At 43.4% G+C, this 144,179-nt stretch overlaps 1 protein-coding gene across 1 annotated transcript; it reads left to right on the forward strand.

Moving 5' to 3' along the window:
* Positions 1-54,857: 54,857 nt before the first annotated feature.
* On the forward strand, positions 54,858-108,381 carry DPYSL5 (dihydropyrimidinase like 5). The gene is made up of 12 exons (XM_003411926.4): positions 54,858-55,198; positions 86,819-86,977; positions 87,773-87,952; positions 88,852-88,920; positions 90,224-90,268; positions 92,353-92,428; positions 93,627-93,783; positions 98,424-98,565; positions 99,748-99,890; positions 101,132-101,339; positions 105,768-105,936; positions 108,296-108,381. Exons 1-12 carry the CDS (start codon positions 54,938-54,940, stop codon positions 108,379-108,381), a joined length of 1,695 nt encoding a protein of 564 aa, XP_003411974.3. The 5' UTR covers positions 54,858-54,937.
* The last annotated feature ends 35,798 nt before the right edge of the window (positions 108,382-144,179 follow it).

Here is a 144,179-nt window from a genome sequence, read left to right on the forward strand (position 1 = left end):
AAGTTTACATAGTTGGCCAAAATGAAGCTTGAGGACTTGCTGTGGGCTTCCTTTGTGCTGTCCGCACCTCTCCCTGCTTCCTTAGTAGCCCCCGACCCAGGATTAAGCATGATGCTTCATCAGATGACACTATGGGCGTCGTAACCGTGGACAAGTCTCTCAGGCGAAAGTAAATTGTTTTTGCTGAACTTTTCCTTTTCAGTTAGAGTTTAGATAAATGCTGAGGGGCAGAGAAACCAGTGTTATTAGAAAATGGTGTCTGAGACCCAATCTATTTTTCTGGTGTAAAAATTTACCAATTTCTGACAGAATCTGATCCTGTTTATACATGTTTCTTTTCTGGGCTATACGAAAATACTTCAGAAAGGTCTTCTAAGACTTAGTCCATGGGGTCCTGTGGGAAAACAATAATGCAGAAAATCGTCACAGATGTGAAATCCTGCAGAGTGAAGCTGGTGTAATATGGGGTCAAGTGAGAACAAGTGCGTTAAAATTTTTTTCAAGAAGGTGTTCTGATTTTATTGCATTAAACCAAAAACCAAACCCATTGCCATTGAATTGATTCCTACTCATAGCGACCCTATAGGACACAGTAGAACTCCCTCCACAGGGTTTCTAAGGAGTGGTTGGTTGGTGGATTCAAACTGCCAACCTTTTGGTTAGTACCGGAGCGCTTAACCAATCCACCACCAGGGCTCCTTTATTGCACTGCTAATGGATAAATGAGAAATAATTTCAAGACCTCTTTACCTTTTTTTTTTTAAATATGACATACTGTAGTATGAATTTTTAGTGAACTTTGATATTTATTTACAAAGTGAGCATAAATTATGTACTTCAACAAAAGAAATTCATTTTTTTTTTTTTTTTCTATTTCAACCTTTGAAACTTGTTTAATTTATAATAGATTCGACCATAGCACCCTCTAGGTCCCTCATGCCCTCTCATCAATACAGCTAAGCTTTGTACTTTTTCCCTTGCCTTCTCCGGCCTGGGCTGCCTCCTCACAATTGGTACTCGGAGGCAATGTGCACAGTCCTCAGTTCAAATCCCAACTCAGCCATTTTCTGTCTATCCTTGGGCTAATTTCTGTTGTCTCAGGGACTCAGTTTCATCTGTTAAATGGGCATGACTATAGTATCTACCTCATAGGGTTGTTATGAGGATTATATGAGTTAAACATGTATAGTGCTAAGATTAGTGTCTGGCACTGTCCAATAAAAATTAGTTATCATTGCCATCATCATTCTCACCATAATCTTCCCCCCAAAATGTATGCCCACCAAGATAACATTTTGATTGTCCCTTTAATCTTTTATCCCAAGGGGCCAGGGCAGGGAACTGTGGGATATCAATGAAACAGAAAAAATGAATAGGACTTTCTGAAGCACCCACCCTTGGAACTAGTAGGAATGGATAGCTCTATGCTGAGTCAGTTCCCCTGTAACCTCTTGGAGCACAGCTGTGTTTCTAGTAGCTGAGGACTTGGAGAGTTCAGGATGTTCCAAAATTGCTCTCAGCCCAGCTTTGCTGATCCTTCCTTGTGTGGGATTGGCCTGGCTTTCCACCCTGCTTCTGCACCAGCTACAGGAACAATCAGACACCTGTGACTGGTAGAAAGCTGTTATTCCAAGGCTGTTCTGGCTTTGGGGTAGGGAACAGCAATTGTGTTTGGTCAATGTCTTGGTTATCTAGTGCTGCTATAACAGAAATACCACAAGTGGGTAGCTTTAACAGACATTTATTTTCTCACAGTTTAAGAGGCTAGAAATCCGAATTCACGGTGCTGGCTCTAGGAGAAGGCTTTCTGTCTCTTTTTCTAAGCTTCTGCTCATTGGGAATCTTCATGTGGCTTGACCTCTCTCTTCCTTCATCTCTGTTCTACTTGCTTGTTTAATCTCTTTTATATCTCAAAAGAGATTGATTTAAGACACACCCTAAACTAATCCTGTCTCATCAATAGAACAAAGACAACCCATTCCCAAATGGAATTATAACCACAGACATAGAGGTTAGGATTTACAACACATGTTTTTGGGGGACACAGTGCAATCCATAACGTTCCACCCTTTGGCCCTCAAAATTCATGTCCTTGCCACATGCAAAACGTATGCACCCCATCACATCATCCCCAAAATCTTAAATCGACTCCAAGTCTAAAATCTCATCTCCTGAATCATCTAAATGAAATATGGGTGAGACTTTAGGTGTATTCCATCCTGTGGCAAAATTCCTCTTCATCTGTGAGCCTGTGAAATCTAGATCATAAATTATCCGTTTTGCAAAGTATAGTGGTGGAATAGGCACAAGGTATACATTTCCATTACAAATGGGAGAAATTGGAGAGAAAGAAGGGATAATGGGCACAAAGCAAGTCCAAAACCCAGCAGAAGAATTTACATTAATTTTTAAGGTTTGGGAAAATAATCCTGTCTTTGGGACCATCTGGGCAAGTGCCCTGCCCTCTAGACTCTGGGTGTTGGCTGTACCCTCTGAATTCTGGGTGGAGGGCCCTCAAACCTGGGCTTCAGCTCTGTCTTCCAGACCCACTAGGATGGCAACTCTGCTCCCTAGGCTTTGAGTGGCCCCATTCTCCCAGTCTTAACTGAGTTGTGACCCCACCCTCTTGGCCCCAGCAGGCCCTGTACTTCTGCCCTTTGGGTATGGTAGCCTCACCCTGTCAGCTTTGGGTGGCAGCCCCATCTCCCAGCACCCTACACTCCAGAACCAAGTTGGCAAAGATCCAACACTTTGAAACCTAGGAAACTGTGAACCCACCCTTTGAGATCCAGGAGACCATGGCCCCACCCTTTGAACCAAGAAGGCCCTGCTTCCTGTGCTCTTTCCAGCAGTTCTGCTGACCTCTGAGCTGTTCCAGGGATGATCCTTTTCTTTTCTTGGAGGACAACGGATGTAACTCCTTTGACCTGTTTCCTGCCTGTCAGACAGTGGTCTTTCCTTTCTTTCTCTGTCCCCTTACAGTCCAAGCTGCTGTGTTTTCTGCTGTGGTAGTTGGTTAGATCCATTAGGCACAGGCTTAATCTCATTAACAAAAGATTGTATAGCCACATCCTTGATGGACATTCTAGGACATGTGTCTTTAGTTTGTACAACAGAATTTTCAAAATTTTTAAGTTCTGCTTTGATTTTTGCAGTTTTTTTTTTTTTAAAGTCCATCTCTTTCCTCTCACATTTTACCATAAGCAGCAAGGAGAAACTGCACGGTCCCTTTAAGATCTTACTTAGAAATCTCGTCAGCCAGATATCCAAGTTCACCACTTACAAGTTCTACCTTCTACCAAACATTTGAACATAATTTAGACAAGTTTTTTGCCACTTTATAAAAAGCATTGCCCTTTCTCCGTTGTCCAATCACATGTTCATCATTTTCTTTTAAAGCCTCTCCAGAAGGACATTTAATGTCCACATTTCTAGCAACATTCTGTTGCTGGCGCCATATGTATTCTCTAAGGCTGTCCTAGCTCTCTAAGGCTGCTATAACAGAAATACCACAAGTGGATGGCTCAGGAGAAAGCTTTCTCTGTCTGTCAGCTCTAGGGGAAGGTCATTGTCATCAGTCTTCCCTGGTCAAGGAGCTTCTCAGTACCGGGACCCCAGGTCCAAAGGACACACCATTCTCCTGGCTCTTGTTTCTTGGTGGTGTGAGGTCCTCTGGTCTCTCTGCTTGCTTCTTTCTTTTATATCTCAAAAGAAAATTGATTTAACACAAAATCTAATCTTGTAAATTGAGTCCTGCCTCATTAACATAACTGCAGCTAATCCCACCTCATTAACATCAAAGAGACAGGATTTACAGCACATAGGAAAATCACATTAGATAATAAAATGGTGGACAATCACACAATACTGGGAATCATGGCCTAGCCAAATTGATACATATTTTGGGGGACACAGTTCAATCTATAACAAAACTGTGGAGACTTTCTCTGTAGCTCTCCTCACTTCCTTCTGAGCCCTCACCCAAATTGCCTTTGACGTTCATAATTCTACCAACAGTCTCTTCACGACAATCTAGGCTTTTACTTTATGTTGGAGAAAGACGTGGCAGTCTGCTTCTGTAAAGATTAACAGCCTTGGAAACCCTATGGAGCAGTTCTGTCCTATCCTACAGGGTTGCTATGAGTCGGAATCAACTCGAAGGCAGTGGGTGGAAAGAGGTTAGCAAGGAGCCCTGGTGGCGTAGTGATTAAGGCTTCAGCTGCTAACCTAAGGGTCAAGGTTTGAACCTACCAGCTGCTCCATGGGAGAGAGAGATGGCAGTCTGCTTCCATAAAGATTAAAACTAAAACCAAACCCATTGCCTTCGAGTCGATTCCAACTCATAGCAGTCCTATAGGACAGATTAGAACTGCCTCATAGGGTTTCCAAAGCTATAAATCTTTACAGAAGCAGACTACCCATCTTTCTCTTGAAAAGCAGCTGAAGTGCCAACCTTTCGGTTAGCAGCTGAGCACTTAAAGGGCCCCTTCTATTAATATTTACAGCCTTGGAAACCCTACTGTGTCATATAGGGCTGCTATGAGTTGTAATCAAGCTGACATCAATGGATTTGGGTTGTTTTTTGTTATTTTTTTGGTAAAGAACTTAGCAATGGGATATTCCATTACGAAACAAACAGTGTACCTTTCTGTTTTAAATAGAATTTGGGCCTCTTTTTTTCTCCATGTAGCTTCCAGCACAAAATATTGTTCAGAGTAAGCACTCGGTAGATAATACTGAAAGAATGACTGATTGGATTATTTAGATTATATTTTACAGCATTTTCCAGCTACTGAGACCTTTGACTCCCCATTTAAATTTAAAATAATTTGGCCCAAATGAGATTGAGGTTTTATGAATGACCAGATTCTCTTGAGATGAGGAGAATTTCTGCCTTCTGAATTGAGCATTGTGTCACTCCCTGCCCCCCTACATCTGTCCATTTTCATTGACTTGGCAAAGCTTTTTCGGTCTGTCCTCAACTCTGTGTGAATGTGTCTCCCACACGCTGGCAGCACCCAGTATTCAGTCACACCATCTTTCCGTCACCTCAGTGTCTCTTTCCAAACGACCCTTTTGTTGGCTTCACACCCTCCTCAGGCTAGCTCCACTTTCTCAGGCCTTGGGCCTTTATTCTTTTTTTCTCCCTTCTTTTGTCTGGTCCTGCCTTGCCTTTGTCCTTCTGCAGAGCAAGATCAGCTATTGAAGCACAGGTCTCCCCTTTTGTCGTTTTTACCACTTCAAACGGATTTCTGTCCTTGTAGATTGTTCTGCTCATTCTGTTATAAAATTCAGACATAGCCCCCATTCTTTCATTTAATGTCTTTTCTCTCCTGTTTCCAACATATGTAAAACTCTTTCAACCTAAATGAAGTTTCTTGGATTGTTTTAATGTTGTCATTACGTGTTCATGGAACGGTGACTTTTCAGAGGTAGGATAGGTGGGGATGTATCTGTGTGTGTGTGTGTGTTTGTGGTGAAAATATATACAACAAAACATACAGCAATTCAACAATTTCTGCATGTATGATTCAGTGGCACTGATAACATTCTTAAAATTGTACAACCAGTCTCGTTTTCTTTTTCCAAAGTATCCCACCACCAGGAGCATACATTCAGTGCGCCCTAAGCAAAATCTCCCTCTTTCCCCTCCTGCCAGCCCTGTTGTTGTTGTTAGGTGCCTTGGAGGGGATTTTTAACTCATAGCAACCCCATGTGACAGAGTAGAGCTGCCCCAAAGGGCTTCCTAGGCTGTGATCTTTACAGGAACAGATCGCCCGGTCTTTCTCCCATAGAGCCACTGGGTGAGTTCAAACTGCCAGCCTTTTGATTCACAGCTGAGTGCTTAACCGTTACACCACCAGGGCTCCTTTTCCCACCCGTGGTGACCACTAATGATTTTTGGTTTCTATATATTTTCTTAAGGAACCTGGTGGTACAGTGGTTCGAACTGAAAGGTCAGTGGTTCGAACCTACCAGCCACTCCGCGGCAAAAAGATGTGGCAGTCTGCTTCCATAAAGATCCCAGCCTTGGAAGCCCTATGGAGCAGTTCTACTCTATCCTATAGGGTCACTATGAGTCAGAATTTGACTTGACAGCAACGTGTTTGGTTGAGGTTTTATATATTTGCTTATTTCGTATAAGTGAGATCATACAGCATTTGTTCTTTTATGACTGGTTTATTTCATTCAGCATGTTTTGAAGGTTCATCCATGTTGTGGCATGCATTGGAACTTTATTCCTCTTTATAGCTGAGTAATATTCCATTGTATATATGTGCCACATTTGTTTATCCACTCATCAGTTGATGGGCATTTTTGTTATTTCCATCTTTTGGCTGTTGTGAAGAGTGCTGAAATGAACATTGGTGTACACGTGTCTGTTTCCATCTCTGTTTTCGGGTATACCTAGGATTGGGACTGCTAGGTCATATGGTATTCTATGTTCAACTTTTTGAGGAACAACTGGGGATGTATTTTTAAAGATATTTTGATTTTTAAAACATTTTATTGAAGTATAACAGATATACAGAAAAGTGTACAAGTTATATGTTGTTGTTGTTGTTGTTAGGTGCTGTTGAGTTGGTTCCAACTCATAGCGACCCTGTGTACTACAGAACACAACACTGCCCGCTCCTTCGCCATGCTCACAATCATTATTCTTAAGCCCATCGTTGTAGCCACTGTGTCAACCCATCTCGTTGAGGTTCTTCCACTTTTTCTCTGACCTGTACTCTACCAAGCATGATGGGTGGATTCCAGTTTGGGGTTATTATGAGTAGTGCTGCTATGAACGTTCAGGCACGTGTCTTTTGGTGAACATATTATGTGTTTCAGTTGGGTACGTACTTAGGAGTGGAATTGCTGGGTCAAGGGTATGCATATGTTCTGCTTCAGTAGATTGTACCAAACAATAAAATGAATGGTGACATTTGAAGAAATAGACACTCCAAGGTATGCAAATTCTGTGATTAAATCGTTTTTAGGAGTGCTAAAGACTGGCATGTGCCTTAATCAGAGGTTAGTTTCAAATTCTTATTTTTTAGCAAATAGTAACCTATCGGAGCCCTGGTGGCGTAGTGGTTAAGAGTTGGCTGCTAACCAAAAGATCAGCAGTTTCAATCCACCAGCTGCTCCCTGGAAACCTTATAGGGCAATTCTAATCTGTCCTATAGGGTCACTATGAGTGGGAATTTACGGCAATGGATTTTGGAGGAGTTTCTGGATGATAAAAACTGTTGATGCATTTGGTTGCTAACCAAAGGGTTGGATGTTTGAGTCCACCCAGAAGTGCCTTGGGAGAAATGTCTGGTGATCTACTTCCGAAAAATGAGCCATTGAAAACCCTATGGAGCACAGTTGCACTTTGACACGGGTGGGGTCACCATGAGTTGGAATTGACTTGAAGGCAGCTGGTTAGAGGATGATGGTAATGAAATGTGCAGCCAGTGGAGTATGACAGGGCAAATGTGAATTCCTAGCTCAGGCTGTTTTTTTTTTTTTTTTTAATGAGGCCTATTCACAACCCAAGCTGTTCCTGAGAAGGATTTCTTTTATTTTCCTATCATGAGTCTGCCATTTGGGGTGTCGCTCATCCAAGCAAGTATGCAAGATCAGACTTAACATTGCTTTAAATCCAAGATTAACTGCTTGAACCCCGAGTCCCTTAAGCGGTTAGACATTTCATATCTTTTATACTATAGGATTGAATTTTATACATTAAAATGTATCAGTGTAACACTGTTCCATTATTCGAGCAATTATAAAACTACCTCTAGACCATTTTGCTAACACAGGTAGTAATTTTTGCGTCTTCCTTTCAAGCCCTTGTCCATAAGCTTACATAATTTTTACAGAGTTGTAATCACAACATGGATACTATTCTGCTTTTACCTGATGTTAGAAAAAACTTTTCCATGTCTCTACCTAATTTAGGTATAAAAAAAAAATTTTTTTATACCTAATTTACAAATGTGTGCTTCTAAATGGCTGCTAACCATCCTGTTAGAATGTACTGTGTTCATTTAAACATTTACTTACTGATAAACATTTAGGTTATGCCCAATTTTTCCATTGTTTTAGATAGTACAACAGTGAAAATCCATGTGAACATCACATACAGGACTTTGCTGCCCAGTGAATAAAAAGTTTGTGGGAACAGAGACTGTTTTTTAAAATTGTTTTTGGTGTAGGGGATGTGATTTCAGTCATAAACCATCCCCCTGCCAAAAAGAGAAAAAAAAAAAAAGTGTGCGTCAGGGTAGAACGGTGCTCCGTAGGGTTTTCAGTGACTAATTTTTCAGAAGTAGATCACGAGGACTTTCTTCCAACGCACCCCTGGATGGACTTCAACTTCCAACCTTTCGGTTAGCAGCCAAGTGTGTTTTCTCTGATTTCAACTGCTAACTGAAAGGTTAGCAGTTCAAATCACCAGCCTCCCCATGGAAACCCTATGGGGCAGTTCTAGTCTGTCCTGTAGGGTCGCTATGAGTCAGAATCTACTCCATGGCAATAGGTTTTTTTACATAGTGCTCAAATACTGTACAGATAATTTGCAGATAAAAAGAAGTGCATAATACATGTTAACCCTTGACTTGAGAGCCAACTCGACAAAGCATTCATGCTTACTGTTCTATCTTAGTTGGCAAGTTGGTCATCACAGAATTTGTGTAAAAATGGGAATAAAATGTTCGAGATAATCTGTCATTAAAAACAGGACCAGCAAATAATGTTTCTCATTCCATGTGCCCTTCTAGAACCTTGCCTCTCCTGCATCAAGAGGTGGAGTCTATGCTCCTTTCTCTTGAACCTGGGTGGACCTCCACTAACAGAGATGGTGGAAATGATGCTTGGTTACTTGATTAACATCTTCCTCCCCCAGCAGACAACAGTCTCCGTGAGGGCAGTCTGTTTGCTCTGTCCTTACCACCTAGAGCTGGGGCTGGCACACAGCTGAGTGACAGAAAAAAAGCAAGGAAGGAATGAAGAGAAGGCAGAGTTAATGAATACACCCACTAATAATCATAATAGTATGATAATCATAATAATATGATCCCACTAATTTGAAGTATATAGCATAGAAAAATCCATAGAGGCAGAAAGTAGATTGGAGGTTACTAGGGGCTGGGGAAAAGGAGGGTGGAGAGTTAATGCTTAATGGGTACAGAGTTTCTGTTTGAGGTGATGAAAACGTTTTGGAAGCGTATAGTGATGGTTGCACAACATTGCGAATATAATTCATGCCACTGAATTATACATTTAAAAATGGTTAAAATGGCACATTTTAGGTCATGTATTTTACCTCAGTCTTAAGCAAGGGGAACAAAAAGAACAAAGCAGATCTTTCTGTCCCAACATAGAACAATTCTCCAATATATATCAACGAAAGGGAAGAAAACGGTGCAGAACAACATTTAATGTAGGCTGACATTTATGTAATACATTGTGTAACAGAAAACATATGTGTGTCTGTTTAAACATGCATAGACTGTCCACGCAAGGAAACAACAAAACCTATGATGGTGCTTGTCGCTGGGGTAGAGGCCTGGGGAAAATGTCACTATTTATCTGGTTTTCAATGTTTGTCGTGGACAGGCTCTGACTTAGGATGTATTCTAGGTACCACAAAATGCACTGACAACAGTTTTTTTTTTTTTGTACTACATACAGTGTTGCAGTGTGTAATCTGCTGATGTCATCATTCTCAGATTTCACTAGCAGATGTTTATATGTAATGTTTCCAACCCCCAAAGACAAAGATTGGATTTATAAAGATACTGACAATAAAAGGCAATTACAGTGGGAAAAAAAAAAAAGGGTATTCGACTTATGTTGAAACTGACTGACGACAGAGTCGCCAGAATGGAACCCTTTCAACGGGAATAATAATTTGGCAGCCCTGGTTGGCTCTGGCTCACCTGGTTCGAGACTCAAGAAAGCTTAAGAAGGTCATGCTTATGGTTGCGTTCTCAAGTGGACCCCCAGATTCAGGCCCTGTAAACAAGACAGAAGCATGCAGAGTAGGGCATGGGGCCTACTGAGGAGACAGAAGGTGTAGCCCACTCAAAAAAGAAAGACTCTGAGGTCAGGAAGTGGGGATGTCCAATTCCTGCTAATTAAGAAACAGCATTTCCAATATTACTTCCTTTAGTCATTTTTACTCAAGGGAAACTTTGAGTTAAATCTACAGAAGACGAGAAGCACTAAGTGGGCATCATGAACCTTCCCACAGCAATGCGTGTGAGCTCATTCCTTCCTCCCTTCTTTTGTGAAACAGGTGCTGATTGAGCACCTACAGTGGGCAGGTGTCAGCATGGGATATCAGGGCTACAAGGAGCCTTAGACAACATGTGGTCATTTCACCGAGGAAGAACCCCGAAGACACTTTGACCTCCAGTGATCTGTACCAGGACAGAGAGCGTATCTAGTCACATATTGCCCTCTGTGGTCTTGGTTTGAAGGGTTAGGAGGCCTCTTGTAAAAACGGTGTTGGGGTGGTGATGTCTGACCTCCTCTAACTTCACAAGGAGGAAGGAGAATCAAGATCAGCAACCCAAGGCTGACTCTTATGAGGCGGAGATCAGACATGCCTCCTCTGTCCTCCATCTTTACCAATTCTGACAACAATCGTCCCTCCCACGATGCTCTCTACTTCTCTGTTGGGTTCGATATACACTGCAATGGCCACACAGAACTCAAGGCCATACTCAGGATTATGGGGTTTATTAGAGAAGTAACAGGTTACAATTCAGGTTCAGGAGTGATGAGGATACCGTTCTTCCATCAGAACAGCATCTTCCCAGCCACGCTCATGAGCATGCCTTTCCCTGGTCCTCAGCCTCTGCCCAAAAGCCCTTAGCCTTCTCTCTGTGTGGGCCAGGAACTCACTGTGTGGTCCCTCCTGCCAGTCGCTTCTGCTACCACCTCTCACGGTAATCAGGTTTACAGCTTGCTCTCTGTCACCTGGGTCCAGGAGCTTCTCAGCGCAGGGATCCCGGGTCCAAAGGAGTGCTCTCTGCTCCTGGTTGTTCTTCCTTGGTGGTGGTGGGATCCTCTCCTTCCTTCCTCTGGGATGGGTCACCTCAAGCCCAGCAGGATGACAAAACTGACCCATCTCTTTGGTGGGCTATAATTACCCTATCACACAGCCCCACTCAATTACTGGGATGGGAGTTATGAGACCATGGTATGAAAGCCACAAAAAAGCCATCCATCACGCCGCACCTGGGACACCCCTGTAGAACTGATGCCCTCATGTAGAGCGTTTGTTCCATTCTGCCTTGTGTTTTGGTTTCTTGTGGACGTGTTTTCTTTCCGAGGACCATGACAGACTCTAAGGTGGCTCCTATGATATCCGGCTCCTGATGTTCGTGTCTTTGTGTAGTCCTCTCCCCACCGGTTTAGGTGGGACTCGTGACTTACTTCTAACCAATAGCATACAGCAAAGTGATGGCATGTCACTCCTGTGATCACGTTACCTTATGTAAGACTCTGTTCTCGATAGCAGACTCAATCCAGAGACTTTTCTGCTGCCTTGATGAAGTAAGTGGCTATGTTGGGAAGTCCACTTGGCAAGGAACTGTGGGTGGCCTCTGTGAAGGGTGGGCAGCCTCTATGAGCAGAAGACAGCCTCCAGCCAACAGCCAGCAATGAGCCAGAGCCCTCAGTCCTACAACCCAAGGAAATTAATTCTGCCAACAACGTGAGTGAGCTGGAAAGTGGATTCTTCCCCAGTCAAGCCTTCTGATGAGAACTCATTCAGCTGATCCCATGGTTGTAGCCTGTGAGACCCTGAGCAGAGGACCCAGTTAAGCTATGCCCTGACTCCTGACACACAGAAAGTGTGAGATAATAAATGCGTATTGCTTTAAGCCGGTAAATTTGTAGTAATTTGTTCCACAGCATACTAAACTAGTACAGGACTTTCCTGTGGCACTTGACACAAGTTGATCAGCAATGAATATGTTGAGTTGAATTTTTCTCTTCCTTTTGGTGAATATTTCTCAAAATAATTGCCTGAAGTGCTTTCAGTCAAGTGACCATATGATTTATATTTCAAATCAAGGCACTTCTGAGAGTGAAATGGGGTTGCTATTAATAATTTAGTTGGTTCTATAAGCATGTTTCATTGACTATGTAAAGCATTCAACTCTGTGGATCGTAACAAATTATGGATAACATTGCAAAGAATGGGAATTCCAGAATACTTAACTGTGCTCATGAAGAGCCTGTACATAGACCAAGAGGCATTCACTCGAACAGAACAAGGGGATACTGCATGGTTTAAAGTCAAGAAAGGTGTGCGTCAGGGTTGTATCCTTTCACCATACCTATTCAATCTGTATGTTGAGCAAGTAATCCAAGAAGCTGGACTGTACGAAGAACTAGTCTACTTTCTAGACTCCTGCTAAAAAACTCGCTGCTAGATTTGCCTATTTGGGACATTTCATATTGACGTGGTCATACAATATGTGGCCTTTTGTGACTGTTGAAGCTTCTTTTTTTAATCTTAAAAAAATTAATGTGATGTCTTCACCCTAGTTCTTAATATACTCTTTTTTGTTTTAATATTAAAACATAAAGAACTTTGGAAGGTACATACGACTAACACGCAGGTCCCCACCAGGGTGCTCTGGAAGAGGCACCGCCCTGTTTGCCCCAAACAGGCCTGCAGTACTGGGGCCCCTCTGAGAGACCTGAAAGAGACCTAGATGCCTTTGCAGATAAATATCCGAAAGTAGGACTATTTGAGGCAATGATCAAAGGGGAAAGTGATTAGCAGGTACCATGCTAAGTACTTCAGGAAAAAAAGGGGGAGGGAGGCACCAGCCTGAAGAAGCTCGGTCACATTCAGAGTTCAGATGATATAACTGTCGGACTTAATGTGGGCTGTTGCACACAGGCCGAGAGAGTAACTGGCCATTGGGATACAGCAAAGGTCTTCATTGATGAGGTGTTTGGGCAGGATATGGGGACGAGGACACTCTGGGCGAAGGGATGAATGTGAAGCTGAGGGACAGGTCCAAGAGTGTAGGAGGATCTACTTGGCTGGTGTGTTGGAGGATAGAGCCATGGTAACGGGGGACAGGGAGGAGACAGGAACCGAGGGTGATCAGGTGCAACTGACCTTATCCCTACTTACTCATTTCCATGTCTTCCTGGGTGCACCCTTCTGTGGTGTGTGTGCTGAGGGGATTAACAAGGCTGTGGGGGCCTGAGGAGGTGAAAAATGGGGAGACGTTGTCTTTACCTGGAGCTCTGGTGGTGCAGTGGTGAAGAGCTTGACTGCTAACCAAAAGGTCAGCAGTTTGAATCCACCAAGCTGCTCCTTGGAAACCCTATGGGGCAGTTCTACTCTGTCCTATAGGGTCACTATTAGTTGGAATCGACTCTATGGCAACCGGGTTTTTTTTTTTTTTTTTTTTTTTGGTCTTCATCTGCTTGAATTCACACAAAACCATTAGTTCTTCTGAGCCTCCAGGCTACCCTCAGCAATTTTACTTTCCTAATTTTTTTTTTAATTAAAATCAGTGACAATGCAATGACGAGTTTGAAAATAGTGTGTGTGTTTAACTAAAAATTATGTGCATAAATGCAATGTGTTTTTTTTCTTTTAACCTTGGATTAAAATAACATCTCAGTTACTTGCTTTCTTTGGGAACCTTTTCATGTCCTTCATGCTCCAGATAGCCAACAAATAGCACAGAAAATGCAGTCTTTCCTTCTAATAACGGTATAATTCTCTGTTCCTAGTTAAAATGGGTACATAGGTCTTTGTTCTTAAGTTCTGTGGTGAGCTTGGAGTAATCAGAATATGTTTTACTGTGTGAGAATTTTATTGTAATGCTCATCACCGATGGGGAAGACCCTATGGGTGAGGAGACAGTCAAGAGCCTGGAAAACATAGGTCAGAACTTGACTTTTTGCGTTTTTCAACTCCTAAGTAGTCAACACCAAAAAAAAAAAAGTAGAGTCCTGATCTGTTTTCCAGGCTCTTGACTGTCTCTTCACCAGTAGGGTCTTTTTGTGTTTTTCAGCTCCTAAGTAGTCAACAGGAAACCCTGGTGGTGTAGTAATTAAGAGCTAAGGCTGCTAACCAAAAAAAAGGTCGGCAGTTTGAATCTACCAGGTGCTCCTTGGAAACCCTATGGGGCGGTTCTACTCTGTCCTGTAGGGTCGTTATGAGTTGGAGTCGACTTGACAACAATGGGTTTTTGGATTTTTTTTTTTTTTAAGTAGTCAACAAAGCTAGTATTTACAGAGCCTTGTGCCAAGTATTAACACAAAGATACCTGTAACACCCAGTCCTCGCCCCTCCAGCAATCCCAGCCTGAAATCGTAACAGAGATAGAAACTTGAGATTCTTAAAGGCAGGGATTCTGTGGTTCTTATTTTGAACCCCGCCATCAAGGACAGTGAAGGGTCCCTGGCGGGTATAAATACATGCATGGTGAATGAAGGGACACGAGTTGGCCAAAGAAAATGTAAACGTCCTGATAACAGTGTAGACCAGAAAGGAAGAGTGCGGTGCAGAGGCAGGAAGGAGAATGTCTAGGAGTTAAACCTGATTCAGACTTGCCTGTCTGCACTTAGTATCTGTGTGATACTACGGATAACGTGGGGTGTTTCCATCCATATTTTACCCAACTTTTCTGAGCCCTGGTGTCCTCATTCATTGCAGTGTTACTGTGAGATTACTAACAAAGTGTATAAAGCATCTAGTACTGTGCACAGGGAGTCCTTGGGTGGTGCAGATGGTTAACACGCTGGCTGCTAATCGAAAGATTGGAGGCTCGTGTTCATCCAGAGTTGCCCCAGAAGAAAGGCTTCGTTGTCTACTTCCAAAAAATCAACATTGAAAACCCTATGGACCACAGTTCTCCTCGGACACACGTGGGGTCACCACGACTCAGAGTTAACTCTACGGTGACTGGTTTTTACTGTGCCAGCACATACTAAAAAAAAAAAAAGGGCTCAGTAAATTTGACTGGTGTTAAAGAATGAGTAGTTTTTGCCTCAGTGAAAATGATCTTACTGTGTTTTTTCCTTGATGTTATAAATAATACACATCCATTGTTAAAAGTTTTAACTATACTTAAATTATAAGGAAGAGACTGAAAATTATCTGAAATCACACAACCTGAAGATAGCCACGTTCACATTTTTGTGGCCACTCTTTCTTGCCCCTCATTATGCAGACACACACAACATCCATTCTGTGTTCATTGTTGACCTGTTTTCTTCCTTTTTTTAAAAAAAAAATGAGTTTTTTCCCCTTCCACTCCCCTAGTCTCTCCAACTAAACACCTCCTCCTTGCCTCAGGTAACCAATGTAACGATGTGGACAAGCTGAGGTTGTTCCCACCCATATTTTACTTCATACACATGTTATTGTATATCAACATGTATTATACATAGATAATTTTTGTATTTGTTCACTTTACCAAAGTGGGATCCTACTCTCTCTACGTCTGTGTATGTGTGTCGCAGATGCAGGTATTGGATTTCCATTTTGGTCATCTGTCTGTCTCTGAAACTTGCCTTTCTAGAACTTAATACTACTGAAAGTAGCTGTGGGTCACTTGGTAGAGACCTGACTTTTTTTTAATTGCATAATCTTCCATAGCACAGACAATACCACAGTTTAAGCAACCATTCCCTATCGGTGGGCATGCAGTTGGTTTCCAGTTTTTTGCTTGTTGGTGCTTTGCCCTACCAACAGCGCTGCGGTGGGTGTCTGTGTACATGCCTCCTTGTGTTCTGGCGGCTGATTTCCATAGGCAGAGTCTATAGTGAAGTTGCTGAGTCAGGGGGCAAATGAATATTTTAAATTTTAGTAAAGGTCTTCCCAGACTGTTTTCTAGAAGGGCCTAATCATGTTTCCGTCAGCGGCCACTCTCAACCCACACCAACCTCTAGTCCTGCAGTGTCAGGAATCACTCTTGAATTTTTGCCGGTATGATGGACATAAAGTGAGTTCCATGGTAGAATGCCTGCTTTCCATGTGGGAGATCCGGGTTCAGCTCCCAGCCAGTGCGCCTTATGTGCAGCTACCACCATCTGTCAGCGGAGGGCTGGGTGTTGCTATAATGTTGAACGGGTTTCAGCAGAACCTCTAGAGTAAGACAGACTAGGAAGAAAGGCCTGGCCAATTTACTTCCAAAAAATCAGGCAGTGAAAACCCTATGGATCACAATGGTCTAACCCCGTTGTGCATGGGGCTGTCATGAGTCAGGGACCAACTCCACGGCAGCTGACAACAACAGCAAAGTGATACCTCCTTGTTACTGTCATTTACATTTCCTTTACTACTAGAAAGGTTGGGCATCTTTTCATGTTATTGGTTATTTAGATTTGCTCTTCCCAGTACCACTTATCGATAGCCTTTGCCCATCTTTCTCTTGGTTGTTTTGTATTTTTCCAATCAATTTATAGTAGTCATACTCATAGTTGTCACATTCATTGCACATTTTCCCCAGGCCATTTATTGTTTATCTGTTGACTTTATTCCTATGGTATCATTTACCAAATTTTTAAAGTTTTATAAAGTTAGAAATGTGTCTTTTCTTTTATGGTTTCTTGGTTTCCAGACTGAGTTAAAAGGTCTCCCCTACTCTTAGATTGTACTTGTGGTTTCCTGGGTTGGCTAATATTTTTATTGTTTTATGTTTTACATTTAAGTAAATTCCAGATGGATTACTTATCTTTTATTTTGGTATATGCTGTAAGGTAGATGCCAATTTAATTTTCTTCCAAATAGTCAGTTTTGCCAGCACCATTTATTAAGAAAACCATTTTTCCCCACTGAATTGAATCCAACTTTTGTTGAGTTGCACTGAAGTTAGCTACCACACACTCTATTCTGTTCCACTCATCTATTTGTCTGATTATATGCTGATAACAATCAATTTTAATTACAGTGATTTCATATGGCATCTTTCAATATTTATTAAGGAAGTCCTTCACCTACCCCACAATATTATTCCTTTTCTTGACTCTTCTCGATTCCATTATTATCTATTTCAAAATAAGTCCACTGGAAATTTTAATAGCAGTTACATTGCATTTATGTATTAATTTCGGGAGAATTGACATTTGATGATATTAAAAAATGTAAAAGCGGCGTGGTGGGGGCATCTGACCTCCTCTGACTTCACAAAGGGGGAGACTTATTCATTATTAACATCAGCAGCCCAAGGCTATTCCTATGAGGCAGAGGTCAGACATACCTCCACCCTCTAACCTTTTGACCAATTCTGACACCAGCCATCCCTTCCATGGCACACTCTACTTCTCTGCTGGGTTCAGTAATTCATTGCACACACAGAACTCACAGATAATCCTCATGACTAAGGGGTTCATTAGGAAAGTAAAGGGTTACAATTCAGGATCAGGAATGACTCAGGATACAGTTTATCGATCAGGACAGCTTCTTCTCAGCTGTGCCTGCATTCCGGCCTCTCTCTTGCCCTTGGCCTCTCAACCTCCCCTCTGCCCTGCTCGGGCAAGTGTTACAAAGTTCTTTAGCTCCACTGATAAGTTGCCCAGAGGCGCCGCACTCAGCCAGGAAGCCTCCTGCCCGAAGGCACTTAGCATTCTTGGTCTGCGGACGGGAAGCACACCATTCCGTCTCCTGCTGCCAGTTCTCTGTCGTGCTTGCCACTGCTTCTCGCCATCTTGCACTGTCTCCTGTGTTATAGTTCTCTGTCTCCTGGATCTAGGAGGTTCTCAGTGCAGGGACCCTAGGTCCAAAGAATGTGCTCTGCTCCTGGCTCGCTCTTGATGGTAGTGACGTCCCTCCGTCTGCCTCTGAGATGGCTCATTTTAAGCCTAGTAAAATAGCAAAACTGACCAATCCCCTCCTTAGGGTTCCATACACTTTATTTGCATGGCCCCATTCCCATAAGGGTGCCATGCACCTTATTTGCATTATTAGCAAGCTGTCCAATCCCCCTGATGGGCCCTAAGTACCTTATTTGCATAGCTCCACCCAATCATTTGGTGGGAGTTACAAGACCACAGCAAGAAAGGCCATATAAAAGCTATCCATCGCACTACACCATCTAAGAATATATTTGTCTCATTTTGTTTAGATCTTATTGAGTGTATTTTGATAAGTTTTCTGGGAATCTAAAAGTTAGCAGTTCAAATCCACCAGGCACTCCTTGGAAACTCTATGGGGCAGTTCTACCCTGTCCTATAGGGCCTGCTATGAGTCAGAATCAACTTGAAGGCAATGAGTTTGGTGGGGTTTTTTTGGTGCGCCTTTCTTAGTTTTTATTTTAAAGCTGTATTGAGGTATAATTTACATACCATAGAATTCATCCATTTTAAGTGTATAATTCACTGACTAGTATATATTTTCAGAGTTGTGCAGCCACCATACAGCCTAATTTTAGAAAATGTCTGTCACCCCAAAAAGAAAACTTGAACCCATTTTCACCCTCAACCCTACCAAAAAACAAATAAACCCTTTGCTGTTGAGTCGATTCCGACTCTAGGCAGCCACTAATCAAAATGGATCGAAATAGAGAAAATACTCTTTACATAGAGTTGCCTTTTCCGTGCTGTTCTTATTGTTTTATTCTTTAGTCTTAAATGTTTTACGGTGTTTTTTATTACTGTGAATACATTTCTTCCAGTTTCTTTTTCTGTATGACTGTTTGCTAGTATAGAAAAAATATTAATTTTTAGTATATTTACCTTACAGTCTGTTAGCTTACCAATTTTCTTAAGTTTTCTAAGAATTCAGTCACAATGTATCTCTTTTTTTCCATGTTATTGTGAGAATTTAATATTCTTACGCATTTTCGAGGAACTTGCAGACATTGGTTCGTAGTAGTGGTGTCAGAGAAGGCATCCTGTTTTGTTCTGATTGTAATGACTGACCTTAATGTTGAACCCTTTAGAACGATATTTGCTGTTGATTTTACTTGCTGTTGTTTTTTGGCAACCAGTCTTTATTATACTTGTGTAGTTTTGTTCTGTTCCTATTCTTAGAATTTTTATTGGGAATGGCATTTTATCAAAATATCTTTTCAACATTTATTTATTATAGTTATGTGGTTTTTTTCTGTTGATTGGTTGATGTAAAGAATTATGTTGCTAAATTTCATGATAATAAATTGTCCTTATTGGAATAAACCCTACTAGTCCAAATTATGTTATTATCTTGATATATTGCTACATTCTGTTTGCTAAAAAAAAAAACCCTTGCTGTCCGTGGACTCTGACTCATGGCTCCCCTACGTGTGTCAGAGTAGAGCTGTGCTCCATGGGGATTTCAATGTCTGGTTTTTCAGAAGTAGATCATGAGGTCTTTCTCTGCAGACATCTCTGGGGGGACTTGAACTGGCAACCTTTTGGTTAGCAGCCAAGCCTGCTGACCATTTGCACTGCCCAGAGATTCCTGTTTGCTAGTACTGTACTTTACTTAGAGATTTTGTGTCTACGATCATGAGATTTATCCTAGATTTTACTTTTTTAATACTGCCATTATTAGGCTTTGATATTAGGGTTATACTGGTTCTATGAAATGAATTGGGAAGCTTGCCACTGAATGATTTATCGACAACTCTTGATGAACTGGTAGAGACAAGGAGAGTCAAAACAAGGTTGAAGGGCAGTTACCTTTCCATTCATGTTTGTCGTTTAAGCCTGTATGAAATCATTAAGCATTTGACTTAACCATTGGCTAGAATTGTGCTTTTCAGTGCTATAGCCGCTAGCCAAATGTGGCTATTTAAATTAATTAAAATAAAATTTAAAGATCTTGTTCTTCAGTCCTAGAAGTCACATTTCAAGCGTTCAGTAGCCACATGTGACTGGTGACTGTCCCACCGGGCAGGGCAGGACCTAGAGCAGGGTTGGCAAACCATAGCCAGCGGAGCTTGTGTACAGTCTGGTGAGCCAAGAATGGTTTTTACATTTTTATGGGATTATTTACAACAAACAGAGTATATGACAGAGCCCATAAGTGGCCCACAAAGCCTAAAATGTTTACTCTCTGGTTTTTTTACTGAAAAAGTCTGCTAACTCCTGGTGTAAAGCATTGTCTCTTGACTCGAGTGATTTGCTTATACCTCCTTTACGTTTTTCACAATACACCATCTATATAATTGTTCGTTTAATAGTTTTCTACAAATAGATACTCTTTTTTACTTAAGTTTATTTTAAAAAGAAACGTTTTGTCAATACCATAAATGGAAATACTTTCCATACATAGGTAAGTAACTAGGAAAATAAACACAATGCAAGCAAAATGATGCTGTTAAATTCTAGTTACAAACTCTCCTTCCGTTTGTTAAAAAGGGAGATTAGCAAGTGCTGGTATTAGAAGATGCCCTCCCGCTGGTGGAAACGTTTTCCTTGATGTAATCAGAAGTATAGAAAGAGAACTGAAAGGGAAACCACCTCCTCACTCATGACTCAGTGTCATTTAAGTTCATATACGGGTACCTCCTCACATCACCTGTACATATGTTCCTCAGTTCTGAAATACTGGGCTGAGGAGAGAGGAGCGTGGGGAGCATGAGTTTGGCTTAGGCGACTGCCTCACTGAAAGAACCCACTGCCCCCAAGTAGATTCTGACTCATGGTGACCCCATGTGTGTATTACAAACTAGAACTGCTCTCTAGGGTTTTCTTGGCTGTAATCTTTATGGAACCAGATTGCCAGGACTTTCTTCTGCAGTGCCGCAGGGTAGGTTAAAATTGCCAACCTTTATTTAGGTTAGTAGTTGTCTTAGTTATTTAGTGCTGTCACAACAGGAATACCACAAGTGGGTGGCTTTAACAAACAGAGTTTTATTTTCTCACAGTTTAGGAGGCTAGAAGTCCCAATTCAGGGTGCCAGCTCTAGGGGAAGGCTTTCACTGTCTGCTCTGGAAGAGGAAGGTCCTTGTCTCTTCTGAGCCTCTGCTCCTCGGTAGTCTTCATGTGCTCGGCATCTCTCTTCCCCTCTCTGCTTCTTTCATGCTTGTTTAATCTCGTCTATCTCAAAAGAATCTGACTCAAGACATACCCTATACGGATAACTGCCTTATTAATATAACAAACACAACCCATTCCCAAATGAGATTATAACCACAGGCATAGACGCTAGAATTTACAGCACATTTTTGGGGGACACAATTCAATTCATAACAGTAGTGGAGCACAAACTGCTTCGACCCAACTGGTGGCCTAACTGGAGGAGTAATATTTAGACACTTCCTTATCATTACCAGTTAAAGGGTATACAAACATAATTTGCATTCTCTTTGTTGTATTGCTGTGTAGGTTAGAGCACCAAATGTAAACTTATAATTGGAGTGTGTCAGTTTAAGACTCCACAAAATTTGATGTTATTTCCGCAGCTTTTATTGATGTTTGCTATATATTAAAAACGGTCATTGGAAAAATATTTCTGCGCCTTTTGCAAAACTGCAGCGAAATATATCTAGCATGTTTTTTATTTTCCTTAAAGAGTAAATCAGTAAATTTCTCCTAGAATTTTTATCTACATACAGAGCAGACCTGCTATCTCTAAAACATTCTGCAGAAACCTTATTTTGAACGCTGGATCGGATGGAGGGGAGCAATTAATTGTTTGGGCTTCAGAAGGCTTTTGCTGGTGGGTGAATCAGATTCCCTTTTAACCAACAAGAAGAAGGGTTTCCCTTTCCCAAACTATTTCCCCCTTTGCCTAACTTCCAGGAAGCTTAGAGCTACTGTAAATGAAATTCCTACTAAATTTTATCTCCTTTTTTTAATTTCCGTTTAACAATCCCCTTTTAAATGTTTTGTTGTTTTTAAATCAACTTTGTTGAGGCTTAATTTACACAAAATGCAATTTTAAATGTACATTTCAAGGAGTTTTGACTAATATATATACTAAGTAATCACTACTACAACCAAGATACAGACTATTTCTATTATCCTCAAAAATACCCTTAGGCTTCTTTTCCGGTCAATGCCCATCTCCTCAGTCCCGCCTCCCCCCCACCCCCCACCTCACAACAAATGATTTGCTGTCTCTTATTTATTTATTTATTTTTATATTATTGTCAGTGGCCTTGAGTTGGCTTCTGTTCTCGATGACCTTGTGTGTAACAGAACGAAACCTTATCATCTTCGTGATCTTTGCTGTGTTTGAGTCCATCGTTGTGGTTATTCTGTCAATTTATCTCATTGAGGGTTTCCCTCTTTTTCACTCACCCTCTACTTTACTATACATGATGTCCTTTTCCAGTGATTGGTCTTTCCTGATAACTTGTCCAAAGGAAGCAAGCAAAGTAAGCCTCACCATACTTGCTTCTAAGGAGTGTTCGGATTGTATTTCTTCTAAGACTCATTTGCAGTCCTCGATATAGTCATTAATCTTCACCAACACCACAGTTCAAATGCATCGGTTCTTCTCCTTTCTTCCTTTTTCATTGTCCAGCTTTTACATGCATATGAGGTAATTGAACCCGAGTCTTGAAAATGACTTCTTCCCTTTTTTAAATATTAAAGAGATCTTTTGCACAGCACACAGACAGACACATGTACACCAATGTTCATTGCAGCACTGTTCACATTAGCCAAAAGGTGAAAACAACCAAAATGTTCATCAATGGATGAATGGATAAACAAAATTTGGTACATACAATGGGATCCTACTCAACCATAAAGAGAAAGGAAGTCCCAATGCATGCTACAACATGGGTGAACCTTGAAAACACTATGCTGAGTGGAATAAGTTAATCACAAAAGGACAAATATCGTGCTTTCATTTATATGAAATAACAAGAATAGGCAAATGTATAGAAACCAACATTTATTACTGGTTACCAGGGGCAGGAGGGAGGGGGAAAGAGGGAGCTATTGTTTGGGAAGCAGTGGGTTTTTGTTTATGGTGATGGGAAAGTTGCCAACGATAAATGATGGACGTACAGCATAACTAATGTAATTAATGGAGCTAAATTGTACACCTGAAAAATGTTGAATTGACAAATGTGCCAAATATATATATTTGTGTGTGTATAAAACAATTTAAAAAGAGAAAGAGAGAGAGAGAAAAGAGGTCTTTTGCAGCAGATTTGCCCAGTGCAATATGTTGTTTGATTTCTTGACTATTGCTTCCATGGGCATTGACTGTTGATTCAAGTAGACTGAAATCATTGACAGCTTCAGTTTTTTTCTCCAATCTGTCACTGTAGATCGGTGTTTCTTAACCAGGGGCTGGTTTTCCCCTCCTCCTCAGGGGACATTTGGCAATGTCTGGAGACATTTTCTATTATCGCGATTGAGCAGGTGTTTAATGGCATCCAGGAGGGCTGCTAAACATCCTACGATGCACAGAACAGCCCTCCAAAACAGAGAATTTTCCAGACAAAAATTTCTGTAGTGCCAAGACTGAGAAACCCTGCTACAGATACACCAACTCAAAAAACCAAACCGGTTGCTGTATAGTCAATTCCAACTCATGGCAACCTCACGTGTCCCAGAGTAGAACTGCATCCCATAGGGTTTTCGCAGCTGTGACCTTTTGGAAGCAGATCACAAGGCCTTTCTTCAGAGGTGCCTCTGGGTGGGTTTGAACTCCAAACTTTTTGGTCAGTAGCTTAGTGCCTAACCTTTTTTGCTACCCAGGGATCCTATAGCTGTGCCAGAGGTCTGCAAATGATGGCCTGTAGGCCAAATCCAGCCCCACTGCTTGTTTTGTTTTCTTTTTGTGGCCCATAAGCTAAGAGTGATTTTTACATTTTTAAATGGTTGAAAGAGAGCAAAAGAATAATAATATTATGTGATACGTAAAAATTACATGCAATCCAAAATTCAGTGTTTATACATAAAGTTTTCTTAGCATGTGGCCACGCCCAATTGTTTACCGTTCCCCATGGCTGCTTTCATGATATAACAGTGGAGCTGAGCACTTGCAACAGAGATCGTGGTTCACAAGTGTAAAATATTTATTATCTGGCCCTTTATAGAAAAAGTTTTCCAACTGCCAGATTAAATTGATGTTTTCTAGAGTTTCATGTAAGAGGAATCATGCTTTTCGGTGTCTCTACTTTGGCTCAGCATAATGTTTTTGAGATTTATTCATGTTGTTACATGTTTCAGTAGTTAGTTCCTTTTTTAAAATCAAGTGACTACCATTTCCCATAATGAATTACCTTGCCGCTTTGTCTAAAACAATGGACCATATATATATGTGGGTCTATTTCTGAATTCCGTATTCTGTACCATGCATATATTTGTCTATCCTTACGCCGATACCACACTGTCCTGATCACTGTGCTTTATCGTAAGTCTTGAAATCAGATGGTGTAAGTCTTTAACTTTGTTCTTTTTCAAAATTGGTTTGCCTGTTCTAGGTTCTTTTCATATAAATTTTAGAATTAGCTTATCAGTATCTACCAAAAAAAAAAAAGCCTATTAAGATTTTGATTGAGGCTTTGTTGAAACTGTATGTCATGTTGGGGAGAATTTATATCTATCTTAACAATGTTGAGTCTTGCCAATCCATAAATATGGTATATCTCTTCATTTATTTAGTTCTTTTTTTATTTCTCTCAACAATGTTTTGTGGTTTTCGTTGCACAGGTTTTGTGAACATTTTGTTAAATCATGTTTTTTGGTGCTATTATAAATGAGATAAATATGTTTTAATATTTTTAGCTGCTTCAAATCTGTCAATTCTTAGAAAAATAATCAATCACTTGTTAACTGAAACAGAATAAGGCAGATTGGGGAGAGCTGGGCTGTAATGGGTAGAGTAGGGGTGGGGGGCTACCTGGCCACAAACACTGAAGCATCTTCAGTCCACCAGGCAGAGCATCCGTGATGGCAGAGCCACAGCTGGTAGGTAACCCAGGCAGATATTTGACATGAGAACAGGCAGGTGGAGACAGTGACAGGGTATAGGCACAGGTGGTGAGAGATGCAAGCAGTTGGTGTCAGGAGAATATGCCAACAGGTGGAAGGGCCTAAGACACAGGCAGGATCCCTGAAGAAGGAAACAGGTGAGAAACAGAGACAGTTGTACCATCCTACAGGGATTGAGATACTAGGCCCTTTACCCTGCAGGACTTGGGCACACGGAATCAGGTACCTGGGGAGGAATATGGGGTCTAGCCCTCAGCAATGGGAGAAAGGAAGCACACAGCTAAGGGTTGACCAGTACAAGGTGTCCTAACCTGAAGTCTCAGCATGTTGTTTCTAGCTCTTAAAATTTGCCTTTGGAGCTTGGTCTTTGTCCTGGGATAGGAGCAGCCTGGCGTGGGGTGAAGAGGTTTCAGGGAACTGGGGTAGGGGGAGGCTGCCAGGGACTAGGGAACCAAGGGAATCTGGCCAGCCCTTCTGGGAAGTTAAGTAAGGGGGTAAATTGTAAGTATATGTAAATGTAATTGGGTGTCTGCCATCAGTTCCAGCTCCACCTCTCTTCTAGCAGCAGCAGGTAAATAAGAAAATGAGGAAATGCAGCATTCAGAGGTGAACTAGACGGGCAGGCAACCAGACTTCTATTACTCAGAGCAGCTTGGCTTTCAAGAGCTATAGACATATTCATTCCTTTTGTTGGTAGTTACTCAGCAGGTGCTCCGCAGCCCAGCAAGGGCTGGAAGGAAAGGCTCATCACCTCTCTTTGTGTAAGTGAATGAAGGTATCTCCATTTTTTCGGGCTCAACCATCAGAAAAAGCCTTTTGAATCCTAAATAATTAATTGCTCCATCTTCTTAACCATTCATTGATGGAAAGTGGCAAGCACACAGGCTGGGTTAGAGGGTGTGTTCTGCTCCGTCTGACAAGATGCTGCCTTGTCTGGGGTCCTGGATGGGAGGCAGGAGGACAGAATAGAGGCAGGGGGCTGTTGCTGTCGCTTTCATTTGCTGTCTTCGTTGAAGATGATGCATTGCTGCTGGCTAGGTCCTAGGGCGAGGGGGTTGTCCTTCACTGAGGTGAGGACACAGGAAGACAGAGTACGGAGACAAAGCTTGCTGAGCTTAGCTCTAGATGTGATGACTTTGAAGAGCCAGCAGGATGTTGAAGCAGAGAGATCCGATAGGCCGTTGGATGTACAGTGAATGATTGTTAAATGAACACGCCGGTCTCCCAAACCTGTTAGCTTGCTGGTGAATTTGCCTGCCCTGCCACAAACGTCCTCAGAGTAGGCTCCAGTGCTGCTGCCCCCTGAACGAGGACTGCTGTTGGTTCCACAGCCAGTGTATTATCAAAACTATTTTAAAGACAAAAAATAGCTCAGAGACATCGAGCCCCCTTGCAATTCCCTTTGTCAGAGATAATGATGGTTAATAGTTTGGGATATAACCTTCCCAGTGTTTTGTGCAAAAAGTTCATTTATATAAGATTTCATATTTGTATGTATATGCATACACACACACACATATATAAACCACATACAGATAGACGTACCATGGGTCCTGTTCTATAACGGGCTTTCACTTAGTACTATATCATGGATGAACTTCCATGGCTATGCTTGGAGATCTACCTTGTCCTTTTCAAAGGCTGCATAGTCTTCTATTGTTTGAATTTGCCATCATTTATTTAAAGAGTCCTCATATTGACAGACTTTAATCTTGTCCTTAGAATATTTGCCACTATAAACAGCAGGGCAATGAAATACCCTCATAAATGCATCTTGGTGCATTGGTCCAATTATTTCCTTAGACGAAATTCTTAGATGTGAAATGCACATTTTAATTTCATACAGATTTTCAGATTTCCTCCTGGTAAGGTCGTACCATTTTGAACTCCTACCAACAGTGTATGAGAGTGCATGTTTTTCTCACTGGCTCTGGGCAGTGTTCTTTTTTTATCTGTGCCATTGTGATAAGTGGAAAATGTAATATCATTGCTTTCATTTGCATTTCTTTGATTATTAAAAAAGATGAACAGCTTTTCATTTGCTTATTAGACATTTATTCTTTTTATCCCACGTGGATTGCCTATTTGTATCCTTTGCCTATTTTTTCTACTGAAGTATTTATCTCCCTCTCTTAGTATTTTTTTTTTTCTTAAAATTTATAAGAGCTTTTTACTTATTAAGGATATTAACCCTTGGTTATATGTTGCAAACGTGTCATAACCAGCTTTTATTTGTCTTTATTAAAAGTAAATTGTGGTATCTTTTGCTGTATCAAAGTTTTTGACTGTTATGTAGTCATATTTATACCACTCTTATTTTTATGGCTTTGGATTATGCTAAGAAAGTTTAACTCAACCAAAGTTTATGAACATATCCTTCTATATTTTCTTCTACTACTTTATAATTTTATTTTTTTGCATAAAATGCAATCTCATGATGTCACTTGAGACACCAGCAAGCTTTCCCATTGTACTCAGCATCCAGTAGACACGGCATGTCCTGCCAGGCCGTGGGTGGTTTGGCCACTGCCTGCACCTTCATGCATCAAGTGCGCAGCCATCCCGAATGCACTGAGCTAGTTCTGTCTGGAAGGCCCTTGCACAATCCCTTCCCCACCTCCTGGTAAACTCCAAAGCAACCATCAAGATTCACCTCAAAGGCACCCTTTCTGAGCAGCATTTTCCTATCCCAGTCAGTGTTAAGTGCATCTCCACCCCTCCTTACCCCTCCAGCTACTTACACTGAGATTTTTCTTTATGCATTTCTTTACACTATGGACTTATGAGCTGCTTGAGGGCTGGAACTGATTCTTCAGTTCAGTTCCCTGACACTTAGTACAGTGTACCATATAGTAGGTGCTAGCTGTGCTTCTGTGGTTTTATTTCGTTTTAGTAAGGTGAGGAAGTCAGGAGGCCAGTTGAGAGTATCCATGTAATAGTGCTTGTAAGAGTTTAGGTATGGGGGTATCGGTGGTTCAGTGGTAGAATTCTCGCCTTCCATGCAGGAAACCCGGGTTCGATTCCCAGCCAATCCACCTCCTGCGCAGCCACCACCCATCAGTCAGTGGAGGCTTGTGTGCTGCTGTGATGCTGAACAGGTTTCTGCGAGGCTTCCAGACTAAGATAGACTAGGAAGAGAGGCCTGGTGATCTACTTCCAAAAAATTAGCCAATGAAAATCCTATGAATCACAACAGTCCCACCCTGTTGTGCACAGGGTGACCATAAGTCAGGGGCAACCTGAACCCATTCCCATCGAGTGAATTCCGACTCATAGCAACCCTATAGGACAGAGTAGATCTTCCCCTATAAGGTTTCCAATCTTTTGTGTGTGTGTGCTTTAGGCGAAAGTTAACAGCTAGTTAGTTTCTCATTCAAAAATTTATACACGTTTTGTTTTGTGACATCGGTTGCAATCCCCACAATGTGGCAGGACTCTCTCTCTTTGCATCCAGGTTTCCCATGTCCATTCATGCAGTTTTCCCGTCTTGTCTTGCATTTGGGCAGGAGTTGCCCTTTTGATCTCGTGTATTTGATTGAACTAAGAAGCACGTTGGTCAAGTGTGTTATTGTTTGTTTTATAGGCCTGTCTAATCTTTGCCTGAAAAGTGGGCTTTGGGAGTGGCTTCGTTTCTGACCACAGTCTCATGGGTTTCTCCTGTCTGTGTCAGACCAGTAAGTCTGATCTTTTTGTGTGAATTTGAATTTTGTTCTACATTTTTCTCCTTCTCTGCCTGGGACTCTCTATTGTGATCCCTGTCAGAGCACTCAGTGATGGTAGCCAGGCACCATCTAGTTCTTCTGGGTTCAGGTTGGTAGAGGCTGTGGTTCGTGTGGTCCTTTAGCCCTTTGTGCTAATATTTTCCTTGTGTCTTTGGTTTTGTTCATTTTCCTTTGCTCTGGACTTGATGGAGCCAATAGAGGTATCTTAGATAGCCACTTGCATGCTTTTGAGACCCCTGAGCCCACTCACCAAAGTAGGATGTAGAAAGAACATTTTCTTTACGCTATGCCAATTGACCTAGCTGTCCCCTGAGACTATGGCCTCCAGCCCTCAGCTCCAGCAACTGGGTCCAAGTGTTTGGATGTGTCTAGGAAACTTCTGTGACTTTGCCTTGGTCAGGTTGTGCAGCCTTCCCCTATATTGTGTGTTGTATTTCCCTTCACCAAATTTGGTATTTGTGTACTATCTTTTTTTTTTTTTTTTTTGTACTATCTAGTTAGTGATTTGCCCTCCCCACCTCTCCCCACCCTCATTGCCATCAAAGATGTTTCTTTCTGTGTGTAAACTTTTTCTTGACTTTTTATAATAATGATCTCACACAATATTTGTCCTTTTGCAATTGACTTATTTCACTCAGCATAATGCCCTCCAGATTCATCCGTGTTGGGAGATGTTTCGCAGATTCCACATTGTTTTTTCCCGTTCATTGTGTGGTATTCCATTGTGTGTATGTCCCATAATTTGTTTCCCCGTTCATCTGTTGATGGGTACTTAGGTTGTTTCCATCCAACACTGTAACCTTTATGGCAGCAAACTACCACATCTTTATCCCATGGAGCAGCTGGTGGGTTTAAACCATCAACCGTTTGGTTAGCAGCCAAGTGTTTAACCACTGCGCCACCAGCCCTCACTAAACAACAACACTAACCCAGGTAAATGGTAAGAGCCTGGCTTGGAGAAAAGAGGCTAGATAAGAAACAGATTTCATAGGTAGAACTGGCAGTGCTTCTGTGCAGTGTTCCATCTGAGATACCTCCTAAACTCTTAAGCACACCAGCAAATTGAAACACTAGCCCTTTATCATAGTCCAGATCTTTAAATTTTTGTGTGCTTTGGTTTTAGAATTACTCCTATTCCTATTCCCTTCTATAAGGCTGCGTGACCTTGTGCTGTCATGTCAACATCTGTAAAATGGAGATAACATACCCACCTCCAAGGGCAATCATGAGGTTGTTTCAAAGAAATGCCACGTGTTAGTTTTCGTGGCTCCTGGCACAGAGGCGTACTCAGTACAGTTTAGCTCCCTGGTCTCTTCCACCCCATTACCTTGGGTGGTTGGGGTAGTTGTCATCATCTGACTGATCTAAAGAATTCCTAGAGAGAGAAGCTAAACTCAGCTTTTATTTTAGTGTTCCCACAAACCACAGGTGCACCCTGGACAGCTGGTCTCCACCTGTCCACGCCAGCTCTCTACTCTTCTGTTTGCCCATGCTGCCATTCTTACTGCAGTCCCTGCCGGTTTTCCTCCATAGGACCTCCCAGCATCCAGCCCTTTGCTGTTCCATTTATTTCTGTTCCATGGGCACCACCTAATTAGCCCCCTACATCCTCATGCCTGGACTCCCAGGGTGGTGCAAATGGTTAACATGCTCGGCTGCTAACTGAAAGGTTGGAAGTTCTTGAGTCCACCCAGAAGAAAGGCCTGGCAATCTTCTTCTGAAAACTCGGCCATTGAAAACCCTATGGAGCACAGTTTTCTGACACACATGTGGTCACCATGAGTCAGAATCAACTTGATGGCAGCTGATTAACTGGTGTCCTCGTGCCTGGATTACTACTCTCTTCACGTCCATTCAAGCTGTGCCTCGGAAAGAAGCAGGAATACAAGCCCCCAGATCATGTGTCCATCCCATGACCATACTCAGGGTCCTCCAGGTCTTCTCATGACCCACATGTCTCATGGGAAACTGTAGCCTCTGGCTCTGAGCTCCTTGTGTTCATACCCTCTCTCTAAGCTGTGTCCTCATCCCAGTTTGACCTCTCTACCCCAACACAGCTAGCCTGCTTGCCAGTCTCAACCCATATTTGCTTACTTCTGCTTCTTGCCTTTTTCTCATCCCAGAGAATGCCTGCTTTGTTCCTCTGCTCCAGTCCTTGCACCAAACACCCTCACGACTAGCACAGAATTCTTTTTTGAGAAGCCTTCCTTCCATCTCTAACAACCCATTCCTTGTGGCTAACACTTTGTATCTGCAAAGTGCTTTCACTCCAGTGTCTCATTAGATCCTCACCGCTGCCCTTTGTCTTGCCTTCCATCAACCAGCCGATAATGAATCCTCTTTGTGCCAGGCCAGTTAGAAGGATGAAATTAGGCATAGACTCTGTTCTCAAGGAGCCCCAGTCTAATTGGTATGGATTCCGATTCAAAGTTCCCTTGGCCATAAAATGGGTGTAATAATGTTTAATTGCTTCGTGGGGTTGTTGTAAGATCTATGTGAGATCGCGTGTGAGCCTAACACACGGATAGCCCAGCCAGCGATGATGTGAGAATGCAGGCTTGGAGCAGTTAAGGAAAGAGCCCACGGTCACATGGCTCAAGGGGGCAAAGCCAAGTTCATGCTTTCTCTTTGCACTGCCTCAGCCCATCATCCACTCCATTTCCCCCTCACTCCGCCTTTGCATCTCCACTCACAAGCTCAGACCTTTAAGGAAATCTTCCAAAAGATGGCAGGATGATGGCAAGACTGCCTGAAAAGCAGTGGGAAGGTCTTTCACTATATTTCAATTATTTTCAAACTGTATAAAACTGCATATGTGTTTCTAAAGTTCAATATTTATTATTTTTAGTTATAAAAGCAATATAATATGTAGAAAGTTTGGAAAACAAAGGGGGAATGTCGCCGACCATCCCACAATGCAAACCTCCTTGTTTATTCTCTGCTTTTTTGTGTGTGTATTTTTGGCTGTTAAAATACTTGACATAGCATTTTTGTATACAGCATGCAGTCATTCTTTTTTAAATCTTTTTTTAAAAAATTTTTATGAGATTCATAGAAAAAGTACATGTGCAGTTTAAAGAATAATTTTAAAGAAAATGCCCAGATAGCTCCCACCCAGGTAAAAGACTAAATCATTTGCAGCTTTTAAGAAGCATAGTCTCGGGGAACATCTACCTTAATTGGCATAACATATTTTATAAAGAAAATGTTCAACATTCTACTTTGGTGAGTAGTGTCTGTGGTCTTAAAAGCCTGTGAGTGGCCATCAAGGATACTCCACTGGTCTCACCCCTTTGGGAGTAAGGAAGAATGAAGAAAACTAAAGATACAAGGGAAAGATTAGTCCAAAGGACTAATGGACCACATCTACCACAGCCTGCACCAGACTGAGTCCAGTACAACTAGATGGTGCCCGGCTACCACAGCTGACTGCTCTGAGAGGGGTCACAATTGAGGGTCCTGAACAGAGCTGGGGAAAAATGTAAAACAAAATTCTAACTCAAAAAGAAAGACTAGACTTGCTGGCCTGACAGACTGGGGAAACCCTAAGCGTATGGCCCCCACACACCCTTTCAGCTCAGTAATGAGTCAGGCCTGAGGTTCACCCTTCAGCCAAAGATCAGACAGGCCATAAAACAAAGCAAGACTAAAGGGGCACATCAGCCCTGGGGCAAGGATTAGAAGGCAGGAGGGGACAGGAAAGCCAGTAATAGAGAACCCAAGGTTGAGAAGGGAGAGTGTTGACATGTCATGGGGTTGTTAACCAATATCATAAAACAAAATGTGTACTGTTTAAGGAGAGACTAGCATGTTCTGTAAACCTTCATCTGAAGTGCAATAAACAAAAGAAGCTCCCCCCCACTATGTGCCCCAAACTCAGTCCCTCCTGTCCCCCCAGATATAACCATTATCCTGGCTTTTCTGGTAAATATTTCTTTGCATTTCTTCATGGTTTTAACACTAGGTGCCTAAACAACATAATTCACTTTTGCCTATTTTTCTGCTTTACATAAAGGGAGCCCTGGTGGCCCAACAGTTAAGCACTCAGCTGCCAACCAAAAAGTTGGCAGTTTAAACCTACCCTGTAACTCCATGGGAGAAAGACCTGGCCATCTGCTCCCATGACGATTACAGCCAAGAAAACTCTGTGGGGTTGCTATAAGTCAAAAATCAACTCGATGGCACCTAACAACAACTACTTTATATGAATGGAATCATACCATTCATATTATTTTGTGTCTTGTTTCTTTCCCTCAGTATTGTTTGTGAGATGTTGTATATGGCTGTAGTTAGTTCATACTAATTTTCAGTTTAAAACAGAAAAAGTAGTTTTATCTTCTTCTCACTCAATTTCTACCCCAAACTAGACTTCATCAGGTAATCAGGTTAATAATGATACATTTATAGTTAGGAAAACCAGTTCTTATCCCTCCACTTTAGACACTCCCCATGCCTACCTGAGAGATGGGTCTCAAACTGCAAAAAGCTCTCTGCCCCTCCTTTCCTGGTGGTGGGCCCCCCCCACCCCCTTTTAGCTCTCCTTCTAGGAAGCAGCCCTTGAACTGCAGCTGCTGTCCTTCTGAGGGAGCTGCTGGAATTGTCCTGTGGCCTGGAGACAGCTGGCAAGAGCCAGGAAAGCACAGCCGGGCTGAGGAACCTTCCAGGAGGCCATGTGGCGCAGGGCCTTGGTGGTGAGATGGTGACGTCACTGGTCAGGACAAACCTGCATTCTCCCGTTAAAGCCTAGGTCAGGAGTCAGCAATTCTTGTCTCCAGTGTGTGCGCACCCTCATCTGCCTTTCTTCCACGGCCCTTGGAAGAGCCAGACTTGTGGAAGTAGGTTACTTAACTTACTCATACTTAAATTTGCTGGTGATCAGCCTCCCTGAACCTCAGATGAAGAAGCCTTCCACTTGCCCTGACTTCAGTGAAGAAGGGCACCCTTAAAAGGAGGCAAGAATTTGTAAACTTTCACTGAAAACACAATAAAAATTAAAAAAAAAAAAAAGAGGCAAGAGTCCATGAGTGGCACTGACTGCTAGCTGAAAGGTTGGCACTTCAAACCCCCAGAGGTGCTTCTGCAGAAGGGCCTGGCAGTCTGCTTCCAAATGGTCACAACTTTGAAAACCTTATGGAGCACAATTATATTCTGCACACATGGGGTCTCCAGGAGCTGGAATCAACTCAGCGGCAACTGGTTTGGTTTTGGCGTTTAAAAGGAGGTAGGTTTCTGCCAAAATGCCAAAGACTAGCACTGTGCATGGGCTGGGATGCACACACACACATGCATAAACACACAGTTAAGCCTCTTTTTTCCCAACATCACACACACTCTCAGCTTCAGCTTCCAACAACTGCCCATTTCTCTTCTACTGCTTATAATATTGCTAATCTTGTTGAACAACTGGTCTGCAGTTCCATTTCTTACCATCCTCTCACAGTTAATCCTTTGGAATTTAGCTTTTGCCCTCTCCACACTGATGGTGCGTGCTCATTAAGTCTGGGCCAGCCAGCTCAGGCCATGACCCCATGGGATCGAACCTCTTACTTCATCTTAGCCTGTTAGGGATTCACCACCTTGGATTTATATATACCCCTTCCCAGAAGCTATTTATGTTTCCTTCAACTCCTGCTTGGCCTGGGCCCAAGAGATAGGCACCACTTCTTGGACTTCACCTGTACCAGCTCCTTTTCCTAAGCTCATTTTTTAAACTTTCTCAAGAACAAGCCCTTGCTCACCATTTTCACATCCAATACATTGACAGATTTGGGTGGTGTTTACCTTCCCTTTCCCTTTAAGACCCTGAGGAAGCCTTTTCCTGGTGCTGGGCTCTCACCTGCATCCTTGCCCTTCCCTGATTCCTTGTCCTGCTATTTCTTCTCTACAGTGCACCAATGAAGATAGTGGCCGTGTTCCAGGTGCAGCTGCTTCATGGTCCTGTAAGGTGGCCTCCAACTTACAAACACTCTGGGCCAGCGCTCTAGCCCTACTTACCCAAAAAGACACCTGCCACCCATGGGCTTTTTCCCATCCAATGGAAACAGAAAACAGGGCCTAGTGGAACATTAAGAGGCCTCCGGAGAAGTCATTTAGGTTTAGAAATAGTTTATAGCTGCTGGGTGAAGGATCCAGTGTGTGTCGTGTAACATTGGATAGAGGTAACATTGGCCACAGCCTCTGTATCTAGTCTTTGCTCTCCATGTGTTATTCTTCTACCAGACTGGTCCTTCTTCCTGTCCAGATCCCTGGTACCCAGGTTCGCCACTAGTCCTTGGAGACATCTAGGGCCCATCCGGATCCCTCGCTGAATGATGGAGGACTTGTCCCTTTCTCCTCTCCAGTTACACTCCTCACGGCTGGATTCCATTTCCAGAATCCCTCAAAACACTTTGCACAAAACTCCTAGGAGTCCTATAAAGCAAACAACACACGCGAGGAACTTCTTAGTTCGTTCAAGTATTCGAAACCAAATGGCAACACTTGCCCAAAGCAAAGACAAGAAGGCAGGAAGGGACAGGAAACCTGGACGACTGGATACAGGGAACCCAGGATGTAAAGGAAAAGGGGAGAGTGCTGACACACTATGGGATGGATGGCAAGAATTCTACCACTGAACCACCAATGTCCTGGATTGCCATTAGGGTTGGCTTAAATGCTATTGGCCTTTCATGTCACAGGGCAGTTTTGTAGCTTTCCTGTTGCATGCTTCTTGATACCATAGTGATTGATTATAAAGTCACACATTTTTTGTGCTGATTCTGCCAAGAAAGGAAATGCATGTTTTAAACCAATACTTGTGAAAAGCAGAAATACATGTTTTACACCATATCTGTCAAGTTAGTTTTACAGCCTTTATGCAAGGAGTGTCCCCTTTGCACCATCTGGTGCCATGTGTCTGTGCTTAACCTGAAGTCCCCCGGAGTCCTCCAGCTGAGCTGCTGGCAGGAGGCAGCTCTGCTGCCCAGGCTGAGCAGGCTCCCCTCGGCTGGCACCTCTCTGCAGGGACAGGAATTACAGAAGCTGATGACAGAAACAGACAATGCCAAAACACGGTGCTGGCGTTGGCATTTCCTTGGCAGGACGAATGCAACTACACACCTTCTAGGAGTGTAGTGTGTGTGCATTTCATGAATGAGGAGAAGCAGTTGCCATAACCTGACTGTCCACTCAGCAAGAGGTGCCTGTATAGTTCCGTGGGGGGACTGCTCAACAGCAATACTGTGGTGTGATGGCTTACTCTTATATGGCCTTTCTAGCCTTGGTCTTGTAGCTCCCACTAAATAATATGCAGATGAGGTGCTCATGGCCTACTAAAGGGATTGGGCAGCTTGCTAGTAATATAAATAAGGTGCATGGCACTGTTGGGGGGGTGGGACCATGCAAATACAGTATACGGAACTCTAATGAAAGGATTGGTCAGTTTTGCCATCCTGCTAGGCTTAAAATGAGCCATTCCAGAGGTGGAAAGGGGGGACCCCACTACCATGAAGAAGAAAAATGGGAGTGGAGTGCACCCGTTGGACCCAGGGTCCCTGTACTGAGAACCTCCTAGAACCAGGAGACAGAGCTGTAACATTGGAGACAGTACAAGACGATGAGAAGCAGTGGAAGAGAAATGGTGGCAGCAAAACCAGCAAGATGGCATGGTGGGCTTCCAGGCCCATGAAGCAAGGTGGTTACGTGGGTGTGCCAACCCACAGAGCGAGAGAGCTGAACACCTTTGGGCAGGAGTCTTACTGGCAGAGTGGGGTGCCCTGGGCACTTATTGGCAAAGCTAAAACAGCTTTGTAACACTTGCCCAGGCAAGACAGAGGCTCAGTTGAGAGACCAAGGGCCAGAGAGAGCCCTATGTGTGGGCATGGCTGAGAAGAGGCTGTCCTGATCAAAGAACTGTATCCTGAGTCATTTTTGATCCTGAATTATAACCTGTTACTTCCCTAATAAACCCCATAATTGTATTATCCCTGAATTCTGTGTGGCCATTGCAACAAATTAACAAACCCAGCAGAGAAGTAGAGAGTGCCTTGGGAGGGACGACTGGTGTCAGAATTGGTAAGAAGGTTGGAGGGTGGAGGTACGTCTAATCTCCGCCTCATAGCAGTCAGCCTTGGGCTGTTGATCTTGATTCTCTCTCCCCCTGGTGAAGTCAGAGGACCTCAGACACATCTGCCATGTGATTTTTACAAGTACAAAAAAAAAAAGGGGAGGGGGATTCTCTATTATTCAGAAAAACAGTTATTGGAATGCAATAATTATTACTATTTTAGCCATGAAGAGGCTTTCTCATGAAAGACTGCACTCTCTGGTTATAGCATTGTCCCCTGGCCTCTCTTCTCCAGAATTCCCTGTTCTCCTAGCTTGCACACCACCTACGCTCTAACCCATTACTAGCCCAGGAACATAAGGAATCCATGCCACAGAATCAGAAGATTGAGGGTACAAGCTGTGTTCAGTTGGATAAATCTTGGCATATCAAAGATATCCACCATCGTGCTCTGAAAGGCATCATTACCTCCAGGAATAAATAGTGAAAATCTGCAGATCCCTATATTTTCAGTTTAACACAGTCCCTCTAGTCCTGGTCCGGTTCCCTTCAGTTAAAGTTCACTGTGGGTAAAGTGAGCTGTATAGGGTTGGGAGGGAAAGTCAGACTTGATGAATATTTGCAGCTCTAGAATTCTATACTTCTGATTTACTCTTTCTAGTAGTAGTAAGGAGCCCTGGTGATGAAGTCATCTTAATGACTCAACAGCATCCGGGTTTTTTTGTTGTTGTTGTTGTTGTTTTGGTTTGTTGACACAGTGGTTAAGAGCTCAGCTCGTAACCAAAATGTCAGCGGTTAGAATCTACCTACCAGCTGCTCCTTGGAAACCCTATGGGGCGGTTCTACTCTGTCCTGTAGGGTTGCTATGAGTTGGAATCTACAGCAAAGGGTTAGTAGTATTTAACTGTCTGGCATTTTTCCATTTCTGCCTGAGAGGACAGACACGTGTTTTGAATTCTTTTCCTTGCATAGACAAAATAGCTGTGTGATTGAAGTTTTGGGTTACGCATATGGCCATGTGGGATACAGCCAGAAGTCTAAAAGGAGGTGACATTTATTTTAAGGTCCAAGTGTTACTTAATGATGATTTGACTATAATGTTTATTTTTGTCTAATCTAGTAAGCCAGTGGGCCAGATATTGGTTCTATCTACACAGTTACTTCATCTTGGAACGAAATGGGTGACTCGAAGCATCATAGTCTGGTCTCACTGATACTGACCTTCTCTGGATCTTATTCTTCTTTCTGACCACCTCCTCTGAAAAGAAGGCACTCTGAGCATATTGCCTCAACTGGGGCAGAGGGAAGGATGGTCACAGCCAGTGGCATTTGCTGTGCTTAAGAACATGTTTTACAACTGTTGTTAAGTGCCAGTGAGTCCTTTTTGACTCATAGCAACCCTATATGACAGAGTAGAACTGCCCCATAAGGTTTTCTTGGCTGCAATCTTTATGGGAGCAGATCTCCAGGTCTTCTCTCCTGTGGAGCCATTGGTGGATTCGAACTGCCAACCTTTTGATTAGCAACCGAGCGCTTAGCCATTACAACTATTGCCCTGAAATCTTTTCACTTTCAGAGGACTCTTCAAAGAAGTCCAAGGTACCTACCCCACTCACCCACCCCTCACTCCAGTGTGTTCACACACCCCTACACATACTGAGGCAGCAGCTAACTCTACAAGAAAAGAAAAAAATGCCAGTAATATCTCTTGTTTAGTTTAGCAAAGACTAGCAGGGAAATCTGCAAGAATGAAGTGCTAATGAGGTTACTGGGGGAGGTGAGAAGCATAATGAATGTCAACATTCAACAGCGAGGGGGTAGGAGGGATGTAGACAACTTAGAAGTGCGTGGGGAGGATCTTGGTATAACCAGACATTCCTGCCACCACGAAGCAGCTAGTCTGCACCCACTCACAGCTTGAGTCTGGCACTCAGTGGAAGCCTCTCCGTTTAAACCAATACCTGTTGAGTTAGTTTAAGCTCTTGTTTTGTTGCAAGAGATGACCCCTTTCCACTATACTCAGTGATGCAGTTACTGAGTTTCCTGAGGGTTGAGCCTGTATCTGTTTCAGAGCTGTCTCTAGTGCTGGATGCTCAAAAGGAGTGAATGAAGTCAGTGCACACAAATGTTAGTTTTTAAAAGGCCTTCTCCAAAAGCACCATGGGCAGCTTACAGTATTGTGCCGAGTCAGGCCCTGAGGCTGGGTGGTAGCTACACTGAAGTGGCTTCACTGGTCTGCTTTAGATCCTGAGCCTCAGCCACTGCCTTTCCATGCTGGCAGTGTGGCTCATGGCTCTAAAGACACACTTCCTGGCTTTCAGTCCCTGCTGTGTGATAAACTAGCAATGTGGGCTTGGAAAAGTTATCTAGCTTTTCCAAACCTTAGCTCTCTCGTGGTGAGAATGGAGAGGATAACACTACGTATCTCACTGCTTTGTATGGACTGAAAGAGACACAGATAGTCTCCAATTTAAAACGGGGACCTGTTGGAACGTTGGTTTTGAGGTAAGTCGAAAAGCTCATTTTTTTTTTTTTTTTTAGTTTTCATAATTTTTGCCTTTTATTATCAGTATCTTTATAAATCTGATCTTTATTTGTCTTTGGGATTTGGCATAAAAATGATAACATCGGTAAATTATGCAGCTGCAACATTAATGCAAACAAAAAGGATGGTCCTAAGTGGTTTGTCCTAACTCAAATACATTGTATGTTGGGGACTGCCTGTAGTGTGCTTGATGGGCTTAGCAACGAACCTCGTATGTAGTAGGTGCTCAGTAACTGTTAGCTAACATTACTATTATTATCTTTATTGTTCTTTAGGTGAAGGTTTACAGAGCAAATTGATTTCTCATTAAATAATTAATACACATGTTGTTTTCTGACATTGGTTGCCAGCCCCATGAGGTGTCAACACTTTCCCCTTCTTGACCTTGGGTTCCCCATTTCCAGCTTCCTTGTCCCCTCCTGCCTTCTTAACTGTGCCTCTGGGCTGTGTGCCCATTTAATCTCCTATACATGGTTGAGGTATGTGTATTATTGTTTGTTTGACTGACCTCTCTAATCTTTGGCTGATGGGTGAACCTCAGAAGTGACTTCAGTACTGTCTTAGGCTGGATTCTCTAGAGAAGCAAAACCAGTAAAGGATATAAATATATATGGAGAGTGATTAATATCAAGGAAGCAGCTCACGTGATTGTAGAGGCTGGAAAGTCCCGAGTCCATGGATCAGGATAGAGGCTTCTCTCGATTCACACTGCTGCAGGGGGCTGGCAAACCCAAGACTGGCAGGTTAGAGAACAGGGCTCTTGCTCACAGGCTGTGAAGATCAACAAATCCCAAGATGGGCAGACAAGACTGCAAGATTTCTCCTCATTCATGTAGCTGCAGGGGCTGGCAAACCCAAGATTGGCAGGTTGGAGGGCAGGGCTCCCACTCACAGGCTGTGAAGATCAGTGAATTCCAAGATCAGGAGATAAGCTGATAGCTAAAGTCCCAAGAACCAGAGATCAGATGAACAGAAGGCTGCTGCAGGATCCAGAGTGAGCAAAAAGCCAGAACATCTGCCTACATTCAGATGCAGGCCACGCCCCCAAGGGGGCCCCCCTCCAATTGATTGGCTACTCACAGCAGATTCCATCATGGGAGTGATCACATATAAACACTGGGAATCATGGCCTAGCCAAGTTGACCTACAATCTTAACCATTACAGTCCACCCCTTGTCAACTTGGCACATGTATACATCTCCTTAAACCATACATAATCACTGAATAAAGACATTTATAAAGTCATATTTATGCCTAACATGGTACAACTAAGACGTGTATAACTGAAAACCCACTAGCCCCATTTACATCTTACATTTTGTAAGTGAAGAAAACAAAAATATTTAATTCACACATACAAAGTAGAATTTACTCATAACAATTGCAGTCCTCGTTTCTGCAACTGGCCACTTGGCCGTAACTGGTATTTAGAACTACCTTCTTCCACCACCCATTCCGTATTCCCTTTGCACTCAGCAAGCACCTGAGGTGTTCGTGGTTGTTTGCCTGGTGGGGTGATCCAAACCTTCATTCCTGAAGGGTCTACATCACTAGTAGTCATATCAGAATTGGGTTGCTGTAGTTTTCCATTGACTTTAATCACAGGCGTGGTAGTACTAAGAGATGCCCTAAGGGATGTCCTGCATTCCAGACATACTCTTCTTTACCTCTATTATGTAATATCAATCCAGTTTCCTCTTGGTAATCAGGATCTATTACACAAGCCAGTATGGTAACTCCCTTCTTTGCCTATTGGTCCAGAGGCATAAGGGGCCCAAAGTGGCCATGTGGCATTCTTTGCTTCCAGTTCAATGGAATCAGTGATGTGTCCCCAGGTGGGAGAATTCCTCCCTTTGAAACTAACTCTAGACCTGCAGAGCATAATGTCACAGGGACAGAAATCAAAAATCTTGCTAGCGGGTCACTAGGGGTAATAGTGAGTGGTGCCACTCCCATTTCCACCCCTTGATTCTTGGACCCATGAATCCCTGCTATGGAAGAAAGAGCACCACATATTGGGTGCTGGTTTAGAGCACATACAGCCTCCTGGAGAACATTGGCCCAACCTGGCACCATAATTATGTCTTTAGAAGGCCATTCCATCATTCTATCAAGCTAGCTGCTTCAGGATGATGGGGAACATGGTAACACTAGTGAATGCCATGAACATGAACCCAATGCCACACTTTCATTTGCTGTGAAGTGAGTCCCTTGATCCAAGGCAATGCTGTGTGGGATGGCATGATGGTTGATAAGGCATTCTGTAAGTCCAAGGATGGTAGTTTTGGCAGAATCATTGTGTGCAGGGAAGGCAAATCCATATCCAGAGTAAGTGTCTATTGCAGTAAGGACAAAATGCTGCCCTTTCCATAATGGAAGTGGTCCAGTGTAATCAACTTGCCACCAGGTTGCTGGCTGATCACCTCGAGGAATGGTGCCATATCAGGGACTCAGTGTTGGTCTCTGCTGCTGACAGGTTGGGTACTCAGCAGTGGCTGTAGCCAAGGCAGCCTTGGTGAGTGGAAGTCCATGTTGCTGGGCCATGCATAACCTCCAACCCTGCCACCATGGCTACTTTGTTCATGAACCCATTGAGCGATGGCGGGAGTAGCTGGAGAAAGAGGATGACTGGTTTCCATAGAACATATCATCTTATCCACTTGATTGTTAAAATCATCCTCTGCTGAGGTCACCTTTTAGTCAGCATTCACATGAGACACGAATATCTTCACTTTTTTGGCCCATTCAGAGAGGTTTATCCACATACCTCTTCCCCATAAATCCTTTGTCTCTGATTTTCCAATCATGTTCCTTCCAAGTCTCTGCCCATCCAGCCAAACCATTGGCCACAGCCCAAGAATCAACATGCAGTTGCACATCTGGCCACTTCTCTTTCCAAACAAAGTGAGCAAACAGGTGCACTGCTTGAAGTTTTGCCATCAAGAGGATTTCCCTTCACCACTGTCTTTCAGAGAGGTACTAGAAAGGGGCTGTAGTGTTGTTGCTGTCCACTTGTGAGTGGTGCTTGCATATCTCAAAGAACCATCTGTAAACCAGGCATGAGTTTTCTCTTCAGTCAACTGATCATAAGGAACTCCCCATGAGGACATAGGTGCAGACTGGGAGATGGAAGGTAGTGTGACAGGAGTGGAGACCATGGGCATTTGGGCCACTTCCTCATGCAACTTACTTGTGTCTTCAGGTCCTGCTTGGGCCAGATCTTGTACACACTACTTCCGTTTAATGATGGAGTGCTGCTGTGCATGCCCAACTTTATGACTCTGTGGGTCAGACAACACCCAGTTCATGATGGGCAGCTCAGGCACATGATAACTTGGTGTCCCATGGCTAAGCGTTCAGTCTCTACTAAGGCCCAGTAACAAGCCAAAAGCTGTGTCTCAAAAGGAGAGTAGTTATCTGCAGAGGATGGAAGGGCTTTGCTCCAAAATCCTAAGGGTCTGTGCTGTGATTCACCAATAGGGGCCAAAGACTCCAAACAGCATCTCTACCTGCCATGGATTCAAGCACCATTGGATCAGCTGTATCATATGGCCCAAGTGGCAAGGCAGCTTGCATAGCAGCCTGAATCTGTTGCAGAGCCTTCTCCTGTTCTGGGCCCGCTCAAAACTAGCAGCTTTTTGAGTCATTTGATAAATAGGCTGGAATAGCACACCCAAATGAGGACTATGTTGCCTCCAAAATCCAAAGAGGCCCACTCGGTGTCGTGCCTCCTTTTTAGTTGTGGGAACAGCCAGATTCAATAACTTACCTTTCACTTTAGAAGGAATATCTCAATGTGCCCCACACAACTGGACCTCTAGAAATTTCACATAGGTGGAAGGTGCCTGAATTTTTGTGGGATTAATTCCCCACCCTCTAGCATACAAATGTTTTACCAATAAGTCGAGTTATTGACACTTCTTGCTTACTAGGTCCACTCAGCATAATGTCATCTATGTAATTGACCAGTGTGACATCTTGTGGAAGGGAAAGGCAAAAAGGTCCCTGTGGACTAGATTATGACACAGGGCTGGAGAGTTGATGTAGCTCTGAGGTAGGTAAGTGAAGGTGTACTGCTGGCCTTGCCAGCAGAGGGCAAACTGCTTCTGATGGTCCTCAAAACAGGTATGGTGAAAAAGGCATTAACCAGATCAGTAGCTGCATACCACGTACCAGGAGATGTATGAATTTGCTCAAGCAATGAAACTACATCTGGAACAGCAGCTGCAATTGGAGTCACCACCTGGTTAAGTTTTCAATAATCTACTGTCATTCTCCAAGATCTATCTGTTTTTTGCACAGGCCAAATAGGCGAGTTGAATGGGGATGTAGTGTGAATCACCACCCCTGCATCCTTCAACTCCTTGATGGTGGCAATAATCTCTACAGTTCCTCCAGGAATGCAGTATTGCTTTTGATTTACTATTTTCCTAGGTAGGGGCAGTTCTGATGGCTTCCACTTGGCTTTTCCTACCATAATAGCCCTTACTGTATTTGTCAGGGATCCAGTGTGGGGGTTCTGCCAGTTGCTGAGTGTATCTATTCCAATTATGCATTCTGCAACTGGGGAAATCACTACGGGATGGGTTTGGGGACCCACTGGACCTACTGTGAGATGGACATGAATCAAGACTCCATTGATGACCTGACCTCCACTCCGACTGGTGGGCCACAGTGACATTTTGGGTCTCCTGAAATTAGTGTCAGTTCAAAGCCAGTATCCAGTAAATCCCCCAAAAGTCTGATTATTTCATTTTCACCAATAAATAGTCACTTTCATAAAAGGCTATAGATCAGAGTCCTGGAGGAGGGGCCAAGACAGCAGAATAGATAGACACTTCCAGCGAGCCCTCTTTACAACTAAGACCCGAAAAAACAAGTGAAACAAATATATTTGTGACAAGGTGGGAGTCCTGAGCACCAAAGGCAAGCTTAGACAACGAACTCAGGGGCAGGGGGAGGAAGAGATCATTCAGAAGTGGAGAGGAGTTACCGGACCTGAATCGCGGGGAGCCCTCAGGCACCATTCCTGGAGTGGCCGCCGCGTCAGGCTGGTACTGGGGTTCAGCTGCAGTTTCCTCAGGAAGAAGCAGCCAGCCACACAGCTTACTCAACATCCAGAACCTGAGGAGAACAGAGCTCTTGGCAAAAGCTAAGTACTTGCATATATTTTATTGCACGCCCCCCCCCGACCCTGCCCCCAAGCCAGCTTCAGTGGCTGAATCCCTGGGCCTGAGATAGGGCCTATTGAGCATCTACAGCAATCCTCCTGGCCTTGGAGAAGGAAAAATTTGCAGGTGGGGGGAAAAGATAATTTGCTAGCTCCATTAACCAGGGGAGCTCAGGACAGAAGCAGCTCCTGTCCAGACATAAACCGTCCGTGGGCCTTGAGCACCTTTCCCTTCTGCATGGACCTCTGTGGGCCTATTTCGGGAGAATAGGCCCTTGTCGGCAAACTCCAACCATTTCAGCTGTGCAGTGGAGAGGTGGGTGTTTGATGTTTGACATTCCTTTGCCTATTAAACAAGGTCCCCACCTACCCACATCAGGGACCTAAGGACTGGTAGCTCCACTCAGGTCACCCACACACCCACGACAGGGGTCCAAAGATAACTGGTACCTCCCAGTCCTTACAACCAAAAACTTTGGGTGCCCATGGTCCCTCTGCAGAACCCACCCACCTGCATGCTGTAGGGAACAGGGATGCACTTTCCTCAGAGACAATCGGGGGTCAGTTCTCAGCCCCCTGCCTTGTTCAGAGTGTGACCCCCTGCTGCAATCAGATGCCAGCATATACGCCAATCACCCCTGCCCCCTAAGACTGTAGGACAGAGCCTGTACCACACACTTGATAATCAGCTACCTGGAAACCTGAGCTGAATTCATACAAGAAAACTAAATGGACTCCTAGACTGATATACCTGATAACAGCTCTAGTCATCTGGGGACAGGACGTCAGAGCTACAAAGGCAAAAATAACCAAGCTAGCTCACTCAAGAAACCCATAGGGGTATACCAAAACAAAACAAAGCGAGAAGCTAGGACACAGTAAACAAGCATAAACTAATACAATAACTTATAGATGGCTCGGAGACAACGGTCAAAATCAAGTCACATAAAGAAACAGACCATGATCACGTCAACAGGCTCTCAAAACAAAGAGTCCAGGGTTCTTCTAGATGAAAGTGCGTTCCTGGAATTACCAGATGCAGAATACAAAAGCTTAATATACAGAACCCTTCAAGACCTCAGGAAGGAAATGAGACAATACGCAGAAAAAGCCAAGGAACACACAGATAAAGCAACTGAAGAAATTAGAAAGATTATTCAGGAACATAATGAAAAGTTTAATAAACTGGAAAAATCCATAGACAGCAATCAGAAATTCAGAAGATTAACAATAAAATTACTGAAGTAGACAACTCAATAGAAAGTCAGGAGCAGAATTGAGCAAGTAGAAGCTAGAATTTCTGAACTTGAAGATAAATCACTTGGCACTAATATATTTGAAGAAAAATCAGATAAAAGAATTTTAAAAATGAAGAAACCTTAAGAATCATGTGGGACTCTCTCAAGAGAAATAACCTACGAGTGATTGCAGTACCAGAACTGCAGGGATAACAGAAAACACAGAATTGTTGAAGATTTGTTGGCAGAAAACTTCCCTGATATTGTGAAAGATGAGAGGATATCTATCCAAGATGCTTATTGAACTCCACATAAGGTAGAGCTTAAAAGAAAGTCCCCAAGACATATTATAATGAAACTTACCAAAACGAAAGATAAAGAGACAATTATAAGAGGAGCGAGGGATAAACGAAAAGTCATCTACAAAGGAGAACCAACAAGAATGAGCTCAGACTACTCGGCAGAAACCATGCAGGCAAGAAGGCAATGGGTGACGTATTTAAAAATTTGAAGGAAAAAAAGTGCCTGCCAAGAATCATGTATCCATCAAAACTGTCTCTTGAATATGAAGGTGAAATTAAGACATTTCTAGATAGACACAATTTGAGAGAATTTGTAAAAACCAAACCAAAACTACAGGAAATACTAAAGGGAGTTCTTTGGTTAGAAAATCAATAATATCAGGTATCAACCCAAGACTAGAACACTGGGCAGAGCAACCAGAAGTCAACCCAGACAGGGAAATCCAAAAAGCCAAAACCAGATTATTAAAAAAAAAGCTCAAAACAGGGTAACAACAATGTTATTACATAAAAGAAGACAACATTAGAATAATAAAGAGGGACCAAGAAATGTAATCATAGGCCTTCCATATGGAGAGGAAGATATGGTGATACAAAGAAATAAAAGTTAGTTTTAAATTTAGAAAAATAGGGGTAAATAATAAGGTAATCACAAAGGAGACAAACTATCCTTCTCATCAAAATAAAATACGAGGGAAAAATAGAGACTCAGCAGAAACAAAATGAACAACAAATATGAGGAAAGGAAAGGACAATCTATAAAGATAATCTACTGAGCACATAAAATTAAGTGGGAAAAAGAAACTGTCAATAACACATACAAAAAGACATCAAAATGATAGCACTAAATTCATACTTATCCATAATTACCCTGAAAGTAAATGGACTAAATGCACCAATAAAGAGACACAGAGTGGCAGAATGGATTAAAAAACAAGAGCCCTCTATATGCTGCCTACAAGAGACACACCTTAGACTTAGAGACACAGACAAACTAAAACTCAAAGGATGGAAAAAAAAATATCAAACAACAATCAAAAAAGAGCAGGAATGGCAATATTAATTTATGACAAAATAGACTTTAAAATTAAATCCATCAGAAAGGATAAGGAAGGACACTATACAATGATTAAAGGGACAATACACCAAGAAGATAGAACCATATTAAATATTATGTACCCAATGACAGGGCTGCAAGATACATAAAACAAACTCTATCAGCATTGAAGTGAGATAGACAGCTCCACAATAATAGTAGGAGACTTTAACACACCACTTTTGGTGAAGGACAGGACATCCAGAAAGAAGCTCAATAAAGATACGGAAGATCTAAATGCCACAATAAACCAACTTGACCTCATAGACATATACAGAACACTCTACCCAACAGCAGCCAAGTATACTTTTTTTTCAAGTGCACATGGAACATTCTCTTGAATAGACCACATATTAGGTTATAAAGCAAGCCTTAGCAGAATCCAAAACATTGAAATATTACAAAGCATCTTCTCTGACCATAAGGCCATAAAAGTGGAAATCAATAACAGGAAAAGCAGGGAAAAGAAATCAAACACTTGGAAAATGAACAATACCCTGTTCAAAAAAGACTGGATTATAGAAGACATTAAAGATGGAATAAAGAAATTCAAAGAATCCAATGAGAATGAAAACACTTCCTATCAGAACCTTTGGGACACAGCAAAAGTGGTGCTCAGAGGCCAATTTATATCAATAAATGCACACATCCAAAAAGAAGAAAGGGCCAAAATCAAAGAATTATCCCTACAACTTGAACAAATAGAAAGAGAGCAATAAAAGAAACCTACAGGCACCAAAAGAAAACAAATAATAAAAATTAAACCTGAACTAAATGAAATAGAAAACAGAAAAATAATAGAAAGAATTAACAAGACCAAAACCTGATTTTTTGAAAAAATCAACAAAATTGATAAACCACTGGCCAAACAGACAAAAGAAAAACAGGGGAGGGAGGAAATAACCCAGATAAGAAATGAGATGGGCAATATTACAACAGACCCAACTGAAATTAAAAGAATCATATGAGATTACTATGAAAAATTGTACTCTAACAAATTTGAAAACCTAGAAGAAATGGATGAATTCCTAGAAACACACAACCTACTTAAACTAACACAAACAGAGGTAGAACGACTAAATGGACCCATAACAAAAGAAGAGATTGAAAAGGTAATCAAAACACTCCCAACGAAAAAAAAGCCAGACAGCTTCACTGCAGAGCTCTGGCAAACTTTCACAGAAGAGTTAGCATCACTACTACTAAAGGTATTTCAGAGCATAGAAAAGTATGGAATACTACCAAACTCATTCTATGAAGCCACCATATCCCTGATACCAAAACCAGGTAAACACACCACAAGAAAAGAAAATTATAGACCTATATCCCTCATGAACATAGATGCAAAAATCCTCAACAAAATTCTAGCCAATAGAATTCAACAACATATCAAAAAAATAATTCACCATGACCAAGTGGGATTCGTACCAGCTATGCAGGGATGGTTCAACATTAGAAAAACAATTAATGGAATCTACTACATAAATAAAATAAAAGATAAGAATCACATGATTTTATCAATTGATGCAGAAAAGGCATTTGGCAAAATAGGAATAGAAGGAAAAGTCTTCAACATAATAAAGGCCATTTATACAAAACCAACAGCCAACATCACCCTAAATGGAGAGAGCCTGAAAGCATTCCCACTGAGATCGGGAACCAGACAAGGGTGCCCTTTACCACCGCTCTTATTCAACATTGTGCTGGAAGTCCTAGCCAGAGTAATTAGGCTAGATAAAGAAATAAAGGGCATCCAGATTGGCAAGGAAGAAGTCAAAGTATCTCTATTTGCAGATGACATGATCTCATACACAGAAAACCCTAAAGAATGCTCCGGAAAACTACTGAAAGTAATAGAAGAGTTCAGCAGAGTATCGGGATACAAGATACATATACAAAAATCAGTTGGATTCCTCTACACCAACAAAAAGAACATTGAAGAGGAAATCACCAAATCAATGCCATTTACAGTAGCCCCCAAGAAGATAAAATACTTAGGAATCAATCTTACCAGTGATGTAAAAAACCTATACAAAGAAAACTACAGAACACTTTTGCAAGAAACCAAAAGAGACTTACATAAGTGGAAAAACGTACCTTACTCTTGGATAGGAAGAATTAACATTACAAAAATGTCTATTCTACCAAAAGCGATCTGTACATTTAATGCAATTCCGATCCAAATCCCAATGACATTCCTTAATGAGATAGAGAAACAAATTACCAACTTCGTATGGAAGGGAAAGATGCCCCGGATAAATAAGGTATTACTGAAAAAGAAGAACAAAGTGGGAGGCCTTACTTTACCTGATTTCAGGACCTTTTATAGCGCCACAGTAGTCAAAACAGGCTGGTACGGGTACAACAACAGATACATGGACCAATGGAACAGAATTGAGAATCTAGACATAAATCCATCCACATATGAGCAGCTGATATTTGATAAAAGGCCCCAAAACAGTTAAATGGGGGAAAACACAGTCTTTTTAAGAAACGGTGCTGGCATAACTGGATATCTATCTGCAAAAAAAATGAAACAAGACCCATACCTCACTCCATGCACAAAAACAAGCTCAAAATGGATCAAAGACCTAAATATAAAATCTAAAGCGATAAAGATCATGGAAGACAAAATAGGGACAACGTTAGGAGCCTAATACATGGCATAAACAGTATACAAAACATTACTAAGAATGCAGAAGAGAAACTAGATAACAGGGAGCTCCTAAAAATCAAACACCTAAGCTCATCCAAAGAGTAAAAAGACCACCTACAGACCGGGAAAAAGTTTTTTTTTTTTTTTAATTATAATTTTTATTTTGCTTTAAGTGGGAAAAAGTTTTTAGCTATGACATTTCCGATCAGCGTCTGATCTCTAAGATCTTCATGATACTGGAAAAACTCAACTACAAAAAGACAAATAACCCTATTTAAAAAATGGGCAAAAGAAATGAATAGACACTTCACTAAAGAAGACATTCAAGTAGCTAACAGATACCTGAGGAAATGTTCACGATCATTAGCCATTAGATAAATGCAGATCAAAACTACAATGAGATTTCATCTCACTCCAACAAGGCTGGCATTAATCCAAACAACACAAAATAATGAATGTTGGAGAGGCTGTGGAGAGATTGGAACAAGTATATACTGCTGGTAGGAATGTAAAGTGGTACAACCACTTTGGAAATTGATTTGGTGCTTCCTTAAAAAGCTAGAAATAGAACTACCATACGATCCAGCAATCCCACTCCTTGGAATATACCCTAGAGAAATAAGAGCCTTTACATGAACAGATATATGCACACTCATGTTTATTACAGCACTGTTTACAATAGCAAAAAGATGGAAGCAACCAAGGTGCCCATCAACGGATGAATGGATAAATAAATTATGGTATATTCACACAATGGAATACTAAGCATCGATAAAGAACAGTGAGGAATCTGTGAAACATTTCATAGCATAGAGGAACCTGGAAGGTATTATGCTGAGTGATATTAGTCAGCTGCAAAAGGAGAAATATTGTGTAAGACCACCATTATAAGTACTCGAGAAATAGTTTAAACTGAGAAGAAAACATTCTTTTGTGGTTACGAGAGGGGCAAAGGTGGGAGGGGGTGTTCACTAATTACACAGTAGATAAGAACTACTTTAGGTGAAGGGAAAGACAGCACACAATACAGGGAGGTCAGCACAACTGGACTAAACCAAAAGCAAAGAAGTTTCCTGAATAAACTGAATACTTCAAAGGCCACTATAGCAGGGGCAGGAGTTTGGGGACCATGATTTCAGGGGATAACTAAGTCAATTGGTATGATAAAATCTATTAAGAAAACATTCTGCATCCCAATTTGAAGAGTGGCTTCTGGGGTCTTAAACGCTAGCAAGCAGCCATCTAAGATGCATCAATTGGTCTCAACCCACCTGGATCAAAGGAGAATGAAGAACACCAAGGATACAAGGCGAGTACAACCCTAAGAGACAGAAAGGGCCACATGAACCAGAGACTACATCATCCTTAGACCAGAAGAACTAGATGATGCCCGGCTACAACCGATGACTGCCCTGACAGGGAACTCAACAGAGAACCCGTGAGGGGGCAGGAGAGCAGTGGGATGCAGACCCCAAATGCTCATAAAAAGACCAGACTTAATGGTCTGACTGAAACTGGAAGTACCCCAGTGGTCATGGCCCCCAGACCTTCTGTTGGCCCAGGACAGGAACCATTCCCGAAGCCAACTCTTCAGGCATGGATTGGACTGGACATAGGGTTGGAGAGAGATGTTGGTGGTGAGTGAGCTTCATGGATCAGGTGGACACTTGAGACTATGTTGGCATCTCCTGCCTGGAGGGGAGATGAGAGGGTGGGGGGCGGTTAGAAGCTGGCAAAATGGACAGGAAAGGAGAGAGTGGAGGGAGAGTGGGCTGTCTCGGGGGAGAGTAATTCGGAGTATGTAGCAAGGTGTATATAAGTTTTTATGTGAGAGACTGACTTGATTTGTAAACTTGCACTTAAAACACAGTAAAAATTATTAAAAAAAAAAAAAAAGGCTATAGATCCCTTTGGGCAAGGTTGGGAGAGAGATTAACAGTATAAAATTTTGGCAATGCGTTGGAGTCCTTCCTTTGAGGACCCGGCCTACCCTTCATTCAAGGGGTTGTGGGTCTTTAAACTCGCTCAAGTCTGGGAATTGATTGAGGGACTTTGACTCTCTATTCTGGCGATTTGAATTAGACTGCTGTTCACCTGAGTAGAATTCATCCTTTTATACAGATCAAGTAAATAGTAGATTTCCTATCTGTTTCACTCCTAGGGACCCCATGACAAAGTAGTCAATGCCAGAAGTCCACACCAGCCAGACCATCCTGATTACTGCTTTGACTCCATTGTCCATTTCTGTAATCATGCCCAGCTTGTCTTTGTCAATTGAGCTGTGCAACTTGGCCTCTACTACCATGGGCCTGAATCAGCCTGGTTGTAGTTGGGAGTCTTAATTCAGTTAGGGCAGTTCCCACTGTCAAATCTGATTTACATAAAGTAGCAATCACTGCTGTCTTCAAGGATGCTGGATCTCCCTTCACAAATTTGTTCCTCACAGTTGAGGTAAAATGTGTGTCCTCTGGGCATTCCATGTGTGGGTCTGTGGGCCTAACCTGGTAAATCTACTCTAGCATGCCAGTTTCCCTAAGGCTTTGTATATCTTGTATGGTATACCAAGGCAGATCTGGTACTTCAACTTGATTTAGTGTAGGCCACCATGTAATCTATGCTTTAGCAGCCCAAGCAAATAAACTGTTAGATCCTTTCCTAAGTTCTCAAACTGAAACACTGAATGAAGAATCTGTGCTTAGTGAACCGATATCAATAAACTCAGCCTGATCCATGTTTATGTTCCTTGCACCATTATCCCATACCCTTAATAGTCATTCGCACACATATTCCCCAGGTTTCTTGTTTGTACATATTAGAAAAGTCAAGCAGTCCTTTTGGAGTGTAGCATACCTCCTCCTGGGTCACACTTTGTACTTCACCTTTTGAGGCTCTGTGAGACTTAAGTGTAGTTACAGGCCTAGAAGCAAGAGTTGATAGCGTGGAGTTGTTTTAAGAACATTCAGCACCATCTTGTAAAGCATCTGTGTCAGGTGACGTGCCCCAGCCAATGATTTAGGCAAGGGCTCTTTAGAGGCAGCTGTGCTACGGCTAATCTCATTAGATGGGAGTGAAGGGGCTAATGGTTTTTCTGGGTAGGGTGGATTAGCAGAAAAACATTTTTAATATCTTCAGATGGAAGTAGTTCTGCTGGCAGGAGTGATTCAATGGAATATAGGGGCTCAGTGTCCCCAGCTTCCTGATTATCTGCCCATCTGTCCCCATCCCAAGTTCAGGATCCCATGTCTTCCCAATCATTGTCCTCTAAGTTCTGTGAATGAGTTGCCTCTAAGGTAATCTTGGGAGTTCAGTCCAGCCTGGATTCTCAGGACCAGCCCAAGCCTGTGTGAACTGGATCCCCAAATCAGTCCCTCAAAGGCCCGCACGCTGAGCAGACTTAACAGAGGTGTTTTGTTCGTTTGTTTTTATTGTGAAAATATGCGTAACAAAACATACACCACCTCAGCAATATCTGCATGTACAGTTCAATAACACTGACTACATTCTTCATGTTCCATCCTTTTCCAAATCATTTCACCATAGTTAACATAACCGGAATGCTCCCTAAGCAAAAACTCCCCTTTCCCCCCTCCCTCCCACTCTTGGTAACCACTAATAATCTTTGGTTTCTATAGATTTGCTTATTTCATATAAATGAGATCATACAGTATTTGTCTTTTTCTGACTGACTTATTTCACTGAGCATGGTGTTTTCAGGGTTCATCCATGTTGTGGCATGTATCAGGGACTTCATTTCTCATCCTACTGGCCGAGTAGTATACCACTGTGTGTGTATACCAAATTTTGTTTATCCATTCATCTGCTGACAGACATTTAGGTTGTTTCTACCTTTTGGCGATTGTGTACGTTGGTGTACAGGTTTCTTTTTGCATTCCTGCCTTCACTTCTGGGTATACACCTAGGATTGGGATTGTTGGGTCATATGGTGGTTCTAGTTTCAACTTTTTGAGGAACTGCCAAACTGTTTTCCACAGTGGCTGGACCATTTTACATTCCAACCAGCAATGGATGAGCGTTCCAGTTTCTCCACTAGCTCCCCAACGCTGTTTTCTGGGTTTTTGCTTTTTTGATGCATAGGTGTCTTTTATATGCTCCAGATGAACTTAATGTATAACCAGCTGTGGAGCCTCAGTGTTGGCAGTGAACTTCTTGGGGCAGGCACAGAAGGATGAACTGAAACAATCTATCTGAAGAATGTAATGAATTAAACAGCTGAGAAGCTTAGAGAATTTAACTCTCGGAGACACGCCCAGCACAGGAGTCTCTGATATCTTCAGGATACCATGGTGGCATGATGGAGGTGGAGTCCCTGGGTGGTACAAACAGTGCACACTTGGCTGCTAACTGAAAGGTTGGAGGTTTGAGACCACCCAGGGGCACCTTGGGAGAAAGGCCTGGTAATCTACAGCCACTGAAAACCCTATGGAGCACAGTTCTACTCTGACACACGTGGGGCTGCCATGAGTTGGAGTCTGGTGGTGGTAGTGGTGGTGGAACATACAGAGCATCTGGGTTTTATTCTGTTACTTAGTAGCCTCAAATTCTTAACAACTTCAGTTTTCTTATCTGTGATATGGGACTCCACAGGTTTAGGGCCATAAAATGAGATAGTATATTCAAAGTACAAGGTAAAGGATTGATGTTTTTGGGCCCAGGCTTCACCCTTATTACCATTGTGTTATCACTACCAGTAAGTCCTGCTGTGAGGTCAGTGGGACATGTGTGACCCCACTGTCTCTAGGACCAGTTTCCTTCCCATCCCTGCCAACTTAACCTGCCTGTCTTAGTCTTCTAGTGCTGCCGTAACAGAAATATCACAAGTGGGTGGCTTTAAAGAATAGTAATTTATTTTCTCACTGTTCTGAAGGCTAAAAGTCCAAGTAGGGGTCTTTGCTGTGTTAATGCCTTCCTTGTGGGTAGTCCCAGGCATTCTTTGGTTCCTAGGCTTATAGACAGTCCTCACATGGTATCTGTCTTTTCCCCATGTTCTGTATAACTGTGTCTAATTTGTCCTTTTTCTAACTCAGAAACCCGATTAGATTTAGAACCCACCCTACTTGGGTATGACCTAATTCACTTAACAAAGAAAACCCTATTTCCAAACTGGGTTACATTCACAGGTACAGGGGTTAGGATTCCAGCACATATTTTGGGAGGAGAATATAATTTCATCTATAACACTGCCCATGGAGTTTGGTGGTATTTGGGCTCTGATAGGAAAGAGTGGGACCTTGGTGACAGTGAAAAAGGACTTTGACCGTGACCAGTGCCTCCCTCTCCTCTCCCATAGGAACATGCTTGCCAATTCAGCCAGCGTGCGGATCCTCATCAAGGGAGGCAAGGTGGTGAATGATGACTGCACCCACGAGGCTGATGTCTATATTGAGAATGGCATCATTCAACAGGTGGGCCGTGAGCTCATGATCCCCGGAGGGGCCAAGGTGATCGATGCCACCGGGAAACTGGTGATCCCTGGAGGCATTGACACCAGCACCCACTTCCACCAGACCTTCATGAATGCCACGTGCGTGGATGACTTCTACCATGGAACCAAGGTAATGCTCTTGTTTGTTGAAGGTGGTTTCTTTTTGGCTTCTTTATTTTGCTTCTGGGGTAGCTCCAGACCAGACCCATGTGGACACAGTACTCAGCTGTATTGCCAAAACAAGGGCAACTAGAACAGGGATTTCCAGGCTAAATAGTTCCCCTGGAAGTGATTATGGAAAGGGAGGCATTTTTTTGCTAATTATATCACTTACCCATGTGCCCAGGATGGGAACTGATTTTATTTTTATGTTTTTAAGTCCTTTGATAGAGGCCTAGACGAAAAAGAGAAGTAGCTGGTGTTTGCTATTGTGTATGTGTTGTGTGTGGGGTGCGGGGGGGGAGTGTAGAAGTGGTGGGGATTTGGCCTGATGCACTCTTTTATGTATAATAAGCTAAACTAAATCCAAAGATTGTGAAGGACATATATGCCTCTTCTAGGCAATTTTAATGGCAGGCGTTATGAAAAAGACATCATTGGCTATCTTCTATTATCTTCCCTAGCTAGTCCATTATTTTAAAAACAGCCTAGAAATATGATGCTGGGGTCTATTTCCAGAGTGACTTATCATGGATAACATTTAGTAGTTACCGAGCTGGGCCCGAGCCACTCTATGTTCCTGAAAGCCGAATACAAAAATTCAGACCTTGTGAAACAAAATTAGGAAGAAATTATATTTTGCAGAAGTCACAGATGGGTGCTTTTACCCTTCCTCTGTGCTCCAGAAACTTCCGTCATTGCTGTCATCCCTCTGCATTTTAATTATCTGTCACATGCCAGCCACTCTCTGGACACCATCTGCGGGCTCCTTAGGGACAAGGCCTGGTCACATTCCTCTATGTCCCAGAGCCTGGCTCCAACCTGGCACGGGAGTAGCTCCCAGTCAGTGTTTGGATGAATGAGAGAATGACGCTTGTCCATGTGAGCCCCTATACCCAGCTGTGCATCAGATTCACCTAGGAAGATTTTTAAAATACAGAATTGAATCAGAATCTCAATGGGCACAAGCCCCCGACTCTGGCAGCAGCCCTTTGTACCATCTGATGTATTGGGTGGAAGAGGCTCCCCAGCTTCTGGCCCACCACAGCCTCTAACCCCCATAGCCCTGCACCCTAAAATCCAACTTCCACTTTACCCTGGGTTCTCAGGGAGCCCTTCCCCCTTGCTCAGGGCTGTTCCCAGGGGTCCATATTCCTGGGGACTCAAGTGTCCCTGTTGCTAGCCAGCTACTGATGAAGCTCCCCAAACCCACCCCTGAGGAGCCTGGCTGGGGCTTCGAGGCAGACAGAGGCTGGCCTTGCCAACACAGCTCTGTGGGTCAGCCCACCTCAGACAGAGGGCCCTTAAGTTCTCCCTGAAGATACACCTCTCCCAAGTCCACGGGCTACAGACCAGAGCCCTGGAGGGCTGGGAGGTGAGGCAGGGATGCTCCCAGTCTGGGATATGGGATGTGGGGCCACGTCTGTTCATTCTGGCCAAGGCCAGGGAAGAGAGGAAGAAGAAGTTCTCCCCCGCCACCCTAGTTTCTCCTTTGAGAAGTCCCTCAAGCCCTGTAGGGGGGCTTCTCAAATGGAATGGGCAACCCTGTTCCCATAAACCTGGGGCCTCTTGCAGTCAGGACCTTTCTCAAGTGAAGATATCCGGCTCGCCATCCCCATGCCTTTAAGTCAGGCCATGCCTGGTTTGTTTGTGGTTCTTGTTGTCATTTTTATCCAAGTACAGTGTACATACAGCAAAGTACAAAATTGTGAGTATACAAACTGAACACACCCTATGTGTAACTAGCACCCAGATCAAGAAGCTGAACATTACTAGCACCTGGAAACCCTCCTTGTGCCCCCTCCTGGTCACCACTCCCCACCAAGGGTGACCACTCTCCTGACTTCTAGTACCATGGTATTGTTTTTTACTTTTTAGTAACAGCTTTATTGAGATAATTCACATACCATACAATTCACCTATTTAAAGTGTACAGCTCAGTGGTTTCTAGCATATTCACCAGAGATTGGTTTTGACTGGTTTTTACTTTACATAAGCGAAATCAAACAGTATATACCTTTGAGTTAGTTTCCTTTGGCTCAATATTACACCTTTTCCTCACTTATCGACTGTCTTGTTATCCGACATTTTACATTTATGACAATAGTAAAAAAACCTACTATCTAACTATTTTGTGCATTAACAACATACGTCTTGGAATAACGAATGCTGAGGAGCAAGGCAAGAGTAACACTGGCTGTGATGGTTAAGGTTATGTTTCAGCTTGGCTGGGCCATGATTCTCAGTTGTTTGGCAGTTATGCGATGATGTAATTTGGCAGTTATGTACGTAACGACATTCATCAGGCAATAAAGAGCACTAAGGTGCAAGGTGAGAGTAATGCTGACTGTGATGGTTAAGGTTATGTGTCAGCTTGGCTGGGCCATGATTCTCAAGTGGCTTGGCTGTTATGTAATGATGTAATGTGGCAGTTATGTTATGATGTAGTCGTCCTCAATTTTCACATAACGCTGTTTTTTTTGCATAATGACCTGGTCTTTGGAACCTAGTTTTAGGCCACTGCTCAAATACCCATTGATAGCAGAATGAATAAATACTATATGGTATACCATACAATGGAATACTATAAAGCAACAACAGTGAATGAACCATAACATGCAACAACATGGATGATTTCACATAAATACACCCACTCCTCACTTATCTACATGGTTAGGTTCCCTAGATTAAAGGTTTCCCAAGCAGGGGCAGTTACCAGCGAGCTACAGTTTTTGATGCAAGGAACATTGTACATTGTACGTGGCTTTTGACAAACGTGTAATGTACACATTTCGGTTGGGCATCTTCCTCGGAGTGGAATTGCTGCATCATCAGGTATACATTCAGCTTTAGTAGACCCTGCCAAACTGATTCCAACAATTTAGACTCCCAGCTGTAGTGTACAAGAGCCAGACCACAGTATTTAACAGCAACATAGCTCTGATAACCCTCATGCTCATCCATGCTGAGCCCCACTGATTTTGTGGTATGTTCATGCCTTGCATCAAAAATTATAACTTGCTGGTAACTGCCCCTGCTTGGGAAACCTTTAATCTAGGGCTGAATGCCACCCTGTCACCACACAGTATGCCAGCCCCTCGGAGGACAGGATGGCCTTCTTTGTCTCATTTTCCACATTGTCATCCGCCAGGGCCTCATTAGCCAGGAGTGACGGGCTTTCCCCTGAGAACCTTCAGCTCTTTAGAGATGACAGAGAGCTCTGCACTCATGCATTTGTGCCAAGTGGTAGGTAACTCTGATTTTTCCCAGGCTTCTCATCCATGGGGTAGCTGCCTCAAAACATTTAAAGGCCTGTGTGATCAATAGGCCCAGCTCTCCCTCTTCTGGTAGGTTTAGTGCTGCCTCAGAGACTCCCAATCCATGTCTGGTTCTAGTCATGGGGAATTTAAGCAGCCACAGCATTAGACCCGAGCCACTCTGGATGCTGGTGTCACTTAATTGCCCCCTTGTTATAAAGCCAACAAACCCAAACCCATTGCTGTCGAGTCAGTTCTGACTCAGGGTGGTCCCATGTGTTACAGAGTAGAACTGTTTCATAGGGTTTTCTTGGCTGTAATCTTTCAGAAATAGATTGCCAGGCCCTTCTTCCAAGGTGCTGGTGGGCGGGTTTGAATCACCAACGTTTAGGTTAGTAGTGGAGCACTAGCCATTCGCACCATCCAGGGGCCTTCCCCCTTGTTATACCCATTACCTAAACAAGATTGTGCCTTCTCCTGGTGCCCCAGCCCTCCCAACGAGCTTCTGTGTCAGCAAGGCAGCCCCTCACCTTCCTGTCTGGACCCCTTTGGTAGACCGTGCCCACAGTCCTGCCTCAGGCCTGCAGTCTTCCCAAGAACTGGCTTCCTGCCCCAGGAGCCCGCCACTTCCCACCCCTTCTCCTGGACTTCCCTCCACGTTGCTCCTGCAGCTGAGCACTTGGATTCCTCCTTACCCTGGTTCCTGAAAATCTCCTGGGGAGAGAAAGTGCTCTCCTGTTGAAGTGCTGATCCCAGGGACTTGTGGGTATAATTATTGCCAGTGCCTATGGCACTCGTGCCCAGCCTGTGAGACTTGATGGAGCGCTTCCGTGACCTATTTTGTACACTCTAAGAAAGCCAGCAGGTCGATTCACTTTAAGCATCTGGCTTTATAATACACTGATAATCCTGAGGAAAGGCTCACCGGAGTGATTAGCAAAGAGAGAAAGAGGGATCAAGTTGCATCTTTTTGTTCTTGTTAGAGAGATCCAAGGGACCTTGAAGGCTGCACCCCCTAAACTAGCGCGTACTCATCAATTTGGCAGAAGCATTCAGGGCTGGAAAAACAAAACAGTTGATAGCCTGGTTTTTCCGGGAGCATCTGGGGCTCCATTGTACTTGGTCTAAAGGGATTTCTGTCTAGCCTTCTTTCGCACACACTTCTCCCGCCTTTGCTTCTTTCAGAGGCCGCGGCAGGCTCTGCCTGGCTCCCCTGGCTCTGCATCCCACGCTCACAGTTGCCACTTAACTCTCTTCCCTGCCTCGGCATCTCTCCCCACCCACAGGCCCGCCCTCACCCACCCCTAGAGGTCCCAGGACCACCTGCTTGTTGATAAGAATGCAGACCCCATTCCAGAAGGAAGTTATCTCCTGGGCGGGGGTGGGGAAAGAGGCACGCTGAGGGAAACAGGTAGCATCAATAGCATTAGTAAGAGTGTAGGGTTTCACTTGGGTCATGGGGTTTGTTTTTTTTTTTAATTATTATTCTACTTAATTTACATTTACATGTTTATTGTTGTTAGGTGGAGACTAGTTGATATTCTACTCATAGCAACCCTATAGGACAGAGTAGAACTGCCCCATAGGGTTTCCTAGGCTGTAATCTTTACAGGAGCAGGCCACCGGTCTTTTTCCCACAGAGCCTCTGGGTGATTCCGAACCTCCAACCTTTCGGTTAGCAGCCAAGCACTTATTTGTTGCACCACCAGGGCTCCTTCACTTAACTTACATGTTAACCCATTGCCGTCAAGTAGATTCCGACTCATAGCGACCCTAGAGGACAGGGTAGAACTGCCCCATAGAGTTTCCAAGGAACACCCGGTGAATTCGAACTGCCGACTTTTTGGTTAGCAGCTGTAGCATTTAACCACTACGCCACCTAAGTTACATTTATTCTTTTCTATGTATCTAATATTATGTAATAAAAATGGTTAACGCAGGTTCTTGAGCACCAGCCCACCAATAGTTCTTCACCGTCTGGTCCAAATATCAGCCTTGGGTTTGTTGAACTACAGGCATCGGCCCCTTCACTGAGATTTTGATGAAGGAGGAGGCATGCACAATTGAAAAAAGCTTTCTAAATATTCTTTCTGCCTCCCTCCCCTCCAAGAAAATATTAAGAACCGCTGCCTAGGGCAATGGTTTTCAACCCTTGGATGCAGATTGTATTACAACCACTTGAGAAATTTTAAAAAGATGCTAGTGTCCAGGCCCCAACCCAGACCGTCTGACCCTCAGCTCGTGCGCCAGTGCTCACACTGAATCCTTTTTGAAAGCCTGGGTCTGCCTTGACTTGCCCTGTTGTTGTTAGTTGCCATCGAGTGAGCCTCCAACTCCTGGTGACCCCATGTACAACAGAACAAAACGTTGCCTGGTCCTGCGCCATCCCCATGATCGATTGTGGACCAGACCATTGTGACCCATAGGGTTTTCATTCGCTGACTTTTCAGAAGTGGATCAACAGGCCATTCTTCTTAGTCCACCTTAGTCTGGAAGCTCCACTGAAACCTGCTCAGCGTCATAGCAACACATAAGCCTCCACTGACAGACAGGTGGTGGCTGCACATGACGTGCATTGGCCAGGAATCAAAGCTGGGTCTCCTGCACCAAAGGCTGGGATTCTACCACTGAACCTTGCTGTTCTGACTTATTTCCTTCTCTACTTTTACCCACATTCCAGGGTCCCATAGTTGGGCTTCCAAACCCCAGCCAGGGTCCTAGAGCCCCTGTACTTGCTAAGTTACCCTGGCCCTGTCTTCTGCCCTCCTGTCTGTAGCCTACAGAAGCCATCAGTGAAAGAGAAGCTGGCAGCAATGTCACCAAACAGAGGCCCAGCTAGGTCTGTCCTCTTCTTTGAGGGCCTAGAGACTCCCTTTTGTCTGTGCCAGGGTCCACCATCCAGGGCCAAACACAGCCTCCCCTGACTCAAAATCAGCGTCATCAGAACACTATTCTTGTAGTCATCCTACAAGGGAAGCCAAATCACAGCTAGAAGAGTAGCTAGGATGGCCTGCCACATCCACCCGCAATGGGAGTACTGGACCTTCCTTCCCCCTCCCACTGCAGAGCACTGGACCATATCTGGCAGGGTCCTGAGATATGACCAGCCAAGACATAAATCGATTCCCCTTTGGTGTCCAGCCCTGCCAACATCCCTACCAAGGATTCCATTTATCCATTGGACAGACTGTTTGCCATTTTTGCCTTTGAAATTTGCTCTCTTGGAATTAAACCTTTAAATGCTGCCTACTTCCTTCTTTTTCCTTCGCTCCAGTATTCTGTCAGCTTGTTTAATTCTGGCCAAAACGTTTTAACACTTCCTGCTTGTCAGGATCTAGATGCATGTGATCTTGTATATGAATTAATGTTCCCAAGTTCGCTTATGTCTTCATTCCCATAAGAAGCTGGAAAAGATGTAAGAAATCACCAGTTCCACTCTCCTACTGAAAGGAGGCCCAGAGATGATAAACAAGTTGCCCCAATGCCAGGGGTAGTTTGGACCAGATTGCAAGTTTCCCAGTCTGAGGGAAACTTTTCACCACACCACTCTTCAAACCCCAGAGCTGGACAGTCACCCTTTCAGACAGCCTTTGGCCTCTCAGTTGGCTGTGCGCAAATAGTCTCCATGACACTCCATGGCTGTAAACATGCCTAAACCAGACGAGGGCATCCCAGGACTGAAATGCGTCGGACAGACAACTGAGTGAGCTGTCTACCTGAGACCGTGGCTTTTTAGAACACCACCCCTGCCTGGAGGAGCGACCCCGATGTCAGTGCCTTGCAGCTCGGCTGTTGTGCAGATTGAGTGAGGTGAAGCGTGAGCAGCACTCACCCAGTGCCTGGCACAGAGTATACCTAAGATAAATGTTACTATCAACAGGTAAATGGATAAACAAAATGTACATAATACAATGGAATATTGTTCCTGTAGGAAGCCGTCGAGTAGATTCTGAGTCATAGTGACCCCACGTGACAGCATAGAACTGACCCGGAGGGTTTTCTTGGCTGTAATCTTTATGGAAGCAGATTGCCAGGTCTTTCTCCCATGGAGCCACTGGGTAGGTTTGAACCACCAGCCTTTTGCTTAACAGCCAAGTACTTAACCACAGTGCTAAGAGGGCTATTCCTCAGCCATGGAGAGAAATGAAGCTTTCTGATACATGCTACAACATGGATGAACCTTGTATACATTATGCTGAGTGAGGTAAGTCAGGTGCAAAAGGACAAATGTGTGATCCCGCTTATATGAAACATCTAGAATAGGCAAGTGTATACAGACATAGGTTTATTAGTGGTTCCCAGGGGCTGGCAGGAGGGAAATGGAAGGTGGGCTCATTGCATAGGGAGCTGAGCTTCTGTAATGGGTGATGGAAAAATTTGCAAATGGATAATGGTGTTCATTGTACATGACGAACACAACTACCGTCACTGAGTTGCACGTGTGCAGAATGTTGAAGTGGCAAATGTTATGTTACATGTATTTATCATGATAAAAAAAAATGTAAAAATAAACATTAGTCCCCAGGATGTAACTACCTGCTTCCACTCCAGGCCTGGCCACGGCTCCGTTTTCTAGTCTCTTGGGTTCCTTAGAAAAGATCCACCCACTTGGGCTTCACGTTGAAATTGTTCTACAGTCCATTCCGAGGGCCATGCTGCCTGTGTGCCTGGGCTTTGCCAGCCAGGAACCCTGGCAAGCCATCTCCTGGGAATCAGTCTCACCTCCCAGCTTGTTTCCTGGGCTGAGCTGTGTGGTGGCACTGTGCACAACCTGGGTCTCTTCCCCAGGCCTACTCTTCCTGCAGGCTACCACACTCTGGCCAGGCTTTGCTGACTGGGATCAGTACAGTGGGCTCCTCCCTTCAGTGTCTTCTGGGAATCACCACAGTTGCACTAGAGAGCTCCATGAATACCTTAGGGCATGACCTACCTCCCCAGCCATCCCTGAGGACAGCCCTTCTCCTAACCCTGCCCTCTCGGGGTGTGCTAGTTTTCTATTGGTGCAAAACAAACTACCACAAATTTAGCACCTAAACAACACTAGTTTATTAGTTCACAGTTCAGTAGGTCAGAAGTCTGGGCATGGTGTGGTTCTCCGCTCAGCCTCACAAGGTTACAATCAAGGTGTCAGCCGGGCTGTGTTCTCATCTGGAGTTCAGCTCCCTCTTCCAAGCACAGGTGGCTGTGACAGAATTGAGTTCCTCACAGCCGTAGGACTGAGGGCCCCGTTTTTTTGAGGGCTGTCAGCCGGGAGCCACTCTTAACTCCCAAAGGCTCTCAGCATTGCTTGCCATGTACACCCCGTTCTTCAAGGAAGCCGCAGAGACCATCCCTCAACCCTCAAATCCATCTCGTGCTTCAAATCTCTCTGACTTTGAATCTCTTTCACCAGGAAGAGCCCTATCTTTTAAAGGCTCACCTGATTAAGTCAGACCCACTGAGGACCATCTCCCTTTCTTAAGTCAACTGTGCCACAGAGAATAACCTGATCGCGTTCACAGTTTATGTGTACTCTCCAAGGGAGGGGATTCTACAAGGTCATTGGGAATCATCTTAGAATTCTACCTATAATGGGGGCCACATGCAAATACATGGCCATCCTGTAAACATTTTTCCCTGGTACGACTCCACTCCACCAACTTTGCTTAAACTATTTAAACCTATTTAAGACTATACTTACTTTTTAAAAAAAAATCTTTATTGTGCTTCAAGTGAAAGTTTACAAATCAAGTCAGCCTCTTGTACAGAAATTTATATGCACCTTGCTATGTACTCCTAACTGCTCTCCCCCAATAAGACAGCCCCCTCCTTCCCTCCACTCTCTCTTTTCATGTCCATTCTGCCAGCTTCTAACCCCCTCCTCCCTCTCATTAGCCCTCCAGATAGGAGATGCCCACATAGTCTAAAGTGTCTACTTGATCCAAGAAGCTCATTCTTCACCAGCATCTTTTTCTATCCCGTTGCCCAGTCCAATCCCTGTTCAAAGAGTTGGCTTTGGGAATGGTTCCTGTCCTGGGCTTACAGAAGGTCTGAGGGCCATGACCACCGGGGTCCTTCTAGTCTCAGTCAGACCATTAAGTCTGGTCTTTTTATGAGAATTTGGGGTCTGCACCCCACTGCTTTCCTGCTCCTGCTCCCTCAGGGGTTCTCGGTTGTGTTCTCTGTCGGGTTTTTTTTTTTTTTTTTTAATCAAAAATACTTTGCCCACTGTTATGGATTGAATTGTATCCCTAAAAATGTGTGTCAGTTTGGCTAGGCCATGATTCCCAGTATTGTGTGGTTGTCCTCAAATCCACCAGGCCCTCCTTGGAAACCCTATGGGGCAGTTCTATTCTGTCCTATAGGGTCGCTATGAATTGGAATCAACTCAACAGCAATCGGTTTGGTTATGATGTTAATGAGGCAGGATTAGAGGCAGTTATGTTAATGAGGCGGGACACACTCTACAGGATTAGGTTGTATCTTGAGTCATTCTCTTTTGAGATATAAAAGAGAGAAACCAACAGAGAGGGGGGAGACCTCATTACCACCAAGCAAGAAGAGCCAGGAGCAGAGCACATCCTTTGGACCTGGGGTCCCTGTACTCAGAAACTCCCAGACCAGGGAAAGATTCATGACAAGGACCTTCCCCCAGAGCTGACAGAGAGAGAAAGTCTTCCCCTGGAGATGGAACCCTGAATTTGTACTTCTAGCCTCCTAAACTGTGAGAGAATAAATTTCTCTGTGTTAAAGCCATCCACTTGTGGTGTTTCTACCATAGCACTGGATAACTAAGACAGCCACCTTTCACTCCACAGCTCTTTATGTTCACCTCATGTCCCTGCTTGAGAATCTGCCTGTTGTTTGGACTTCGTGATCTTCATTTTGGACAACTCCCAATTCAGCCTTCCCCTCCCTACCCAACCCTCATTCCCAGCTGCACTCCAACATGTGCTCCAGACTTTGAGAAGATGGTTTCCTCAGCCCCACCCTCCAACATGAGCATTACAGGCCCCCTCCTGCCACTGCCACCCCTCCCCATCCATTCACAGAGCCCTTCATTTAAGGCCCGCCTCACTCCTGTCACATTCTTCCTCCAGCCACCTTCCTTCCAGGATCCCACTTTCTTCTCATCGACTGAAATAATTTGTTGTGCTGTGGTTTTCAAATTTATTTATTTTTAATCAAAAATCACCTTGGCCACTGTCATGGGTTGAACTGTATCCCCCAAAAGCGTGAGGAGCAGAGACCATGATTTATATTGGATTTGTGACTCTCTACACTGTTCAAAGAGGAGCCCTGGTAGTTCAACGGTTAAGTGCTCCGCTGCTAAGGTAGATGGTTTGAACCCACCTAGTGGCTCTGAAGGAGAAAAGAACTGGCGATCTGCTCCCCTAAAGATTTACAGCCCAGAAAACGCTATGGGGCAGTTATACTCTGTCCTGTAGGGTTGCTGAGTTGGAATCGATTACACAGCACACAGCCACAACAACAGCACTGCCCAAGTAGCTCTTAACCGGGTGTAGACGTTTAAGAAATAGATGAATGTCAGCTTATGACCGCAGACTGAGCACACTGCCTGCGGTGGAATTTCAGCTCCACTATTTACTATGTGATTTGGACGAGTTAATCTCTCTGTCCCTCAGTTTTCTTATCTGGAAAATGGAGGAGGTTATAATAGTACCTCTTGGGGATGAATGAATTTACTATTTGTAAAGAATTTAAGATCGTATTTGAGCCCTGGTAGCACAGTGGTTAAAGCGATTGACTGCTAGCTGAAAGGTTGGTGGTTCAAAACCACCAGCAGCTCCTTGGGAGAAAGATGTGGCAGTCGGCTTCCGTAGAGATTTACAGCCTTGGAAACCCTATGGGTCCCTATAAGTCAGAATCAACTCAAAAGCAGTAGGTTTGGGTTTTTTTCTTTTTCTTTTTTTTTAAATGAGTGTTTATTAAATAGGCAGTTGATCGAGGACCAATGCCTTAAAATCTGTCTGTACAGTTTCCTCATGAGTAGACATTCTCAGATTATCAGCCTGGTCCCTTTCTGTTAGCTGCAAGTTAAGGAGTTTCTTTTAAAATTTCTTGAGTAATTTGGGGGAAAACCTATAACAAGATTATGAACATCGATGTGAATATATTGTCTTTAGGCGATCCCTATGTTAATTTACAGTAAATGGTGGCTAGGTCGTGGGGAAGAATTTATTCTGCTCCCTCTTTTGCTTACAATTAGAGTCAATGGAGAATACAGGTAGGCTGGGGAGTCCTGAGCGCACGAGTCGATTCCGACTCATAGTGACCCTATAGGATGGAGTAGAACTGTTCCAAGAGTTTCCAAGGAGCGCCTGGTCGATTCCAACTGCCGACCTCTTGGTTAGCAGCTGTAGCACTTAACCACTACTCCACCAGGGTTTCCAAAACTAATCTACTGAGAGTGGGGTAGATCAGGATAAAAACTTTTTCTGGACTCAAATTCTAACCACTGACCCTCTGCCCTTACCTCTGTTAGGCAGCCTTTGTTACCTCCAGGCCTGGGCTGTAGCTCTTATTTTCCAGCTTAGTGCCTCAGCTCTCACTTTGCCAGGAATAAGATATTCTAGGACTTAGGTTTGAGAGGGCACAGCACCTTAGATGACTTCAAGCCCCAGCTCCAAATCTCTAAGCCTTGGACTTAGTCACCCATCAGAGTATGTTCTTTGAGCTGTGTGGAAAACACAGGTCGGTATTCAGAATGGGGCATGTTCAGCCTCTGATGGGCTCCAGGTTCCCAGAGCCCCAGGCAACACCTGGCAGCACGTGGCTTTCCTGCAGTTTAGCTTCCATCCCTGCCCCTCATTGCATTAGGGCTGCACCTGAGTTGACATACCTGGATCTAGAACCCACTATGAGATCTATTATACATTTATCTTTATCTCGAAGGTCCCCTTATTAGGCAGGTCTTATTATCTTTACTATACAGCTGGAGAAACTGAGTCTCAGAGAGGTACATAGCTTGCCCAGCTACCAAGGGACAGGCCTGTGTCTATCTGACTGCCAGCCTTGACTCACGGCCCCCATTCCTTGACACCATGAGTCCAGGGAGGTCTCATGGCAGCCTCTCCAGCAGCTTTATGGCATTGTCACCAACCAGCTTTGGGACTAAAATGAAGACATGGCCAACATTTGAGTAGTCGAAGAAAGGAGAGCAAATGGGATCAGGTGTATTCCATTTTTAGATTGTTGATATGCCCCCCGCCTGCCCCCCCAACCCCCCCGCCCCGCCCCGCTCTCTGGGCAGCCTGGACTTAAAAGATCTCTGTGACCTGCTTGTAAACTTTCCCGCTTTTGAATTAGAAGGGGCTTTGCCGAGAAGGTGAATGACGAAGGGCCTCTCTGCGCGGCTCTTTTTAGAACGGTTTCCACAGGCCCCTTGGCTTCTCAGAAGCTGGCAGTCACGTTCCTGCTGCCACATAACTCCCTTTGAGGATCATCGCCAGTCTCCATGGTAACTGTGTGTCGGGAGACAGTCTACTCTGTGCTGTGGCTTTGTATTAAACACAATGAATTTAAATCGGATGCTCGGCAGTGAGGATAATCATTCCGGATTAGAGAGAGGCCTGGAGCTCCTCATTTCATAATTTTAAATGTTGGCACAGTTCTCAGTTATAGCCAGTAATTCAGCCCAATTCACACCTACCCCTCTGTTTCTAAGCTGCAGTTAGCTCCTCCTTCCACTTGGGCTTTTCTGCTTTCTTTGAGGAATGTTGGAGCTGGGGAGCCCCTTAGTCAGCCCCGGTTGCCTGAACTCTAGAAGAGGCGGCATGATGTAAAGGAAAGTGGGGCAGGGGGGGCTCTCAAGTCAAATGGGCCCTCAGGGCATCTGGCTGTGCCATTTCCTCTGAGCCTCAGTTTCCTTATTCATAAAATCAGACTCAAATAAGATAATAGATGTTGAAAGCTTGCTCATAGTAGGCCCTCAGTCAGTACTACTTTCTTTCCATAACCCTCCTGAAAAAAAAAAAAAATTTTTTTTAGGACATGATAAAATACTGAGAAGTGCCTCAGCGGCCCCATGACTTCAATGAGAATGGTGTCACTCTTTGCATGCAGGCTGCTTCTGTGTCCTTGGACATGCTAGTCTGCCATGTCTGGGAAGTAACACAGTTCATTCCAGGACTTAGAGGAAAATGGCTTAACCACAGAAATAAGCATCAATCCATAACAAAAACCACACATGGTTTCATATTTTTCCCACTAGTTGGTATTCCTGAATTGCTAGCTCCAAAATGAGAATAAGAAGACTGATGTGTATACACCCTTAGGGGTTGTCTATTTTAAGTACAGCTTTTGGGAGACTCTGAAGCTAGGGTGGGATCACCTGAGGCTGTGAGGTTCTGTACCATTTCCGCAATATCAGACCCGTGCTCTTAAGTATTACAGAGTGTGGGATTTAGAGTAAAATTACCTGGCTCCCAGTCCTGGCTCACCTCTGAAAAGCAGAAAAGCAGAGATGAGGAAAATGTCTGTGGTGCACAGTGATGGTGAAGATTAGATGAGGGAAGGGCTTTGCTGTGCAAATGACACGCTCACTCCTAGAGGGCCTCACACCTGGGGCAGAAAGGGGCCCAGGCCTTGGGCTGCTTTGCAGCTTCCAGCAGATTCTCTGTGGGTCTAGTTTCATCTAAAGTTTTCTATAGTGAGGGTGACACCCCTAATGCCTTGGGCCCTGCGGGGATGAGAATCCTGGAGCCCAGGAGCCATCTTTCCCTCTGGCCCTCTGAAATGAGCCTTTCCAGCCTCAAGTAAGTGGTTCTGCCAACAGCAGTCCCTCCTGAGCACCCCCGGAGAGAGCCAGGCCCTCTTTGTATTTAGGAATGTGTGACAGCAGGGAAGGGGCGGGCTCTTGCACAGCCTCCTTCTGACCTGTGCCTGACCCAGCTGCTCCCTGCTTTGCCCATGAGGCCTAAGAGAGGAGGAAGGAGCCCTGGTGGCGCGACAGTTATGCACGTGGCTGCTAACCAAAAGGGTTGGTGGTTTGAACAAACCCAGCTGCTGCTCGGGAGAAAAGATCTGTCAATCTGCTCCTGTAAAGATTACAGTCTAGGAAACTCTATGCGGCAGTTCTACTCTGTCACAACGTGTTGCTGTGAGTGGAAAATCTGCTAAATGGCACCTAACAGCAAGAGAGGAGGGGAGATGGGGCTTCACACTGAAACACAGACCTTTGGGTTCTCAGCAGCTGTGTCGTTGGCAGTGTCGTGTGCACCTAGAGTCTACCTGTTGAACAGGAGCTGAGGCAGGCTTACTTCTGGGATTCCTAAACAGACATTTCTCTGTCCCTGAAACCTGGAAGCTACCCTGATCTGTTCACCTGTGGGGGCAGGGGGCTCTCGGCTCCTGGGAAAGGCCTGCATCTTAACCTCAAGGGCAGCTCCTCTTCTTGAAGCCAGTGAACACAAGGAGTTCCTGTGCCTTGTAAGAGGGTTTGACAAGCTCTATAACCCCATACCAGCCTGGTCTTCCTCCTACCTCCTGTTTGTCCATCTTGGTCTCCTTTCTGGTCTCGTCTTCATCCTAATCTTTCCCTTATGTTGCCGCCTCTCAGGGTTCTATCCCAGATGATCTTCTCTTATCACCCTCCCTCCATAGGTGATCTGTCACCGAAGACTCTGAAAGTGTATAGCTGTAGCCTGGACAGCTCTGTCCACCTGCCTACTAGACATCTTACCTTGGATGCCCTCAAATGCCCCATTGACACACCCATCACAGGCTCCTCATCTTCCACCACAACTCTCTCCTTTGCCAGGGAGCCCTGCTTCAAGGAATGACACCACCATCCACCGGAGCCGTAACTCACTTGTCCGAGACCACAGGACTCAAGCGATGCAGGCAGAGCTTGACCCCAGGTCTGCCAGCTCCAAAGTTCATGCGGCTTGCACCACGACATCCTGCCTCCACACACCACCTGAGAATTGAAGTTCATTTCTAACAAACTTAAAAACGCAAATGTCACTGTAGGCCCCAGCCAAACTCTGGGCCTGCCCTGGGACCCCTCCCCAGACTACCAGCCACTTCACGCTACACCTCTACCTGGACCCCTTTGTTGAAGGCCCCTGACCCCTGGGCTCCCCACCCCCTCAGCTCTCCCAGCCCCTACTCCTGGCTTCACAAAACTACCCCTTTACAATTGCCCTGTTACTGCCTCTATCGCTGATTCTGTGGTGCATTCCGCGTAATGGTTTTACTAAACCTCCTCTTGGTCAGACCAACACTATCGATCTTCCCCAAGTCTTTCCTCTAAGGAACTTGGACTCATCTCTCGTTTTGCTAAGAATCCTGGGACCAAGGTCCTATGCGCCCTTAGCTCTCCACCATGTCACTTCTGATTGTCTCCTTTAACCAGCTCCTCCTGAATGGGTGGGAAGAAGTGTCCCTCCCAGCCTAATATAGTAGATGTGAATATCAGCCCTCAGTTTCCTCATCTGAATAATGGGGATAATAACAGCGCCTATTTCATATGGTTGTTGTGAGAATTAAACAGGGCTTTGTACAGTGCTTGGCACAGAGTAAATGCACAGTGAATGTTGGCTATAATTAGCACTTGAATGTCCCTCACTATGTCTAGTGTAAAAACTCCCCTGTAAATTTCGTCTTCCTTATCCTGATGTTATTTGTTTCGGTCACCCAGTTATTTACATCACCTCCTGTCATCAAACCTGTCTTCTTCCAAGCAGAATGTTTCAGCTTTGTCCCTTCCATCCTAGTCCCCAAATTCAGGTCTGTAACCCTAACACTGCAGTTTAGCTTGCACACTACAGCCAGAGCCATGTTCCAAAGTCTACTTCTCACATCCTTCCTCTGCCCAGAAGCCTGCTGGGCCTGCTCAGGGCTCATAGCAGAGGCTGGCAAGAAGTCTATCACAGCTCTCCCAACAGCCTCCCTCCCTGGTCCACAGATGCATCCAGAATCCTCTTGGTAACTGTGCCTCTAAGCTCCCTCATTCCCATTACTGCCACAAACCCAAGCTGACAAACCTTGCCCGTAGGATGGAATCCAAGTTAATCAAGGTCCAGACATTTAGTCCTCATCAGACCCCTCCTCTGCCAAAGTCAAGCAGGTCTATTCTCTGTCCCCAGCTGTGTCTCTGACTTTGCCCATATCATTTCCTTCCCCAGAGTGCCCTGGCATGATCAAATCACACCTATCTTCCAGCTCATAACCTGTCTAGCCTAATGTGACCTTCCTTCCTCTGGTCTTTTTTTGAGCATCTTCTGTTGATGCTTTCCATCATCATTTAGAAATACTATCCTGTGTTGCTTTGTACTCTGGTATAATTTTCAACAGTCACTTCTATTAAAAATGAACTTTTTCTTGCCCAGTTTGCCAACTGAACTCCACCCACCTTAAGGTGTTTACATTTCTCACCTCTCCTGGAGCATCTGGTACACGTAATAGATGACACGCGGTATGTGCATTGGTACTACCTACAAATTATGCTTACTGTTAATAATCAGTACTATTTTGGGAGCTCCTATTCTGTGTACTCGATTTGATTCCTGTGTTTTCCATCTGGTGAAGTCCATGTGTATGGTCACCTTTTGTATTGTTGAAAAAAAGGTATCTGCAAGAAATAAGTCATTGGTCTTACAAAATTCACCATACGATCTCTGGCTTCATGTCTATCACCAAGGCCATATTTTCTAACTACTGATCCTTCTTCTTTGTTTCCGCCTTTCACATTCCAATCACCAGTAATTATCAATGCATCTTGATTGCAGGTTTGATCAATTCTAGACAAAAGAAGTTGGTAAAAATCTTCAGTTTCTTCGTCTTTGGCATTAGTGGTTTGTGCATAAATTTAAACAATAGTCGTATTAACTGGTCTTCCTTGTAGGCATGTGGATATTATCCTATCACTGACAATGTTCTACTTCAGAATAAATCTTGAAATATTCTTTTTGATAATGAATGCAATGCCATTCCTCTTCAATTTGTCATTCCTGGCATAGTAGACCATGATTGTCTGACTCAAAATGGCCAATACCAGTCCATTTCAGCTCACAACTGCCTAGGATATTGATGTTTATGTGTTCCATTTCTCTTTTCTACGACTTCCAATTTTCTTAGATTCATACTTCATACATTGCACATTCCAATTATTAACAAACGTTTGCAGCTGTTTCTTCTCATTTTGAGTCACGCTATATCAGCAAATGAAGATCCCAAAAGCTTTACCCCATCCACATCATTAAGATCAACTCCACGTTAAGGAGGCAGCCCTTCCCCAGTTGTATTTTGAGTGCCTTCCAACCTGAGCAGCTCATCTTCCAGCACTCTATCAGACAACGTTCTGCCGCTATTCATAAGGTTTTCACTGGCCAGTTTTTTCAGAAGTAGACTGCCAGGCCCTTCTTCCTAGTCTGCCTTAGTCTGGAAGCTATGCTGAAACCTGTCCACCATGGGTGACCCTGCTGGTATTTGAAATACCGGTGGCATAACTTTCAGCATCACAGCAACACGCAAGCCACTACAGTATGACAAACTGATAGACAAGTGGTGGACTATATGAAGAAGAATAGGGCATCAGGATTGGAGGAAGGCTCATTAACAACTTTCAATATGCAGATGACGCAACCTAGCTTGCTGAAAGCAAAGAGGACTTGAAGCACTTACTGAGGAAGATCAAAGCCTATAGCCTTCAGTATGAATTACACCTCAACATAAAACAAAAATCCTCACAACTGCTCCAGTAGGCAACATCATGAGAAATGGAGAAAATATTGACGTTGTCAAGGATTTCATTTTACTTGGATCCCCAATCAACACTCATGGAAGCAGCAGTCAAGAAATCTAAATGATGTATTAAAAAAAAAAAAAAAAATTGCCTTAGGCAAATCTGCTGCAAAAGACCTCTTTAAAGTATTAAAAAGCAAAGATGTCACTTTGAGGACTAAGGTGTGCCTGATCCAAGCCATGGTATTTTCAGTTGCCTTTTCATATGTGTAGGAAAGCTGGACAATAAATAAAGAAGACTGAAAAAGAATCGACACATTTGAATTACGGTGTTGGTGAAGAGTATTGAATATACCATGGGCTGTCAGAAGAGCAAACAAATCTGTCTTGGAAGAAGTGTAGCCAGAATGCTCCTTAGAAGCAAGGATGATGAGACTTCATCTCACATATTTTGGATATGTTATCAGGAGGGATCATTTCCTAGAGAAGGGCATCATGCTTAGTAAAGTAGGGTCAGTGAAAAAGAGAAAGACCCTCAATGAGATGGATTGACACAGTGGCTGCAACAGTGGGCTCAAACACAGTAACCATTGTGAGGATGGCACAGGACCAGGTAGTGTTTGTTCTGGGGCAGTGTCTTGTTCCGTCGTACATAGGGTCTCTGTTACTCAGAACTGACATGATGGAACCCAACAACAACAACATCTGTGCAGGTACTGTACTAGGTGCTTTACACATATTATCTCATTTAATTCTCTTAGTAACCCCATGAGGAATGTATTTGTATATGCAGTTTACAAATGGGGAAAAAGAACTCAAAAATACTATATAACTTCCCCAAGGTCTTACAACGGGTAAGTGGTAGCGTTGGGATTTGAACCTAGAGCTGCCTGCCTTAAAGTTGGAGTTGTGGCACTATACTAGTTTGCTTCTAAATATAGCATTAATGGGCCTTTAAATGGCAGGCAGATTAAGTGTAGAAAAAATGTCTTCTTTGCAAAGTGTATTGTAGATCGAATGTTGCCTGTTTCCTGTGTCGACTGGTAGAAGAATTAAGTGTGAGCTTTAGATATGGTAGAGTGAGAGCGTTGTAAGGGACCGTGATCTAGCAGATGTGGTTGAGAAGGTAGGAATGAAAAGTGAAAGGAAGCTTAGGAGTGCTGTGTGGAGTTTAGATAAAACCAGTCAGCTTCAGGATGAGCTCAACAGGCTGCAAATTATGGGTCAAGAAAAGGCTTGAGAACTGCAGCCAAAAGAGCAGAATGGGCGGCCCCATGGAACTGATCAAGCATCGCTTGGATGCCCTGGAGAAAGGCTGTTTTCTCAGAGAAAAGAAGCATTTGAAAAAAGGTGTTGGGGAGCCTTCCAAAGAGGGTGGAGTGGGGGGTCTGGAAGGGAATTACTAAAGTGGTCTGGAAGAGAATTAGCAGAGAAAGGCTCAGTAATGGGATGTCCTAAGCCTGCAGCACGACCTGGCTGAGTGGGCAAAAAAGTTAAGGGAAAGGCCTAGTGAGAGCCTGATGGGGGAGTTCACCTAGATTAGGCCAGTGTAGGTGGTAAGTGGGTGGCAGGACCAGCTACATAATTTGCAGGGCTCTGTACACAATGAGGAAATTGTGGTGCCGAAGTGGTTAAGAGCTATGGCTGCTAACCAAAAGGTTGGCAGTCTGAATCCACCAGGTGCTCCTTGGAAACAGTATGGGGCAGTTCTACTCTGTCCTATAAGTCCAAATTGCCTTGATGGCAATGGGTTTGGTTAGGTTTTGTGCTCAATGAAAAATGGGGTTACATATCATATAAGTCCACTTATATGAAATATCCAGAATTGGTAAATCCATAGTGGCAGAAAGCAGATTAGTAGGTGCCTAGGGCTAGGGGGAGGAGGGCACAGGGAGGGACTGTTTAATGGGTAGAAGCTTCCCTTTGGGGTGATGAAAATGTTTTGGAACTAGATAGAAGTGGTCACTGCACAGCAGCATGAATGCACCGAATGCCGCCAAAGTGGTATACTTTAAAATGGTTAATCTTTATGAATCATGTTACATGAATTTCACCTTATTTTTTTTTAAATGAAAATATGAGGTCCCTTGTTAAAAATTATTAAGAATTTCAGGATGGTGAGACATAGACCATTAAACCAAGCGTGGGAGCCTTCTCAGTGCAGGGTCCTGTTTGATTGGATAGGCCATGCACCCTGGCTGGTGGGCGTGTGTTTTAGGATGTGTCAGGTGTGGTTCTAAGTGCTATCTATACATGTATCATCTCACATAAAATGCTTGGGTCCTTCTGTCGGGGCTTGCTCAGGACGTGCTGTGTCCCAAGGTGTGGGGGTGCTGAGAGCTGACTTTCCAGAGGGGGCCCTGCAGGTGAAGGAAGTTACTCAGAGCAAGAGAGAAACACTGATGGGTTTTTTTTTTTTTTCTTCTTCTTGTGCTTTGGGAGGATCTGCATAAAAGATAAATAATTTTAATATGAAAAGAAAAGGAAGTGATTCAGCAATTTCAAGAGAAGCAGATTCCATCTGAACAAATGATGTCTTTCCCAATTGCACTAAATAATGCACAAATGCATTGCACTCACTAGCTGACAAGGCACCTGCAAATAGCTCAGCATTCAATCCTCAGTGCAGAACACACTGTTCCAACTTTAAAGATTAAGTTGCCCTTAATGCAAACATCTAGGTGGTAGCAGATCCAGGTATCAATCCCAGCTTTTCTAATTCCACTCACCTCCCCAAACACACCCCCTTTCCCATGCATCCATATGAAAATCAAATCTAGCAAATCCTTTCCCCTTCCCCAAAGAAAACTCCATGGATTAGCTCTGGCCCAAATGCCTTCCCACCAGCAGAGCACAAGCTTGTGCCTCGACCTCTTGGTACTTGGCCTTGGAGCAAGAGAACCAAATGCTAGGTGGGTGGCGTGGGAGTGGGGCACTGTTACAGGAAACTCAGCAGATCATGAATTATTTCAGCTGCAGCAATGTACAAGAAGATGATAAGAGAATGTCTCTTCAAAGGTCTTTGTCCTGATAAACCAGGAATGACCAATGCACCTTTCTTTCCCAAACTGTGAAGCCAGCAAATAAGTCATACCCAAATGGGCACGAGTATCTGAAATCTCTTTGCAGCTCACTGAGTGGATGGAAAATATGGAGACCCCTGTGTACCCCACAGTGGCCTAATAAGCTAATGAAGCATAAAGATGACAGTTATTAAAAGGTTTAGACTGAGTTCTAGCACAAGTTCCTGCTCTTTGCCAAGTGTATGCCTGGAAGTAAATTGTGTCATAAAATGGATCACCGTTGAGTGTTTTGGATTTTCTTAGGGACTAAGTGGGGGGTGGCATAATTGGGCATCAAATAAATTCAGATTTACCCAGCAGTATGTCATAAATGTCAAACACAAAATAACAGTGGACCTCTGAAATAGTAAAATTATGTTTTATATCCTGCCAAATGCGTACCATCATACTGTGTCTGAGTTGGTTAAACAAATGTGGTCCTAATGTCCATATTAATTTAGTAGTGAATTCCTACATTCAGGATAAAAATAAATGCCCACATACAGAATGGGAAATGGCTGGCCGAACAACGGTTTATGTGAAAAATAAGAGTTCGGGTTGGTAAATGGGCAGGTTTGGTCAGGCACCAGGCTCAAGAAGGCCCTAGTGGATTTAGCTTCTCCATTGTCGAGACTGGTTTAGTTGGAGATGTGCATTCCCCAACCAGAAAGCCAATCCAAACCCATTGCTGTCAAGTCAATTCTGACTTATAGTGACCCTGTAGGACAGAGTAGAACTGCCCCATAGGGTTTCCAAGGCTATGGTCTTCATAGAAGCAGAGTGCCACATCTTCCTCCCACAAGCTGCTGATAGGTTCGAACCACTGACCTTTTGGTTCGCAAACAAGCACTTAACCACTGTGCTACCAGGGCTCCTATGCACACCCCACAAGCCTGCAATTCCACTTCTTGGCAGTGTATACCTGCGACACAGGGACTGCTCATATGTACAAGGGAGACTGCAGATGAGAGCTCTGGCACCGTCCATGGTAGTGCACGTCCATGAACTTATAAGTGAATACATACATTGAGGAATGTTCATACAACAAGTTAGTTAAAATGAGTGCAATACATCTACATAAATAAATCTTAAAGATAACGTTGAGTAAAAGAAGCAAGTTGGACAGTTTTCAAACAGTAAAAGCATAAAACCGCGGATGGGAAGAATTTATATCAACTTCAGGAGAGGGGATGGGAAAGGGTTGGGAGGGCTTTTTAAAAGAGGGATCTGAGATAAATATGGCAAACTGTTAAATCTAGAAAGTGGATTCATGGGTGTGTGTTGTATTATTTTTGGTACTTTTCCTGTGTGTTTGAGATATTATGTTATTTTTAAATAAGGTACTTTAAACACATAAGTATTTTTAACTACATTTTAAGTAGTTTTGGCTTCCTCCAAATCTATTTTTAAAGGTATCTATTATAAAAGTAATATATTCTATTCAATACATTTTGGAAAAGTAGGAACAATAGATTACTCTCAATCTTAGCGTCCAAAGATAGCTCTTGCTAGTGTTTTGGTATATTTCCCTCCATTTTTTTTTTCCTTTTTGTGTGTGGGTCAGTGTGTTTAAACATAGTTGTAAACATCTTGTGTGCACATATTGAGTTCTGCTATTTTCACTCATTAGAGCACAACCCTTTATTTATGTCATGACTTAGCCTTCATGAACATCATTTTTAGCATCTGCCATTAAAGATCTTCCACAGCTTTTTTAACCAGCACAGTTTTTGTATAAAGTTATGAACATGCAACACTCACACGGTCACATACTCTTAAACATTATCCTTTTTAAACCCCTGGGGATGGGATGGGGCCATGTTCTGCTGTTCATTTCTACAAGGCTGTTTTTGTGTGGGATGACACTAAAAAGGTCTGTCACAGCCGTGATATCACGTTCATGTGAACACTGAGCTTGTCAGCATCTATCCAGTGGGTAGGATATGTACATATTTAAGAAGCCAGCTCTGTATATATCTTGCCTGGAAGGAAACACGTGCTTATACAAGCTGGTGTCTGGTCTGGCTCCAAGTCTGCACCTGGGAAGGTATTTGCCGACCCCATTACATTCTTGTTTTGAGCCTAGGGTAGCAGCAGTAATAATTATTTCAGGTATTGCTGTGCCCCTTTCCAGCTTGTAGACACTCTCTCATCCATTGCCATCGAATCATCTTGAGGCCACTGAGAGGTGAGCACAGAAGGGACACACAGCTGTAATCTAGATTACAGCCAGGAAGTAGGAAAGTCAGGACCTCCACCAATGCTCTGGCTTCCTCCAGGACTCTTCAGTTTCCGTCCTTAGGCCCAGGCAAGAGGGTCCTCTGCCCAGGCTCTGGACTCTAGAGGACTCTGATGATAGCATCCCCTCCCCACTGGGCCAAGGGGTCATCTCCTCCTGGAGCCCAGCAGCCCACTCCTAGGCCACACTCTAGGTCCCTAATTCCCTGACCAAATGGCCCTGAGCATTTCCAAGACCTCACAAACCTGGATCTATTCTCCTGAGGAGATCAGGCACCAGGGTGTGCATACCTAGGCCCAAGGGGCAGCATTTTGCAAAGAGTGGGACAGAGCTTGGGCCTGTGTGCTGCAGGATGAAGCCAGGATTGGGGGTGGGCCGGGTGCAGGGACAGGGTCTGAGGGCCAACTTCGCCTGAATTATAGCTCAGAACTGCGAGAAGCCTAAGCCTGGTCTTTTTGGTCATTATAAGCATGTATTTGCCAGAGTAGGAGGATAGAATTATTTCATTTAACAGTGTGTTAATCTGATATAAAAGGTGCCCTGGTGGCGCAGTGGTTAAGCACTTGGCTGCCAACTGACAGGTCAGCGGTTCGAATTCACCAGCCTCTGTGGGGGAGAAAGACATGGCAATCTGCTTCTGTAAAGATGTACAGCCCTGGAAACCCTGTGGGCGGTTCTACTCTGTCCTATAAGATTGCTATGAGTTGGAATCGACTTGATGGTAATGGATTTTTGTTTTTGTTTTTTAAACGTTTTATTGTGCTATATAAAAAAAAAAAAATTTTTTATAGGTGAAGGTTTACAGAGGAAATTTATTTCTCATTCAATAATTTATATACAAAGTGTTCCATGACATTGGTTGCAATCCCCGCAATGTGTCAGTACTCTTCCCATTACCACCCTGATTTTCCCATTTCCATTTGTCCGGTTTTCCTGTCCCTTCCTGCCTTCTTACCTTTGCTTTATGGGCCGATGTTGCCTTTTGGTATTGTATAGGTGATCTAAGAACTTTCATCACGGGTGTTATTGTTTATTTTATAGGCCTGCCTATTATTTGGGTGAAACGTTATCTTCGGCACTGGCTTCAGTTCCAAGTTAGAAGGGTATCTAAGAGCCATAGTCTTGGGGTTTCCCCTATTGGACTAGTAAATCTGGTCTTTTTTATGAATTTGAGTTTTGTTCTACGTTTTTTTCCATTCTAACTGGGACCTTCTATTGTGATCCCAGTCAGAGTGGCGGGTAGTGGTAGCCACGCACCATCGAGTGTTTCAAGTCTTAGGCTAGTGGAGGCTGTGGTTCCTGTGGCCCATTAGTCCTTTGGACTAATTGCTCCCTTGGGTCTTTGATTTCTTCACTCTCCTTTGCTCTGGATGGAAAGAGACCAATAGTTGTATCTTAGATGGCTACTTGAAAGCTTTCAAGACCCCGGACGCTACTCACCAAAGTAGGACGTAGAACACTGTCTTTCTAACTATGTTGTGCCAATTGACCTAGATGTCCCCAGAGACTATGGTCGTTTGCCTTCAAGCCCAGTGACTCAGTCCTCTGAGGTGTTTGGTTATGTCTAGAAAGTTTACATGACTGTGCCCCCATGTGCTCTATTTTATATGTGAATATACATGCAGCACAGACAAATATATATGCACAAATATCCATAGCCAAACCTACACATGCACGTAGATGCACTCCCATACACCCTGCCATGACCTTGCAGGACTGTATAAGTTATTGTATTTACCATAGCTGTCTTTTATTCTTGTGTACCTCTCAGTGTCTTCCCTTGCCTTTGTCATGTTGTGCTGACTTCCGCCTTATTGTATATTTCCTTTCCCTTCACCAAAGTTAACCCTTATCTACTGTGTAGTTAGTGATTTTCCCTCCCTCCCCCTCCCATCCCTGGTAATCATCGAAGAATGTTTTCTTCGGTGTGTAAACCTTTTCTTGGCTTTTTATAGTACTGGTCTCATACAATATTTGTCTTTTTGTTATTGACTTATTTTACTCAGTGTAATGTCCTCCAGATTCATCCATGTTGTGAGATTTTCCCAGATTCATCACTATTCTTTATCAATGTGTAGTCTTCCACTGAGTATTATGTGCCACAGTTTTTTTATCCATTCACCCACTAATGGGCACTTAGGTTGTTTCCATCCTCTTGCTATTTTGAATAAGGCTGCAATGAACATGTGTGTGCATATGTGTCATGGCTCTTCTTTCTCTAGGATATATACCTAGGAGTGGGATTGCTGAGTCATAGGGTGTTTCTATTTCTAGCTTTTTAAGGCAGTGCCATGCTGTTTTCCATAGTGGAAACAATAGTGTGTAAGAGTTCCAATCTCCCTGCAACCTCTTTAACATTTGTTATTTTTCACTTTTTTTGATCAGTGCCATTAATGCTGGGGTGAGACAGTATCTCATTGTAGTTTTGATTTGCATTTCTCTGATGGTTAATGGGAAACTCTGGTGGTGTAGTTGTAAAGAGCTACAGCTGCTAACCAAAGGTCGGCAGTTTGAATCCACCAGGTGCCCCTTGGAAACCCTACGGGGCAGTTTTACTCTGTCTTGTGGGTTGCTATGAGTCGGAATTGACTCAAGAGCAATGGGTTTTTTTTTTTTTTTTTTTAATGGCTGATGATTGCAAGCATCTCTTCATGTGTTTCTTAGCCACCTGAATGTCTTCTTTGGTGAAGTGTCTGTTCATGTCCTTTGCCCATTTTTTAATTGGATCATGTGTCGTTTTTGTTGTTGAGGTAGTGAAGTTTTCTATAAATTTTAGAGATTAGACCTTTGTTGGATATGTCTTAGCCAAAATTTTTTCCCAGTCTGTAGGTTTTCTTTTTACTCTTTTGGTAAAGTCTTTTGATGAGCCTAAGGGTTTAATTTTTAGGAGGTCCCAGTTATCTAGTTTATCTTCTGCTGTATGTGCATTTTTGTTTATGTTTCATATTCTATTTATGCCATGTATTAGGGCCCCTAGCATTGTCCTTGTTTTTTCTTCCATGATCTTTGTAGTTTTAGGTTTTACATTTAGGCCTTTGATCCATTTTGAGTTAGTTCAGCATTGGGTTTTTTGTTGTTAACTTTTAAATACTTAGAGATTTGGCACCAAACCAAAACCAAAAAACCCATTGCCGTCGAGTCAATTCCAACTCACAGCAACCCTATAGGACAGAGTAGAACTGCCCCAGACTGTTTCCAAAGAGTAGCTGGTGGATTCAAACTGCCCACCTTTCGGTTAGCAGCTGATCTCTTAACCATTGTACCACCAGGACCCATGGACCTCCTTTTCTACTCTTGCCCTGAGAATGACCCTGGCTCTTTTCATCAGACTGTGCTGTTTCTGGTCCCCTTTTTTTCCATCCAAGGCTACAGACCTACTGAGGGGGTGCAAAGGAAAGCAGTCTAGAACCACAGAAAAAGAAAACAACTGAATTTGTAAAATCCCAATATACTAGACTCCCCCATACTCACATGTAAAAACAAAAAATGCATTTCAGGACAAAATAGAGTACAACCACCTGCTGTGTGGATGAATCAGCCGGCTCAAGCCAGCAAAATCAGAAATAGAAGCCAGCTAGTGAAGCTACAATCTGCACCGCTTTCCCCTTCTCCCAATCTCTCTGCCACCCCCATCACTGCGCCTACATGTGCATCACACACCACCGCCCTCTGTTGGCAACTTTAAGATCTGCAAGAAGCCAGACCATTGCATTTCGATGACTACATGGGTAAGATTCTCACTGGTCCAGCCAGGGGCTGAGTCCAGGGTCACCAAGGAAAATCAAGGCTGCAAGATTTTCATTCTAATGGTTGTTTGGCCACTGAACTAATTTTTTTCAGCCCATTATTCCCCAGCAATATTTCTGATTTGTGGTCAAGAATTTAGCTGAGTAGAGAAGCATGAAACTGTTAAGACAATTTCATTGTGCTTTTTCTCTCCGCTACAGAATTACACAGGTTAACAGCTAGGCTCTGAATAATTAAACACACACATCAGGACAACATCTTCCCGAGTACATTCTGTAAATGGCATTTTATTTGACTTTTACAACTATCCAGCAAGAAAGGTATTTCCATTGTATAATAGGTTGTTGTTAGGTGCCATCTAGTTGGTTCTGACTCATAGCCACCCTATGTACAACAGAACAAAACATTGCCTGGTCCTACACTATCCTCACAATCATTGCTATGTTTCAGCTCATTGTTACAGCCACTGTGACAATCCATCCTGTTGAGAATCTTCTTCTTTTTCGATGACCTTCTAACTTACCAAGCATGGTGTCCTTCTCCAGGAACTGGTCCCTCCTGATATTATGTCCGAAGTACGTCGGCCGAAGTCTCAACATATTGCTTCTAAGGAACATTCTGGCTGTACATCTTCCAAGACATATTTGTTCATTCTTCTGGAGTCCGTGGTATATTCAATATTCTTCACCAACACCGTAATTCAAAGGCATCAATTCTTCTTCTGTCTTCCTTATTCATTGTCCAGCTTTCAGACATATATGAGGCAACTAAAAATATCATGGCTTGAGTCAGGCTCACCTTAGTCCTCAAAGTGACATCTTTGCTTTTTAATACTTTAAAGAGGTCTTTTGCAGCAGATTGCCTAATGCAATATGCTGTTTGGTTTCTTGATTACTGCTTCCGTGGATGTTGGTTGTGGATCCAAGTAAAATGAAATACTTGGCAACTTGAATGCTTTCTCCATTTATCATGATGTTGTCTCTTGGCCCAGTTATGAGGATTTTTGTTTTCTTTATATTGAGGTGTAATCCATACTGAAGGCTGTAGTCTTTGATCCTTATCAGTAAGTGCTTCAAGTCTTCTTCAATTTCTGCAAGCAAGGCTTGTGTCATTTGCATATCACGGGTTGTTAATGAGTTTTCCTCCAATCCTGATGCCTGTTCTTCTTCATATAGTCCAGCTTCTCAGATTATTTTCTCAGCATACAGATTGAGTAAGTATGGCGAAAGGATACAACCCTGACACACACCTTTCCTGATTTTAAACCATGCCATATTTCCTTTTTTATTAGAATAACTGCCTCTTGGCCTATGTACAGGTTCCTCATGAGCACAATTAAGTGTTCTGGAATTCCCATTCTTCTCAATGTTATCCATAATTTTTTATGATTCACACAGTCAAATGCCTTTGCATAGTCAATAAAACACAAGTAGACATCTTTCTGGTATTCTCTGCTTTCAGCAGCATTTGACATCAGCAATGATATTCCTCATTCCACATCGTCTTCTGAATCTGGCTTGAATTTCTGGCAGTTCCCTGTGGATGTACTGCTGCAAACATTTTTTAATGATCTTTAGCAAAATTTTACTTGCATTTGATATTAATGATATTGTTTGATAATTTCCGCATTCTGTTGAATCACCTTTCTTTGGAATGGGCACAAATACGGATCTCTTCCAGTCTGTTGGCCAGGTAACTGTCTTCTAAATTTGTTGGCATAGATGAGTGAGCACTTCCAGCCTTGCATGCATTTGTTGAAACATCTCAATTGGTATTCAGTCAGTTCCTGGAGCCTTGTTTTTCACCAGTGCCTTCAGTGCAGCTTGGACTTCTTCCTTCGGTACCATCAGTTCTTGATCATATGCTACTTCCTGAAATGGTTGAATGTTGACTGTTTCTTTTCGGTACAGTGACTCTGTGTGTTCTGTGTATCTTCTTTTGATGTTTCCTGCATTGTTCAATATTTTGCCCAAAGAATCTTTCAGTATTGCAACTCTAGGCCTCAATTTTTTCTTCCATGGTTTCAGCTTGAGAAACGCTGAGCATGTTCTTACCTTTTAGTTTTCTTATCCAGGTCTTTGCACATTTTATTATAATACTTTACTTTGTCTTCTTAAGCTACCCTTTGAAATCTTCTGTTCAGCTCTTTTACTTCATTTCTTTCTTTTGCTTTAGCTACTCAACATTCAAGAGCAACTTTCAGAGTCTCTTCTGGCATCCATTTTTGTCTTTTCATTCCGTCCTGTCTTTTTAATAACCTTTTGTTTTCTTCATGTATAATGTCCTTGTTGTCATTCCACAAGTCGTTTGGTCTTCAGTCATTAGTGTTCATTGCATCAGATCTATTCTTGAGGTGGTCTCTAATTTTAGGTGGGATATATGTAAAGTCATACTTTGGCTCTTGTGAACTTGTTTTAATTTTCTTCAGCTTCAGCTTGAACTTGCATATGAGAATTGGTGGCCTGTTCCTAAGTTGGCCCTTGGCCTTGTTCTAACTGATGATATTGAGTTTCTCCATCATCTTTTCACAAATGTAGTCGACTTAATTCCCATGTATTCCATCCAGTGAAGTCCATATGCATGGTCCCCCTTTATGTTGTTGAAAAAAGGTATTTGCAATGACTAAGTCATTGGTCTTGCAAAATTCTATTATGTGAGATCTCCAGCTACTTTTCTATTGCCAAAGCTGTATGTTCCAACTACTAATCCTTCTTTGTTTCCAACTTTCACATTCCAATCACAAGTAATTATTAATGCATTTTGATTGCATGTTTGATCAATTTCAGACTTCAGAATTGGAAAAATCTTCAATTTCTTTATCTTTGGTATTAGTGGTTGGTGCCTAAATTTGAATAATAGTCGTAGGCATGTGAATATTATCCTATCATTGACAGTACTTTAGGATAGATCTTGAAATGTCCTTTTTGATGATGAATGCATACCATTCTTCTTCTATTTTTCATTCCTGGCATAGTAGACCATATGATTGTCTGATTCAAAACTGCCAATGCCAGTCTGTTTCAGTTCACTAATGCCTAGGTTATTGATCTTTATGTGTTCCATTTCATTTTTGGTGACTTCCAATTTTTCCCAGATTCATACTTCATACATTCCGTGTTCTAATTATTAATGGATGTTTGCAGCTGTTCTCATTTTGAGTCATGCCACATCAGCAAATGAAGGTCCCAAAAGCTTGATTCCATCCATGTCATTAAGGTTGACTCTACTTTGATGAGGCAGCTCTTCCCTAGTCGTATTTTGCGTGTCTTTCAACCTGGGGGGCTCATCTTCCAGCACTCTATCAGACAATGTTACACTGCTGTTCATAGGGTTTTCACTGGCCAGTTTTTTCAGAAGTAGACTGCCGGATCCATCTTCCTAGTCTGTCTTAGTCCAGAAGCTCCACTGAAACCTGTCTACTGTGGGTAACCCTGCTGATATTTGAAATATTGGTGGCATAACTTCCAGCATCACAGCAATATGCGAGTCACCACAGTACGACAAACTGACAGATGAGTAGTGGGTATAATAGGTAAAGAGTCTGAATCTCAGAGAGTTTAAGAAACCCCAGTGAGGTTATTCACTTGGGAGGTGGCAGGGCTGGGACTTGAAACCAAAACTCAGATTCCAAATCACTGTAAGGACTCAAATAGAAGGAATAGTTTCGTTCAAATTTATTCATCAAAAAAGGGAGCCCTCATGAAGTCTCTCTTATTATGAGGCCTTCTCAATAATTTTAATAGCAAAGTTTTATTTCAGGACAACACATTAGCCTGAAACAACCTTTGCGCAATGCCAGCTTTGAAGCTTACAGGAGTCATCTGACTCAATTGTTTTGTTTTGTCTTTATAGAAGGGGAAACTTAAATACAGATTTAGTAATTATTCCTGGGAGCATACCTTGCAGTTGCCAAGTGAGGCTTTTAAAAGATTCCTTTTTAAGTAGTTCTATTGTGGAAATTAAAATAGAATAAATTTTTCATTGATAGATCATACATAGACACATAGATGCATATGTAGATAAATGGAAACAAAGATGATGTGCTTGGAAAAAATTGATGACAAAGACTCTAATGTTGAAGATGGATATAAAAAGTGTGAATTAAATTGGTCCATGAAATGTGAGAGAATAAAACAAAGCAATATATCCAAATTAACATTTTAATATATTTTGGTCTAAATATATGTGTATAATTAAATTAATAAGTATTATAAATTGATGTTTGATTTTTTCATCTACATCCCTAAGGGTTTATATATTCAAGTTGACCAGAAATAATTTCGGGAGGGGGGAAAGATTCTCACAGGGAAAATAGAGGTTGACCTTAGGCTTGAGTAATTCACTACGCAGTTAGCCCAAAGCACCAAACTGAAGCCCAGGGTGAGGAGGAAGCAGTTCGTATGCGGCATCCACAGTTATTATGAACTGCCTGCTTCTCCATACAGCTCCAAACATGGCTGCAGCTGGTCTTCACAGCACTCTTGTGAGGTAGAGTCTGTGGCTGTCCTGAAGGTACACCTGGGAGACCCTGTCTCACAAAGTCAGTGACTTGAGTGCAGGTAGAGATGTGACAAGACTACCGTCTTTGTCCCTTTCAGGCAGCACTAGTTGGAGGTACCACCATGATCATCGGCCACGTCCTGCCTGATAAGGAGACCTCTCTTGTGGATGCCTATGAGAAGTGCCGAGGCCTGGCCGACCCCAAGGTCTGCTGTGACTATGCCCTCCATGTGGGGATCACCTGGTGGGCACCCAAGGTAACAGTGCTGGGCAGAATCCAAGGAGAAAACACAAATGCTCTTTTAGGCTGAGGGGTTGTTTGGTCTGAGCCAGTTGGGTATGGTGCTCTCCTGCATGTATGGCACATCCTTCCCCGCCATCCTAACTCCCCCAAATGCCAAGAAAATAAGTCAAGATTCCATAAGTGGGTGGCCCTGACCTGCATAACTTAAAGAGCCAATTTTCCAGCAGACACAGGGAGCTCCTGCAGCAATAGAAGGTTCTAAGGCCAGAGGCTAGGCCTGGGAAGTACTGGCTCCTTGCTCTGACCACAGGCTCTAGTGTCTCCTGATGCCTGACTCCTGCCCATTCCTCAGTTGTAGTCGTTAGGTGCCACTGACCCAGGGTGCTGCTGAGCAGTGGGCTAAGCAGGGGTCAGGCTCGGGCTCATTTCATTTTCATGCTGGGTGTCACCAGCACTGAGCTGATGTCTCAAACTGAGTGGCTCAGCACCTGCCTGGTATGAATGGAGCTAGGTGAACTTCTTCCATGCTGGGGCCCAGCTCCTGCTCTGGTCTGTGGCTGAACCTGGCTTCTTCCCCACCTGGGGTCCTTTCCCAGTTCAGTCTCTGTGCCATTTTGTGTCTATGCCCTGGATCCCTGTGGGGCCCTGTCCTGAGGGGCAGGAGGTAAATGAGAGAGAGAGATTGCTGGTGGTCCTATGGTGCCTTGACCACTGAGTCAGGGCTGGACCCATGTCTCCCCCAGCATCTGCCAGTCCGCCTCTTGACAATCTGTAACCATGGAGCATTGCCTTTGTGTTTTCCCTCCAGGTGAAAGCAGAAATGGAGACTCTGGTGAGGGAGAAGGGTGTCAACTCGTTTCAGATGTCCATGACCTACAAGGACTTGTATATGCTCCGAGATAGTGAGTTGTACCAAGTCTTGCGTGCTTGCAAGGACATTGGGGCGATCGCCAGAGTCCACGCTGAAAACGGGGAACTCGTGGCCGAGGCAAGTTTGTGGTAGAGAATGGGAGGGGGAGGTGGAGACAATTCTCAAGGGGATTCCTGACTACCCTACAAGGCTCAGACAAAACAAGTTGTAAAAGAACATGTGAGATATGAACGCCACAGATGGCAAATCTTGATCAGAAAATTCAAACTCTTCTACTGTCTATAAAAAACAAGTCTGTCTATAGTCCTGGAAGGTTTCTAAGTCTTAACTAATGATGTCTTTTTTCTAATGCTGTTTAGCTCATTTAAATTCCACTATAACAGAAGAATTTGAAGCACCTCTTAGGAATAATGTTAGTAAGAGTTGACATACAGAATAAATAAGAATGTAGCTTTCCACTTTCCTGTACCTCTTCAGAGGAACTGAGGTGTTATAGAGATCTATTCACTAGCACCAAGAAAGATGAGCCCCTTTGCACTCCTGGTCTTAAATAGAATACTTGGGTAAGAGTCTAGGGGTTGCTGGACTAGAGATTTGTCTGCATTTTCACTGGGGAAACTCTGACTTTCAGATCAATAAAGAATGCGTATCTTTGGTGTCTCAGGCCTATTGGCTAATCACTGAACTGTATTTTTTAGGATGAAGAGATATGTTGAGTCATTTTAAAGCGAGAATCAGGGGAGCCTTACTACAAGGGCTCCATAGATAGGGACAGATCCTGGCCAGGTGGTGGGTTCAAACAGCCGACCTTTTAGATAGCAGCTGAGCTCTTAACCAGTGGGCCACCAGGGCTCCTTTACTGGACTTATTCTGCTTTAAAAGAAGATGAATATTCCAGAAGTGAGAAAAACCACAAGCTTACTAGAATGGGCTGTGTCTTGCCTATTTTGCTGTCCCTTGGGCTTAGTATTTTCTTTTCCCTCTGTGATTCAGTGTTTTCTTTTGCTGTTATTCAGGGTGCGAAGGAGGCACTGGATTTGGGCATCACAGGCCCAGAAGGAATTGAGATCAGCCGTCCAGAGGAGGTGAGGAAGACTCCCTGTGCCCTTTGTCAACTTCTTTCATGTAGATTCATAGACTCTTTCAGAATAAAAGAGACATCAATAAATATAAACTGTAGTATATCACTCTATCCTTGGATGACATTCCCATCTGGAAGCTTCCCAGGGAGCAGCTTCCTCCATGCAGAGGCAGACTTGGCCTTGAGCTTCCTGGGGAGAGGTAATTGGGGGACCAGACCCACCTACTTGATTCTGATTTCAAAGATCTGGGGGAGAGAGTGTCAGCACTCCGGAGATTGCTTTGCCCCAAACTGCATTGGGAGAGAAAAGACAGGCTGGAAAGGCCCTCAGATGTTAGAAGGAATTCCAGTCATAAGCCATGACTCAGTGTTGAGGAGACGAGACCCTTTTGAGCATCTTGGGAAAGCTTTGGACGTTTCCCACCAGAGAACAAGAGGCACGTGCATGCCCTTGCTCCTTCCCCTTACTGCTCAGTGAGAAGATGATTAAAAGCCCTACTATCCTTTTGCCTTCTGGTTTTAGCCTTGAACCAGTTTTGCAAGGTACCAACACAAATCCCCCATAGTTCCCTTGCTAAAGAACTCTATTATTGAGGGACTACATTAGACCCCTACATTAGACTAATGCCTTCTTACCCTATGACCCTGTTGAGACATTCCCTGATGTTTGGTGGGGCAGAAGCTACTTCTTATTTCTTCAAATTCTTAAATGCAGAGTGGTGGTTGGATGTCCATGAGGGATTGGTGGGGAGGTCACAAGGGATGTGGAGGAGACAGGGAGGTGATGGTACTCGCCATCATTGAGGGAACCAGGTCAGCCCCACAGGGGTCAGCTGGGAACTCCCGCCTCACTCCTGGCCTGGATGTGCCTCTATCTATCGAGCCCTTGAAGGTAGGTCCTGTTTTGGCACGTCAGAACTGATAGAGAAGGGAGACGCCAGATTCTACAAAGTAAATATACTGAGGCCGTGCCTATAAGAACAGAAGTGGTCAGGGATGGAGCTGGGACTGGACTTTTCTTTGTTAATACTGTTTTGCTGCCTTTTAAGCCCTGAATAGCACCTAACAAGAATGTGCCCGGTGTACTGAACAAGTCCCAGGATTCTCTCTTGGCATAAGTCGAGATGGTTGGAGCTTGGTGTCCTTGCCCAAGGCGTGACCCTGAGCCACCCCTGTGAATGCAGTTGGCCCCTCCAGCTCTGTATCAGCTTGTACAGCACCTTCTATGCAGCAGGTTCTTGGGCATGCGTGGGCTGCTTGGAGGAGGTGGTGAAGCTTGTTTTCTTCCTGCCCTTTGTTTCTAATAGCTGGAAGCGGAAGCCACTCACCGTGTCATCACCATTGCAAACAGGGTAAGTAGGCCCAGCTAACCCTAACCCCAGTGTCTACTCTGGGATCAAAAACCAGCCTCTCTAGTGAAGTTTCATTCTGCTCTGGGTGTCAGCAGCATGCCTGGCTCACAGGGCCCACAACTGTTTGCTGAATGAACATTGTGATTCCCACAGACCTGGCATGAGTCCTCTTGCCACCTGTGCATTCCACCCCACTGAGCCGCCGAAGCCCTGGTACATTAATCAAGTGTCAACGGCCCCCAGGTGAGGTCGGAGAAGCTAGAGGCATCAAGGAGCCTCTCTGCAACTAACAAATAACAGTAGCCATCGAGTCAGTTCCAAATCATGGCAGCTCCACGTGTGTCAGAGTAGAACTGCTCCATTGGGTTTTCAGTGGCTGGTTTTTCAGAAGTAGATTGCCAGGCCTTTCTTTCGAGGTGCCTCAGGGTGGACTCCAACCGCCAACCTTTCAGTTAGCAAACAAGTGCGTTAACCGTTAGCACCACCCAGGGCCTCCTCACTGCAACTGGAATGGGTTTACTTTAGAGGACTTGTTGCTGGGAGAACCAGAGTTTAAACTTAGGCCACTGGTTCACCGCTTCATCATTTTTCCTTTGGTCAGGGTAAAGCCCTGTCAGGGTAACGAGGTGGGCGTGCAGTGTGGTGATGGGAACGAGCAAGAGATGTGGAGCCGGAAGTTCTGGCTTTGGTTTTTACCAAAGACAGGCTATTTCCATTGTGTATGCAAGTCACCTAACTTCTGAAATACAATTCTATCATTTATAAAATTGAAATGATAATATTACCCACTTTCCACAAGACAGTCGTGAGGATCAAAGGGACCATGGAAGGGAAAGCACTTTATCAACAGTAAAGCACGTACAAAGGTTATTCCTCCTTCTGAACCATGACTTACAGGTCTGAGTGACTCAGCAGTCTAAACTAGCCCCTCCACAACAGTGGTTTTCTCAGTATGTTCCCTGGACCAGCAGCATCAGCATCAGCATCACTTGTTAGAAATGCAAATTCTCAGGCTCCATGCGGACCCACTCAATCTGAAGCTGGGAGTGGGGCCAGGAGTCTGTGCTTTAACCAGCCCTCCAGATGTTTCTAATGGACACTAATGTTCAAGAAACTCTCCTGGGCTACCCCAAAAGATGTCATGGAGGGGTGGTGTTAGGATTATCAGGGGAAACAGAGAGGTTGTAGGTCCAGTTGGTCTCAGAGTTAGAGCCAATGGGCTTGGGTTAAGATGTCAAATCTCAGACCACTTCCTACATCCCCCGAGTCCTCCTAAGGTGATAAGCAAAGAAGGCATCAGAGTAACATTTGAGGAGACCACGTTTTCTAATAGCAGTTTCTAAGTCTGACAGTGCTTTATTGTCATAGCAACAGTTATTTTACCAGTTACTTCTTAGTGGAAACTTACCCCAGAATGAGGAAAAGTCTGAACAACAAAAGGGCAGCTCCTTGTTTTTTAGCTCAAATATTTGCCCAGAGAAGTTACATTATGAACCATGGTCACACAGCCTGGTAGGGGAAAAGCTGATCAATACTAGGACCCAGGTGTCCATTTGCAAGATCAGTCCTCTCTGGCCTAGACTCTGAGCCCTGAGCCTTGTGTTTTGTTCTTCTTCAGGGCACACTCTGTCTACTGATGGAGCAGCATTCGAAGGGCAGAAATCATAATCTTAAATGCAGAATACAGTACCTGACTGTCTCTAGGTCATCAGAGTCATGAACAGGAAATTAAAACAGAAAAAATAGCCCCTAGTTTTAAATTATAAATAGTCATGGTTGTCCAACAGAGTTTATTAAAGACTAATTCTGGTTGGACGGTAGAGCAGTCCTGACCCGACGTTCCCTCCCAGGTCGGCCTCCTTGGTGGGCTGATGCCGGAAGCTGCTGCTCCTCCTTGCCCTCTGCCGGCACCTGTGCTATCCGCCAGCCCAGCATTCCCAACACAGGACTGTCACCTCCAGGGTGGGCTTGAGCCATGCCAGGGGAGATGCTGGTGACAGAATTGATTTTGCCAGAGTTATTTCAGTGCTTGTTCAGTTTGTGGCGTGATACTGTCTACTGGCCCCTGTCTTTCCTGTGTTTAGACTCACTGTCCAGTCTACCTGGTCAACGTGTCCAGCATCTCGGCTGGTGACGTCATTGCAGTTGCTAAGATGCAAGGTAAGTCCTTGGGCTTGGAGGGACAGTGGACTTGTGTGGTGGGATGGGAAAACAACGGGCCCCGGTGTAGCACAACCCCAGACCTGGCTCCTGGGCCTTACCTTCCCTTTTCTCTACTACTGTCTTCCTTGGAACCATGCCACAGTAGCCTGGGTTCAGTCTGTTAAGACCAGAGTCTTTTCCTCCAGACATTTGTATGCATAACAGCTTTACAGAAGTGTCTGTCACCTCTTCTGAGTGTGATAAAATTTTCCAAGTTTTAAATCAACTCATTAATTGGTGTGTTTTTGGCCTCTTGGGTTTTACTGGTGGTTGCCTTGGTAACCAACACAGAGTCCTGGACCAGTTCCAGTGGACATTCACGGGATGCCAGGGTAGTCCCTGAAGAAACAACAGTGTGTGGACCAGCTTCCCTCTGTAGCCACCTGGAGCCCTTTGTATAAGCCCTGAGGGCCCTCATATGTCTCTAGTTGCTGATCACCTAGTAAAACCCAAGGGCTTTGTAGTTCTTTGTAGTCCCAGGCCAGCACCAGCTGCTGGCGAGGTCCTGGTAACAAAAGAAACAAAGTCACAGTCACAAACATGCGGATATAAGAAAGAAGAAAGAGCATCCCACCCTTCACACTGTATTGCCCTCAGACTCTGCCCCTGCCTCTCCTCTAGTTGAAGCCCTTTGCAGTGTCTCACCTGCACAGCTGTCCCAGCCTCCTGATGGGCCCCATCCCCTGTCTACCTGTTCTCCAGCCACTGCTGCAGATCCCATGACCATCTATCTTGAACAGCACCCACTTGTTGGGAGCCAGTGGTACCGTGTTGCCTACAGAGTTAACAGTCCACACTGCTCCTTGGCATGGCCTTCGAGTCCCTACATGCCCCCCCACCCCACCCATCAAGCTTCATCTCCCAGCAGCACCCTGCGTACACCGTGCTCCAGCCAAGCCAGACTCCTTGCAGCACCACTTGGAGCCTTCCCCCCTGGAAGCCCACGCCTCACTGTTCTCCTTACCCAAAGTCAGCATGGCAATAGGGAAGCTCTCTAGACTTGAACTCTGTGGGTGCTGTCAAACGCCTGAATGATCTTGGGCAAGTCCCTTTCTCTCTTTGATTTCAGCTCCTTCGCCTGTAAAATGAGATGTTCAGGCTGGGTGATCTCTCAGCCTCAGTGGCTTCTTACTTATGGTTTTGACCCTTCTTCCAGGGAAGGTTGTGCTGGCTGAGACTACCACTGCACATGCCACGCTGACAGGCTTACACTACTACCACCAGGACTGGTCCCATGCAGCTGCCTATGTCACGGTGCCTCCCCTGAGACTGGACACCAACACATCAACCTACCTCATGAGCCTGCTGGCCAAGTAAGGCATTGTGACAGGCCTGCTGTGGCCTCATAGCACAGCCCTTACCTCAGTGCGTGCCATCCGGGGAGCCTGTAGATCTTTAAGAAGATGTCGTATAGGCCTCGGGAAACAAATTTGACTAGGGTAGATTTTGTTGCGCTTTTGTTACCTTCTCCAGAGCCCATCAGATGATTTCCATCCTATTACACTTCTATGACCACTTGTTTTGGAGTGAAAAGCCTCTGAAGGTGTAAGGGTAAAAAGAGCATATGTAATACTGTGAACAGTGGTTATTCAGAATCTCAAAGGACATTGATATCTTACTCTAAAGCCCACTGGGGAGCAGTAGGATGTGACCTCTGACTTATCCTAGAATATCCGTAGATCTTTCTGTCTCATTGTTTTTTCTTTCACCTCTCCCTCTTCTCTTTTCTTCGCGTGTGTTGTTCTCTCCTGGTGTGCACCTCTCTTCTTCAATGTCTTCTTCCTTCCTACCCTTCCCTTTTACTCTCCACATTCTCCTTCTTTCCCCTCGTACCCTCCCTCCGCATCTCCTTTTTTCCAGCTCCTCTTTTTCTAACATGCCCTTCACCCCATTTGAGTCCAATCTAAAGAAAATGGTCTAATGAACAACCTGAATTTGGTGAAGCACAAATGAAAAAGTTTTGTTTTGTCCCAATAATTACTTGTAGCTTCTTTCTTTCTCCTGGTGACATTTTGGGTTGATACCATTGCTTTCTCTTCACTACTGGTTATAAAAACTCAGGCTACTTTAAAAATCAACCTCCTCCCCACCTCCAGCTAGCACAGGTGATAAGAAGATGAGGAGTAAAGTGTGGGGGTGGGGGGTGAGACTTCTCCACACCCAGGCATGTGTCTGTACCTTTTCATTAAGTTGTTGCTGCTTTTCAGGCTGAAAGCGACTGATCTGGGGCCCTCCCTACACAGGGCACACGTCTAGATGTGGGCTCTCCTGGGCCACTGCCACATGATCCCCTGACAGGAGAGATGACTCTGGCTTGGCCTCTTCCACCTGTACCTTCCCAGCTTCCAGCACTAGCAGTGTCCCTGTGAGCAAGGACTCTAGCATGGCAGCTTAAGCCCAGCCACTTTCTACAGTTCCATGGCCCAGAGGAAGCTCACACAGCTTTGCCACTTGCTGCAGTGGGAGGGCAGCCTGCCCCCACCCTACCGGCTCTCCTCGTCCTGATGCTCAGCCAGCTCAGAGGCAGGGCCACCAGTTCACTGCCTAGGCAGGTGCCCACTGCTAACACCTCTATTCTCCACCAGGGCATCTCATGAAATATCCTCTCCCTTGGCTTTGGGTGAACTGGGGAAGCGGAGGTAGGGAAGCACCACTCCCGCCATGAGGAGAGGAGGGGAAGGAAAGACTATAGGACTCTTCACTCTACCAAGACCTCATCTCCCTCCCTGATCTTAGAGACTGGGGGACAGGGCACATCTCTCCTAGGGTGGTAGTGAGGGCAGTTGAGGGAAGTGACCACCCCAATCGAAGGTGGCTCTCTTTAGAATATGGGGCATTTATTTCATCCACGTCCTTTGCTTTCAATCCTGATGTCAATAAGGAACGGGAAAAGCTCCACTCATCGTTCTGCTGTTAACAACCTGAAGAGGTGTGTGTAAGGCGAGAGCGGTTTTCTAGATGTAAGTGGAGTGCAGTTGATGGGTTCTCAGGTGGAGGGGGCCTCTGCAGGGGGGCAGTGTACACTGTGGCACAGTGGCAGTAATTAGATGCCATCTCGTAGCTTCAGCCTACGTGATACCCAGCAACAGCAGCTCATACAGCTTTAAATGCAGCGAGCGGGTAAGAGGGTAAAGGCAGACATGTGAGATCAGTTCTTACTTTTGAAAATGTTTATCATTGGAAAAGACCAGCCTCCCTTTCATCATTATCAACACAACAAAAACAAATGTCAAGGACCCGCTGTAAAAATATGGGCTTGGTGCCAAGGTCAAAGGATCTTCTGAAAGACCTCTGCTTGCTACAGGCACATTTATTGAAAGAGCAAGAAGACAATACATTTCCAGATAAAATACCCCAACCGACCCAAGTTAGAATACCCAAACCCTAACAAATTCAAATGGGGGCAGGGAGAGTGAGGTACTATTAATTGAATAATTTAAGGTTTTATATCTGGCCTATTTTGTCAAATTTATTTAAATAAACTCTATTTAAATAGAATTGTAATTTCATGTGGTAAGAGAATACTTTGAATCCCTTTTAATCAGTGAATATTGTAAATGTGTGCTGTCTTACAGGATTTAGAGCATAATTTTAACATTTTAATTATTTATAGGAATTTATAATTGCTCTAATTTTGCTTTTATGGCACATTGTTGCTTATAATTTCTATGAGGCAAATTATTTGATAGATAACCCAGACTCCAGTGATCATTTCTTATAAGAAAATCTGAGCTACTTGATCAGGGTCTACTTTAGGATGTGGTTTCTTAGGATATATCAGGATAAAAAGTATGATCTGTAGATATAAATATTTGTCCTTTATTTAGAAACTGACTTCTTAAAGGGACCAGAATTTTTTTCATTTGGATATGTAAAATTTTGAAGTACTTAACAAAGCCAGTCATGTTTTAAACTTTAGAGAGTTTGGTTGGGCGTTTCATACTTCCCAGGTTCAGGGCAGCATTGGAAGACTCAAGAGCCCTTCCAGAATGTGACCACATTCATTCAGCATCTGCTTAATGGGCATCTCCTTGTGTAGGAGCCTTTTTAGAAAGTTGGGTGCTTGATAAGATTTGTTGATTAAAGAATGGGAGTTGAGCCAGGTGCTTTTGGGGGTCCTCCCCCTGCAGTCTGTGACTTTGCAGGTGGTACTTCTGATCTGAGCACTGTCCAGGCATCTGGAGGATCCCTGAGGAGATGGTGAAACCTTTAAAGATTCCATTCATCTCTGGTGGGCTCTCTAGGTCTGGAGAAAGTGGGGAATCCCTGTGCTCTGGAAGATTCTCTGAGAGGGCCCAGAGGAGCCTATTGGGCCCAGGCAAATTTCAGCCTTGCCACAGAAGAGCTAAGTCATCTTACTGTGAATTTGGCCAAGTCATTTGGCAAGAACTGTGACTTATGAGCCATGCCAGTCACCCAGGGGAGCCAGCCCTGTGTGACCTCTGAGAACCTGAAGAATCTGCCTCCTCACCAAGTGAAATAATGCCTTCTGCTCCCAGACTCCTCTTCTGAAGTGGGCATCTTAGATGGCCCACACGCACTCACAAACCTTTGGTGCCTCCTACAGAGTAATACTAGACTTCCTCACCTGGCCCTCAGGACTTCACTGAGTGGACCTTTCACCTGATCCTCAGGGCCCCCACTGAGTGATCCTGTAAGTTGCCATCCTCCAAATGACCCCCTGCTCCAGCCAGGCCCCTCTCTGCCCTCCAAGGATGTCTTGCTCACCCTGGCCTGCACGACTGAGCATCCTCTCCCCTCCGCCCCTCACGCCTCTGAGCTCTCGGCCTATAGTGATCTCTGAGCAGGACGGCTGCCTGCCTCCCTCAAAGGGTTTGCCACCATGTGCACTCTCTCACTGCTACAAGCCTCCCAAGTTCTTAGTGACCAAAGGGCTCCTCAAGAGGGTGTGGCACATCCCTGGGGACAATGGAAGCCTCATGCTGGGAACTCTCCCAGACCTTACCTGATGCGGCTCTTCACTCCTATCCTTTCTGGTTGTAATAAACGAGTAACTAAGTATAGGCAGAAGCCCTGTGGTGCAGTGGTTAAGAACTTGGCTGCTAACCAAGAGGTTGGCAGTTTGAATCCACAAGCCACTCCTTGGAAACCCTGCAGGGCAGTTCTACTCTGACCCTATTTCTACTCTGTCCTGTAGGGTTGCTATGAGCTAGAATCAACTCTACAGCAACAGTTTTTTTTCGGGTTAAGTATAGGTAATAGTCTAAGTGAATTTTGTGAGCTGTTAAAGAGAATTACCGAACCCACAAGGGACAATGGGACACTTACTTAGCTCAGGGTGACTGATTCACAGAGAGGCTGCGAAGGCAGTTGTTTTGTAAAGACCCAGCTCTGGGGGGCTGGCTGACAGAGAAAGGCTGCATGGGCAGTTGATGAAGAAGGATAGCCCCTCTAGTTTGTGACCTAGCCCAGGGAGCTACAGAGAGAGAGGGGCCGACTGGTCTGCAGTGCAGAGGGTTGTGTAGACTCCTGAGTCTACGGCTGGTGCCCACTGACCTGGTTCTGGGTGGCTGGGGATGAAGTCTGACCTAACTAGGGTGAGAGAGGAAGTGCCACAGGAGAAGTGGCTGGTGAGGAGAATCGTAGAGATGTGGGAAGGTGAAGCCTGGGTCCGCTTTCAGGTGATAATTGGATTCATGCTGATTCTTACCACACAGGTAGCGATAAAGGTGGGACTTGTCCACCTTGCCACTTTAGTACAGTCAGTGACAGTGCACTGCCACGCTCTGCAAATATTCCCGTTTTGTAGATGAGTAAAGTGAGGTTCATACAGATCAAGTAACTCATTAGAAATCATGTAGCTACTAAGTGGCAGAGCTGAGATTGGAATCCTCTTCGTCTGATGTCAAGCCAATGGAATTTTCCATACCTGTCCCACACCTTCTGGCACCCTTGCTTCCCCCTTACCTGGTCACTCCTTCTCTCTGCCCAGTGATACTCTGAACATTGTGGCCTCAGATCACCGACCGTTCACCACAAAGCAGAAAGCTATGGGCAAGGAGGATTTCACCAAGATCCCGCATGGAGTGAGTGGCGTGCAGGACCGCATGAGTGTCATCTGGGAGAGAGGAGTGGTATGTCTTCTGGGTCCCCTCCCCACTCTCGTCCTAGAAAGAATTCTCACTCTGGGGAATCCTCTCAAAGAAAGTTCTTAGGCAGGCTGATCCAACCATAGCTTCTTGCCTCACTGAAAAACAAAGCCAAAAGGGTCCTTTTTTCTTTCCTGATTAGGAAAGGTAATAAGATCTATTAAAGAAATTCGGAAAATACAAAAGGTATAAGGAAGAAAAAATTCACATAATTTCATGCCCTAGAATAACCACTGTTAACATTTTGCTATATTTCTTTCCAGCGTCTTTTTCAGTGCTTACCCTATATATTACCTTAAAAACTGGATTAATCTTTTTTTTTTTTTCATTTAACAGTAAAGATTCTTTAATGGCTGTGTAATATTTCCTCCAGTAGGAATACCATACTTTATTTAATTATTCCCTGATATTTGGAGCTGTAGGTTGTTTTAAATGTCTGTACTTACGAATGATGCTGCAGAGAACCTCTTTGCTCATGAGTCTGTGTCAGCATTTCTGATTATTTCCTTAGGGCAGATTCCTAGAAGTAGATTTCTGGGTCCAAGGATAGTACATTTATAAGGCTCTTGATATATTCTGTGTAATCGCTTTTCAAAAAGGCAGAGACTGAGGCTTCGTTTGAATACCACTTGTTCTGCCTTCGAAGAACAAACATTTTTGGTCATAACCTGTCACCAATTAGGTGCAGCACAGAGTGTAAGCCCCAAAGAGATTCGAAGTCCTCAGGACTGAGCTTCTAGCTCAGAGAAGGCCCGGGGAGGTAGCTCAGGGGATCTCCCTGGCAGAGAGTACCATGCTGTCACATGTGGGTGGCTGGGGCAACGGGAAGCTGTTCCGGAGCACAGGGTGTATAACCCTTTGTAGATGACGGGAGGCCCCTGAGTCATCCACCGAGGGCACATGAGTAGAGCTGGTTTTGTAAAGAGTAGGTATACTTGCACCAGGTACTTAGCCTATTAGAACGAGGGCCCACTCACCATCAGAGCTGGTTCCCATGGAACCAAGCCAAACAGGTCAGTGCCTTTGAGCTAGTTCCCACAGCATTGTCCTCCTTAGCACTGCTCTAACCAACTGAGCTAAAAGGCCACTGGCCAGGGTCAAGGGTGACCTGGGGTTTGAGGCACACACTTGAGGCCTGGCTGACCTGACACTTTTGCCACGTTTCAGGTTGGAGGAAAGATGGATGAGAACCGTTTTGTGGCTGTTACCAGCTCCAATGCAGCTAAGATTCTCAACTTGTATCCTCGCAAGGGCCGCATCATCCCTGGAGCCGATGCCGACGTGGTGGTGTGGGACCCAGAAGCCGCAAAGTAAAATTTGCTGCTAGTCTCCAGGGCTAGAGGGACTTGGGATTTGAAGGAACTTATATTCTAAAACTCCAAAGGCATAGCATCTTTACATCTACTTAAAGCACAGATAAGCATGACCTTGAGGTGTGTTCAGCTCAACAAATATGTGAGTGCCTGCCATGTGCCAGGCACTAGAAACGCAACAACAGCCAGGTGGGCTTGAGATCTGCACCATGGAGCCACACCTGCACAGCACTTTACAGCTTTCAAAGCTGTTTCACATCTTTGTTCTCATATTTTCACACGGCTCAGAGAGGCACTCTGGAGTTCTTATTTATTTCCATTTTACTGATAAATCTAAGACCCAAAGAGTAGAGGGACTACCCACATCACATAGCTAATGAGTGGCTGGGCCAGACAGGTGTTCTGACACTCCATTTCTGTTTTTGCCACCAATCCTCTGCTTCTCTCTTTCGGGGCAGAGAGCCTGGCACCCAAAACATTAGTAAACACCCATAAAATGAATAAATGAAGCACGCCAGGCTGATCAGCATGACAGGGTACAGAGCTGATCTTTTGTAGACCATCATTTTGATTCAGATTTGTGCAGGGAAGATGTGAATTTTCTTTAATGTTAAAACTTCCTTTAGTCATTCAACAAATACCTGTTTAGTGCTACTGTTTGCCAGGCACAGAAGAGTGTGCTGGGGATATAGCAGTGACCAAAATAGACCAAAAATATGCTGGGATTCGAAGATGAAAAGTTTAGCCGCAAAGAAAGCCCAACCCTGTGTGCCACACCTGCCTTCATTCCCAGGACATCTTTGCTGTCTTCTCCGTCAGGGTGTTTGAGAAACCCTGCTCTGCATCCCTGGGTACGAACGGTTAACATACTCAGTTACTAATCAAAAGGTTAACAGTTCAAACCCACCTGGAGGCACCTCAGAAGAAGGGCCTGGCAATCTCCTCCCAAACAATCAGCCATCGAAAACCCTGTGGAACACAGTTCAACTCTGACACACATGGAGTTGCCATGAGTCATAATCCACTTGAGGGCAACTGGTTTGGTTTGGTTTTTGCTCTACATCGTGATGCCTGGAGCTGGTCCCCATTACTGGTAACAGTGTGGCTGTGGTAGGGAGGCCCCTGGAGCTTGACCCAGCCTTTGGGCACGATCCCTTCCCAGTGAGCATCCCGGAGAGCAGTGACACTTTTACCTCTTCTCAGAGTGCTTTCTCTCTTGCCCCCTCCCCCACCCCCAGGACAATCTCAGCCAGCACCCAGGTGCAGGGAGGAGACTTCAACCTGTATGAGAACATGCGCTGCCACGGGGTGCCGCTGGTCACCATTAGCCGGGGGCGCGTCGTGTATGAGAATGGTGTCTTCATGTGTGCCGAGGGCACTGGCAAGTTCTATCCCCTGAGATCCTTCCCAGACACTGTCTACAAGAAGCTGGTCCAGAGAGAGAAGGTGAGATGGGCAGGGTCAGGGTGCTGCGGGGGAAGAGGGCTAAGCCCCCTACTGGGGACAATTTCTATGACTGTTCTCAATCTCAGAGATGTTCTTGCTCTCTTTTCCCATACAATCCTGTTGCCTGGAATAGTTTCAGCACAGGTCACCCAGCCACAACTTGATTTGGGAACAATTAACAGAGTAGCAAAGGAATACATGTAACAAAATGAAATTCGTTGGGAAGGGTTCCCAGTCCCCCTGGAGCTGGGGGAGTATTACGGGATGCTCACAGCTGTTTCCAACATCTGGTTTCTGAAAGGATTCTTCTGTCCATTGGGGCAGGTGATTCCTGTCTTGGGCCTGGGTTACCCTATTTGCCCTGGAGTTGCTCTTTCCCTGAGCCCCTCTGTGACTGTAGTACACTGGGTGAGCTTTGCTGAGTCAGAGTTCCCCAACACTGACGAGTCAGGTCAAGCGTGGGATAGTTCATTACAGTAAGACCAGGGGCTCCCACCCTCTGATGGGTAAATAACTGGTCTACACACTCACCCAAGGGGAGGCTGGCCTTTCCCCTCGTTGCTTGGGGGTTGATTGTACGGCTTTGCCTCTGAGAGCAGCCCTAGAAAATCTGGCCTGAATCCTTAGTGACAACCCAGGTGCTGGGAACCACAGCCCTGGCCTTTGGATGGAGATTCAAAGTAGCCAGAAAAGAAGAAACCTGACAAACAGCTAAAGCATTGTGCTGTTTCTCTACCTTTTCGCGTGGTATAGGAAAATATTATCGTGGCTGCAAAATGCTCATGCCCAGCTGTTTCCAGCTGCCAGCTAGAAAGGGGTGAGGATTTTAAATGTGTCATGACTGAGGGCCTTAGAGCCACGCTGGTCCGACAGCTCTGTCCTACCCAGACTCCAAATGACATACCACTGCTTTAGCCGTGGCACACGTAAGACATGCTGATCCTTTTTTCTTTTTTTTTTTTTTTTATGACTTCTTCATCCAGTTTCTTCTGTATCCCACTCTTTTGCTCCTTTCCCCAGTACAGCCTCCTGTCCCAGTCCTCTGTACATACACAGCAGGCGCTTAATATGCGCTCTGGAGGTGATGTACCAGTGAAGGTTTCTGGGTGAGAGTCAGGGAAATTCCCTTTCTGGCCTTGTGAGTCAGCCGCTTGTCGGTCATGGTGTGGATACCCAGGAAAACGTCCTGTGTGTTTATCACCCCCAGGCCCTAAGAACCAGCTCAGCAGAGGCATTTTTCTGGGTGCCTTCCCAAAGACCAGTCCACCACCCCTCAACCCCAACATTGCAATCATGTCCCAGGTCAGCATCAGCTTCCTGTTCCAGGTCACAATCCCTCCACCCTTGATTGACTCTAGCTTCCAGCAGGGGTCAAGGAGTTTAAAGGACCTTACAAAAAACAGACTCAGCTACGATATTGCTGAGCTCTAGAATTCTGCTTACGAATACCTCAGGAGAAGGTCTTTTAAGGTCTATCTTGGGTTTGGCACACTGGCCATCCAATGGTCACATGACCTCTGCTCTTATTACTTTAGTTCTCTATTCCTTTGTGCAAAGGTCCAGCACTTTTTCTCAGTTTCTCAGGCCTTCCCTCCTTGTTCCCGCCCAAACGTTTTCAGAGTGGCTGCTTCTGCCTTTGCCCACCGCAGCTGTGCTCTGAATACCCTCTGCTCTTGCTGGCCTGTACAGGCCTCAGCCCTGGGGTGACCCAAGGGCCAGAGAACTCCCTCAGGTGGGGCGATGGGCAATTTGACCTTCCTGCCCTCTGAAGACCCCTGACCAAGACTTGATTTCACCCTGAGTCTGACCAGCAGTAGACCCCTCTGCCACAAGCTCACTCACAAAATCTACAACCTAATTTCACTACCTGTGGTCCAGCTGTCCTGTGGGAGAGGTGATTGTGTGATGGGGCGAGGGGACTGTTAGCGCTGGACGATGCTAGTTTCCATTGTCCATCGTGATTACAAGGTAGAATTTTAAATGATTAGGCAAACCCAGGTCTCTCCAAGCCCCTAAAGGCACAGAGGGCAATGTGTCTGTGACTGCTGTGCTATCCTTACCGCCCTTTAGTTTAAGGAACCTAAATGTCCACCCAATGGGGGTTGTGGTCGACATTCATTTACCCAGCAGCCTGCTGCTTTAGGAATGGAATCCCTGTCCTTTGGGCAACAGCTTCTCTCCCTTGGGGTTTTAGTGGCGCTGTCGGTACTTAATCCCCTCCTTCTCCTATGGGGGCAGAAGGCATGTGACCCAAGCTGACCCTATCAGAGCACTTCCCAGGGAATTTGCGAAAAGGAACCGAGGGAAGCAATCCTTCCTCTGGTGATGGAGCTGGACAACACGAGCCCCGAAGCTGCTGCTAGCCACGTTCTGACCGCATGCAGAAAGCTGAGCAAATAGGGTAGAATCACGTGCCCTCCAGGGTCTGTGCTCACAGCCTTGAGATAGAAATATGGTCTTTGATGCAGATGGGGACTTGAAATATGTACTTTTGCAAAACCCAAGATAGAAAGTTTGGCAAAGTCAAAAAAGATTACAGATCCATGGGGAAGATATTTTATTAAGAATAAGAAACAACACAGGGTAGTGGAATGTCACCTCGTTTCTGTAGCACCCGGGGTCACGGGCTGCACTGTAGTGAGGAGCCAGCAGGCCCCAGAGAGAGACTTCAGCCTGGCTCCGCTATTTAACAGCTGTGTGACTGTGGGCAAGTTGCTAAGCTCCTGTGGTCTGTTACCACCTCTGTGCACGGGATAATGATAACGCTTCCCTCGTGTTGTGTGAGAATTAAATGTGTTAATACATAAAAAAAAAAAGGGCTTAGTAAATGTTAGCTATTATTCTTGTCCCTATTTCTAAGAGGAAAAAATAAGGAAGCGAGTTGAAAGGGGGAGAACTCAGAAAAAACATTCCAATGATTATACCAGATACAAATTCAACCCAGAGTCCCTCTATCTAAAGGACATATTATAACGACAACTTAGGGGCTTCAAGAAAAAGCCAATTATATTCTCTGTTCTCTGTGATAGCCCTTATATAATATAACACAGGTATGCAGAAAAAGAGATCAGAAAACCTTGTTGTCCAAAAATGAGAAATGAGTGAGTCCTGGAGGGTGAGGGCCTCAGGGAAGAGAGCTGCTCTGGTGTCAAGCCAGCCGGGGAGCCAGGGAGCCAGGGACTATGGGACACTGAGTAAGGAAACGACAGCCCCTTGGTCAGAATATGACAGCCAAGACTCACACCAGGTCTGCACAACCGCCTTCACCACCTGGACCCTGGTCTGCTGTGCTTAGAAAGGCCAGAACAGTTGAGGCCATGTTTGCAGTTCTGAGGATTAATCTACGGATCTGTTGTCAGAGAACAGGGAGGAAAGTGTAGACTGAATACAAAGAATCCCCATTGCCGTTGAGTCGATTCCAACTCACAGCGACCCTACAGGACAGAGTAGAACTGCCCCATAGAATTTCCAGGGAGTGGCTGGTGGATTCAAACTGCCGACCTTTTAGTTAGCAGCCGAGCTCTTATCCACTATGCCACCAGGGCTCCATAGACTGAATAGCCTTTAAGAAATCACCCGTATCTATTGGTTACATCCCTGGTAGGTACCTGGGGTGTAGATCCACCCGTGCTGCTGGTTCAGGCCATTTGCACATGCTCCAGCACATTTCTTCCTCCTCAGAATAGCAGTTTTTAAGATGATTAAGTGCTTTAAGTGACCTGTACATTTACAAGAGCAGCTGACACTTGTTTGTTGCCTGCCACGTGGCAGAGCAGTTTTAAGAGCTTTGCATCTCTGAATTCATTTGATCCCATAACAATTCTATGATGTAGCTACAATTATCCTAATTTTACAAAAAAGGAAACTGAGGCAGAGTGCAATTAGGTAGCTTGCACAAGGTCACACAGCTCACAAGTGGCAGAGCTGGGATTGGAACGCAGGCAGTCTGGCTCCAGAATATAGGCACTTAACCCTGCCGCCTTTGTATTGATACTGGGGAACTCCAGATCTGAATTAGTTTTATTTAGCTTTTGCCCCCACAGAGTGTGAGACCACAGTAAAATACACGGCCTCTTGGGAACCTAGCAAGTGAAGGGCTAACTTTGCTCTGTATGAGAGGTGCTGTCATGTTGAGTACCTCAGAGATCATCTGCTACCTTGGTGAGGGTCCCACCGATGTTGAGAAGGGGCCAGTGGGTATCTCCTCTACACGTGCAGATGTGCACACCACATGCACACTCACACGTGAACACACACTAGTTAGGGACACAAGAATTCTCTAGCCCCTGGACTCAGGGTATGAGGACCCTTTGTCACAGGTGGCAATCTTGGCCGTGAGCAGAGTGGTGGCCTCTAACACCATCATGGAGGCCGCACCCGAATCACTGGGCTCTGATGGTGGTGTTCTTTTTTTCCATCTTTTACCAGACCTTAAAGGTTAAGGGAGTGGACCGTACTCCCTACCTGGGGGATGTAGCTGTTGTTGTGCATCCTGGGAAAAAAGAGATGGGAACGCCGCTTGCAGACACTCCTACCCGGCCCGTTACCCGACATGGGGGCATGAGGGACCTTCATGAATCCAGCTTCAGCCTTTCTGGTAAGAGCAAAGGCCACCCAGACTTTTCCCCACAGTGAGGCAGTAGGGTGGAGGGATGCCAGGAGGAGGGCCCACCCCTGGCAGTGGGACTTATATATGCCTGCCTCTCCTTTTCCTCCTCTCCCTCCCTCCTAGTCAGCATCTTGATGAGTGTGGGGTCCAATATTAGAGACACACAAACATTAGAGAAGAACAGGAGGCCTCCTGGTCCCTGGGGTGCTAGCCAGTTTAACAGGCCATGGCCAGCCTTAGGCTGTCCCCATGGTTTCTAAGTTCAGATATCTTTATCCCTTGAAACATTTGGAGGACCCTGTACACAGGGAATGTCCCAGAAATGACCTAGGCTCCGCAGGGCTAGCCCTCTGTGGCATGTGGGACTGCACCCCTTAGCCATATCCCCATCCCCACTCCTTGGCAGCCTCTCCACAGAACCTGCTGCCTCCATTACTCCCTCTCCTACCTCCGACCTTTCTATACCTTATCCCTACTTTTGTCCCTCCTTCACCTTCTCTTCTATCAGGACTTATACTACATAATATGTTTCACTAACTTTAAGTAAAATATTTCTCTCTTGACTTCTGACCCCTAGCTTCTTTCTTGACCTTTCTGTCCCTTGGTCATGTCCTGGCCCTAATCAGTTTGTAAAATCTCTGGATCCTGGGAAGTATCCTGGCCCAGTTATTAATGCCAGGATCTCCTGCTGCCCCACTGACACCGGTGTATGGTGCCACAGGCTCCTCTAGGCCATGGCTGTCTATGCTGGAGAACTTTATTATTGTCAATGGGACACATCTCAGGTATTTAATGGAGGGGGCATCATTGTCTGGTAAGTCGTGGACCTCAGTTGTCTCAGTTATCTAGTGCTTCTCTTACGGAGATGCCACAAGTGGATGGCTTTAACAAATTTATTTTCTCACAGTTTAGGAGGCTAGAAGTACAAATTCAAGGGAAGGCTTTCTTTCTGTGTTGGCTCTGGAGGAAGGTCCTTCTCTCTTCTGAGCTTCTTTCTGCTCCTGGGCCATCTTTCTGTGGCTTCGCATGTCTCCTCCCCATCTCTGCTTCTCTCGCTTGCTTGTTTAATCTCTTATGTCTCAAAAGAGATTGACCCAAGACGCACCCTACACTAATCCTTCCCCATTCACGTAACAAAGACGACCCATTCCAAATAGGATTATAACCACAGGCATAGAGGCTAGGAATCACAACCCCTATTTCTGGGTGACGTAATTCAGTCTATAACATCAGTGGAGAACAAGGAGGGCTAATCTGAGGAGGGCCATTGAAGAGCTCTGGAGATTGGCAAGGTGGCAGGGCCTGCTGCCTAGGTTCCTCCGTGCCCAGCCTTATGCTGGGTGCAGCTTGGGCCAGAAGAGAAGTGGTTCCTGTTTGAGGTGCTTAGAGTCTGTGGTGAGGGAGTCCTTTCTCCACTACACTCCTGTGTCTCAGAGCTGACCTCATTAATGAGATAGCTGCTCCTTGGCCCTGGAGGCCTCTGCTGCAACCACCAGCAGGGAGACATGAGCGCAGGGAGTCAGAGAGGGGTCCCTGGGAGTGGCATTCAGAGTCAGCAGAGGGCTGGTCAGTATCCACTTGGCCTTGCGAAGTCCAGGAGGTATAGATTCCCACATCTGCCCTGGCTTGTCTCTTCCTGCATCAGCCAGCCCCACAAGAAGCAGCGAGGTCCCCAAAGCTGTGCGGCCCTCACTGGCCAGTGACTTCTCCCACCCGTCTCTGGACAGAGTCAAGCCTGGGCAGAACACCTCTCAGGTTACAGCAAACACCAGACAGCTCTCCATCCTACCCTCTACCCCAAACCTTGTCTGTTCTAGGTGGGACTGGCTGAAGAATGTCCCACTATCCTCTCTGGAGCATCAGGCCCTCCTTTTCTAACTAGGTCTTGGGATCTCGAGATGTGAGGCCTTTGGGATGTGATTCTTTCATTTCCTACAACAATGGAGCACCTACTGCTCTCCTTCTCATTCTCACCCCCTGAGGCCTGTGTTCGAAGGCCCACATAGCGAGCACAAGAGACCACGTGCCTCAGGCTCAGGAGGCAGTGAAGGCCACATAGTGGGGCAGTTAATAATGTATGCTCTGAAGCAGGAAGACCTGAGTTCAAATCCAACCTCTACCACTTAGCAACTGTGTAACTATGCAATATTGGACAAACTTCTTAACTTCCCTGAGCCTCAGTTTTCTCATCTGTAAAACGGGATAGAGTTGGTGTGAGGATTAAATTAGATAATACACATGAAGGACTTTCTTCAAGCCGTACACACTGGGCCCGCGGTGGACGGTGGCCACGATTTTATGGCCCGAGCGAGGGCTTCCGCACTCACCTCTGCTTCCTTCCCTGCAGGTTCTCAGATCGATGACCATGTTCCAAAGCGAGCTTCGGCTCGGATCCTTGCTCCCCCCGGAGGCAGGTCAAGCGGCATTTGGTAAAGGCACTGACCAGCCCCCCAAGTGAGGATGCACTGCTGCCACCAGCCCGTACACCCTCCGGCCGCAGCTACAGGGGCGGGAGAGGCTGGGCTGGGCAGCTCACCACCTGAGGGGGCCCACAGGACCCGGGAGCCCTTCCCATTACTGAAGTGTGATTCACTGTGCTTCGAGCCAACCCAACAGGCACTTTGAGATGTGTTCCTCCTGCCGTAGTCCTTCCCTGCCTAGGCCTCGGCAGGGTTTTCTGGGGGCCAGGAACCCCACACTATGCACAGAGCCCAATGCATAGACCCTAGCCCAGCCCCTCCTCTCTCACATCGCCTCCATGCGCTGGCTTTGGGGGAGCCCACACTCCAGTGCCCTGCCCCTGGCTGAGCAGCCAGTCGTTCAGAGCACTTTAGCAGATGTGGGTTTCAAAGACAAGGACTCCCTTCCCTGCCCCCCTCAGCCCTGAGGTTGCATTTCCCAAGTCAGACAGGGTGTTTGCTTCCCAGCCACAGCCAGGACACCCCGTTTTTCCTGATGTACCTCTGGACCCCGAGTGGGTGTGGTTGGGACACCCTGTGCCCTTTGCCAGCTTCTCCCTCTCCCCACCGTGCCCGCTGGGAGTCACAGGCCAAGAAAGGTGAGCTGGGCGGGCACAAGGCTGGTGGCAGGCGCGTGTAAATGATTTTGTTTTGCACGTTTGGTTTGTGCAGTGGTTTGGTTTGACTTGTTTGTGCATCCTGTGGAAAAAAAAAAAAAAAAAACGGTGCTTCGTGTCACTAGCATAGCATAGAAACAGGGATAGGTGTGGTCCTTAGAGATGCTGCACTTGACACAACCAGACAGCCCCGGGCGAGATGGGAGGGGGAGCAGGACTCGCAGGCCCCTCTTCTCCCTACCTGGGGTCCTCCAGGCCGCTGGAGGCCTGTCCAGGGCCACTTCCCCTCTGCTCTCCTTACCTCCCTTCCTCTCCTGGTCTAGCTGCCTACATTCTGAGAGGGTGCCTGGAATACTGACCCTGGAGATCTCTGGGGGCAGGATGGGCTTTCCCAGCTCTGCCCCTGGGCACTCCCAGCACTAGCCACTACACACATCCAGCTTCCTGTTACTTCTCCCTGCTGGACAGAGGCCTGGCTGCTCCTCCTGTGTGATTACCAGGGGGCCCCTTGCCTGCTAAGAGAGGGGGAACGGGACAGAGCTGGCAGAATGGCAGAGAAGAATCCAGGCCAACAGGACCCGGCTGTCAAACTCCCCTTCCTTGTGGCATAGGTCCTATGGTCAGCACCATACCCTCGAGACTGGCTTGTGGCCTGCATCTCGTCCTGTTGGGCCTCCCTGCCTCTGTAACTCCACAGAGGTTCCCATGGGAACACGAGAGGTTGGGTGATCTCCACCTAGCCCTGAGTGATCTGGGGAGTGGCTCAGCTGAAGCCTGCCCCAGTTAAGCCTTGGCTTTCCCCCGTGGAAGTGATTTCACGTTGCACATTTGATCTCAGCACCCCAGGCTTGCATGCAGCTCCTAGACCCTTGAGTTCATGCTCATCATACCCTGCACATTTCTATAGTGTTTCACGTTTTCAAAGCATTTCCGTATCCAAGCTCACATGTGGTCCTCATGACAAACAGCTGTGGTATTTGCCCCATTTTACAGGTGAAGGAAGTGAGGCCGAGGAAGTTTAAATGTTCTGACTCTGGAAGTGTCTGTGACTCCCCTTATAACCTTGGCTGTCTACCCCAGCTATGGAGAGGAGTTGTGGGGTGACGTCTGTTGTAGAACCCACCAGAGAGTGTAACCAACTAGAAGACTTACTCCCTGATAGGCATTCTGCCTTGTTTTGCACAGGTAGATGTATTTTTCTCATCTTTGTTGTAAACAAACTAATGCATATTCTCTGTTCAAGCCAGGACTTGGTAAATGTCAGGGGCTTGCATCTGGCCTGAGCTGCATCCACATCCTGACTTCTAACTCCATGCCCGCTTGCCTCACTTAGGGGCTGAGAGGACAGAGGTGGTGACCCAGGGAGCAGAAGCAGCAAAAAAGCTCATAGGTGGCAGCCACGGGGACGGTACACAGAGGCTGGGCCAGGGAAAGCCACCATGTGTTAGGGCAACTGTACACTGAGGCCTGGCACAATGTGCATCACCCTTACCCCTTTCAGCCTGTGCTGCATCCTGGGCCTTGGGCAGATGCCAAAGAGCAGAGCAGTGGTTGTGGCCAGCTGAGCAGAGTATCTCTGCTTAGGCTAGGAAAGCTTTACCTTCTCTGAGTGCCTCCGCCTGAGAGGTGCATGGCCCATGGCACTGGGAGAACGCACGTTGGAGTGGTCTACCATAGGCTTTCCTCTTCATCCCCAATCCTTACCTAGACCCCACCTTTGCCCAGGAGTTTCCAAATAGAAAATCAGGAGGAGGTTCAAGGAACCGAATGAATGGTCAGCCCCCATCACCCACTCTGCCCCTTTGCATAGCTCCAGCCAGCTCACCACGAGTCCCACTGACTCTTGGTTGGAATGAAAATGGTCTCTGGTTGCATTGAACGCGGCTCTCAAATTGGTCTTGTACATGCTGAATAAATACTGTTGTTCTTGCCTTAGCTGCTTTTTAGGTTTGTGGGGTTAAGTTACCAGAAAATTGTGCTACTGTGCGTGTGTGTGTGCGTGCGTATAGTGCTAGGAGTCCGCAGTAGGTCTCTGTCAAGCCAATGCTGTAATGAGAGCTTTTGCAGTACTGACCCAGAAACCGCAGAACCACATGGAAACCCTAACCCCCTCTAGCTGCTGAGGTGGCGGGCACAGCCTGGGGTCGGATTGAACCTCCAGCACCCAAGTGACTTCCTTGCTCCTCTGTAAATGTCATGGTGCTAAGATTGTGTCAACCCCGAGACGACACACGGTCCCGTGCTTTAGCCACCCATATGAGGTTAAAAACAAAACACCCTGACACGTTGTGTTCTGGTGCAGGTTTGTATTAAACTGTAGCTACTTCTCACTTGGTCTCCGTTGTGTTTCTTCAAAGAAGAGGGAGCCTGGCAGGACCTCTTCTGTGGCAGGGATGAGGAGTTAGGTGTTAAGAAAACTCAGTTTTGATTCATCGCTCCTGTTTGGTGGCAGGTGGCGGCTCACTGGGATGCCTGAGCAGAGTGTGGAGATAAAGGTTGAGAGGCGGGAGTCCCAGTGGCCCCACAGCTATCAGTTCATCCTCTCACATGAGAGCCCAGAATTTCTGGTGGGAACAAAACCTTGGGTTTTGGTGAAGGATTTCTTGGGACAAGGCTGCTGAGTTATCTAAAACAGACGGATAATTAGAGGCAAGCACTAGATACAAAAGGGAAAATACTGGGCTCCCTTCACCTACTGTTTGTCACCTGTTGTCTTGGCTGCCATTTTGGAAGCCCAGAACCACCTCTTCACACAACTAAGCCGTTGGCCAATGGAACTAGGACCTCGTAAAGTCACATGACAAAGGACGGTCCCAAGGCCAGTGTGTATTTGAAGGGCCTTCAGGCTGCTCCCTGGCTCTCCAGAACAGAATCCCACCTTTTGAGTTGACCCACTGTACCCTCAGATCCTTCCCTTCCACCTCCATGAAGACGACTCCTCCTTCTCTATAGATCTCAGGTAGATGTTGGCAGGGATTATTTGATCAAACTCTTTCACCATGAAACCAGTTGCCATCAAGTAGACTTCGACTTATGGTGACCCCATGTGTATCGGAGTAGAACTGTGCTCCATAAGGTTTTCAGTGACTGACTTTTCAGAAGTAGATCACCAGGCCTTTCTTCTGAGGAACCTCTGGGTGAACTTGAACCTCCAACCTCTCGATTAACAGCCAAGCACATCGACCATTTGTACCACCCAGGCAGTCTTCACTGTAAAGGGCAGGTAAAGCTGTTGCTTCCAGTACCGTTGGGTCACTTATACTTACTTCTTATCCATCCCCTCCCCTCCCCGAAAAAACCTAATGAGGGAACATTTTAGGTAGTGTGGGGAACGTAGGTGGGGGCAAAGGAACTTTTCCAGCTCTCACCAAATAGGCAACCCTCATACAGGTAAGATAGGCCATTCCTGCAAGTGCAATCCCAGCCAAGTATTTGACTATGATGAAATGGCTTGTGTGAACAAACTCTGGTGGGGTGTCTAAGCCAGAGGTGACTACTATTACCCACCTTGAGAGTACCAAGTCCCTGGGATAGTGCTGGGCCGAAGTGTCTGTGGTGCCATTTTACCAGTCATAATATGGGAACACATCGGAATTTTATTCGCTGCCAAAAATCCGTGCGTTTGGATGAAAAATGACATGGCCACACATTTGGTAGGCCATATGCATGGTATCAGGTGGTCTACAGAGAAAAAAAGACAAGAGGAGATACCTAGGAAGACACTGGTTGCCTTTGTGTGTATGTAATTGTGGAAAATAAAAGGCCACGGTCTCAGACTATAAAATAAGACTTTATCATTTATGAGAATCTGCTTTTGAGGGAACCTGAACCTGCCAGCAACTAGGCATCTATCACCCCTCAGTTCTTACCAGAGAATTACAGGTTTACTTGTATGTACAGGTGCAAGTTAATACTAAGAATTGCCTGGTAGAGGAGAAGGACCTCGGGACACCCAGGCATGAAGAAGAAACCTCATCATAACACAGGGGAGAGAAGACCTTATAGTCATGATACTAAAGGCTGTGAGTGTGGCTGGTAACAACCATATATTTGAAAGGGCTTTTAGTATTTTTCCAGGAAACACATTAAGAATCTAGGATTTTATTGACACTTGCTACTGCTTTATGGTAGAAGCTTATTTCTTCACTTTCTTCCCCTTGTGGATTTACAAACCATACAAACCTTGTTGGTGTTAACTGCCTTTGAGTCGGTTCCAACTCAGCGACCCTGTGGAGCACAGAACAAAACACTGCCTGGTCCTGCACCATCCTTAAAATCGTTGTTATGCTTGAGCCCACTGTTGCAACCACTGTGTCAATCCATCTCGTTGAGTGTCTTCCTCTTTTCCACTGACCCTGTACTTTACCAAGAGGATGTCCTTCTCCAGGGAATGATCCTTCCTGACATGTCCAAAGTATGTAAGATACAGTCTCGCCATCCTTGCTTCTAAGGAGCATTCTGGTTGTACTTCTGCCAAGACAGATTTGTTCGTTCTTTTGGCAGTCCGTGGTGTATTCAATACTCTTTGCTAACACCACAATTCAAAGGCATCAGTTCTTCTTTGGTCTTCTTTCTTCATTGTCCAGCTTTCACATTTCAGGTGCACCTTAGCCTTCAAGGTGACATCTTTGCTTTCCAGCACTTTAAAGAGGTCCTCTGCAGCAGATTTCTCCAATGCAATGCGTCTTTTGATTTCTTGACTGCTCCTTCCATCGGTGTTGATTAGATCCAAGTAAAATGAAACCCTTGACAACTTCAATCTTTTCTCCGTTTATCGTGATGTGGCTTATTGGTCTAGATGTAAGAATTTTTGTTTTGTTTATGTTGAGGTGTAATCCATACTGAAGGCTGTGGTCTTTGATCTTTATCAGTAAGTGCTTCAAGTCCTCTTCACTTTCAGCAAGCAAGGTTGTGTCATCTGCATAATGCAGGTTGTTAATGAGTCTTCCTCCAATCCTGATGCCCCATTCTTCTTCATATAATCCAGCTTCTCGGATTATTTGCTCAGCATACAGATTGTGTATGGTGAAAGGATGCAACCCTGAAGCACACCTTTCCTGACTTTAAACCATGCAGTGTCCCCTTGTTCTGTCCAAATAACTGCCTCTTGATCTATGTACAGGTTCCTCATGAGCACAATTAAGTGTTCCAGAATTCCCATTCTTTGCAATGTTATCCATAATTTGTTATGATCCACACAGTCGAATGCCCTTGCATAGTGAATAAAACACAGGTAAACATCCTTCTGGTATTCTCCTCTTTCAGCCAGGATCCATTTGACATGAGCAATGATATCCCTGGTTCCACATCCTCTTCTGAATCCAGCCTGAATTCTGGCAGTTCCCTGTCGATATACTGCTGCAGCCTCTTTTGAATGACCTTCAGCAAAATTTTGCTTGTGTGTGATATTAATGATATTGTTCTATAATTTCCACTTTTGGTTGGATCACCTTTCTTGGGAATAGACATAAATACGGATCTCTTCCAGTCGGTTGGCCAGGCAGCTGTCTTCCAAATTTCTTGGCATAGACGAGTGAGTACTTCCAGCACTGCATCGTTTGTTGAAACACTTCAGTTGATATTCCATCAATTCCTAGAGCCTTGTTTTTCACCAAGGCCTTCAGGGCAGCTTGGACTTCTTCCTTCAGTACCATTGGTTCCTAATCATACGCTACCTCTTGAAATGGTTGAACGTCAACTAATTCTTTTGGTATAATGACTGTCTATTCCTTCCACCCTCTTTTTATGCTTCCTGTGTCATTTAATGGAAACCCTGGTGACATAGTGGTTAAGTGCTACAGCTGCTAACCAAGAGTTCAGCAGTTTGAATCCACCAGGTGCTCCTTGGAAACTCTATCAGGCAGTTCTACTCTATCCTATAGGGTCTCTATAGGAGTCGAAATCGACTCGACAACAGTGGGTTGTTTTTTTTTTTTTTTTTTTTTTTTGGTGTCATTTGGTATTTTCCCCACAGAATCCTTCACTATTGCAACTCGAGACTAATTTTTTCTTCAGTTCTTTCACTTCAGAAATGCCAAGCATGTTCTTCCCTTTTGGTTTTCTATCTCCAGCTCTTTGCACATGTCATTATAATACGTTAATTTGTCTTCTCTAGCCGCCCTTTGAAATCTTCAGTTCTTTTACTTCATCATTTCTTCCTTTTGCTTTAGCTGCTCAACATTTGCGAGCAAGTTTCAGAGTCTCCTCTGACATCCATCTTGGTCTTTTCTTTCTTTCCTGTCTTTTTAATGACCTCTTTCTTCATGTATGATGTCTTTGATGTCATTCCACAACTCACCTGGTCTTTGGTCATTAGTGTTCAATGCGTCAAATCTGTTCTTGAGATGGTCTCTAAATTCAGGTGGGATATACTCAAGGTCATATTTTGGCTCTTGTGGACTTGCTCTGATTTTCTTCAGTTGTAACTTGAGCTTACATATGAGCAATTGATGGTCCGTTCCACAGTTGCCCCCTGGCCTTGTTCTGACTGATGATATTGAGCTTTCCCATAGTCTCTTTCCACAGATGTAGTCGATTTGATTCCTGTGTGTTCCATCTGGCAAGGTCCATGTGCATAGTCACCGTTTATGTTGGTGAAAAAAGGTATTGGCAATGAAGAAGTTGTTGGTCTTACAAAATTCTATCATTCAATCCTTCTTTGTTTCCAACTTTTGCATTCCAATCACCAGTAATTACCAGTGCATCCTGATTGCATGTTCAATCAATTTCAGACTGCAGAAGCTGATAAAAATCTTTGACTTCTTCATCTTTGGCCTTAGTGATTGGTGTGTAAATTTGAGTAATAGTCATATTAACTGGTCTTCCTTGTAAGCGTATGGATATTATCCTATCACTGACTGCATTGCGCTTCAGGATAGATCTTGAAATGTTCTTTTTGACAATGAATGCAACACCATTCCTCTTCAAGTTGTAATTCCCAGCATAGTAGACTATATGATTGTGCAATCCAGAATGGCCAAAATCCAGTCCATTTCAGTTCACTAATGCCTAGGATATTGATGTTTATGTGTTCCATTTCATTTTTGACAATTTTCAATTTTCCTAGATTCATACATCATACATTCTAGGTTCCGATTATTAATGGATGTTTGCAGCTGTTCTCATTTTGAGTAGTGCCACATCAGCAAACAAAGGTCCTGAAAGCTTTACTCCATCCACATCATTAACCTAAAAAAAGAGGGCCCATATATCCTGGTTTGCCGAAGGCCATCCTGGTTTCAGTCTATCATCTCAGAATATTAATAATCTCACTCTGAAAAGTGTCCTGATTTGGACAATAAATTATATGGTCACCTTATGTATACCTATGTAGTTACTAGACTTAATATTCTTGTACTGTAAAAGCTGTTGTTGTCGAGTCAATTTCAACTCATAGCAACTGTATAGGACAGAGTAGAACTGCTCCATAGGGTTCCCAAGGAGCACCTGTTGGATTCGAACTGCTGACCTGGTTAGCAGCCAAACTCTTAACCACTACACCACCAGGGTTTCAAGAGTTATCATTTTTTCCATCATCGAAACACGAGGCACAGAGACATGGTGGGAGATGGGGAAGGTGGTCCTTTTGCAGTGGGCAGTGACTTAGGGGTCTCCTGTGCCACCTGATAAGCCCTGAGTCTCCATCCAACTCTTGGAGGCTTCATGAGATCTCAACAGGCTGTGGATGCCTCAGGATGCTGAAGGCCGAGGAGTACTTTCCTCAGCTTTTCAGTTCAGCTTGTGTCCCATCGAGTTGTTGCCAGCTGCTGACAACCCCAGGTGAAAGGGTAGAACTGCCCCATAGGGTTTTCAAGGCTGTAATCTTTACGGGAGCAAATTGCCACATCTTTCTCCTTCATCAGAAACCCTGGTGGAATAGTGGTTAAGAGCTATGGCTGCTAACCAAAAGGTTGGCAATTGAAATCCACCAGGCGCTCCTCCGAAACCTATTGGGCAGTTGTACTCTGTCGTACTGGGTCACTATGAGCCGGAATCGACTCAATGGCAACGGGTTTGGTTTAGTTTTTGGTTCTCCCTTGAAGCCACAGGGTGGGTTCCAACCACCAACCTTTCAGATAGTTAATAACATCTTACATTAGTGTGGTACCTTTGTCACAATTAATCAACAAATATTCCTACATTACCATTTACTAAAAAAACTCTTGCAGTAGAGTCGGTTCTGACAATAGTGACACTATGGGGCAGAGTAGAACCGCTCCACAGGGTTTCCAAGGAGCAGTGGATGGATTCAAACTACCAACCTTTTGGTTAGAAGCTGCTGTCTTAACTGCTGCATCACCAGGGCTCCGTCATTTACTAAAGCCCATACTTTGTTGAGGTTTCCTTAGTTTCTGGCTAACGTCCTTTTTTTTGTTGCAGGGTCCCATCCAGGACACCACATTACATTTACCTATCACAGCTCTTTAGGCTCCTCTTGGCTGTGACAGATTCTCAGACTTTCCTTGCTTTTGATGACCTTGACAGTTTTGAGGAGTACTGGTTAGGTGTTGTAGGACGCTCCTGTATTGGAATTTGGTGTTTTTCTCAAATTAATGGTTAGACTGGGTTATGGATTTTTGGGAGGAAGACTACAAGGTAAATGCCATTTTTATCACATACCAAAGGGCATGCTATCACATGATTTATCACTGTTGATGTTGACCTTGATCACCTGGCTGAGGTCTGATATAGCTTTTTAAATTTATGTAGTTCCCTTTTATGAGCTACAAGTTTCCTTTTTTCTAATATGCAACTTCCTTAAGCAACTACGTCTATCGAACTATGTATTGTTATGCTAAGGTTTGCAGGTGTTAAGTGATTCAGGAATTTTTAAAAAATTCATATCAGTTATAAAATCTTTAATTTGCCTGTAAAGATCAAGAAGATACCAGTATCTTAGAATGCCACATGAACGATAAGAAATATTCACATTAATACAGGTTCTTGAGGTTTTATCCGAAATCCACTTCTGACCCACGAGCCAAAATTTATGTATCCCTGGTGGTGCAGTGATTAAGAACTCAGACTGCTAACCAAAAGGCTGGCAGTTTAAATCTACCAGCCACTCCTTGGAAACCCTATGGGGCAGTTCTACTCAGTCCTACAGGGTTGCTATAAGTCGAAATCAACTAGACGGCGACAGGTTTTACAGTATAAGAATATTAAGTCTCAGAACTGTATAGGTACACATAAGGTGACCATATAATTTATTGTCTGAATCAGGACACTTTTCAGAGTGAGATTATTAATTATGGGCAGTTCTACACAGTCCTACAGGGTTGCTATGAGTTGGAATCGACTAGATGGCAATATATATGCATTTACATACAAACACACAGGGTAGTTTTATTTTAAATAATACCAATTTTGTGAGGCCTTTGTATAAAATACAAGTATTCATTACCTTAGTGCTATTTGAATTCAAACTTCCAAAATCCCATTAAAAATTTTAAGAAAAAACAGGCTAACAAGATAAAATTAAATTAATAAGCAACTATTGGAGAAACATATCAAATATTATTCCTTTAATAGTACCTAGAAAGTTAAGTTGAAACTATTCTATTAATTTTACAATTTTATATCATTTGAGTTTTATTGAGTCAATTCATAAAGGACACCAGATTTTTTTCTGATTGTAACACATTTCAGCTGCAGTATCTCTGACTACTATTGATTTACTACATTACATTTGCCAAAAGCTTTAGCTATTTAGTTTTAGTGCAGAAATTCAAATTCTTGTTGAAATCAATTTTGCCATAACCAAAATTCCTAAAAAAATGTCACATTCTGAATTAATTTATCACCCCAGAGGAAAAAAAATTACTTTTTAAAATATCATCTTGTTAAATTTCCCAGTTTATTCAGTATGTTTTAATCACCTTTTGAATTTAAAAGGCAGTTACTACTTAATTTCCAAATTTAAAATAAGCATTTTAAAACAGCACTAAGACTTACAAATGATTCTTTTACCAAAGAAGGAGGTGGGGATAATTGGTTCAACTACCACCATTCTAGAAAGGACTTTGTCTTTCATCTCTTCTTTGGTGTGTGACCTCTTCCTATCGGGAATTTTTCTGTTTAATTTTAAGGCTACGCTAAAAATTGGTTTAAAGACATCCTTGTAAAAAAAAAAACAAAACCTTAATTTTCATAGTTTTTAGCTTTATACAAATAAGTTCAAGCTGTTACTCCTTTTTTTTTTTTTTCCTGGCTAGAATTACACAAATGCATTGAATATTTTCCTCAAAATGCAAATTCTTCACACTTTTACTATAGAAAGTAAACGATCATTCTAGAGATCCTGAGATTTCGGAACATCATAGACAACCTGATTCTGTGAATCACAGCCCTTTAAGCCCCTTTGGAGGGAAACAGATGCTTTACCTGTATATCAAAGATCACCTCCCACTGAAAAGCAGTTGCTTACAGTTAGGAACATTTAAATTTCATCATGGGCTCCATACCTCTTGTTCTATTAGAATTCTTGATTTAAATGCAAACTATCCTCTGAACTCTTGCAATCTAGGCTTGCCTTGAGGGAGGGGAATTACTCCTTTTTGATCAATTTTTAGTTATGCTAAATTTCAAGACACTTGGATGGGTTAATTTCAGTAAAATAGACTGCTCACGGGGATAATCTTTGATCTCTTTATTGAGAGTAGGAGCAGCAGCCACTGGAGAACAGTTCCTCTTGGGGAGCTCCGATCGAGGTGTTTTGAGCCCTAAAGGAAAGGAAACTTCAGTGGCAGTGCCTTGAGGGTACCCACAGAGAACCCTGGTGTCCACAGAGGAGGAAGTCTGGACTCTGTGGGAACTCCATCAAGGGCATTATATGACAATCCAGCAGGTGGGGGGTTGCTGAGGTTTATTCAGACACTTAAATTTCCAATGACCAGGTTTTATAGTTAAAATTTCCCCTACATGGTCTGGTGGAAAGACAAGACGTGTAATCTTTTCTAAGTTGTAAGGGTTCGATCTTGTGCTTTGGAGTTTTTTATAGTTTTTACTTGATGTCCATCATGCAGTTTTTAACTTTTCCTGGGAGGTTGTGTGGGAAGCAATGAAAGGATTTTGCCTTTCCTTTGTAACTCTCACTTTTTCACAGATAGCACTTTCATCTGATTAGAATGGAAGTTTTACAGGTGCTTCCCTTTTTTTTTTTTCTTTAAAAAAAAGTAAAATAAAAATAAAAAAATCTATTTTTTTTCCCTTAGATGTTTATAGGACATCATGGTCATAGGAACTAGTAAGGTGAAATTGTAATTTTGGATACCCCTGATACATCAGTTCCATTTTTAAAATAAATTCAATCAGTTGGGGATCATAATGGCTTAATATGATATGAGCAAGGGTTTTTGCTCCTTTCCAAATCCTTGGACTGAACTAACCTGTAAGTCAGTGTAGCCCAGTGGTTCTCAACCAGGAACATTTGACAATGTCTGGAGATAATTTTTGGTTGCCACAACAGGAGAAGTTGGGGAGAAGGCGCCACTGGCATCTAGTGGGTAGAGGCCAGGGATGCTGCTCGGGCAATGCACGGAACAACCCCCACAACAAAGAATTATCCAACCCAAAATGCCAATAGTACAGAGGTTGATGGAAACCCTGGTGGCGTAGTGGTTAAGTGCTACGGCAGCTAACCAAAGCGTTGGCAGTTCAAATCTGCCAGGCACTCCTTGGAAACTCTATGCGGCAGCTTTACTCTGTCCTATAGGGTCGCTAGGAGTCGGAATAGACTCAATGGCACTGGGTTTTGGGTTTTTTTTTTTTTGGTACTGAGGTTGAGAAAACCTGGTCTAGCCTAAATGTGAAAGCAGGATATTCAATCATTTTAGGAAATCATGTAGGAAAAATTAAAGAGGTAGGTCCATTGGTGATACCTACCATAAGTGGCAAAGCTTTCTGAACTAAAGACATCTTAGGGATGGATGGAGCTGAACCACAGCACCCCCAGGCAGCAAGGAAGATGCCTAGAGAACAAGACATCAACAAGGTTTATCATCTGTACATCCGTCTCGCATCTACCATTATCAGGGTAAATGTGCCGCATCCTGCCATGACTACATTAAAATGTTGCAGAAAATAAAAGATCATAGATGCAGAATTAAAAATAAGGTTTTGTTATTTACTAAGACTCTGTATGCAGGAAAAAGAAGGTTAAGCACTCACCAGGTGGCAACTTGAGTACTGTCATATATCAGTTCCTTAACCTATTAAAAGTACAAGCCTGAGGGGCAGAGCCAACATGGCGCTATAGACAAGCACCACACCTTCCCTCCACAGCAAAGACTGGAAAGACTAAAACATCAAGCCTGGAACCCTAAGTGTCAAATGAAGAGATAACCAAGCACCAAAAAGAATGAGAAACTGACAGAGAACAGAGAGCAAGAAAAGATACAGAGTGGAGGTCCCCTACCAGCTAATGTGGCACAAATTCTCTATTTTGGACTCCTCAGCCACCAAGATCAGCAGACAGGGAGTACAGGAAGGCAACTTCACGGAGCCCCCAGCAGGGGACAGAGCACCTGGTAACCGATGCTACACACTTTCCCACCCCACACCCTTCTTCCCCTTTCTCAGCTTCTGTCGCATTCCAGCAGGCTGCAGTCCTCGTCCTGGGAGGCGCTGGCTTTGTGCTATTTGGATTATCTCCACCCACACCAGCCTGCTCCTTCAGTGCCATTTTCTTGTTGCTGTTCTTAGCTTCTTTTGGTTTCTATTCTCTTTCTCACTGATTTCCCTTCCTTTCTCTTGAACGCCTGGCTCTGTGTGCCATCTCTGTTTCTTCTTGACAGGCTGCAAAGCACTGCTCAGCTAGTGAACCACTTCCTCAGTCCTCACTGTCATGCCAGTGGGATCCCTGGGGGAGTTTTTGTTTGTTTGTTTGTTTTCGTTTTTCTTCAGTTCTCGGTTTCTCATCTCTCTTTACTTTCTTTCTTTTCCTGTCTCCTGAATACCTGGTGCTGTGCACCATCTCTGCCCCTTCTAGTTGGGCTGTGCAGGGCCTAGCAGCTTGGGATCCACTTTCCTGGTCCACATTGCCAAGCCAGTGCGCTCCCTTGGGGACTTTATTTTTCTTTTCTTTTCTCTATTTCTTGTCTCTCTGTACCATCTTTCCCTTCTTTTCCCCTGGACACCTGGTGCTGTGTGCCATCTCTTCTCCTTCTAGATGGACTGTGCAGTGCCACGCCACTGGGGAGCCACTTCCCCAGTCTGTGCCACCACACCACTGGGCTCCCTCAAGGCATCTTTTTTTTTCTTCTTTTCTCGATTTCTTCTCTCCCTGTACCTTCCTTCCTTACCCTTCTGAACACCTGGTGTTATGTGCCATCTCTGCTTGTTCTTGACAGGCCGTGCAGTGCCACTTGGCTGGGGACCCACTTCTGGTGGGCTCCCTTGGGGCATTTTTTTCCCTTTACTTTCATCTTTTTTCTTGTTTTTCTTTCTCTCTCTACCTTCGTTCCTTACCCTTCTCCTGAACACCTGGTGCTGTGTGCCATCTCCACTCATTTTGGATGTGTTGTGCAGTGCCACTTGGCTGGGGACCCACTTCTGGTGGATCCCCTTGAGGCATTTTTTCTTTATTTTTTTCTCAGTTTCTTGTCTCTCTCTACATTCCTTCCATTTCTTTCTCCCAGCCGCCTGGCCGCATGTGCCTTTCTCCTTTTTTTTTTTTAATCTAGTTTCTTATGCCTCTCTCCCTTCCTTCTTTTCCTTTCTCCTGCCCTTCTAGATGTGTGTGCCGTATCTGTCCCTTCTTGACAAGCCGTGCCTCACTACCTGGCTGGAAAGCCACCGGCACATGGCTTCTCCAGGTCTGGACCACTACAACAGTAGGTTTCCTCAGCACTTTTTTTTTTTTTTTTTTTTGCTCTTGTTTCTCTCTCCTCTTTTCTTTCCCATGCCCACTGAGCTCCACACATCACAACCCCTCCCCTCCCTCCTGCCTATCTGCACTGCGTGCTGAACTCACACTGCTGGGCAGCACAGACACAGTCTGCCAGAACCTGCCCTGCACTGACCCCCTGTCGTCCCCAGTATGTGCCACAAATGACCCATCCCGACCCCTCCGCTTCTGCTGAACCTACCCTCCTAAGTGACTGGCCTTCCCCATAGCTAAGCAATGGGCCCTGCCCATTGGGCAAGGTGGTGAGAAGTATGGTGTCCACAGATGAGCTAAAAACAAAGAATGCCCAGCCCACCTGCTCAGACAAAACCAAATAAAACAGAAAAGCAGGATGAAACAACAAATCTACAATCAATAAATGAAGGAAATAATTACTGAATGTCCCAAAGACAGCAGACAATATCAAAACATTAAAAAAAAAAAAAGTGGTTCCAGTAGGCGTACAAAATAAAACACCAGATAATTCTCCAGTAGAAGACACGGCACTGGAACTACCTGATACGGAATTCAAATCTCTAATATTCAGAGCTATTCAAGAGTTGAAGAAAAAAGCAAACAAAAAATGAGGAAAAAATAGACAAATCATGGAAAAGGCAAACAAAACAATGGAAAAGTTCAGGAAAATAATACAGGACTAAAATGTTGAAGTTAATTCACAACTACAAATCATACAAAAACAGAAATTAGAAATCCAAAAGATAAACAAGATTTCAGAAATGGACGCAGTCATAGAATATCTGAGGAGCAGGTTTGAAACAATGGAAGACAAGATCAGCAAAATTGAAGACAAATACTTGGATACCACTTTGAGGAAAATCAGAGAAAAGAATGAAGATAAATGACAAACCCTGAGAATGATGTGGGATACCATCTAAAGGAAAAAGTTGCAAGTGATCAGAGTTCCAGAACAGGGAGAAAATGGAAAATGCAGAGCGAATCAATGAAGAGTTGCTGACAGAAAACTTCCCTAATATGAAAGACAAAAAGCTGACCATCCAAGAAGCTCAGTGAACCCCATATAGGATAAACCCCAAAAGAAAATCACCAAGGCATATCATAATCACGCTTGCTGTCTTAGGCTGGGTTCTCTAGAAAAGCAAAACCAGTAAAGCGTATAGATACATACAGAGATTTATATCAAAGGAAGACCTCACGCAATTGCAGAGGTTGGAACATCCCAAATCTGAGGATCAGGATAGAGGCTTCTCCTGATTCACGTAGTTGCAGAGGCTGGTGGACCCAAAATTGGCACGTTGGAGAGCAGCGCTCTTCTTCACAGGCTGTGAAGAATGACTGAACCCAAGATCAGCAGGTTGGAGATCAGGGCTCTTGCTCACAGGCTGTGAAGATCGATAAATCCCAAGATCAGAAGACAAACTGCTGGCCAAGTCCCAAGAACCGGAGGGAGGTCGGATGAACAGGAGGCAGCTGCAGGGTCGAGAGCAGGCAAAAGCCAGAACATACACTTATATTCAGATGCAGGCCACATACCCAAGGAAACACCCTTTCAACTGGTTGGCTACTCACAGCAGATTCCATCGTGGGGGTAATCACATACAAAACTGAGAATCATGGCCCAGCCAAACTGACATACAATCTTAAGTATCACACTTGCTAAAACCAAAAACAAAGAAAGAATCCTGAGAGCAGTTCAAGAAAAATGAAAAGACTCAGAGAGGAAACAATAAGACTAAGCTCTGATTGCTCAGCAGAAACCATGCAGGCAAGAAGGTAATGGGATTACATATATGAAACGTTGAAAGAAAAAAAAATTCCAACCAAGAATAATATATCTTGCAAAACTCTCACTCAGATATAATGGTGAAATTAAGACATTTTCAGATAAACAGAAATTAAGGGAATGTGCAAAAACCAAACCAAACTTACAAGAATTATTGAAGGGAGTTTTGCAGTTTGAGAACAAACAAAATCAGATGACAGTCTGAATCTAGGATGCAAGACCACATCAGCCAGATACCAACCTAGGTAATGAATTCTAAAGGATTAATCAAAAATATTTATATCAGGGAACCAGAGAGGTTAACCTGTAATGACAATAACATCAGAACAATAAAAGAGGGAATAAACAGTGTCGGTATAGAACTTTCCAAAGGAGAGGAAGGCAAGGTGATACCAAGTAATAAAAGACTGGTTCAAACTTAGAAAGATAAGGGTAAATTTCAAGGTAACCACAAAGAAAGTTAACAAACCTAGTCATTAAAATAAAGAAGAAAAACATAAAGTCTCAGTAAACACAAAATCTACCAAAAAAAAAAAAAAGTCCACAAACAAAAGGAATTCAGCACAGGAAAGTAAGAGGAACAAAGAAAACGTCAGCACCACACACATACAAAAAAAAGCACTACAAAATGACAGCAATAAACTCACACCTATCAATAATTAAGCTGAACATAAATGGCCTACATGCACCCATAAAGAGACAGAGAGTGACAGAATGGATTAAAAAACAGAATCTATCAATATGTAGTCTACAAGAGACACACCTTAGAAACAAAAACATAAATTTATTAAAAATCAAAGGATGGAAAAAAATGTATCAAGCAAACAGCTACCAGAAAAGACCAGGAGTGGCAATACTAATCTCAGATAAAATAGGCTTTAAAACAAAACCCACCAAAAAAGACAAAGAAGGGCATTATGTAATGATTAAAGGGACAATCCATCAGGAAGACATAACCATAATAAATATCTATGCACCCAATGACAAGTCTCCAAAATACATAAAACAAACTCTAACAGCACTGAAAAGAGAAATTGACAGTTTCACAATAATCGTCAGAGACTTCAACACACCACTCTTGATAAAAGACAGACCACCTAGAAAGAAACTCCACAAAGATACAAAAGATCTAAAGGCCACAACCAGCCAACTTGCCTTCATAGACATACATAGGACATTCCACCCAACAGCAGCAAAGTACATATTCTTTTCCAATGCACATGGAACGCTCTCCAGAATAGACCACATCTTAGGCCACAAAGCAATTCTCAGCAAAATCCAAAACATTGAGATAATACAAATAATATCTTCTCTGATCACAATGTCATCAAAGTAGAAATTAACAACAGAAAGAGCAAGGAAAAAAAATTGGTTACATGGAAACTGAATAACACCCTGCTTAAAAACCACCGGGTAATAGAAGAAATCAAAGATGGAATAAAAAAAATTCCTAGACTCAAGCAAGCATGAAAATACATACCAGAACCTTTGGGACACAGCAAAGGCAGTGCTCAGAGGTCAATTTATAGCAACAGATGCACACATTAAAAAAGAAGAAAGGGGCAAAATCAAAACATTAGCTACACTACTCGAACAAAAAGAAAGAGAACAGCAAAAGAAGACCACAGCCACCAGAAGAAAGGAAACCCTTATGGGGCAGTTTTACTCTGTTCTATAGGGCCTCTATGATATAAAACCCAAAACTATAAAGATCATAGAAGAAAAAATAGGATCAACACTAGAGGCTTTAATACATGGCATTAACAGGATACAAATCATAACACACACAAACTGCAGAAGATAAGCTAGATAACTGGGGTCTTTAAAAAATTAAATACTAATGCTCATCAAAAGACTTCACCAAAGAGTAAAAAGAGAAACTACAGACTGGGAAAAAAAAAATTGGCTATGACAAATCTGACAAAGGTCTAATCTCTAAAATCTACAGGAAAATCCAACACCTCTACAACAAAAAGACAATCCAATTTAAAAGTAGGCAAAAGAAATGAATAGACCCTTCACCAAAGAAGACATTCAAGTGGCTAACAGACACATGAGGAAATGCTCGAGTCACTAGCCATTAGAGAAATGCAAATCAAATCCACAATGAGATACCATCTCAGCCCGGCATTACTGGCACAAATAAAAAAACAACAGAAAATAACAAATGTTGAAGAGGCTGTGAGGAGATTGGAAATCTTACACACTACTGGTGGGACTGCAAAATGGTACAACCGTTTTGGAAAACAATATGGTGTGAAATACCACATGATCCAGTAATCCCACTCCTGGGAATATATTCTAGAGAAATAAGAGCCATCATACGAATAGACATATGCACACCCGTGTTCATTGCAGCATTGTTCACAATAGCAAAACGATGGAAACAACCTAGATGCCCATTGTGACCCTAATATTCCCTAGAGTGTTTTCTCCTTTTCAAAATGGGCGACAGAGAGCTTGACATAACTAATGCATGATGAACCTACAAGTTTTTCTCCTTCCTCTGTCTGCCTCCTTCACATACCTTTGTTAATGACTTTGTTTTGACCTAATGCTAATGACTTTGTTCCTTCTTTGATCTGATGCAAATAACTGTTTTGTTCTGTCTGATCACCTGTGACTTACAACCCCTCACAGGGAAATCAGAGCCCAGATGTCTGACATGTATCTCTTTAGTCTAATAAAGAGTCTTTTGTCACTATCTTGTAATGAGTAACTCCTCCGGCCATGCCACCTGCAGGCTACAAAGACACTTCTAACCCTTATAAAAATTCTATATAAGCTCTAATGAAAAATTGCTCTTTGGGACTCCATAGAGACAGTCTGTGTTGCTGTCGGGTACCTGGTGGTGTATATATCTCCTGAATAAACTTTCTCACTCTTTCTGCCTTGGAGTATGTTTCATTGGTTTGACTGCTCCAGGGCATGGACCCTAATCAGGTAACACCATCAACAGGTGAGTGGATAAACTCTATGGTACATACACACAATGGGGTACTATGCAACAATAGAGAACAAGGATGAATCTGCAAAACATCTCACGACATGGATGAATCTGGAGGGCATTACGCTGAGTGAAATAAGTCATTCACGAAAGGACAAATATTGTGCGAGACCACTACTATAAAAACTCATGAAAAGGTTTACACACAAAGAGAAACAATCTTTGATGGTTTGATGGGGATGGAAAAACACTAACTAGACAATAGGTGGGTGGTAACTTTGGTGAAGGGTAAGACACTATACAATACTGGGGAAGCCAGCACAACTTGTCCAAGGTAAGATTATGGAAGCTCCATAGACACAACCAAACTGCCTGAGGGACCAAATTACTGGGGTAAGGGCTGTGGGGATCATGGCCTTGGAGAACATCTAGCTCCATTGGCATAACATAATTTATAAAGAAAATGTTCTACATTCTACTTTCGTGAGTAGCATCTGGAGTCTGAAAAACTCGTGAGCAGCCACTAATACTCCACTTGTCCCACCCCATCTGGAGTGAGGGAGAATGAAGAAAACCAAAGACACATGAGAAAGATTAGTCCAAAGGACTAATGAACCACAACTACCACAGCCACCACCAGACTGAGTTCAGCACAACTAGATGGTGCCTGGCTACCACAACCAACTGCTCTGACAGGGCTCACAACAGAGGGCCCTGGGCAGAGCTGGAAAAAAATGTAGAACAAAATTCTAACTCAAAAAAAAAAAAAAAAAAGACCAGGCTTACTGGTCTGACAGAGACTGGAGAAACCCCAAGAGTATGTCTCCCAGACAATCTTTTAGCTCAGTAATGAAGTCACTCCTGAGGTTCACCCTTCAGCCAAAGATTAGACAGGCCCATAAAACAAAACGAGACTAAAGGGGCACACCAGCCCAGGAGCAAGGACTAGAAGCCAGGAGGGGACAGGAAAGCTGTTAATAGGGAACCCAAAGTCCAGAAGGGAGAGTGTTGACATGTCATGGAGTTGGTAACCAATGCAACAAAACAATATATGTACTGTTTAATGAGAAACCAGTTTGTCCTCATTAAACCATCTAAAGTACAATTTTTTTTTTTTTTAAAAAAAAGAGCTATAAATAAATAAAGTACAGGACTTCTTTATATGTGGTATAAACGGAGACCCTCTCCAGGAATTACTTGTGGCCACTAGAGGGGAGGGCTTCATAAACTCAGGAAGGGGAAAGAGAACCTCATAAGACTCAGTTGGAGAAGGGAAGGTGCACATCATGGTTATAAGCAAAACTCAAAAGGGCTATCTGAAGAAGTGACACAATATACATCTGTAAGTTTCACTGTTTTTCCAGTGAAATATTAAAGGTAATTTTTTTTTTCATTTTAAATGCATTACTTCAAGTATAACAACAACAAAAAACCCAAACCAAACCTGTTGATGTCGAGTCAATTCCGACTCATATGACCCTATAAAGTTTTCGAAGCTGTAAATCTTTATGGAAGCAGACTACCACATCTTTCTCCCATGGGTTTGAACCACTGGCCCTTTGGTTAGCAACCAAGCACTTAACCACTGTACTACTAAATTCAAAAAACCAAACCCATTGTCCTCAAGTCGATTCATAGCCACCCTAAAGGACAGAGTAGAGCTGCCCCATAGGATTTCCAAGGAGCACCTGGAGGATTTGAACTGCCGACCTTCTGGTTAGCAGCTGTAACTCTTAACCACTATGCCACCAAGGTTTCCACTGTGCCATCAGCACCTCAGAAACTCCATTTGTGCTTCCTTACTGCTCTCCTGACTTCTAACGACATATACGGTTAGTATCACCTGGTTTTGAACTCCGTATAAATGGAAGTATACAATACATCATCTTTTGTTCTGATTTCTTTCACTCAACATTAAGTTTGTGAAATTCAAGAGACACACCATCTCCGGGTCTAACTTTCCTCCTCTACTGCTGTGTATCACTATTTAAAATGGAGGAGTTGACTTCATCAATGTGTACTACGTAAAAACTTAAGTATACGAAGTAAAGGCATGTATATACGTGAACCACAAGTGCAAAATACTTTTTCCATTGATATACAGTGTTACTCGTGCTACTCATAATCACCTTAATCATAATCTTTGTATAGAAGTAGAGAAAGACATCCAGGCAAGATGGCAGCTTGGGTTCAAATGAAAACCCTCTATGCCCAAATCCAAACACATAGCAGAAGAAGAGCATGCTTTCAAAATATTTGAAAGGCAAAGTTTATTAAAATAATAAGAGCATCACTGTGGACTACAAACAGAATGAAACACACAACCTTAAGGAGATTTGATGGAATAAGGTTCACAGGTTTTCTGGGCTTTGAAACCTGAAAATATATTTGGGAGGGCAAAAACTCATCATGCACTTGGACAGTGGAGAACAAGAGCACTTCGTGCATGGAAGGGGAACAGAGCTAGACTCAGCTCTGAAGAAGGGGGCCATGGCTAGGCTCCTTCACTAATGCTCATAGGCTAACTTGGGCCAGTGCCTGTGCTGTGGTTGATAGTGACCTGATAGAGAATGGGTAGAGATGACTTGGCAAATGGGAACAAGCTACATGCCATTTCAGAGATAGGATCTGAATATACGTGAATGTTGAGAGCCCAGAGCCACCAGTATAAGATCTCTTGGGACCCCTAGAATCTGGGTGGAGGAAACTGTAAGGTATAGGGAGTTGAGCATAGAAGAATAAAAGCAAAACAAAATGAACTCCTACCCAAGATAAGCTCACAAGGTAAAATTTCAAAGCCACAAAGAAACCTAATGCTGAGAAAGATACCAAGGAAACAATAGACGAGAAAATTTACTCTTGAAAAAAATGAATTAACAGCATTTGAGAAAAAGATTGTTTTAACAGTTGCTTAGCATTCTTAAAAATATAAGAGAATAATATTTGTTTTTTAAAGGTTATAAAAATAGGATATAAATTAAAGAATAAATGAATATGGAAAAGAACCAATCGGAAGTACTAGAACTGAAAATCATTGAAATTTTAAAATGTAGTAGATGGGATAAATTCTATGTTGTTCTGTTAAGAATGCATTAGTAAACTGGAAGGCAATAATGAGAAAATTAGCTTAAGTGTAATTCAAAGACATAAAAAGATGAAAAATATAAGAGAACACTAAGAAAGGAGCGAAAATCTTGGAGAAATGGGAAGACCAGATTGGTGAGTGCAATATTTGGAGCCATTTTTCCCTGAGGCAGCCGAGAAACTATGAAGCTGAGCAGAGACTTCAGCAGACTCACTGGGCAGGAGCAACAAAAACTGAAGTTCAGGAACCCACAAGGAGGAGGAACGTGGTAAACACGCAGGCTCTCAGTTGAAACCCTTAAGGGCTACACCCTAGGAGCAAGAATGAACCACAAGTAGACCAGATTTCACAAAGCCTGAAGCCCAGATTAAAAACCACTCTAATCCTTGACTGAATTAAAGTATCTGTTTCATGTCTCCCATAAATTGCTTACTACTTGCAAATAGAAAAAATAGTAGTTACATAGTAGAGAAATTGAACAGCCTCCTTTCTGGGTGATCAAAATTATCTTCGCCAATAATAGACAAGTGGACATTGTGTACTGTCAGATGTGATACCCTAGGAGGACACAATATTACTTATGGGAATAAGTAACCTGAATCTAATCATGAAGAAACACCAGACAAACTCAAAAAATGAGGAACATTCTTTTAAAGGGGAGAACAGGAGGGATTATATTCTTCAAAAGTGTCAATATCATAAAAGACAAAAATTAAGGCAGATTAAAGAACTGTGTCTGTGTTTGTCATCATGTAGTAGCTTTTGTGTTGCTGTGATACTAGAAGCTTTGCCACCGGTATTTCAAATACCAGCAACGTCACCCTTGGCAGAAAGGTTTCAGCAGGCTTTCCAGACTAAGACAGACTAGGAGGACGGACCTGGCTGTCTACTTCTGAAAAAACCGGCCAGTGAAAGCCTTATGAATAGCAGCATAACATTGTCTGATACAGTGCTGGAAGATAAGCCCCTCAGGTTGGAAAGCACTCAAAAGATGACTGGGGAAAAGCTGCTTCTTCAATGTGAGCCAACCTTAATGATGTAGATGGAGTCAAGCTTTCAGGACCTTCATTTGCTGATGTAGCATGACTCAAAATGAGAAGAAACAGTTGCAAACATCCATTAATAATCAGAACACGGGATGTACCAAGTATGAATCTAGAAAAATTGAAAGTTGTCAGAAATGAAATGGAACATATAAAGATCGATATCCTAGGCATTAGTGAGCTGAAAAGGACGGATATTGGCCATTTTGAGGCAGACAATCATATGGTCTACTATGTCAGAAATGACAAATTGAAGAGGAATGGCATCACATTCATTGTCAAAAAGAACATTTCCAGATCTATTCTGAAATATAACACTGTCAATGATAGGATAATACCCATACGGCTACAAGAAAGACCAGTTAATATATTATTCAAATTTACACACCAACCACTGATGCCAAAGATGAAGAAACTGAAGATTTTTTACCAATTTCTGCAGTCTGAAATTGATCAAACATGTGATCAGGATGCATTGATAATTACTGGTTATGGGAATGCAAGAGCTGGAAATGAAGAAGGATCAGTAGTTGGAAAATATGGCCTTGGTGATAGAAATGAAACCTGAGATTGCATGACAGAATTTTGCAAGACCAATGACTTCTTCATTGCAAATACCTTTTTTCAACAACGTAAACAGGGACTGTACACGTGGACCTCACTGAATGGAAAACACAGGAATCAAATCGACTACATCTGTGGAAAGAGATTATGGACAAGCTCAATATCATCAGTTAGAACAAGGCCTGGGGCTGACTGTGGAACAGATCATCAATTGCTCAAATGCAAGTTCAAGTTGAAGCTGAAGAAAATTAGAACAAGTCTACCAGAGCCAAAGTACAATCTTGAGTATACACCATCTGAATTTAGAGACCGTCTCAAGAATAGATTTAATGCATTGAACACTAATGACCAAAGACCAGACTAGTTGTGGAATGACATCAAGGACATTATACATGAAGAAAACAAAAGGTCTTTAAAAAGACAGGAAGGAAAGACCAAAATGGATGTCAGAGAAGACTCTAAAACTTGCTCTTGAACGTAGAGTAGCTAAAGCGAATGGAAGAAATGGTGAAGTAAAAGAGCTGAACAAAATATTTAAAGGGCAGCTAGAGAAGATAAAGTAAAATATTATAACCAAATATGCACAGACCTGGAGATAGAAAACCAAAGGGGAAGAACACGCTTGGCATTTCTCAAGCTGAAAGAACTGAAGAAAAAAATTTAAGATTTAAAAATTTAAGCCTTGAGTTGCAAAATACTGAATGACGCAGGAAGCATCAAAAGCAGATGGAAGGAATACACATAATCGCTGTACCAGAAAGAATTGGTTGACGTTCAACCATTTCAGGAGGTAACATATGATCAAGAACCAATGATACTGAAGGAACAAGTCCAAGCTGCACTGAAATCATTGGTGAAAAACGAGGTTCCAGGAATTGACAGAATAGCAATTGAGATGTTTTAACAAATTAATGCAGTGCTGGAGGCGCTCACTCACCTATGCCAAGAAATTTGGGGGACAGTTATCTGGCCAACAGACTGGAAGAGATCCATATTTGTGCCCTTTCCAAAGGAAGGTGATCCAACAAAATGCAGAAATTATCAAACAATATCATTAATATTACACACAGTTAAAATTTTGCTGAAAATGATTCACAGGCGGTTGCAGCAATACCTCAACAGGGAACTGTCAGAAATTCAAGTTGGATTCAAAAAAGGATGTGGAATGATGGATATCATTGCTGATGTCAGATGGATCCTGGCTGAAAGCAGAGAATACCAGAAAGATGTTTACCTGTGTTTTATTGACTATGCAAAGGCATTCGACTGTGTGGATCATAATAAATTATGGATAATGTTGCAAAAAATGGGAATTGCAGAATACCTAATTATGGTCATGAGGAATCTGTAGATAGACTAAGAGGCGGAATACAGGGATACCAAAACCAAACCAAATTTTTGCCATCGAGTTGATTCCAACACACAGTGGCCCTATAGAACTGTCCCACAGGGTTTTCAAGGAGCACCTGGTAGATTCAAACTGCCGACCTTTTGTTTAGTAGCCATGTCTTTTAACCACTACACCATCAGGTTTCCAAGGGGATACAATATGATTTAAAATCAAGAAAGGTGTAGGTCAGACTTGCATCCTTTCACTATACTTATTCAATCTGTATGCTGAGCAAATAACTCAAGAAGCTGGACTATATGAAGGATTGGAGGAAGACTCATTAACTACCTGTGTTATGCAGATGACACAACCTTGCTTACTGAAAATGAAGAGAACTTGAAGCACTTACTAATGAAGATCAAAGACCACAGCCTTCAGTATGGAATACACTTCAATATAAAGAAAACAAAAAATCCTCACAACTGGACCAATAAACAGCATCATGATAAATGGAGAAAAGATTGAAGTTGTCCAGTATTTCATTTTACTTGGATCCACAATCAACGTCCATGGAAGCAGCAATTCAGGAAATCAAATGATGTATTGCATTGGGCAAATCTGCTGCAAAAGACTTCCTTAAAGTCTTAAAAAGTAAAGATGTCACTTTGAGGACTAAGGTGCGCCTGACCTAAGCCATTATATTTTCAATCACCTGATGTACATGAAAGGAAGATGGAAGGAATACATAGAGTCACTATACCAAAAAGAATTGGTCAATGTTCATCCATTTCAGGAGGTAGCATATGATCACGAACCGATGGTACTGAAGGAAGGAGTCCAAAGCTACACTGAAGGCATTGGCGAAAAACGAGGCTCTGGGAACTGACGGAATACCAATTGAGATGTTTCAACAAATGGATGCAGCACTGGAAGTGCTCACTCATCTATGCCAAGAAATTTGGAAGACAGCTACCTGGCCAACCAACTGGAAGAGATCCATATTTATGCCTATTCCCAAGAAACGTGAACAATATCATTAATATTACATGCAAGCAAAATTTTGTGGGAGATCACTCAAAGGAGGCTGCAGCAGTATATCGATAGGGAACTGCCAGAAATTCAGGCCAAATTAGAAGAGGATGTGGAACCAGGGATATCATTGCTGACGTCAGATGGATCCTGGCTGAAAGCAGAGAATACCAGAAGGATGTTTACCTGTGTTTTATTCATTATGCTAAGGCATTTGACTGTGTGGATCATTGCAGAGAATGGGAATTTGAGGACACTTAATTGTGCTCATGAGGAATCTGTACATGGATCAAGAGGCAGTCGTTTGAACAGAACAAGGGGACACTGCATGGTTTAAAGTTAGGAAAGGTGTGCTTCAGGGTTGTATCCTTCCACCATACCTATTCAATCTGTATGCTGAGCAAATAATCTGAGAACCTGGACTATACGAATGGGGCATCAGGACTGGAGGAAGATTCATTAACAACCTGCATTATGCAGATGACACAACCTTGCTTGCTGAAAGTGAAGAGAGCTTGAAGCACTTACTGATGAAGATCAAAGACCACAGCCTTCACTATGGATTTACACCTCAACATAAAGAAAACAAAATTTCTCACAACTGAATCAATAAGCAACATCGTCATAAATGGAGAAAAGATTGAGGTTGTCAAGGATTTCATGTTACTTGGATCCACAATCAACACTCACTAAAGCAGCAGTCAAGAAATCAAAAGACAAATTGTATTGGGCAAATCGGCTACAAAGTGCCTCTTTAAAGAGCTGAAAAACAAAGATGTCACCTTGAGGACTAAAGTACACCCCACCCATGCCATGGTGTTTTGAATCACCTCATATGCATGAGAAAGCTGGACAATTAATAATGAAGACCGAAGGAGAATTGATACCTTTGAATTGTGGTGTTGGCAAGGAATATGGAATATACCATGGACTGCCAAAAGAACGAACAAATCTGTCTTGGAAGAAGTACAACCAGAATGCCTCCTTAGAAGCAAGGATAGCAAGACTGCGTCTCGCATACTTTGGACATGTTATCAGGAGGGATCAGTCCCTGGAGAAGGACATCATGCTTGGTAAAATAGAGGGTCAGCAAAAAAGAAGACCCACAACGAGATGGATTGACACAGTGGCTGCAACAATGGGCTCAAGCATAGCAACAATTGTGAGGGTGGCACAGAACGGGGCAGCGTTTCATTCTGTCGTGCATAGTGTTGCTATGAGTTGGAACCAACTCAACAGCACCTAATAAAAACAACAGCAACATGCATGCAAAAGCTGCATGATGAACAAGGAAAACTGAAGAAGAATCGATGCCTTTGAATTATGGTGTTGGTGAAGAATATCGAATACACCATTGACTGCCAGAAGGACTAACAAGTCTGTCTTGGAAGAAATATGGCCAGAGTGCTCCATGGAAGTGACGATGGTGAGACTTTGTCTCACCTACTTTGGACGTGTTATCAGGAGGGATCAGTCCCTGGAGAAGAACATTATGCTTGGTAAAGGGTCAGGAAAAAAGTGGACAATCATCCACAAGATGGATTGACACAGTGGCTGCAACGATGGTTTCAAAATGTAACAATTGTGAGGATGGTGCAGGACCAGTACTTCAACCTGTTGTTCATACGATCACTGTGAGTTAGAACCAACTCGATGGCACCTAACAACAACGGAGAAACCTAACAACTAAACACAATCACCTAGACTGGATCGTATACCAGGGAGACATTATTGGGTCAGCTTACAAAATTGGAGTATGGATGGTAGATTAAAGTATTAAATTTCCTGTGCTGTAGTTATATGAGATAATGTCCCTATTCCTAGGATATACAGTGAAGAATTTTGGGGGTAAAAGGCAATGATATATGGACTTCATTTCAAACAGTCAGATAAATATATATATATATATATATATACGTATTTATATGTGTACAGATATATATAGACTCAAGATATATATACATATATATATATTTTTAAGCTTGAGTTTGGCTCTGGTTTCCTTCCACACACAAAGTGCTCTTGGTCCCAACTGCCCAAGCACATGGTGAAATATATATATACATACCAAAACAGAAAACCTGTTGCCGTCAATTCTAACTCATAGTGACTCTATAAGACAGGGTGGAACTACTCCATATAGTTTCCAAGGAGCAGCAGATGGATTCGAACTGCTGACCTTTTGGTTAGCATTCGAGCTCTCTTAACCACTGTGTCACCAACGCTCCATGATATATATATATTTATGTATATATTTACATATATATATATATATGAAACCCTGGTGACATAGTAGTTAAGTGATACAGCTGCTAACCAAATGGTTGGCAGTTCAGATCTACCAAGTGCTCCTTGGAAACTCTATGGGGCAGTTCTACTCTGTCCTATAGGGTCACTATGAGTTGGAATTGACTCGACAGCAACATGTACGTATATACATGAGAAACAAGGGAGAGAGAACAAAAGATAAAGTAAATGCAGTAAAAAAAAAAAAAATAGGTAGTCTAAGTAAAGAGTATATATATGGGAGTTTTTTATGTATTATCTTTATTGTACTTTTTCCACAAGTTGAAATTATGTCTGGTGAAAAAAGTTTAAAAAAAAAATAAAAGTAATACCCTTACTCTAACTGCCTGCCAGAGTCAAAGTAAGTCCTCTCTGGAGAAAGATCTCATTCACAGCCTCAAATTATCTCTATAATTTTTCATACATAACATCTAGTATTCGATTAAAAAAAAAACCAAACATGAAAAAGAAGACTAAAATTGACCAAAATCTGAGATTAAAAACAATAGACAATAGAAACACACCCATAAGATCCAGATATTGGAGTTGTCTAACATAAACATTAAAATAATTGTGACTATATGTTAGAAAAGTTAAATGAAAAGATGGAAAGTTTCAACAGAGAACTGAAAGTGTAAAGAAAATGGAAATTTTAGAACCTAAAAATATGATAACGTAAATTTAGAAGTCAACAGATGAGTTTAACAGTAGATTGGTCATATCTGAAGAGAAAATTAGTAAACTGGAATATAGCTTAGCAGAAAATATTCAGACCAAAGCACAGAGAAAGAAAAGGAGAAAAAATACAGGATAAAAAAAATACAAGATATATGGAATAATCTAAGATGATGTGAGGGAGGGAGGGAAGAAGGGAGAGAGAAACAGATGGAGGGTAGGAGGGAGAGAGAGAGGGAGGAAAGAAGGAAGGAAGGAAGAAAGACGGGGTAGGGGTGGAAGGCCTAACATACAAGTAATCATGTAATTGGAGTTCCAGAAGGAGAGAAGAGAGAAAGAATGAAGCAGGAGCAATATTTGAAGTGATAATGGACCAAACTGACAAAAGACATCACAGATTCATTAAAAGCTACAAACTCTAGTAGAATAAATTCCACAGATATTAAAAAATATAATGATGGAATATTATGAAAAATCTGGGGCAGTGGTGGTTCAGAGCCCTGGTGGTGCAATGGTTAAGAGCTTGGCTGCTAACCAAAAGGTCACCAGTTTGAATCCACCAACACTCCTTGGAAACCCTGTGGAGCAGTTCTACTCTGTCCTATAGGGTTGCTATGAGTTGGAATCAACTCAACAGCAATGTGTTGCTGATAGTTCAGTGGTAGAATTCTCACCCTCCATGTGGGGGTTCAATTTCTGGCCAATGCACTCCTTGTACAGCTACCACCCAACTGTCAGCAGAGGCTTGTGTGTTGCTATGGTACTGAGCAGGTTTCAGTGGAGCTTCCAGACTAAGGTGGACTAGGAAAAAAGGCCTGATGATCTACTTCCAAAAATCAGCCAATGAAAACCCTACGTATCAGTGTTCCAATCTGCAGCCAGTCATGGGAACTGTCAGGATTACTGTTCATGAGGCTGCCATGAGTCAGGAACGAGTTAAGTGTAATGGCAGCTTACAACAACAATGATGAACAGTCTAATGACAATAAATCCAAAATTTTATAAAAAATAAAAAATTTATTAAAAAACAGATTTTAATAAATATAACACAAAAAGATACAGAAAATTTGAATAGTTTCCATAACTATTAAAGAAACTGAACTAATCATTTAAAGCATTCTGAAAACTGCAGGCCCAGATGACTTTTGCAGTGAAAACTTTCATATTTTTAAGGAAGACTCAATCTTTCACAAACTCTTCCAGAGACTAGAAAGAACACTTTTCCACTTATTTTAGGTGGCCAGCATAATGTTGATACCAAAATCTAAAAAGGATATTAAAAAAGGGAAAATTACAGACCAATTCACTCATGAACATAGATGTAAAAATCTTAAGCAACATATTAACAAACATATAGAATGAAGGAGGAAAATCATATCATCATTCCAACAGATGTAGAAAAAGTATTTGTTAAAATTCAACACTCACTCATATTGAACTTAGAAAAACTCTTAACAGTCTAGGAGTAAGGAAGTTTTCCTTAACTTGATAATGGATATCTATAAAAATACCATAATTAAGGATAAAATATTGAGAGCCTTCACCTCGAGGTCAGAAATGAGACAAGGGTGTCCACTAACACTGCTTCTACTCAACATTACACTGGAGGTCCTAGTCAATAAAATAAGACCAAAAAAAAAAAATGTACGAATACTATAAAGGAAGAGATAAAGCTTATTTACAGACAATATGATGGTATACATAGAAAATCCAAAAGAATCTGTACATAAACTAGTAGAATTAATAAGTAAACTTAATAAGCTTTCTGGACAGAAGTTCAATATATAAAAAATATCAATTGTTTTTGTATATACCACCAACAAACAAATAGAAAGTGAAATTTTAATAACACAGTTAAAAAATACAGGAATAAATCTAATAGAAAGTGTGCAAGATCTCTGGGCAGAAAAAATATAAAACACTATTGAAAGAAGTTAAATGAGACACCCAAAATATACATATATACCACTTCCATGGATTGGAGTACTCAATATTATAAAAATGTCAATTCTTCCCATATTGATCTATGGATCAAATGCAATCTCAATCAAAATTCTGGTAATAAGATTTTTGTGAAAATTGACAAGCTAATTATAAAGTACATATGGAAATGCAAAATTGAAGACAAAATACATTCCCAGATTTAAAAATACATATATATAGAAAGGATTGTTGCTAGCAGATCTGCTTTACAAAAAATACTAAAGAAAGTTCTTCAGGCTGAAAGCAAGTGACCCCAGACAGTAAGTTGAATACATACACACACACACACACACACACACACACACACACACCCCAAAAACAAACAAACAAGCAAAAAACCCAAAGAGTACCAGTAGAGGTAATTTGGTAATTAAAAAGGAGTACAAATGCATATTTCTTCCCTTTTTCTTTTAACTAACTTCAAAAGTAATTGTATAAAGCAGTATGTATATAATGTATTGTTGGGCCTTTAACATACAGAAATGTAATACATTTAACAATAACAGCACAAAGGAGGTAGGTAGGAGCAAAGCTATATTGGATAAGGAAATGATTCCAGATAGTAAATCAAATCCATAGGAACAAAGGAAGAGAACCAGAAATGATAAGTAAGAAGGTAATATAACAGAAGTTATAAATATATACTTTTTTGTTCTACTTTCATCACTTACCTTATTTAATGACCTAAAATTATATAAGGTAATACAATGTGTTTTTTAGTTTGTACCATTTACAGCTGTGATATTTAGAACAATAATACCACAAAAGGAAGGAGAAGGAACAGAGCTGTAAAGGAGTATCATTTCTACATCTCAGTGGAATTAAATGAGTATAAATCTGAAGTTGATTCTGATTAGTTAAAGTGTATACAGTAAGCCCTAGAAGAACCACTAAGGAAATAACTAAAAAATATACAGTGAAAAAAATCACTAAAGAAATTAAAATGCTCCATTAGAAAATATTTTCGTAATGCAAAAAACAAAACAAAAACTGTAAAGGAGGAATAGAGGAACAAAAAAGACATGTAATATATAGAAAACTAAAAGTTAAATGGCAGGTGTAAACCAAACTATATCAATATAGCATTAAATATAAATGGATTAACCAATCCAATAAAAAGGCAGAGATTGTTAAAGTGGATAAAAAGAACAAGATCCAACTATATGCTGTCGATAGGAGACAGACTTTACATTAAAGGCATATATACACCTACTCCTCACTTATCAACTCTCTCGTTATCTGACATTTTGCATTTATGACAATAGTAAAAAGTCTACTATCCAATTACTTTGCACATTGATGACATACCTCTGGCAGTAATGAAAGCTGAGGTGAGAGGTGAGAGTAACACCGGCTGTGATGGTTAAGGTTGTATGTCAGCTTGGCTGAGCCATGACTCTCAGTGGTTTTGTAGTTGTGTAATAACGTAATTTGGCAGTTATATAATGATGTGGAGCCCTAGTGGCACAGCGGTTAAGAGTTCAGCTGCTAATCAAAAAGGTCAGCAGTTCGAATCCACCAGCCCACTCCTTGGAAACCCTGTGGGGCAGTTCTAGTCTGTCTTAGGATCACTAAGAGTCAGAATCGACTCAATGGCAACAGGTTTGGTTTGAGTTTGTAATTATGTAGTCATCATCTATTTTGTGATCTGATGTCATTATCCTCCATTTTCACATAACAACCTGGTGTTTGGAACCTAAACATGTCAATAAGTGAGGAGTGGGTGTAGATTGAAAGTAAATGAGCGGAAAACGATACATCATGCAAATAGCAACCACAAGAAAACTGGAGGGGCTATACTAATAGCAGATAAAACAGACTTAAATATATATATATACACATTACACGTATTATTAGAGGTAAAGAGGGATATTTTATAAAAATAAAAAGGTCAATCCAACAAGACAATATAACAGTTATAAACATATGTGCACTTAACAACAGAACACCAAAACATATAAAACAAAAACTGACAGAACTAAAGAGATAAATAGACAATTCAACAAAATTAGTTGGAGACTTCAGTACCCCACTATAGTGGGCTGAAGGGTAGTCCGAAAAATGTATGTCTGTGTTCTAACTCCCAGAACCTATGAATGTGACCTTATCTGAAAAAAAAATCTTTGCAGATTGTCGTGAATTGAATTGTGTCCCCCAAAAATATGTGTCAGTTCAATTAGGCCATGATTCCCAATATTTTGTGGTTGTCCTCCATTTGTGATTGTAATTTTCCTATGTGGTTCATGTGCCTGTGGTTAATGAGGCAAGATTAGATTATGCTAAAGAGGATTAGGGTGGGATTATAACACCCTTACTAAGGTCCCATCCCTGATCCAATGTAAAGGGAGTTACCCTGGGGTGCACCCTGCACCACCTTTTATCTTACAAGAGATAAAAGGAAAGGGAAGCAAGCAAAGAGGGGGACCTCATACCACCAAGAAAGCAGCACCAGGAACAGAGTGCGTCCTTTGGGTTCTTGTGTTGAGAAGCTCCTAGTCCAGGGGTAAATTGATGACAAGGACCTTCCTTCAGTGGCAACAGAGAGAGAAAGCCTTCCCCTGGAGCTGATGCCCTGAATTCAGACTTCTAGCCTACTAGGCTGCGAGAGAATAAACTTCTATTTGTTGAAGCCATCCACTTGTGGTATTTCTGTTATAGCAGCACAAGATAACTAAGACACAGATGTAATAAACTTAATCTCGAGATGAGATCATTCTGAATTTAGGGCGCACCCTAAGTTCAGTGACGGATTTACTTACAAAAGAAAGGCAGAGGGAAATTTAAGATGCAGGCACACAAGGCAGAAGGCCATGGGAAGACTAAGGAATAGATTGGGGTCATGCCTGGAGCCACCAGAAGCTGGAATAGGCAAGGAAGGATTCTCCCTTAGAGCCATCAGAGGGAGTGTGGCCCTGTGACACCTTGATTTCAAACTTCTGTCTTTCACATTGTGAGAGAACAAATTTCTGTTGTTTTAAGCCACCCAGTTGTGATATTTTGTTGTGGCAGCCCTAGGAAACTAATACATAGAACTATTAGGCAGAAAATCAACAAGGAAATTGAAGACTTGAATAAGGCTATAAACTGAGCAGAACTAACAGACACCTATAGAATACTCTACCCAACAACACCAGAATAAACATCCTTCTCAAGGGCACATAGAATATTTCCAGTATAGACTGTATGGTAGGCCATAAAGTAAACCTCAATAAATTGAAAAGAACAGAAATAATATAAAATATATTCTCTGACTACATGGAATGAAATTAAAAATCAACAACAGAAAAGAATTTGGAAAACTCACAAATATATGGAAATTAAGCCTAAATAATCAATGGGTCAAAGAAGAAACCAAAAAGGAAAATTAGAAAACACTTGGAGGGGAATTAAAATGAAGACACAACATACCATAACTTATGGGGTGCAACTAAAGCAGTGCTTAGAAGAAAACGTATAGCTGTTAGTGCCCATATTAAAAAAGAAGAAAGATCTCAAGTCAACAGCATAACCTTCTACCTTAAAACATGGGAAAAAGAACAAACTAAACATAAAGCAAGTAGGAGGAAAGAAATAATAAAGATTAGAGTAGAAATTAATAAAATAGAAAACAAATAGAGATAATCAATGAAACCAAAATCTGGTTCTTTGAAAAGATCAACAAAATTGACAAACCTAGACTGAAAAAAAAGAGAGATGACTTAAATTACCAGAATCAGAAATGAAAGAGAAGACATTACTACTAGCCTTACAGAAATAAAAGGGAGTGCTATGAACAACACTATCCCAATAAATCAGACAACTTGGATGAAATGGACAAATTTCCAGAAAGATACAAACTACTGAAACTCACTCGAGAAGAAATAGACAATCTGAATAGACCTATAAAAAGTAAAGAGATTCAATTAGTAATCAAAAATTACCCACGAAGAAAAGCCAGGTCCATATGGCTTCACTGGTGGATTCTACCGGACATTTAAAGAATTGGTACCAATTTTCACAAACTCTCAATATATATATGAGTAGGGAACATATCCCAATTCATTCTGTGAGGCAAGTATTACTCCAATACCAAAACCAAGGAAAGACATCACAAGAAAAGAAAATTAAAAACCAATACCTCTTATGAATATGAGTATAAAAATCCTCAACAAAATATTAGAAAACTTAATCCAGTAACATATAAAAATTATATACCATGACCAAGTGGGATTTGACATTTGAAAATCAAGGAATTAATACACTTGAAAGTGATAGAAAAGTGGTAAGCACCCTGTTAAAGGTGGAAAACTTGGTAGACACAGGAAAACAAGGCAATCTCGTCAGGTTCTGGCTCTCACAGATTTCAATGTAACATCAAAAAGAATAAAATATTTAGGAATAGGTTTAACCAACAACAGTGCAAAATTTATACTCTGAAGCTACAAAACATTGTTGAAAGAAATTGTCTTAGTTATCTGGTGCTGTTGTAACAGAAGTACAAGTGAGTGACTTTGACAAACAGAAATTTATTTTCTCACAGTTCAGGGTACTAGAAGTCTCAATTCAGAGCACCAGCTCTGGGAGAAG

This window comes from Loxodonta africana, chromosome 12 (genome assembly GCF_030014295.1).
Source record: "Loxodonta africana isolate mLoxAfr1 chromosome 12, mLoxAfr1.hap2, whole genome shotgun sequence".
Classification (NCBI taxonomy): Eukaryota; Metazoa; Chordata; class Mammalia; order Proboscidea; family Elephantidae; genus Loxodonta; species Loxodonta africana.

Coding starts and splice junctions, on each gene's coding strand:
- DPYSL5 (XM_003411926.4), top strand. CDS start 54,938: ATGCTTGCCAATTCAGCCAGCGTGCGGATCCTCATCAAGGGAGGCAAG. Junction 90,269..92,352: donor TCATCACCATTGCAAACAGG/GTAAGTAGGCCC, acceptor TCCTGTGTTTAG/ACTCACTGTCCAGTCTACCT. Junction 105,937..108,295: donor ATCCAGCTTCAGCCTTTCTG/GTAAGAGCAAAG, acceptor CCTTCCCTGCAG/GTTCTCAGATCGATGACCAT.